A 136,294-nucleotide genomic window follows, 5' to 3' on the forward strand; every position below is an offset into this window, starting at 1 on the left:
GATTGATTTTCAGATGTTAACCCACTAGACAAAAAGGCAGTGGTAGCAAGGGAAATTAGAAAATATTCTGGGGGCTCCTGGCTGGCTCAGTCAGTACAGCATGTGACTCTTATCTCCAGGTCATGAGTTAGCCCCATGTTGGGTGTGCAGCCTACTTAAAAATAAGATCAATTTTTTAAAAAGAAGAAGAAAACACTGTTTTTCACTCATTATATATACAATTTTTAAAATTTATTTTTTAATTTCCATCCAAGTTAGTTAGCATAGAGTGCAATCATGATTTCAGGAGTAGATTCCAGTGATTCATCCCCTGTGTATAACATCCAGTGCTCATCCCAACAAGTGTCCTCCTTAATGCCCCTTGCCCATTTAGCCCATCCCCCCACCCACAACGCCTCCAGCAACCCTCAGTTTGTTCTCTGTATTTAAGAGTCTCTTATGTTTTGTCCCCCTCCCTGTTTTTATATTATTTTTGCTTCCCTTCCCTTATGTTCATCTGTTTTGTCTCTTAAATTCCTCATGAGTGAAGTCATGTGATATTTGTCTTTCTCCGACTAATTTTGCTTAGCAGAATACCCTTTAGTTCCATACATGTAGTTGCGAATGGCAAGATTTCATTCTTTTTGATTGCCAAGTAATACCCCATTGTATATATGTACCATATCTTCTCTATCCATTCATCCATCGATGGACATTTGGGCTCTTTCCATACTTTGGCTATTGTCGATAGTGCTGCTATAAACATTGGGGTGCATGTGCCCCTTTCAAACAGCACACCTGTATCCCGTGGATAAATGCCTAGTAGTGCAATTGCTGGGTCGTGGGGTAGTTCTATTTTTAATTTTTTGAGGAACCTCCTAACTGCACCAGTTTGCATTCCCACCAGCAGTGCAAAAGAGATCCTCTCTCTCCACATCCTGGCCAACATCTGTTGCTGCCGGAGTTGTTAAGGTTAGCCATTCTGACAGGTGTGAGGTGGTATCTCATTGTGGTGTTTTGTATTTCCCTGATGATGAGTGATGTTGAGCATTTTTTCATGTGTCTGTTGGCCATCTGGATGTCTTCTTTGGAGAAGTGTCTGTTCATGTGTTTTGCCCATTTCTTCACTGGATTATTTGCTTTTTGGGTGTTGAGTTTGATAAGTTCTTTATAGATTTTGGATACTAACCCTTTATCTGATACGTCATTTGCAAACATCTTCTCCCATTCTGTCGGTTGCCTTTTAGTTTTGCTGATTGTTTCCTTCTCTGTGCAGAAGCTTTTTATTTTGATGAGGTCCCAGTAGTTCATTTTTGCTTTTGTTTCCCTTGCCTCCGGAGACGTGTTGAATAAGAAGTTGCAGTGGCCAAAGTCAAAGAGGTTTTTGCCTGCTTTCTCCTCTAGGATTTTGATGGCTTCCTCTCTTACGTTTAGGTCTTTCATCCATTTTGAGTTTCTTTTTGTGTCTGGTGTAAGAAAGCGGTCCAGGTTCATTCTTCTGCACGTCGCCGTTCAGTTTTCCCAGTACCGCTTGCTGAAGAGACTGTCTTTATTCCATTGGATATTCTTTCCTGCTTTGTCAAAGATTAGTTGGCCATATGTTTGTGGGTTCTCTGTTCTGTTCCATTGATCTGTTTTTGTGCCAGTACCATACTATCTTGATTATTACAGCTTTGTAATACATCTTGAAGTCCAGGATTGTGACACCTCCGGCTTTGGTTTTCTTTTTCAGGATTGCTTTGGCTATTTGGGGTCTTTTCTAGTTCCATACACATTTTAGGATTGTTCTAGCTCTGTGAAGAATGCTGGTATTATTTTGATAGAGATTGCATTGATTATGTAGATTGCTTTGGGGACTATCGACATTTTAACAATATCTATTCTTCCAATTCGTGACCTATGTATATATACTTTATTGAGACATAATTAAAACATTTATTCCCTCCAGGTTTGCTGAGATTGAGTTGACGCATCGAGTGAATTGCCACATAACCCTGTGCGAGTTTAAGGGGTACACAAAGGTGCTGACTTGATATTTATAGAATGCAAAAGGGTTACCGCCGTGGCGTTAGCTGACGCCTCCATCCTGTCACATGGCTGTTTCTTTGTGGTGTACATAGTATTAGAGTTCTGTGTCTTTTGATGAGTTTACACATCCGGGTAACCACCAACCTAATTAAGACATGAAACGTCACCATCCCAAGAAGCGTTACTGCCTCCTTCTGCTCAATTCCACCACACATCTTTATTCTTTTCACAGAGCAGAATGCTTTTGAAATGCATCCGTGTTGTGTAGATCTTCTATCGGCCCCGTTTGGCATCATGGCAAACCACGGTATGTGGCTTTTTGTGTCTAGCTTCTCTCCTAAGGTTCTTGGTGGCGATGCAGAAGCAAAGGAATTAGCAGTGAAGCTGGTGGAAAGAATCTGAGATCCCTAAACGGGACAAAGGGAGATGTTAGGATCTTGGCGGCAGCCAAGGTGCACTGTTTGGTGGCCAACAGAATGGTCTGGGGGAGCCTTCAAACTGGGGCACGTGCAGGGTTGGAAGGAAGGTATTGGGCGATCTGCGTAAACCGAGGAAGCAGGGTAGGAGCGTATTTCTCCAGGAAGAGCCGGTCTTGACTCCCCCCAGCTAACTGCTGTTGTCTGGGTTCTTGTTTTTGCTGCGGATGCTTGTATTCAGCTTTCCTGAGTTTCGCTCTCTGGTTCTGGAACCAAACCTCCAGGGTCACGGCCACTTCTTGGTTCTGCAGGCTGAGAGGGGTGTGGGTTCTGACTGGACAAGAATTCCAAATCTGCTCGTGGCTTCTCCGTGAACATTGTTCGCTTCCTTTGTGAATGCTGCTAGTGCCTTCCTTTAGGAAGGTTCCCTGGGTCTGACATCCTGAGATCTACATGTGTTCCCATGCTCTGCTCCTGTGACCAAAAGAAGAAAACATTCTGAACCGAATAAAAACAAAACTGTCAAAGTTCATGGGATGCAATCAAAGCAGTGTCTAGAGGAAAACTGATAGCATTAACATTTTTGTTAGAAAAATAAAGCTCTCGCGTCAATAATCTAAGCCTCCACCTTCAAGAAACTAGAAAAAGAAGAAAAATAAACCCAAAGCAGTAGGAAGAAACTAATAAAAAGCGGACAGCAATGAAATACAAAACATAAGAGTGGTAGGAAAAAAGGAAACCCCAAGGTTTAGTTCTTTGAAAAAACCAGTATTAACAAACTTCTAATCAGACTAACCAAGAAAAAGAGGGGAGAAAGTTATCAACATCAGAAACGAAAGATGGAATACCATTATAGACCCTACAGAAATTGGATAATGAAATTATGTCATAAAATATTCTATGGTCATATTCAACTTCTGTGAAATGGACTGATTTCTTGAAAAATACCTTCCTGAAACTCACCTGGGAAGAAAGAGATAACCCCAATAGCCCCACACCTACTTAAGAAACTTTGTAGTTCAAAGCCTACAATTAAGAATGTTAAAGGACCAGATACTTCCACTGGGGAGTTCTTTCGAACATTTAAGGAAGAAATAACACGTCCTGCTTTTAGAAAAGAAGTTCTCTAAGCGTGTCCTCATTAATGCTATCTTCATTAGCACACACACGCACACACACACGCATGCACGCACACACACACACGCACAGGAAAGAAAAACAGCAACGGTGCAGCTTTGCGGGAACAACCGTGTTTATTTCGGAAGCTCTGGTGCTGTGACCCCTGGAGCAGCCGCGACCCTGAGGCCCCGAGGCCAGCCCCGCACAGTCTGCAGGGACCAGACACAGGTCGTACCGGGATCCGGCAGCAGAAACAGCCCGCCCCCCGCCCCAGGTGGATAAGCCGCTTGGCCGATGTAGGACTCCCTGCGAAGGGAGCGCTCTGAGCCCCAAAATACTCAAGCCGTGCTTCCAAATCCACACAAAAAGCCCTTGTTTCTGAGAGGCAGGCACGGGTCTCCAGGGGGCCCCTGAGGTCAGCGTTTCCCAGACCCGCTGCTGCAGGAATCCAAGTCCAGACAGCCTCTGCTAAGGGAGACATGGAGGGGAAACTGAGGTAGCCCCGAGCCCTCCTCCCAGGGTGGCAAGGGCCATGGCCCAGACTGTCTCCTCCTGACTCGTCCCCACAGAGGGGGCCGGGTGCCCTTCTCCATGGTGTCTGTGAGGACCCTGGGAGCCCCAGACAGATCCAAGCGAGGAGCCGGGGCTCTGCTCCTGTCCCCTCCAGGCAGGCCGTGCCACGCCCTCTGTCCCGTCCCCCTTGCAGTCCTTCTGGCCGCGGGGAGAACGGCCTGACAGTGTCTGCGGATGGGGCCCCCCCGGACGGCTGCAGGGCAGGAGACCCAGCAGTCAGTCCGGGGCCCCCAGCCACCACCCTGAACAAGCGGCTCAGTTCCTAACCCTGCCCAGAAACCGGCTCGGCGCTGGCCCGGTTTCTCCCCCAAGGCCTCAGGCTGCCCCTCCGGCCACCACGCCCACAGGAAGGGCCCGTGCACAAGGGAGGTCCTGCCTCATCCACAGGAAATCGGGGAACCCGCTTTCGGGTTGGGAGCCGACCCCCGCGCACGGTGCCACCTGGCTCTGCTGGCTCGTGGACCGGCGGCACATCACCCGGGCCTTGATCAGCGGCCGTTGTATTCACTCTGGTCAGCTGCCCGCACCGTGTCCTCGGTGAGTGAGGGGGGGACGCCGGAGGGAGGGCGGACTGGCCACACACACCCGAGGGGAACCACTCCTCGGTGGGACGTGGGGGCTGCGGGCAAACGGGACAGCACAGAGTCACGGAATCCTGGGATTTACAGGCTGGGGCCACAGTGACTCCACGTGTGGCCCAGGCTGGCAAGGTCACGAGTTTAGGAAAGGGAAAGCAGAAGGTTCCGAGCCGGGAGGGGCTCCTGCTGCCGCTGCCCTCTGTGGTGGCGTCCAGGGGGCCTGGGGGGCCTCTTCTGTGGCGGGCCCGGCCCCCAGCAGGCGGGGACAGGCCACCAGCTCCATGCCAGCAAACAAGGAGCTGCAGCCCCCGGGCCCTGGGCAAAGTTCCGGCGCTCCCTTTGGGGAGCCCGTGCCCGGTGGGCTCCACTCGGGTCCGGCCCCCTCCTCTCTGGAACCCACCAGGCCGGCCTCGGCCTCCCTGGGGACTGAGAGCGGGGAGCCATCGGGGGGAAGGGGGTGCGCAGGGCCCTGGGGCGGGAAGAGGGCGGAACTCAGCGGCTGCAGGAAGGCGTGGCTCCCGGAGAAGGGCACGGCGTCGGTCAGCAGGTCGGCCGGGCCCCCGCGGCCAGCAACAGGGCCCAGCTCGACAGGGGGCCTCTGGGCAGGGGGCCGCTGTCGGCAGGAGGCTTCAAAGTGCCTCAGGATCTGGAGGAGGAAACGGAGGGGACCGGCTGAAGGTCCCTGTGTGCCCGGGGGGAACAGAAGACACAGCCCCCCAGAGAGCAGGTGGCTCGTCCCACCTCCTCCTCCTCCAGCCACCCCCCACCGGCCACACTGTGCGCCCAGGCACGGCGAACCTGCTGCTCTACAAACGCACACGTTCTCCGTCCCCGAACCCGGCCCCGTGACGAGCCAGCTCGGGGGGGGGGAGGGGGGGGTCCCTTGCCGGGTGCCAAGCAGCACCTGACACAGATGCTGAGGAAATGAACGTGCCTCGGACCCCCCGGTCCTTCCCAACTCTGCACACACGGCCTCCTCCAGCCTTCACGTCCTCAGAGACACCGTGATGGCCTCGCTGTGGTGGGGTCACTGATTCTTTGACAAAGGGCAATTTAAAGACACGCCACCGAGGATCCGAATTCTCAGCAGTCACAGAGGAGCGCAGAAGCCGGGGATGCCAGTGGGCAGGTGGAAGATGTGCTGGGGCCTGGCGGAGGGGAGAGGCCAGCAGCCTGTGGGGGCTGCCCGGAGGCTCCCCGGTGAGGGAGCCGGGAGGCCCGCACACAATTCGAGCATAACTGGGAAACGGACTCGCGTGAAAGAAAACACTTCTGCCCTCCAGGGGCCGAGCACGGACTCCTGAACTGTGACCCCAGGTGGCCAGCAGAAGGATAAATGGACCTGAGCAGGCAAGGAGGGCTTCCCGCAGGAGGCCACCCGTGGGCTGAGCCAGGCGGGATGGGGAGCTGCCTGCAGAGCAGAGCTGCTGAGCAGCAGGGCAGGGGAGAGGTCCCAGGAGCTGGAAAGATCCACGAGCCAAGGACCTGGGCTGTTCTAAGGCCCGGCCCGTCCCAGCCCGGTGGCGAGGGGCAGGAATGTGGAAGCAGATCTGGGAACGGCTGGAGGAACAAGCGTGCAACTTCTCCTCCGGGTCCCGGCTGCTGCCCACCTTGGTGGCCTTGTTGGTCACGGGTCCAGGGCTGCCCGCGCTGAGCTCCTGCAGCCGCGGCCGGGCGAGGAGCAGGATGTGCTCCTGGGAGAGCAGGTCGGTGCAGCCCAGGGACGCGATGGCGCCCAGGGCCCTCTGCCGGGGGGAGAGAAGGTCAGCGCGGTCCACCCCCGGAGGGAGGCCCCTCTCACAGCTCCGTCCTCCTCTCGGCCCGACTACAGCCCCAAGGTGGGGGAGCCCCGGGGGTGGGCCCACTGCCCCCCCACCCCCCCACCCAGGGCAGGCCCCGGGTGAGGCGGTCCCCGGCCAACCCCGCCCGCAACCCTCACCTGCGCACACCCATGCCCCCAGGCGCCCCCAGCCTCGGGCCGGCCCTCACCATCTGCACACACTCGCTGGTCCCGTCCAGGCGGCGGGTCAGCAGTTCCAGGACCGCCTCACAGTTGAGCAGCCCGCACCTGCAGGAAGGCACAAGCAGGAGGTGGGGGCGGGGGCCCGGGGCCGCGGCCGGGAGCGGGGAGCCGGTGGGGGGACTCACTCTTTGATGAAGCACTGAGCCTCCTCTCGGCTCAGAAAGGCACGCGGCCCCCGTGTCACAGTCTGGACCAGGCTCTGCTCCTGCTGGCAGTCGCTCAGGGTCACGGCCTCCACCCTACCGGGGGCACAGCGGTCAGGGGAGAGAGAGACTCCTCCGGGTCAGGCCCCAACCCAGGGTGGCACCCCAGAAAAGGACCTCACCGCTCTGCCAGGTCGCTGGGTGCCTGGCTAGCCGCTGAGGGGCTGTCGCTGCCCGACCGACTGCCCGAGTCTGAGACCTTGCCTGGGTCACCGCTCCCCCGGGATGAATTCTGGGAGCTGGAGCCGCTGTCTGGCTCGTCCCAACCCCCTCCTGCCTGCCCGGGCTGGGGTCTCGTGACTGTGACAAACAGGACGGTGGGTGAGATCGGGGGCGGGGGGCTCTGACTTGCCTCATACACCCCTCCCCGGGGCACCTCGACCAAGAAACACCAGGGAAGAGGTGACACGGGACAGAACAGGGCACCCCTCACACAGAACGGTCAGGGCGGGGACCGCCGGCCTGCGGCGGCAGGGGCAGTGCCGGACCCCGAGGCACAGAACTCTCAGGGAGTCCCGACAGTCCTCCTTCAGGCCAGGCCAACTCCCAGGAGCTTGGGCCAGAGCACTGCGATGCTGCGGTCCCTTCTCACCACGCACCTCGCTCGGGGACGGCCCTGTGTTGACATCCCCCCGACTAGAACGCACGCGTGTGGAGCCTGGCCCGCGGCCCTGGCCTCGCGGCCGTCCCGGCTGGACCGGCAAAAGCCGGGCTGCGGCCCAGCTCACGACCCGGGCCTGTACCCGAGGCGGTGGGGCCCTCCGGGAGCCCCCGCCCCCCTTAACGCCATACACCCCAGCTCCTACTCGAAGCAACTGGGAAGAAGCTGGCAAAACAGCATCCAGACGCCGCGCGATCTTTGTACGGCACGGAGGCCACAGCGAGCGCGCACGGAGCCACGGAGCCGGCGAAAGGCTGTGCGGGCCCCCGGCCCCCCCAGGACACACCGCCTCCTTCCCCAGCCTCTGAGCCAGGAGCCGGGAAGTTCCTGTCGGCGGCTCCGCGGCCCCCTCTGGCTCCAACACACCACGGGGAGGGGCCTGCTCACCCGGACCCCCAGGAGAGTCTCACCGCTTCCTCGGGCGCCCGGGAGAGCTCCGGGGAGCGGCTTCCCGGCACTGGGGCAACCACGGCTGGCTGCGGGCGTCATGGCGGGCTGGTAGGCGTCACCCCGCGGGAGGGGCCTCCGGGTGCCGGGGCTCTCGGGCCCGGGGCGCACAGCATTGGCCACGACCTCTGCAGCCTTCTGGATGGTGGAGAGGAAGGCTTCGCCCGCAGAGCCTGCGCCGGAGAGGGACAGGGTGCCAGCCCTCTTCAGTTCTGCGCCCCCCCCCCCCCCCCGGGAGGAGTTCAAGAGGCCAGCACGTGAGCCGTAGTCACACAGCAGAGCCCACGTGGGGCACCCAGGCCCTTCCGGAAGCTTCCCCAGTGAATGCTGCTTCCGTGCATTCCCAGGCCCCACAGAGCCTGGCGCTCCAGCTTACGGCATGGCCGTGCCCCCAAGTCCCCCGGCCCCACATGGGAGCAGGACAGCTAAGGGGATCGTCAGAGAGCTCGGTCCCCTCGGCGGCTCACGTCCAGTACGGGTGCAGGGGTGCATGAGTGCCCTGACGGGACCAACCACCGTCACTCCTGAGTCAGGAACAGGCAAGGCCTGCGAGCCAGGCCTGCTTTAGGAATCAGTGCTCCCGAGGTACTGGGGGTCTGAGAGCCGAGACCAGAACCGGCAGCACCCAGGCTGGCTGCGTCCACTCACGACGGGCACCGTCCCCACGCCACCGCCCTCCACCCTCGGCCCCTCTGAGGGACCAGGGCCTGGGTGCACACGTACAGACCTGGCCTCCGCCCGGCTTCTCGCCTGTTGGTTTCGCAGACTGGCCCTGCCTCGTTCTCCCGCGGGCCCGGGCAGAGGAGAGCGCGGTGGCAGGACACCGGCCCCAGCCGTGCCACCCGCCACGCCTCCCAGGCCAGGTCCGCCAGACCCTTATGCACGCGCCCCGCACCCCCGCAGCACTCACCTGTGGGGCCCCGTTCCTTGCTGTAGCCGAAGCCCTGGAGGGCGCCCTGGGGCCTGGACTCGGAGCCCATGCCTGTGAGCAGGACCCACGTCAGTGCCAGTGTGGCCGCTCACGCTCAACCCTGTGTACCTGGGACAGTGGGGCGGGGGGGGGAACCTCAAACCCTCCCCAGGGTGAACACCCAGCGAAGGGGATGGGCGGTCGCCTACCTGCCGGAGGGAGGGCCCTGGGTGGCTGGGAGGGAGGTGGGGGCGACAAGTTGTCCGAGAACAAGGCGCTCCCCAAGTCCTAGACGAGGACGCAGAGGGCACTCAGCTCGCTGTGGTCCGGCTCTGTCCCCCCGCCCCCCTGCTCTCTCTCTCTCTCTCTCTCTCTCTCTCTCTCTCGGGGTCCCACAGCAAGGGCGGAGCCAGGGCCCCGGGTGGCGGAACAAACGTCTGGCAGTCTGTCCCGGGCTGCCCCGAGTGCTGGACTCACCTGGGCGGCCGCCCGCACCTTCTGGTACAAGCTGTTCCCGTGGAGAGGGTCTGGGGGCCCCGAGAAAACTGCAGGACAGAGGCAGATGCGCAGGTGAGATGCAGCTACTGACACTCAGAGGTGCGGCTTTAATGCCCCCCCGGCCCTCGTGGTGGGCACCCCCCTGGACCCCTGGCAGATGACCCCGGCACCCCGAGGGTCAGGGGCGGCCTCCTGAAACACGGGTCTGACCTCCAGTCCCCGGGGCGACACCCCTTCCAGGTCAAAGTCCCTATCGTGGCGGCCACCCTTCCGCACCCCCAAGCCCGGGAGCCCCCAGATCCCCCTCATCTGGGACCCACTGCCCCCACACTGCTTTTCAGAGATATACCACCCACTGGGCCTGTGGAGGCCGCACCCCGGCTGCCCCCTCGCTCATGCCCACAGAGCAGAGCCCCCTGCCGTCTCTCGCCGGGGTCCCTGCACTAGCTGCCTCACTGTACCCCCCTGAACCCACTCTCTACTCGGAGCGAAGCGAGCAATCAAAGCCCCACGGAGGCTCCCGCGGGCCTGACGATACCACCTCCCTCTACGTAACAGCTTCAGCTGTGACAAACGAGTTTTTCCTAGAAGGAATTGAGTGACACCCCCGTACCCAGTCTCTTGTCACAAATGCATCTCACTTCCTGCCCTGGCAGGTGGCCCAGGGTGCGCGCCCATCGGCCAGTCGGGAATGGAACCACCAGGGAACCACCGGGGTGGGGGGGGGGGGTGGCGTGAGCCTCCCTGCTGTTCCTGCCGCACAGGACCCACCCCCCCCCCCCCCCCCCCCGCCCCGGCCCCTCGTGCTTGAGCTGAGGCCGTCGTCTGCGGGCCGTCCCACCCCAGAGCCACCTCCTCTCACTACCCCACCTCCCTGACAGCCTGTGGCAGGGTCCCCCGGGGTTGGTACTCAGAGTACAACGGACTGGGACCGGCCCAGCAGAGACTCTGGTGCCAAGGACCCGCTGTCTGCCGCATCCCGTGCTGCCTCAGCTGCGCCCCCGGGTGGAGGACGGCGGTGAGGACGGGGTGGAGGACGAAGGCCTCCAGTGAAGAGACAGCCGCGGTTTCGGGGTGTGGGGGTAGGCCAGGACCTGGCAGGCAGGATGCTGGAAATGCTCAGGATCCCTGAGGAGCACGCGGTGGCCGAGAGCAACTAACTGGGCCCCCCTCCCCGGCGCTGCCCTCTCAGGGACCCTCTCAGGGATGGCTCCGTGGGCGTGGTTCTTGCCTGCGGCCGAGCCCTTCCGGTGTCATTCAGGGCGGGGTCTGCTGACGCCGTGCCCCTGAGACCCACCGCGGCCAGGACTCCTGCCTTACCTGAGGGGAAGGCCTCAGGCCCCGTCCCCCCAAATCCCAGTTAGGGAAAAAGACACAGGACAGCCCCAGGCCCGGCTGGGGAGTGAGAGATGGAACCCCACCCCAGACCCAGCTGTGCTAGACCTAGACCTCGACAGGCCAGAACCCCGCGTCTCCCGGGGGCCTCCCACAGACCTCCCTGTCTCGGCCCTGGGGAGCAGTCCTGGGGGGAAGACAGAGCCCCTCTGGTATGCCGGGCACTGGAACAGGCAGGACGGGCCTGGGCTGCCCAGGCCAGGCAGGGCACACAGGCAGAAGTACGCCACCGTGCGGCGGCGGGCCCGGCGACGGATGGAAGGGAAAGCCCGTGACAGAGTGAAGGCGGTGGCTGGGGTGCGGGGTGCCGGGGAGAAGACGGCAGCGGGCCGGGAGGCGAGTCCCGCCGGTGGGAGAGGCGTCTCTGTGAGGGGGCGGTGGCCAGCAGAGGGACTCTGCGCAGCCTGCCCTGGCCGCCCCGCCCCAGCGCCCGGATACCTGCGGCTTCCTGGATGAAGGCAGGGTTGCGTTTGAGGATGAGCAAGGACGAGGAGGAGCCGTGACCACACAGGTGGAGCAGGATCTTCAGCACCTGGGGGACAGTCGCAGGGGGCAGCACAGGCCCAGAGGGCAGCCCGCACGCATCCCGCGGCGACCCTCTCCTCGTGCTTCGCCACCCGCTGGCCCGTCCCCCAGCGGAGGGTCTGCGGGGGCTGCTCGGGGACTCACCTTCAGCTTCACTCGGCCAGAGCCGCTGTGCAGACGGTTCAGAAGGTACTCCAGGAGGCACTGGCTGCTGCCCAGGGACTCGTGTGAGATTTCTGGCAGGCGCTCGGGTTAGGGAAGGAGCGAGCTGACCCCAGGCCACACGAGGCCACGCCGGCGGGGGAGAGAACCAGGCCTTCCTGCCACCAGACTTCTCCCGTGTCTTCCCCGCAAACACCCACCCGAGGCCCTGGTTTCAGGAGCTTGGGCCTCTTACGGCCTCCTGGGCCCTGCGTCATCAGTCGTGTGGCTTTTGGACCCACCCACACTTGGTCCCTACAGTAAAGGAGCTGGGGGGCCTCCGAAGGACAGGCCCCTGGACGTGGGTGACGAGGAAGGATACTGGCGATCTCCTCAAACAAGTAGCCCGGACACGGGACATCATCGTCCGACGTTCCCTTCAGGAGAACCGGGAGCTGAAAGGGAGTGCGAGCCCCTGGCATGATGAGTGGGCATCACAGGGAAAAAACCCAAACACCCATTCCCACTTGGCCCAGCGTCTGGGCGTCTGGGGAGCGTGAGCCTCAGAGCAAAGACAGGACGGGGAACCTCAGGGACACTCACGGGGACCACAGACTACAGTTTGAAGGGCAGCGGCCTGACGGCACGAGAACACGGGCCTGAAAGTCACCTTATTTGTCCAGCAAGGCCCAAAGGGGAGCTGGACAGACGTGCAGAGCCGTGGAGGCCTGGGCCCAGAGCGGAGTCTCTGCACTAACACAACCGAACCGACCGGCTGCTTCACAGGCGGCCCAGCCCCTGAACACCTGCCTGGCGACGCTCAAGGCCGCCCGCTGCATCTGCTTTGGCTCTGGCCAACACCAACAACAGGCCCCGACCTCCGCTTCTCGGAGCATTCGCCACGATGAACTGACGATGGTGGACGTGGGTCTCCCACAACTCGGGAGCGTCCTTCCCTAGGGCCTGAGGGCCCCAGTTTGAAACGCAACCATTAGGAAGGCCCGGGCCTGTCTCGCACGCCCTGTACGGGGGCAGGACCCCAAGTCCCGAAAGGGCCGGCCAGCTGCCGAGTTGCACGGACACTGCCCGACCCCCGCCTCCCTCAGTGCTCCTGCCACAAGTGGGAAGGGGCCGGGGCTGCCCGCGCGGGCGTCCGGCTGTGCCGTCTGAGACCCCAGCTGTCTCTTCCAATTCGGGTTCTGTCCGGGAGGGGATGTGAAGCAGAGGTGGCGTGCCCCGCCCACACGGCGTCGGGGATCGGGCCCCGACCCTGAGGCCACAGCGGAGAAGGGGACCCAGGAACGAGATGCAGGGGCAGAGGGGACACCAGGGGCCCAAGAACGGCCGGAGGGGCTCGAGGAGGAGGACGGGCACGGAGAGGGCCGGAGGGAGATGGAGGCGTCTGTGAGCCTGGGAGGAGGCCCCAGCCGGCGCCGAGCAGGGCCGGGGAGGGGAACAGCTCTGGCCCGGGGTGGGGGCCGCGGCGGCCCGCACTCACCCGGTGCAGGAAGCTCAGGCGGTCCCGCAGCGGCGGCGTGGACGCCATGATGCCGGCCACCTTCCGGCCCCGCCCGCGGCCGTGGACCCCCTCCAATCACCGCGCGGGCCTGGACTAGCTGGCCAATCGCTCGCGCGGGGCGGGGCCTGCAGTCTATGCCGGCAAACAACCTGAGCCTGAACCAATCCGAAGTCCCAGATCAAAGGCAGACAAATTCACGAGCCACTTGCAGGGCTCGGAGAGGCCCGGGGCCGTTCCGGAAGCGAAGCAGGGGCTGGAGCCGAAGCCTAGCCAAACAGAAAGCGCAGGAAAGGCGATGGGCGGAAGGCGCGCCTATCGAGAAGCTGGGCGCCGGAAAAGGACGGGCCTAAGATGGCGGCGCCCATGGGTGCCAGGAGGAGCCGCTCATGTCGGGGAACGGAGCGGTGTGGGGACGCGTGCGAGGCCGCCTCCGCGCCTTCCCCGAGCGCCTTGCGGCCTGTAGGGCCGAGGTGAGAAGCTGTCGGGCGGGGGCGGGGGCGGGGGCGGGATCTGCCCTGGGTGACCGGCGTGGTGGGGGGGGGGGGGCGCCCTCCGCGACCCTCGCCCGTTCCCGTCCGCCCCCAGGCCGCGGCTTATGGCAGGTGTGTGCAGGCGTCCACGGCCCCGGGCGGCCGCCTGACGAAGGACCTCTGTGTGCAGGAGTTCGAGGCCCTGCGGAGCTGCTTCGCCGCCGCGGTAGGTGGGCGCCGCCCCGGCCTCTTCCCTTGCCAACCCCAGCCCCGCCTTGGGGAGGGGCACCGGGCGGCGGGGACCCCGGCGTCCCAGCGCTGGACCGCTGGTCGGCCGCCCCCCCTCCCCGCCCCCGCACCGCCCCGCGTGTTCGGTGCCAGGCCGTACCTCCTGCCCGCCCGATCCCGCCGCCGCGGAGCTTGTGTGCCCTCGTCTGTCGAGCGAGGGGAACACCAGCCTCGTCGTGAAGATGCTGGTGGCGGTGGTGGCATGTATGCGAAAACTCTCTGTGACTGGTGCTGTCGCTGGAGCCTAATGCCCAAACGAACCGCAGCCTAGTAGTCCAATGGGCACCTGCTGTCTTAGCTTCCTTGGTGTTTAGGACCCCGCGTGTGTACCGCGCGTGCATTTAGAACCATAGGGCCACCCAGCACACACTGAGAGGCACCCCCGACTTCCCCCAGACAGCAACCCCATTTTGCAGAGGGCGGAAGGAGAACCTGTAGGCCACTGTCCTGGGTTTGTCAGAACAGGCTTCCAGAGGCTGGTGAGTCCCTAGCCTAGCTGCACTGGCTGGTTTTCACTGGCTGGGAAGTGAGCCCCGCTGGGAACAGTCTGCGGGGTGTTTTTGGTTCTCGACTGTAACCACTCAACAGCGAGTGCCTTCTCTTTCTGAGGCATTTTTTTCTGATCCCTGTTTGATCAAGTGTTGAGGCAGCAAGAGTCTCGTGAATATCACTAGCGCTTTCTGAAAATGAAAAACTAGTGTTGTATTTCCACATTTCCGTAAAAAACATGGAACAAGTGGGGTTGGAGGACGTAGCCGTGCCCAGAGAACCTCCATGGGGAGTTCCAGACAGCATGAGGAGAGGGCTGCCTGTGATGAGGGTCCTGGGCTGGTGCCCAAGGCATCACCACCCAAGGTGCCTCCATTGGGTGGGGCTGGGTTGGGCCATGATGCCAGCCATCAGCTCTGTCCTCCGGAGCTGCTGGTGCAGTTGGGTGAGCTCGGCAGGATTCAGGGGACCCGTGGCTGTTTCCTGATGTTCTGGGACTGTCTTGAGCAGAGTGACTAGCTGTGGGTTAGCTGCTTCTCCAAGGAGGGAGTTCACGTGTGTTCCCAGAGGGCTCAGGTCTCCTTGGACCTCTCTTTGTGATCATCATGGCCGAGAGCCTTTGGCCTCATCCTGCCCTTGTCAGCAGCCTCAGATCTGATGTGGGCTGTTCATCCAAGGTTGCACCTGTTCCTTGGTCTTGCTTCCTGCTTCCTTGTTTGACAGGCCTCCCCAGGGGACAGGATGAAGCTTCGCTCTGTGATTACTGGTTGGAAGAATTTAAGTGCAAGATGAAGATCAAACGTGTTAGTTATGCACAGATTTTCTGTCCCACCTTTTGTGGTTAGGAGTTGTCTGTTGCAGGCATCTGATCACCTGTGACTGTTTTGGTTTTTTTTTTGCTTTTCTACCCTGGTCACTTGAGATGTCCCCACAGTGTGCGTGCTGCCCTCAGAGGCCCTCTGCTATTTTAATGTGCCATTCTTCACGGAAGGTGACTTACCGGCAGACCCTGGGCCCCAGGCACTTGGGGGTTTGGGACTAGGGTGCTCGAGTGTCTCTCACCACGAGGCAGCGTGCTGCTGAGTGCGTTTCCGCCCATCCTGCTCTCGTCCCCGGCACTTGTGCGGAGCTGCAGGAGGCCGAAGGGGCGTTGGGCTCCAGACCAGCTTCGTCCCAGGGAGCCCTGTCCCTGGGCCAGTGTTTCAGCAGCTCTGCCTCAGCGTTTTCTGTAAGAAGTTCCCGCTGCCTTTCAAGGACCAAGTGATGTGCTGGAGGGGGGGGAAGGTCTGCACAGCACCTGGTCCAGGGTGGGCTTGGCTTTGGGAGCACGCTGTCACCAGCAGATTGAGCCCCTTGGCCCGTGGCAGCTCCGAGCAGCTGGGCCCTCTGCCACGCATCCACAACCAGGCTCTCCCACAAAGTGTTAGCTAGGAGATGGCATTTGGGGGGGGGGGGGTGGCTTCTGCCCTTTGCGGTCACATCTAACCCATTCAAACCAAATCTTTTCTCTTCCAGGCCAAGACGACCCCAAGGGGAGCCCTTTAGGATGGACAAGCCCGCACTACATTTGTGTTTGCTGCCCACAGCCTTGAGGGACAGACGCCTGAGACATCTAAAGCTTTTAGAGCTAAAAGGACTGCACGCTCATCAGGGCAAGACGTGGGCAGACGGGGGATCTGGTTTTCTTGCCTCGTGTACGTAAGGTTTCTGGTTAGAGTAAGAAGCAACAAAGCAACAATACAGACTGTGGCAGACCACGCCGGCTCTCTGTTCTGTCGTACCCAGAGTGTGCGTGGGCCCTGGGAGTACGTACACTTGTCAAAGAATTTTCACCCCAAACGCGTTATTGGAATCTAACAGCCACCAAATGTAGTTACCGGTTTACAGGACGTACCAAAGGACGTCAACGCCATGAGGAAAAGATTCAGGCATGGGGAAGAAAACTCAGGTGCTTTTTCTGGACTTAGAGGCAAAAAAGGAGGGGCTGCCCTTCTAGACGCTGGGAGGGTGAGGCACCAGCCAGCCCAGAGAGGGTCTGGCCTAGGAACCCAGCAGCAGTGACAGCATGTGGGGCGTCTGCCCTTGTGCGGCCTCCTCTGGGGTCAGAGCCCAAGCCCTCTTGACCCCACCCTGCGGTGCTTATGTGCAGCACATACAGCCAGTAGGACCCCCAGTGCCTGTGGCTGAGGATCCCACGGGTCCTGAGTGCCACCTGCTGGACGCTTGGGGATTGTGCTCCAAGAGCCCCTCCCAGGGGTGTGGCGGCTGTGCTACCCTTGGGCTCCATGCAGCCCCTGGCATCTCAAGAGTCCCCAGCATCCACATGCTGATGGGGGGGGGGGGGGGGGGGGGGGCGGGGCAGGTGACTACCCTCTGCTGACCCCACACACACCCCAGGGGCCTGAGGGGGAAGGGGCGGGCCTGGGAGCCCAGTGATCCTTACCACAACCCCCACCACCATCACAATGCTCCTCATGGAGCCTTGAGGGTGTGCTCTAGACCCTTGCACGCTGTCCCAGGTCCTGACAGCCTCTCGTGGGGAGTGTGTGGGTGGCCACTGGCCACTGGCTCAGGCCCTTCCAGAACCATCCTGCCAGGTGCCCTCCTGCCCCCATGCCTCCCAATTCTGTTTCGTGCTTCCTATGTGTCCCTCCCCTTTGGGCCACACGCCAAGATCCCTTCCAAGTTCCTTGGCCTTTGTGTTTGCTTTCTGGCTTCGCTAAATTCACCCCACCTTTAAGATCGTGTTTATGGAGGGAAACTCAACAAAACTGGCATCTGGATACGGCTGTCATCACACCCAATTCCTCGTATGCCTCTGTACCGGTCACTGGTGTTAGCCCTCGGGTGGCCCTGCCCTCAGATGGGAACCTTGAAGGCAGGATCCTTCCCCACTTGCTCAGGGCAGCTACCCACGAGGAGGGTCGCCCGCGGCCGGCCGTGCTTGCTCCCTGCTTCAGCCAGACTGCCCGTCGCACCTGCTTGGCACCAGCGATCAGTCCCCACCCCCCACCCCAGCTCTCTGCAGTTCTGGCAAGGCGGCCCCACCCAGAGGTCCCAGGTTCTTCCCCGAGGGCTGTGGATGGGGGGGGGGGGGGGGCGGTGAGAGCCAGGAGGCAGGGAGAGTGTGGGTGGGACCAGAACCAGAGTATCCAAGGGCAGCACGACCCTGCCCCTGCCCTGGAAGGAAGTTGCAGGATGGCAGGACCTCCAGGAAGACGCGAAACTCGGGTCTAGAATGTACGTGAGTAAGTATGTTTGGAAATAAAATCCCACTCTAAAAACTTAACAGAGTTCGGATCCTAGGGAAACATCCAAAAGGTGTCTTCCCACTGAGCGTGGTTTGCTTGGAATTTTTACTTAAAAGAGGATAGGAAACACCCAAGACCCCTCGTCACCCAAGCCTCACCAGGGGCTTTCCTCTGAAGCAGCAGTGCTCCTCTTCCTCCCCTCCTTTTATTACTAATTTCTGGTCCTCAGGCCGTCCAAGGACAGAAAAAACTACACGATTTCAAAAGGTGCGGGGGAGGACAGAAGCGACGGCTGGAGCTGCCTGGGCAGCTGTGGTCCTTCCACGGCCCAGGCACCCCTGGCCAGCTGTCAGGGAGCAGCCGCACCCAGGGCCCCTGCCCTTGGAAGGGGTGTGGGGCATACACGTGGGACGGAGCTGGCACAGGCCCGAGCTGGAAGGTGGGCAGCCCACCGCACGTGCCAGTCACACCTGCCCCCCGACCAGCCTCCGAAAAGCCGGGGGCAGCCTTGGGCTTCTGTTCCCTGAAAGTCTCCCCCGAACACCACCCCGCCTGCTCACAGGGTCTTTCCGGGGCTGCGTGGGGTCCAGTTTCCGTGTCACCCGTGGGGTTTGGTCAACAGGGGTTCTCCGGCTGCCCGTTGCAGCTCTACGCTGGCCACGGGGGCTCCTCGACGCCAGCCCCGCTAACCAGACGTCGTGCCGTTGGTTACGTTTAAAACCACTTTCTGGTGTGGGAAACCACAGGGACTGGAGCACGCAGAGCAGAGCTCGAAGGGGCAGGGGCGGGTGTGCGCCCGGGCAGCTCTCTGACCCCACGGGCAGCCCAGCCCCGTGCCCGGTGCCCCACAGACACGAAGCAGCGTCCACTGAGCAGCCAGGTGGTGGCAGTGTGTATTAGGGTTTTCCACAACACTCAGAACTTCGCGTGAACAATGAACGGTTAGAGCAACTGGGAGTCGGGCAGACAGGGGGCTCTCGCTCACCCCGAGCCCCTGTCGGGGCTGTGGTCCCCGGCCGGCCTCTCTGGAGGCCCCAACCGGACGCTGCATCTTTGGAGTCTTGGCGAGTGGCTATTTCTCCTCGAGGCCGCAGCGAGCTCAGTCACTTGGACAAGAGGCGGGATAGCACAGGCACAAGCTGTCCGGAGACGAGGCCAAGGTGAGAGGTCTTTCAGACTCCCACCCAGGCTGTGAACTCTGGAACTCCGCGCCCACGTGGTCCCGGTGTGGCTGGGTGACGCCAGCCAGCCGGGAGGACGGTGGCCGTCAGGGGTGCTCAGGGATCCTCCAGGGCCTCGGCCAGCTGCTTAATCTGGCGACCATGGACCACCCGCAGAGCACCCCCCGCAGCCTGGCGGAGCTGGGTCTCTAGGGCACTCCGGAGATCGTTGACCTGCACATCCGGGAGAGGGTTGAAGCTGATGATGACCCTGTCCTTCGGGGCTGGGGCTCCCCCTGCCCCAGGAGCCACATCCCGCCGTCTCCTCCGAAGGTCAGAACCGGCCTGGACTTTCAGGTCTCGGTTGGGTTTGGCGTAGTCTGGCTTCTGGGCCCCGGGGATGGCTGGTTTGGGCCCAAGATCCGGGTCTGGCCTCTGCTCAGGTTCTTGGACGGCAGCGTCCTCCCCCTGAGCAGGCCCACGGTCCCCGCCAGGGGCCTCCTTCCTGGCCTCCAGGTGACCGCCCTGCTGCCCAGCCTGACCCAGTGCGGAAACGGCCCGGTGCCCCAGCTGCCGGGTCTCGGCCTGGGCCCGGGGGGCCGCTCCTCCGGGCTTGCCGGCCAGGCCTGCGGGCCCCTGGTCTCGGATGACTGGCTGCGACTTCACTCGCGGGTCCCTTGTGTCCCTCGCCTCCAGCGCATCTGCCTCCTGCCAAACCCCGGCACCAGTGGCTGCCACCTCTTTTCTGGATTTCCTCCTTTCGCGGGAGCCTCCGCCAAAAGCGTCCTGACCCTGCTCCGGGAACTCGCCGGCGACGAGCTTCTCTGGGCTCCTGGGCGCCTCAGCAGGGCCCGGCAAGGGCACCCGCTCCCGCATGCCGGCGCCCGCCGCCTCAGGCACGACGCCCGGCCGGCCCTCCCTCGGCTCAGCCGGGGCAGCCCGGGGCTCCGCGTCGGCCGCGCCAGGAGGACCGGCCGGAGCTCTGCCCGCGGCCCCCACGGGCTCCTCCGCGGAGCGCTGGCCGTGCCCTTGGGGCGGAGCGGGGGGTCGCCCCGGAGCTCCGAGCGCGGCTTCCAGAGGCTGTTGGGGGGGGTGCTCCACGGTCTCCTCGCCGGGGGCCTCCAGCTCCTTCCCCCTGGGTGCGGCCACTCCAGGCTCGGGCGGCACCTCAGCTGCAAATGAAGGAGGCCACCGGTTCGGCTACAGAAGTGAGAAGCTGCTGACGAAGGGACTGGGAAGGAGAACTGGCCAGCGGAGCCGTGTTAAGAAACACAGGCCCCCGGGGGGACTCTAGGCCCCGGAGCCACGCACCCAGCCACACGGGGACGCCGGGAGACACTGCCGGCGTCCTGCGTCCAGGGACCACCCCCTTCCCGACCCGGCCCCGACTTGCCCTCCTCGCCGTCCTGCCTCTGCTGGCGGATCTCCTTGTGCTGCTCCTCGATCACCGCCAGCAGCTTCTCCTGCTGGTCCAGCAGCCGCTTCTGCTGCACCTGCTGTTCCTTGATCACCTGCAGCAGGACGGCGTGGTCCAGCATCTCCGCCCGGCCCGCTTCTGTTGGGAGAACGCGCCGTGAGAGCCGGCCCCGCTGCACGGGGGCTGTGCCGGCCGGCCGGAGGGGAGTGCGAGACGTGCGGCCACGCCACCACCGGGTCGCCTGCGGGGACACACCCCAGCACACCCTGCACCGCTGCCGGCTCCTGTAGGCCTGTGGTTTAGCCACGCCCGGCGGGGTCCCGGCTGCTTTGATTGTCACTTGCTGGGAATAAAGGCTGAGAAAAGCCCCAGAGAAGGTTCTGGGCCACGATGGCAGTGATGGTGGCCTTCTGGGCTGGGTGATTTAAACTGCAGACCGTTCTACAAAAACAATACCAATTCTCTAAGAAAGTGTCTGCTAAGTTGAGAACTTCAGAAACAAACAGAATTTGGGGCTCCTGGGGGGCTCAGTCAGTTAAGCGTCCGACATCAGCTCGGGTCATGATCTCGCGGTTTGTGGGTTCAAACCCTGCATCGGGCTCTGTGCTGACAGCTCAGGGCCTGGAGCCTGCTTCAGACTCTGTGTCTCCCTCTCTCCCTGCCCCTCCCCCGCTTCTGCGCTGTGTCTGTCTCTCAAAAATAAAGATTTAAAAAAAAAAAAAAAAAAAGGCAAACAATTGCCTTCCTTTCCAGCAGGGACCAGACCTACGACCTGATGGACCAGAGGCCGGCTGCTGGCACACAGGGGTCCCGACGCTGCCCCTGCCTGCCGCTCGGGAGACGGGCTACAGGCCGGCCCTAGAGGAGTGCCAGGCTGGAATGGGAGGAGGCCAGAGCAGCAGGTGCGTGCAAGAGGGCCCGCCGTGCTCTCGTACCACCAACGCAGAACAAGGGCCCAGGAAGAGGCCTGGAGTCCGAGCGCCCGGCAGCCACCGGCGGGCACACGGGAGCTCACGTCCGCTACAAATGCTTTGGCGCTGGGCCAGCTTTTCGCAGCGAGCAGCCACAGCTTATGCGACTTCTACAACACGCGTGTCTCTACAGAGGAAGCCGTGGAAGATGATGTGAGCGGTTAGAGCCGGTCGGGGGGAAAGTTCGGAACGAAGAAAAACGTTCCCTGAGTGGTCACGCAAACATCCCGACCGGGCCCCACAGCCGGGCACACGCAGAAGTGCTGGCCCGTCCTCCCCAATGGTGACCTGGAACGTGCTACAATAGCACGGGGTTGGCCTCCTCCCAGGGGCCACGGTGGCCTTCCCCCAGAGGCCAATGAGGAGTATGCTGAGCCAGACCCTCAGGGAGGACAGGAGGACCAGGTGACACAGAAGGCAGGGCCAGGCAGAGGACAGGGCCCCTCAGCAGCCCCTGCTCCCCAGGCACCCATCCAGACACCCTAAGGTCATGAAGACGCCTGCCCGAGCCACATTCCATAGACTGACGCGGGCTCCACACGCCCCGTTTGCGTGAAGAAAGTACTCTGTGCCATCTCCACAGGGCTCCAGACCAGCCACCTGAGCCGTGGGCCTCGCTGTCACCCTGGGTACCTGTGGCTCATGGCCACATCATGGTCAACGGTACAAGGACAGCCCCACATGCTGCCCAAACCGCCCGTCCGCAGTGCTGGAGGAGGCAGGCCCCATCCTTCGCGGCCCCCTGGGGGACCGGACGGATGCCGGAAGAGGAGTGAGGTGACACCATGTCACGTCCAGCCAGAAGCAACACACAGGGCAGATGTGAACCGGAGTGGTGGCAGGCCGTGCCCACAGGCAGAGCCCGGCCCCCGGGACCACAGGGACTGGCCTCACAGATGCAATGTAACAGACATGCAGACAGATTCACACGGGGCCATGCACGCGGCAGGAGTTACACATGGGCCCTGTCCTCAGGGGACGCCGGAAGCAAATGGCACTTACAGACAGCACCCACTGCCCTCCAGGGCCGGGCCGTTTGTGAAAAGCCGTGAGTTGGGGCACCAGGGGGACCCCAGCTAAGGGGCTGGGGCCAAGCCCGGGGGACAGGCTATGTGTGTGGCTCCCGGGGTCTGGCTGTTACGGACAGCCTGCCTGTGGCATCTCTGTCGCTGCAGCTTTACACCCTCCGCAAGCAGGCTTTCTATCAGGACGCGCTCCTCTGGATTCATACCTGCTACTATCTTTTTGATTTCAGCTGTTCATCCCATTGAGAGGCGTACGGAAGAAAGGCAGAATAGGAAACTGTGAAAATTCTCTTTTCAGAAAGAAAAAAAAATCAAAAGAATCAAACAGGTTTAGGCAATAGATTATAAGGACCGGAATCAAACACAGGAGACTAAAACCAAAGACAAAGCAACACGTGTGAAATTCCTAAAGCACCCCCGAACGCCAGTGCCTCTTGGTTCGGGTGTCTGGCTGTTCAGAGGTTCAGCAGACATTCCCAGGCTCAGTGCTTGGAGCTGGCTGACCCCACGAGACCCGCTGGGAAGCAGCTGGGGCGGGGGGCGGGGGGGGGGGGGGGGCGCGGAGGCGAGGCATGTGTACCAGGAGCTGCCCCCAGTGCTGCTCCAGCGAGATCCCCGCGCAGACCCCGGGAGCACAGGGAGAAACGTCCTCGCAGGGCTCACGGGGGCCACGCCTCAGACAAAGTCGGTGAGGCCAGGGCTGGGTTCTCACCGGGCGAGCACATGCACAGAGGGCCCCTGGTCACCAGGAGATTACGAGCCGGGAAGGCTGCCCCCACCCACGCTACAGAGGCAGTGTCCAACGGGGAGGGGCCGCTAGGAGGGGGTCACCCCCAAAGAGGCTCGAAGGTCGAAAGGGAGATGAACCGCTGGAGGAAAGCACGACAGACTCTTGTTTTGGGACAGGTGCCAGTCTTCACTGCGGGTGGCACAGATCTCCCCCCGAGCTAAGGGCAACAACAGCCCCCTGACCAACTGGGTCATGGGGAAGACACATCCTGAACATGAGCAGCGTCTGGGCGCTCAAACTCGCCTACGCCTGGCGGCGCTCGTCACCACACGCGCGTAGTTGCTTTCAAGGAGCTACAAATGGGAACGGAGAACCGTGTGACAGGGCGACAGATGTTCTCTTAAGGGGAGAAAGAGACGTAAAAACTGTGCCTAGGGAGGGGCCCGAGAGAAAGCTGCTGGTGGGGAGGGGGTAGTTCGAGTCTCTCCTCAGGGGGACACCAGGAAGTACCGAGGTGGGGGGATGGGCTGGGGACGCCTCGAAAGGACCCCCCAGGAGGACAGGCACCTGCGGCGGCGGCTCCTTCTCCGTCATCGCCGTGAGTCTGGGAGGGAGGGGCAGACGTCGCGGGGCCCCAGGGAGGATGCGGCAAGAAAGCGAAGGCCTTACCCTCCAGTTTGCTGCCAGCGTGGCCTCCGCCCTGGCCCGCGCCCTGGCCCTCCACGTTCCTCTGTTCTCGCAGCTCTGCCTGCGGCCCAGGCTCGGGGGCCAGCTTCACCGGGAGGGGAACCTTCCCACCTGCACACACGAAGATTCTGGAGGTTTGCAAAGAGTTCGGAGGGAAGCGGCAGGCGGGTGGGGAGGGGGTGGGGGCAGAGGGCGGCAGAGGAGGGACAAGGAGGGGAGCTGCTTCCGAAAACCCCCCTCCACGTGGCCCCTCTGTCAGCAGGCTCATACCCAACCTGACGATCACCAGGGAAGTCGTAAAAACATATTTAACAGGCTCACGGGCTCGTGGCAGCGAGCCAGCGTTAACCACCTTCACCAATTAACATGCGAGAACCGTCCCAACCGGCACTCAGACGGCACTTAACGACGTGGTACCTGTCAAGCACTCCCCGCTCGTCCCCCGTGTGTGCCCACACACACAGGCACAGCGCGGCACCTGACATTTAGTGGTCCGGCAGACAACTGTGTGACAGATACCACGGTAGCTGTCAAGCCACCAGACTCCCAGGTTCCCCAACAGCTGCTGAAGGGGCCGCTACGCTCACTTACTGACATGCCGGTCTCGGGAGCCGAGCAAGAGAGCAGGGACTACAGTGACGACAATCAATCCCCACGGCCCCGCCCCAGCCCCCCTCCCCCGCAGCGGGGCCCACGGCACGGGAGCGTCTCGAGGGAGAGGAGTCTGCCGAGACAAGCCCACTGACACCCACCGGGCTGACTCTTCTCCGCCAGCTCGCCCGCCGCCCCTGCAGCCCGGCCTGGCAGCGGGATCCCGCCGGCTCGCTCCCCTGCGCCCGCTGCCGGGGCGTCCTGCCCCTCGGGGAGCACGGCCTGGGGCCCCGGATGCAGACCCCTGTCTCCTGGCCCCCAGTCCTCCTTCACAGGCTCGACGGCTGGCTGGCCATTTTCTTCTGGAACCTTCTGGGGCTCTCTGGGGAGACCACCTGCTGCCTCCAAGCCCTGGTCCGGTCCGGGCCTCTCTCTTTCTGAATCTGGCGGAGGTGGTGCCATCTGAGCCTTGCCGCCCACGGCCTTCTCATCCAGGTGCTTGGACGGACGCTCCTTCTCCTCTGCTTCCTCTCGGTCCTCCCCCTCGTCCACCACCACCTTGTCATGAGGGACGGGGGGCTCGTGGCGGTGGGCCTCGCCCATCGGGAGCACAGCGCCTGGAAGGAAATGGGTGTGTTGAGGAGCAGGCGGGGGAGGGTGGTCTCCATCCTGGGGGTGGGGGCGGGGGTGGGGGTGGGGAGTGAGTTCTAGTGCCCGACGGTGGCACACGGGCTGGCAAGCGCCACCTTTTACGGATCGGACTTTTGTCCAAGCGCTGATATTCCTCCTGGAAAACTACAGAAGGGGCCCGGCTGCTGTGGCCAGGGGAGGAACAGCCACCTGGATCAAAGAAGGAAGGAGGCCGAAAGGACCAGAAGGGAGGCAGGCCCCTCCCCCGCCCTGCCGGCGCGCACCCCACCTTGGCCGGGGCGGTCCAGCTGCACCTCCTCCTGCTTGTTCTTGGCATCCTCCCTCTGGGGCACGTTCACAGGGCCCTTAATCTGGGCCTGCTCCGTCTCCTCTTTGTTATTCGGCAGCTTCGGCTTGTCTCGGCCGTCCTCGGCCACGTCCACCATCGGGTTCTGGCCTGTAAGCACGGCGCAGCTAACTGAGCAGGGTTTCCACATGGCCACGCCGCCAATCGGCACGGGAACCGGGCGGTTTTCCCCGGATCGTAAGTAATCACATTTCCTGGCCGAATGGCAGAGCCTCAGCAGTTATCTTTCTCCTGCTCCTTCGTTAGCAGCTAAGGAGCACAGAAAGCCGGCATTTTTCCCGTGTGTTCGTAACAAAAATGGGTCAAGATGCAATTTACACCTAACTGGGTGCAGAAGAGCAACACTCCACGTAACGCTGGCCGTCACCACCAGATGGCAGCACGAGCCCGCGCTTCACCGGCATCGGCCCAGGGTCCCCCCTTCTCCGGAACCACCACCCTGCCCTAACTCAAGCCCTTACTGCAGGCCAGCACGGAAACAGGAGACGCTTAGGGAGGCCGATGTGCCATCGGTCAACGTCGTACCGCAGACGGTGAAAATCAGCGTCCAGGGAAGACGAGGGCAAGCAGCAGAGCCTGGGAAGCGGCACCCCGGCCCGGCCTGAGTGCCGCGGCCTGTCCCCACACAGCCGTCCTGAGCCACAGCCCACCTGCACAGCAACCGTGGGGCCCACGCACCGGGGCCAAAACGGAGCCTCTTAGGAAATGGTCTCCACTGAAAACGTTAGGCAAATGTGGCAGAAACTAAACGCCCTGGGAAAAGAAACTTCAAAAAAACCCAAAAAACCCGCCATGTCACCCTCTGCTTCCCAACTCGTCCTCTGCGGGCAGCAGTGCTGCTGGCCTGAGCAGGGTTGCGGGGAGGCGAGGCGGGGAGGCTGGGGTCACAGCAATCCTGTTCAGACGGGGCCCGGCCTCTCCCCAAGGAAATTACCCAGGCCGACCCAATGTGCCAGCCAGGGGAGGCACGCTCACATGACAGCTTGGGATAGCGCCCTCACCAAACTGGGGCCCTGCCGGGTGGCGGGGGCGAGCCGGCAGGAAGCAGACTCCGAACTCTACAGTTTAACCAAGTGGCTGATAACAGTAAGCTTGTGAAGTCGCCTGGGCAGGTGAAAATGTTCTGGTCGCCAGCACACAATTAACCCCTTCCCGGGGCCCCATGCTCCAACAGGAACCGCCAATAAATCAAGGTGTCTGACCAGTGGATTACAGAGCTAAGAAAAAAGGCCAGGAGAGGAAGGAAAAACACGGGAAAGCAGAGAACCGCCGTGCTAGCATGGGACCGAGCGGCCTGCGCGTGGTCCTGTCTCAGCAGGGAACGAGGTGAGTCCACCACGAGAGCAGGGAGGGCCTGGCGTGGTCTGGGCCGAGGGGAGCCCTGTGTGGGCACACCCCCCCCCCAGCTGCTGGCCTGACCCCCGGCATCACTGTCCACAGCAACAACCAGTCCTTCCTCACCTAGAACGGGGCTCTTCGTAGGGCACAGCTTGCCAGCCACGCCTCCTGGCGCAGCAAACACACCCTCGGAATCAGTGACTGAAAAGCAGCCTGTGCTCACCAGTCTGCTGGGGCCGCACACACAGGAAATGGCCCAGTGAGCAGAGAGGCACCTTGGCTTCTCCAGAGACCCCGTCACTCAGCCTCAGGGTCGTGGCTCCCGGTTACCAGCGACCACTGACGACCCAGGAAAATCCCGTGTCTGTGCCTCATGCTGCCCGGGGCGGGGGCAGGCTGGTTCTCAGGGGCCTTGTGCCACACTTAGAACTGCGCCGCCTGGTGGCAGGGACCTGCGCACCGTCCTGACCGTGCTGCGGGCTGGGAGCGCCCCAAGACAGGCCGACAGATGGTTACTCGTCAGACTTTCCTTTCCAGCGTCCAGCATAGGCATCGAGTCCGTGATTCTGGCTCAGTGAGCTGGACGCCAGGAGCTCCCAGAACCGTGCCCTGGGCTCTGTGTTTGGAATCGGGGACGCAGTCTGGGGGGACCCAGCCCCCAGAGCAGCCCTGCCCCCTGCCCCCAGGAAGTCTGCACTCGAGGACCAGGGACTGGGGGTGCCTCCTTGTTGGCTCTCCCTCCAGAACCCCGTTCTGAGTTGGGGTACACGCTGCTGATCACCGGCATCACAGGCCTCTCTCCGGGCACCCAGTGGTCAGGATGGAAGGCAATCACCTCAGACCATCAAGCACCAAAGTAACGGGACCTTTCCAATCACGCCCGAGTCCACAGACACGGGGTCCCTGTCAACTGGAGGGGAACCCCGATTCAGGACACGCACAGGACCCCAGGACCACGTACTCATAAAGCAAAAGCAGCTGCCTGACGGTGCTTGAGGAAGCCGGGCCCTGCTTTTAGGGAACTTTCTGGTGACCGGTTTCCAGCGCTCCTTGGAAATACCTGCCTGGACGTTGCTGTGAGCGGCTTAGCAAGCGCTTCTGTCTGAACCGCACTGTCCTGGACTTGACCGCGTCGCGATGACGGCCTTCTCCCGCCTTCCCAAGGGTGCAAGAACCACCATGGGCCCGGTTCTCCCGGGAGAGCAGCTGGAGGGGGGACTCCGAGGGCAGGTCCAGGTCGCTCAGGGCCGCACACCCGGGGCAGTGCCCTCCCTGCCCCACGGGTCCCCCCTGAACCCGGCACAGCGGGGCTGGCGGAGTTATCTCACTGCACACTGCCGTGTCCCGCCGCGGGCAGAAACCATGGGGGCAGCACAGCGGCCGGGACCCGGGAGAGCCGAGGTGGGGCCCCGCTGCCCCTGCTGAGAGAAGGCGGATGCGTGTGGAGCCACGTCCCCCTCACACGCACTGGCATCTGTCACAGAGTGCACGCGCTTTCGCGCCTGTGTGCAGGGGCGAGTCCTCGGGCGAGAGGGTGTGGGGCGAGGGGGCCCAGTGGCGAGCTGCCACTCGGGCCGGCGGTCACCCTCTGCCGCCTGAGTCCACAGGCACGGCCACCGTGTGGCGCACGCTCCGGCCCAACACCCGCAGGGCCCGTCCTGGCCCTTCTTGTTCCTCCCCCACAGAGCAGAAGCCAGCCGTGCCCCCGCAGGGCGCTGGCGGGGACAGTGTGGGCCATGGGGGCTCTGACACACGCACAGTGGGGACGCGGGGCGGGGAGGGAACGCTGGGAGGGGAAAGAGGAGAGGGGACGTGCGCATTCAGAGGAGGGAGCCAAACAAGTTACAGAACCCGACCTGCCCAGCCAGACCCTCTAGGGTGCCATCAGATAGAGGAGATAAATGGCCTAATTAGCCTTTTTAACAGATAATTGCCTCAGGGGAATCAGCAACCTCGTTCCTCCACACTCGCTGTTTGCCACACCTGCGCGTCCGGGGCTCTGCTCCCCAGGGGTGCCCGGCCATGGGTGCCGGTTACGTGCGTCCCCAGCAGGGCAGGACCGCCATCATCTGTCCCGGGGCCCGCTTGGGGCTCTAAGGAAAGCCAGCACCATTCTGGCCTCTCCAACATCAAAGAGACCAATAAAACCCCACTCCGGCTGACGGGCAGAAGTCCGACAGGGTGTGCACACGGACGGGGCAGGCCCCGCGGTCCCAGCTCTGCTTCAACGAGGCAACCCATCAATTACGGGGGAGGCCGGGGCGAGAAAAACGGAGAACGCGCTAAAAACAAACGGCATGTGGTTCCAAGGGGGGCCACGTGTTTCGTTACAGCCTCGTGGAAGAAATGGAAACCAGATGTGCCCTCGGCGGGCTCCAGGTGAGCCAAGGGCCCACAGCCCGCCTCCATGACAGGACGCAGCTGCTGACAGGCCGTGGACTACGGCGGCCACGGGGACAGGCAGCCGGGTGCTGACGGACGCTGGAAAGCCCACAGCCGGCTGAGATGGGGACACCGGTGCCCGAGTCCAGTCCTGCCAGGATCATCCCCAAAGCACACAAGATGCCTGGCGGTGAGAGACCCGGCGGGCTGTCAACGTGGCAGGTGCAGGCCACCCACTTCCCTCTTCAAGTGGACTTTCTCCCTCCAAACTGCCCAACCCGTGCAACTCAGGGTGGGACGCGCAGGCAGCTTCCGAGCACCCTGATTTGTTTCCCTGGCAAACGCTGCCATTCTCAGGGTCCTCTCCGCAGGGATCCCAGAAGGGGAATCTTTCCGCCGGCCCTCGCCACCCCACGAAGGCAGAAGAGAGCAGAGCCGGCTCCTCTGAGCCCCAGGACGGACTGTTCTCCCGTAGGGGAGTCTGTGGGCTGCACTGACGCAGCCAGGGGCTCTCAAGGCCAGAGACAGACACGGCGACACATCCAAGGGCCGTGTGCCTTCAACTGCTGGCAGGCCCGGCCCCAGCAAGGACCACGGCAGGTTCAATTCTCTCGCCAGCCCTTTGGGACCTTCTCTTTTATCAGTCACGGTAGGTGGGGAGACCGGGGCTCCCACCTAGGGCAGGCACTCCTTAGCTATCGGCGTCAACAGACACCTGAAACCCACGAGCAAACAGCCTCCCCTAGGGGGCCTCCTCCCGAGGGGTAAGCCTGGCAGGCAGCCTGGCGAATCTCAATCCAAGTGGGGGTCTCTTTGCAGGGGAGGGGAGTCAGACACGCACAGGCGCACTGCTAGCGCGGATGCATACAACTGTCGTCAGAGCAGGAGCCCCCAGAGTGAACGCTACCACAGAAGCACAGCCCGCCGGTGCCCAAGCCTGACGCCGCGCAGGGCCACCGCTGGGGGTGAGGGCCCAGCACGGAGGAGGTCCTCCCCGCACACCTCCCAGCTTTGCCTGGAAGGACCACAGGCTCAAAGAAACCTCTTCTCTTCCAACCGACTCCGGACACAATGGACCCTCTTCTGTACCCTGGAAAGTCACGCTCAGAAACCACCCTGCACCCCACGGGCACGGCTACAGGTGGGGTGACAGAGCCACAGCCCAGCGGGCCTTCCGAGGCCGGCCCGCGGATGTAGCAGGCCGCGTGGGTCATCACCCATCGACGTCGGGGCGGAGGCGGGAGTGCCGAGAGCAATGCGGAACATCAAACAAAGCCAAGGGCGTTGCTGACTTTGTCCAGGCAAAACCTGGCTCGAACCCTACAAACTCACAACAGAGCAAGCAAATGTGGTAACACCCACTCATCCGCTTACCTGTGGGCACACCGAATGGTGGGCAAGGAGATCTCAACCCTGCTGTCTGCTGCCCACCATCTGCCATCTGTCCCCTGGCAAGCAGGTGGCCGTACCCTGCCCTGGAGGCCCCCTGACCCACTTATCACCCCAACAGGACAGGGGCAGGTGAGACAACCTGGAAAGCGCCTTCTGCACACCATGACCCTGAGGTGATGCCGCCAGGGTGCCCCGAGGAGGCTGCGGGGCCGTGTGCGCCCCTGGGAGCTGCCTACCTGGGAGCCGGGCTGCCTCTGCCTTTATGATGCCCTCGGCCTCTTCCAGCCGGCCGGCCGGGGCTTCCTCGGCCAAGTCCACAGGGGCCTCCTCGCTCACGGACAGGGTAGTGTGTGTGCTGACCACCAGGATGCCCAGGCCAACCCAGAGCACCACCTGGACGAGACAAAGACCCAAGAGCAAAAGGGGTCAGGCAGTTCCTGCGGCCCTGCCCTGCGCAGGGGAGGAGGGGGCGAGTGGGCACAGCACACAGCAAGAGGGGCTGGGGAGCACAGGGCACACGGGCCATGGTCCCGCCAGCCTGCCGGCCGCTCACGCCGGCCGCTGGGAGACGGTGGCTCCTAACTGGTGAACGCGACCGAATCGTCAGCGAAACCGGCTTGAGCCATGTTGGCGGTGGGGGGAGGGCGGGCTGGGGGCCGCGTGAGGGCAGCTTGAGGGCGGCCTGCAGACAGCCGACCCCCAAGCCGGACCCGTGCACCTGTGGCTGCAGAGGTCAGGCCCCGTCACCGACTCGAAGGGGGCCCCTGCGCCTCCCACCCGTCACCCAACGACCTTGCAGAGGGCCCAGGCCCCTGGGGGCCTGGCTCCGCACAGCCCGGGTGCGACCGTCCGCCTCCAGTGTCACCCACTGAGCTGGACGAGCCCAAGGCCGCTGGCACAGACGGAGAGAAAGCCATGGAGGCGGCGGCTCCGCGACCTCTTCAGAGGAGGGTGCCATCGGGGCCGCCCAGGGAGCGGTGCTCGAGGCGCTGCTGACCGCCGGGGGGGCCTCGTCCCCGACCCCGTCCCTCCCGTGAAGGAGCCGCGGCTCGTCACAGACGCTGCCCTCAGTAATTCAGTACGACAAACCCCACATTATATAAGGCCGTCTCCTCCTGCAGCTATTTTAAGACGCACACACGTCGGACCAACGCTGCGTTATTTGTGCCGCCACAGCAGCGGATGCTGCTATTTCTGCCCTGCCTGCGCCCAGCCCACCAGGCTCTCCCCGGGGAGCAGGAACTCTGGTCCTGCAGAGTCCGCGGGGGAGGAGCCCGCGGGGCGACCTGCCCCAGGAGCCAGGGAGAGCCTGCCACTCACCTGCACGCACTCGGAGCCAGAACTCAATACCTTTTTCTGAAAGGCACGTCCGTCGACTCTAAAACGTATCCGTTCAGAATAACCAGTGAGCCTTTCTGGGTCCAACACAGCTGGAGAAGGGGCGGTCCCAGGAGGAAAGGCCCCCACTCACAAAGGTGGGCGAGAGCGACGGGAGAGCCTCCAGGACAGGTCCGCCTCTGCCCCACCGCTCCAAACACCCTGCTGGTTCGGCGCTCACACAGGCCAAGTGCAGGCCATGCTTCCGAGGTCGGCTGTGGCTCAGGGGGGGCCTATGGATTCCCAGAGCCCCCCAGAAGCGACCCCCACCCACCTGCCACAGTCAGGAGCAGTGGGACTACCCGAGGTACGTGCAAGGTCTGGGAGGCAGGAGAAGCCATCTGCAGACTGGGGTCAAGAGGGCCTGACGGTGACCTCACGCCCCCCCCCCCCGCCAAGTATGCTCATACCCTGCTTGAGTATGCTCAGCTTTAGCACACGACATCTTTCCGGGAAGGTAAGATTCGTGGAGCAAAGATGGTGTCCAGAGAAGACCAAAGTCATTTCCCCCATGACTTTGAAGGACTTACTGTAACACTCTGCTTTCTAGGCTTAAAAGAAAAATGCCCCACACAAAATAAAAAACATGGGCGCCTGGGTGGCTCAGTCGATTAAGTTTCCCACTTCGGCTCACTCGGGTCATGATCTCACAGTTTGGCTCGTGAGTTCAGGCCTCCCGTCGGGCTCTGTGCCGACAGCTCGGAGCCTGGAGCCTGCTTCAGATTCTAGGTCTCCGTCTCTCTCTTCCCTTCCCCCATTCGCACTCTCTCTCTCTCAACAATAAATAAGCATTAAAAAAAATTTTGGGGGGGGGCGCCTGGGTGGCTCAGTAAGTTGAGCATCCAGCTCTCGGTTTCGGCTCAGGTCATGATCTCATGGTTTCGTGAGTTCGAGCCCCACGTCGGGCTCTGCACTGATGGTGCAGAGCCTGCTTGGGATTCTCTCTCTCCCTCTCTCTCCCCCCTCCCCTGGTCACTCTGTCTCTCTCAAAATGAATAAATAAAAAAACTTAAAATTAAAAAAAAAATTTTTTTTGAAAAAGATAAAAACCAAAACCAAAAACATAAAAATAAAAATAAAAATAAAAAACGTCAACTCCACCAGTACCGGGAGACAGCCGAGCTTCCCAAAGAAGACTGACAGGTGACAACTTAAGGTTGCTTTATAAAGGAGGGCCTGCATGGGACCAAGAGGTTGCAGAGAACAAGCTCAGCTCCACTGGGTCCCAAGCAGACGCCTGCCCCGGCCACCGGCCTGGACATCCCAAGTCCCCCCCTCATGGGACATGGCCCAAAGCTCCACCCACGCTCCCCACCCAGTGGCAGTCCCTGGGCCTCCTTCACCGAGACCCTGCCCGTCTCCTGACACACCTGGTTTGCACGCCAGCCCCGGGCCCTGCGGGGCACTCGCCAGCCGACCGCTGTCCCCAGTGTGAGCAGCCCGCGGGACCGGCCAGAGGCTCTGTGAGGAGCCACACATCTCGGCTCTCTACCCTCACCTTTCCTCTGGAGAAACACCACAGGCCCACAGAAGCCCCGGGGCAGGGAAGTCAGAGCCGCTCCCGCTTCGGGGAAGCCGCGAGATTAGTGGCACATGGGTGCCAGTGAGGACACTGGGGGACCACACCGGACACCAGGCAAGTTTTGGTCCACAGGGTGATGGCTCACGTGGTGACCAGACCGCCATCTGCGAGCAGGAATGTTGGAGGCAAGAGTCGGCCGGAGCCAAGGAAGGAGCAGGACCACGGCCACACGACGGTGCCGGGTGCCCCGGGTGGGCCGGGCACTGGGAAAGGGCACAGGTGCCGCCCAAGTCCCCCGAGGCAGCCATGACAAGTACGTGCTGACCACAGGCCCACGAGCACAGCCTGGAGCTCTACGAGGCCCAGGGCTCCCGGGGCCTTTGGAGGCTGGATACGGAATGTGCGAACAGGAATGATGGCGGGTGCTCTAAAGTCCCGGATAAGGGGCCCTGCTCCTGGAGGAAGGAGCCGAGCTCTGTGCCATCCGGGCCAGGAGCGGAGAGACAGGGAGCAGTGGTGTAGGGGTGCACGGCCTGGGATGGGAGTAGGGAGTTCCAGTCCCTGGAGCTCAGCCTCAGCCTCAGCCCGGAAGCCCCAAGCCCAGCCCCTTCCGGGTCTAGCCCTGTGTGCATCCAACAGGACAAGGCTCACGAGTGTGCCCAGTGGGCCAGCCTTCTGACTTCACAGTCCCCCTGCCGGGCCACCAGGAGGAGAGAGACACAATACATCTGAGGGCTTGGGGCGCCTGGGTGGCTCAGTTGGTTAAGCGTCTGACTTCAGCTCAGGTCTGATCTCACTGTTTGTGAGTTCGAGCCCCGCATCCGGCTCTGTGCTGACAGCTCAGAGACTGGAGCCTGCTTTGGATTCTGTGCCTCCCTCTCTCTCTGCCCCTCCCCCACTCGCACTCTGTCTCTCCCTTTCAAAAATAAACAAACATTAAAGAAAAATTAAAAAAAAAAAAAAAAAGACATTCTGAGGGCTTGGCAACAACAGGGGCTTGGCCTGGGGGCCACACGTGACATGATGTCCCGGAGCACCCCTCAAGCCGTGACCTGTAACCTCCAGATCTGCTGAGGTCCCGGACTCAGAGAGAAAGGCACCCAGGGGCACGGAAAAGGTTCCCTTTCGCTTCGCACACGGAAGCCTATGTGAACAACACACAGGCTCAAATTGTGCACCTCAATGATGAACACACACCTGGAGACGGGCTCGGGCCAGCCTGCGGCCACGCGCCCTGGTTCTGGTCTCCGGGTCAGCACGGCCAGTGTCTGACGGGCACTCCGGCCCCAGCCCACAGATCCCAGCCGGAGGGTCTCCAGTGTCGGGCTCCGGTCGAGGTCAGCAGGCAACGTGGGGTGACTCACTGGAATCCAAGACTCGGTGTGCATTGACTCACTCGCGCCCTTCCAGGAGCACAGAGCCAACCTTCCGGCCCTGCCTGGGTCAGCTGCTTGCCCGCTGGGCGCCCGGAGAACGGCTGCACCGGTGAGCTGCACAGGCCGTGCCCTGGGCGCCCGCAGAACCTCTGCTCTCTTCCGGGGGCCCCTCCCATGGCTCCTGAGCCCCCTGCTGGCTTCCAGGACGCAGCGCGCCAATTCCAGAACCCTCCACCTAGGTCAGGACGGGACAGACACTCTAATGTAGTCTCTGATTCTCAAGATAAAGAATGAATGCACTATGGCAGATAATGTTCCTTTCGATTCACTAAGGGCTCATGGTGTTTGCACAGTCCTTGCTCCTCCTTCCAGAATGTTTCTCAGGACACTCCTTCTTTTGGGACTTTCTGCAGCCCCGCCCCGACACACCCATCACCCACGCACCCCGAGTCCAGCTCCTGTCCAGGCCGGTGTCCAGGGACAAGCACTGTTGTGTCAAGGAGCACTCAGGTGGGCTGGGGAGAGCGGACCCTGGGCCTGATGCCCAGTCTGTGCCTTTGACAGGAGCAGCACCTAGAGCTCCTGGGACAGAAAGGAGGCGGGAGCCAAGCAGGTGCCCCCAGGGCCCCAGGCCTATGCGCACCGACCTCCAGCCACATTTCCAAGTGTGTCCCTTGGGAGATGTTTTCCTCAACATGTGAAAGCTACATGTTCGGAAATAAAACGCAAACAAAAGGCAGCAGCAGGTGAAAGGTAGGCCACGGTCAGATGGTCCACTCCAGAACTGACTTGTGATACAACTCACCAGGGCACTAAGTCAGAGGGAGAAACTTAACCACCTTCTCCACAAATGGTTAATACAATTCAGTGTGCTCTCTAGATTTAAAAAACCATACCCTCCCCTACTTGCTGGCTCTCTCTCTCTCTCTCTTTTTCTCTCTCTCAAAAATAAATAAATAAACATTAAAAAAAAATTTATCATGATCTCACAGTTCGTGGGTTCAAGCAGCACATCAGGCTCTGTGCTGACAGCCCAGAGCCTGGAGCCTGCTTGGGATTCTGTCTCCCTCTCTCTGTGCCCCTCCCCTACTTGCTCTCTCTTTCTCTCTCAAAAATAACTAAATATACAGATGTTAAAAAAATTTAAAAAACACAGTAAAGCAGGCACAGAGAGGGGCTTCTCTGCCACGATTCCGTGTGTGTTTACATAGGTGTACGTGCAGAGGTGTGCGAATGTATGGAATTCTCCATGTATGAAGCCACAGCCAGCACCAGGCTCACGGGTTAAAGACCAGGAGCTGTCCCCGCTGAGTGGCGAGGCCCCTCCCACTGCCAGCCCCTCCCACTGCCAGCACCACAGCCAGAGGGGCAGGACACGCACACGAGGAAAGAGAAGTCGTAACCCCTGGAAAGGAGGAGGGGAGATTATCAGAGACCCTGTACGGTGGGTGAAGAGCTGACATGTGAAGGAGACAGGCCCCTACACACAAGCAGGGAGAAGAGCTTTTGCAGAAAAGGAGATCCCGGTGGCGCAGACGCACGGGACAGCCTGGGAGAGGCGGACAGGACACCACACCCTAGGACGCCCAGGAAGGCTGCTCCGTACACACTGCAGATCGGCTAGAGCAGAAAGATGGCACTTTCCAAATTAACCTACAGTTTCAGTGAATTCCAACTCGACCAAAAACCAAAAAGCTGGATTTAGTTTTGTTAAGAGTCAGAGCGGCTAATTCGAACATTCATATGGAAAATGCACAGGCGAGCACGTCCAGAAATGTCATTAATAAGAGTGAGGACAAGAGATCAGCATTAAAACGTTTCCAGGGCAGGGTGCCTAGCTGGCTCAGTCAGGAGGCCAGGGGGGTGGGCATGTGACTCTTGATCTCAGGGTGGTTGAGTTCAAGCCCCACACTGGGTGTAGGATTACTAAAAATAAATACGCCTTAAAAAAATAGTTGGATCCAAATTTTTTTTTTTTTTCAACGTTTATTCATTTTTGGGACAGAGAGAGACAGAGCATGAACGGGGGAGGGGCAGAGAGAGAGGGAGACACAGAATCGGAAGCAGGCTCCAGGCTCCGAGCCATCAGCCCAGAGCCTGACGCGGGGCTCGAACTCACGGACCGCGAGATCGTGACCTGGCCGAAGTCGGACGCCCAACCGACTGCGCCACCCAGGCGCCCCAGTTGGATCCAAATTTTAAAAAAAGTCTCCAGAACGATGTGTCACAGCGCAGGGGCCCCTGCGCTACCATGGGCCATGGCAGCAAGCAGTGTGGACGGCTGCACGACAGGGCAGGCCAGAGGTACTTTTTTTTGTTTTTAAAAATTTTTTAATATTTATTTATTTTTGAGAGAGAGAGAGAGAGAGAGTGCGCGTGCACATGAGAGGCGGAAGGGCGGAAAGACAAGGAGACACAGAATCCGAGGCCGGCTCCAGGCTCCGAGCTGTCAGCACAGAGCCCGACGTGGGGCTCAAACTCACAGACCATGAGATCATGACCTGAGCCGAAGTGGGAGGCTTAACTGACTGAGCCACGCAGGCACCCCCACCAGCGGTACCTTTGAATGCAAGTCCCACGTGAGGCCCACGCACACGCAAGCATCTATATACGTGGGAGCAGTAACATGGCACGTCAGGGACAGAGCGACAGCTCATGAGTCGGCTTTGCTTCTTAACCCAAAATAAGACACAGATGAGCAAAGATCATGACAGTACTAGAACCGAGGAAAAGAATTTTTAAAAATCATACTGAGAGGTGGGCCTTTCTAACAATGACTTTCTTCCCTTATGAGAGTCTGAGGGACTAAAACTCTGGGACTTGATGAAGGAAAAAACGTGTGCAATCTGGCAGTCATGGGCTAGTTAATTCCCAGAACTCACTAAAATCACCGAGTTGAAGATAGTGGCAGACAACCTGGGCCACTGAGACTGCCCGTGAGGATGGAGGCCAGCACAGAGGCCCCGGCTCCTCCCGACCCGTGGCACTGAGCACCAGGCAAGAGAGCAGCAGCCTGGAGCTGGCACAACATGCAAGGCGGGCACCAGGGGCTAAGGGTGTGGGCGCTCCAGCATCCAGAACTCAAGCGCCACCATCCTTGGAGAAGGGCACCCATACCCCGTGTGCAGTTCTCCCCAAGGCACATGCCAGCTACCAGCTACGCAGAGAGGCGCAAGGAGCACCTGCCAAGAAAATCAAAGCTAAGCAGAGAATTTAGCAGTGTGAGGGCGATGGCGTTGAACTGAGACCCTGGAAGGGCTGTGCCCTAGGAGTGAGGCAAACCACAAACAGACTCACCTCAACTGAATACAGGCCTCCTGCCCATCCTCTGTCTGCTGGAAGGCAGCATCTTTCAGAATCTCTACCAGTTCTCAAACAGAAACTACTAAGCACACCAGAAGACAGGACCAAGTGACAGAAAACCAAGAGGCTGCAAAGGATCAATATAAATAACACTGACAACTTAAAACAGTAACGGTATCTTGTGATGTTTAAAATACACATAAAAAAAGAAGTTTTAAAACTAAAATACACAAAAACAACAGCACCAAAGGCTAAAGGAAGGTAAACCGAGGCAAAATATCATGGGATACTTGTCTTATCCGGGAAATGGTAAAAATAATTTATAGCCAACTCTAAGATCCATATTAAACTGCCTTGTATAACCATTAGAACAGAAACGTGCAACTCCAGCTAAGAGAAAAATAAAAAGGTGAATACTTAAGGGGCGCCTGGGTGGCTCAGTCGGTTAATTGTCCGACTTTGGCTCAGGTCATGATCTTGTGGTTCAGGGGTTCAGCCCCACATCGGGCTCTGTGCTGACAGCTCAGAGCCTGGAGCCTGCTCTGGATTCTGTGTTTCCCTCTCTCTCTGCCCCTCCCCTGCTCACACTCCATCTCTCTCTCAAAAAAATAAACATTAAAAAATTAAAAAGAAAAAAAAAAAAAACCGAATACTTAAAATGCCTGACTTATCCAAAAGTCAGCAAGAAAGAAACAAACAAAAAAAGAACAGATAGGACAAATAAAAAACAAAGAGTAAGACGGAAGTTTTAATCCCCCCCAAATCAGTAATTATATTCCCTATAAAAAAATCTTGGGGTGCCTGAGTAGTTCAGTTGGTTAAGCATCCGACTTCGGCTCAGGTCATGATGTCATGGTTTGTAGGTTCGAGCCCTGCCTCAGGCTCTGTGCTGACAGCTTGAAGCCTGGCGCCTGCTTCGGATTCTGTGTCTCCCTTCCTCTCTGCCCCTCCCCTGCTCATACTCTGTCTCTCTCTGTCTCTCAAAGATAAATAAATGTTAAAAAAAAAAAAAAAAACAACTTACTTTTTTTTTTTTTTAATCTTAAATACTCTTATTAACAAACTGGATAAAAACAAAACACTACAAAAGCCAACTACATGCTGTTATCTAAGACATACCACAAATATAAAAAGCATAGAGAGATCAAAAAAGGATAGAAAACTATACTGTGTAAATATTAATCCAAAGCAAAGTCAAGTTAGTCACACTATATCAGACAAGACCAACTTTAAGGACAGAGGCAGTCCCAAAGATAAAAAGAGACGTTTCACAGGAAAAAAGGGTTAGTTGGGTTTAAAAAAAGAAAAATGTTAAATGTTTGTTTATTTTTGAGAGCACAAACAGGGGAGGGGCAGAGACAGAGAGCGGGGACAGAGGATCGCAAGCGGGCTCTGCACTGACAGCAGAGAGCCCAATGCGGGGCTCCAACTCACGAACCTCGAGATCATGACCTGAGCTGACGCTGGTTGCTCAACTGACTGAGCCACCCAGGCGCCCCAAAAAGGGTTAGTTTTAACAAGAAACAACCAGCCTAAAACGATATGCTCCTAATAACATAGCTTCAAGATAAAGAGCAAAGACTGATACACCTAAAAGGAGAAATAAACAAACCTACGATTACAGCCTGACTTGTCCTCTCTTTCCCCTAACTGACACACAAGGTCAAAAAACGAGCAAGACCACGTAAGATCTGAATATCGCAGTTAGTAAATGGTCTAACCACCCACAGGCCCTGAGCATCCATTGGAGGAGACCACGTGCTGGGACACAAAACAAGCCTCAAAAATGTCAAAGCACTGAAATTCAAGTTCTTCAGCGTATGTTCTCCAACCACAAGGGGATCGTGCTTGAAAACAGTAGTACAAAAGGTTACCAGGAGCCCCCAAAGTCTGGAAGTCTAAAGAGAAACCGTGGGCAAAGAAGACGTAACGAAAACGCGGAAACGCTGTGGCCGTGAAGGGCGGTGGCGGTTCTTGCATCTATGGTTTGGTGCAACCCCATCCAAACCCAACGCGGCTGTGCCGGAGGGGGCTGAAAACTGACACGGAGACAGCGGGGACCCCCTTGCAGAAGAACGAAGGAAGGGAGCTCCTGCTGCCTGACGTGCAGACTCACTGTAAAGCCCCCGCACTGGAGCAGGGCCTCGCCAGCACAAGGAGAGCCGGACAGACCAGCCCCAGAGGCGTCCCCAGCAGTCCCCTGAGGGCACAGGTGACCCGTGATAGCAGGGCCACCTCAGTGGCAGGGACAGAGGGTGCAATCGGCTAGGAGCCCTCACCCTACCTCCCCATCCGTTTCAGACAGAGTGTGCATCTGAATATGAATGATAAAAGCTTCCAGAGTCTAACCCGGGAGGCTATCCGTAGGACCCTGCAGTGGGCAAACATTTCTAAAACAGCACATAAAAAGCACCCAGCAAAAGAAGGGTGACAAACTGAAGTACACTAAAATGAAGAACAGCTGTTGGTCAAAAGGTATCACGAAGAAAGTGGAAAGGTCGCCAAGAGCGAAAACATCTGCAGTAGGTAGTTCTGAAAAAAGATTTAGATCCGGAATCTTCTAAGAACTTCCACAAAATCATTAAGAGAAAGACAGCACGCCTGGGTGGCTCAGTCGGTTAAGCACCCAACCTCGGCTCAGGTCGTGATCTCACGGTTCGTGAGCTCGAGCCCTGCTTCTGGCTCTGCACTCTCTCTCCCTCTCTCTCTGCCCTTCATGGGATTCTCTCTCTCTCTCCCCCTATGTCCCTTGTGCCACTCTTTCTTTTTCTCTCTAAAATAAATAAATTAAATTTTTAAAATTAAAAAAAAAAACTGTTTATAAAAAGACCAACAACCCACTAGCTGAAACGGGACAAGACGTGAAAGGCAGTCACAGAGGCTCCCACAGCGGACATGCCCATGTGAGGGGGCTCAACACCACCAGTCATCTGGGAACTGCAAATTTGTTTTTTAATTTTTTTGATGTTTACTTATTTTTGAGAGAGAGAGAGACGGAAGGCGAGTGGGTTGGAGCAGAGAGAGAGGGAGGCACAGAATCCGAAGCAGGCTCCAGGCTCCAGGCTCTGAGCTGTCAGCACAGAGCCCGACGCGGGGCTCGAACTCACAAACTGTGAGATCGTGACCTGAGTCAAAGTTGGTCGCTCAACTGACTGAGCCACGCAGACGCCCCATGGGAACTGCAAATTAAAACCCACACGAGGTGCTACTGCACAGCCCTCGGAAGGACTAGCATCTGTGACCAGGACAGCAGATGCAGAAGCAACTGGAATTCTTTTTTTTTTTTTTTTTCCAACGTTTGTTTATTTTTGGGACAGAGAGAGACAGAGCATGAACGGGGGAGGGGCAGAGAGAGAGGGAGACACAGAATCGGAAACAGGCTCCAGGCTCTGAGCCATCAGCCCAGAGCCCGACACGGGGCTCGAACCCACGGACCGCGAGATCGTGACCTGGCTGAAGTCGGACGCTTAACCGACTGCGCCACCCAGGCGCCCCAGCAACTGGAATTCTAATGTGGGGCCAGAAGACCACTTTTGGAAAACCGGCAGAAGTTTGGCAAAAGCTGCCGAAGCTGGAGGGACGTAAGCCCGGGACCCGCTACCCCTGCCTCAGTGAATCACCGACGTGCTGCACGCACATCACAGAAGAGTCTCGTGGAGGGCCCCACCGTCTGCCCTGGGGGTACCATGCGATGTCATGCAGCAAGAAGAGGCAAGCTGCCCGACCCCGCGGCGACACAGCTGGCCACAGATGTGACACTTGGGTAAGGAGGCCAGACGTACACAAACACGCATTGTTAGACTCCATTTACCCCAACTCGAAGACAGGCAAAGTTTTTCCAAGAGGTCAGAAGACAGACGAGCAGTAACCTTTGGAGGGGAAAGACTGTGAGGCACCCCAGGGAGCCGTCGAGTGCTGGAATGTTCTAAACCTGCCACGGACGGTGGCTCTGTGGCTGGGTTCACTTAGCAAGGGGTCAGGCTGTGCGCAGAGAATTAGGGGCTCTGCTGTATGCATAGTACACGGTACTCCTGAAACAGTCACCAAACCACACCGGGGGGGAAGAACTCAGCAAGCCCCTACCAGGTTGGCAAGAGGCAAGTCTATCCCAGCACTCAGGCACACACACAGTTGTCACAAGTTGTCTCCATGCGGCAGAGGACACCCCATCACGCGGTCCAGGGAGACAGTGGGGGCGCCGCGGCGGGGGGGGGGGGAGGGGAGGGGGGAGCTGGGGGAGGGGTGCGAAGCGTGCAGTGCACACACACTCACGGAAGCGCCACTCACCGTCCAGACACACGGTCGCACAAAAGCACTTCGGTATTCGGCGCTCGGCTGAGGAAGCTGGTGCGCGACACACACACCCGGCCCCCAGGAACCTCCCCACGTCCGCATGGCAGCGGTGTGGCCTGACCCTGTGCCTCCTGCACCATCCGGACCAAGGACCTCGCCTCCTGAGAAGCCCTCGTGGGACAGCACGACCCCCCGCCTCGCCCCGAGCCCAGACCCAGCCCGTGGGGCCGAGCCACACTCACCTGGGAGGAAAGGGCGTTCTTGTGGATTTTCTTATGGATCAGAGCCGGACAAATGAAGCAGATGAGGCTTCCCATCGTGGCGCCCGTGAGGCCCAGGATCGTCTCCACTGGGAACAGGAAGCAACAGGGAGGGGTGAGGGCCAGCGTCTCCGGCAAGGGACCGAATGAAAGCTCTCGGCAGGCCCAGGCGAGCAAGCCCCTTGCCACGAGGCCCCTCCACGCACGCCTCCAGAACACGAGTGGGAGCGGAGGCACCCCTCCCGTGCCCACAGCCACACTGAAGGGGATGCCGTCCAAGGCTACAGGGCGGCATAGCGTGGGGCCAGTGGCCCCAGGAGAACCAGAGGCCAAAAGGCCACGCCTTCCCGGCTGTGGAGTCTCAGCCTAGCTCCATGCTCCCTGCACCTCAGTTCCTGGCCAGTGAAATGGGGCCAACGCGGCTCCCTCCCTCGACCGTGTGGGCCTTGGCGAGGCAGGAGCGGGCGTCTCTCCATAGGGTCCGGCCCAAAGCGAGCCCCGAGAGCACGCCCTGGTTCCTCCCAGAGCACGTGGGTGTCCAGCAGGGCCTTCTCGGATGCCTCATCTTAAATCACCACCCCCTCCGCCTCGCTCGGCGAGAGACGGAGCAGGACGGGTCCTCGGACGTGTGTGGAAGCCAGGACGCGTGGAGTGCAGACGCCTGGCCGGTTACCTGGGGGGAGCGCACGCAGGCCCCGCCGGGTATCCGATGTCAGGAAGCTCTGCATGTCCAGGAGAACGCGTTTGAGAGCTCAGACCCCGCTCGGGTCCTCCCTCGGTGATGTGTCATCAAAACCGGGAGTCAAGAGCACAGGAGCTGCCGTAGCCCCTCGTTTTCACAAACCGGGCCCGCGTCCCCGCACCTCCGTCTCCACCCAGGGCTCAAGTGCTCAGGTTTCTGCGTGTGCTTGTGGTTCCCTGACGCTGAGACGTTCATCCCACGCTTTTCTTGGGGTGCCAAAGATTCACTGAGAGTGTCTAGACTGTTCTAGGACACCAGGGAGGGTGGCATGAGACTCTGGGATGTGTCCTGGTTGAATGAGACTCCAGGCAGGGACGGCTGCGGGGTCCCTACGCATAACACAGGGACGCAGGAGGACGGGGGACAGGCAGAGGGCCGGCAGGAGATCGGGCCCCAGAGCAGCCTGCCCCCCACACTCACCGTTTGGGATCATGATTCCACCGACCATGGTTCCAAAGACGACAGAGAGGGTGAGCGCTTTAAACCGCAGAGGGGGCATGTACCCCCCAGCGGTAAAGGTGCCATCTTTCTGCTGGGTGAAAGAAAACAAAAACAAAGGTTTCGAAATGACTGATCTCCTCCCCGCACTCCAGCCAGGACGCCCTCAAAGGGCCCTGCCTTGTGCGGCCGACGGGCGAGGACGAGGCCGCCAGCCGCGCTCCAGACGCGGCACCGCCCGGCTCAGCAACGTGACTGGGAACCGGAAACCCAAACCGGCGAGACGCCAGGAAGGCGCAGGCTGCGCCTCACGTCCGGCGGGGAAGGGAAACTGGAGAACTCCGTTTCTCGACACCTGAGCGGCAAATCCTTCCGTCTTCCTTTAGAGCAACCCGCGGGAGAGATGGAGAACAGCGCCGCGTGGTAGCAACACGGACACCAGAGCCCAGCCCCAGCCCCGCGCACACCGGCTGATGGCTTCGGAGCGCAGCGGGAGCCCCGGGGCGCCCACTCCCGGCACACCCTCGTGCCACCCGGTGCCACCCACTGTCCCTTCCAGGCGCTGGACACGCAGCCCGAGAGGAAGGAAAGGACGCCGCGCAGTGTAACCAAGGCCCGCGCACCAGAGCAGCGCTGGGCACACAGGAGGGGCTGACCGCGGTTCCCGTTCGTGGGCTGGGAAACACCTCTCCGGGGGAGCCTCAGAACCTTCCATAACCAGAAGTTCAAAGCACCCGATTTCCAGAATAGACCTTGACGCAGGCGGCTTTCTTAGGACGGCCGCAGCCCGAGTTTCTGAGCGGCTTAGGAGGACGGCTCGCACCTGGTCTGGTGAGGAGGGGTGTTAGGGCTACCGCTCTGGACCCGAGAACTCCTGCCTAGAAACCTACCCGGTATTCCAAGATGAGGGGGGGAAGGGGAAGCTCCATGTGCGGAGGAGGTCGGGACAGAGTCACCCCCGAGAGGTCACACGTGAACGACCCGCAACGACCAGAGCACCCACAAGGGCTGGGACCCAGAGCAAGGGCGGGGAGCTGTTTGGGGTTTCCACGGAGACACGCGCTCGCAGACGGGAGTGCACTCAGGGAAGGGCTCTAAAGAGACGCACGCTTGCCACGTCATCTGTGGGAGGACGGAGAGACACAGATGAAGTCTCTTTCTTCGTTTTTTAAATTTTTATTTTTTATTTGAGAGAGAGAGAGAACATGCGAGTGGGGGGGAGGGGCAGAGGGAGAGAGAGAACCTTTTTAATTATTTATTTGTCTTTATTTTGTGGGGGGAGGGTGTGAGCACAAGCCAGTGAGAAGGAGAAAGAGAATCTCAAACAGGGTCTGTGCTCAGCATGGAGCCCAACGTGGGGCTCGATCCCACGACCCCGGGATACTGACCTGAACCGAAATCAAGAGTGGGATGCTCAACCGACTGGGCCACCCAGCCACCTGAGTTTTTTTCCTTGATTTACTATTTCCTCTAATGCCACTATGGATTTTACTTCTTAAACGATAAAAATCGGGGTGCCTGGCTGGCTTAGCCGGTTAAGTGTCCAACTTTGGCTCAGGTCATCTCACTGCTCGTGGATTCGAGCCCCGCGACAGGCTCTGTGCTGACAGCTCGGAGCCTGGAGCCTGCTTCGGATTCTGTGTCTCCCTCTCTCTCTGCTCCTCTCCCGCTCATGCTCTGTCTCCCTCTCAAAATAAACGTTAAAAAAAATAACGCAAACGATAAAAATGCATTATACACAGAGGCACAAATGCCGCTCATACACTAAGCGTGTGTTGGCAACAGACCGTGAAAGATGGACGCAAGCAACTCACAGTGCAGAGGGGGGGCGGGGAGCCGACCCAGCCACCACCCCCAAGGGACAAAGTGCGACGTCATGCCATGCCTGGCGCCCAGGTACCTGAACGATGGGGGGTGAGGGGGACAAACTGGAGGTGGAAGGACAGCCAGTCCTTCAGGACTCAGCCTCTGCCACGAGGTGCCGTCTCTGGTGGCACCACCGGTGGGGGCGGGGGGCTGGGGGGGTGGCCGCCTCGAGCGCATACCAACCACGTGGACAGCAGGCCCCACTCCAGCTCTTCTGGAGGCCCCGGCAGCCCGCCCTACCCAATCTGGCTACTGGACCCCCCGTCTCCTGGAGTTCAAGACCCCAAACTCCCCACCTGCCCCGCGGCCTCAGCAGTTCACGCGGAACTTGTGCGGCCACCAGGAGTCCTGGCTGACACCGCAGACCGGACTCAAGGACCTCAGGCCAGAGTCACAAGACACGGCCGCGGAAAGAAGCTGCGAATGAAGCTGCGAGGCTGTGGGCTCCCGAGAAGGACGGGGGCTCCCACAACTTGGGGCACGAACTGTGACACAGACCTTCTGTTTTTGACTTGGCAACACAGAGCCGAGAGAAACTTCCAGTTCCAACCCATGCACGGGAAAACGTCTCATAAAGGGCTAAGCAGGGCCCTGAGTGCACACATGAAAGTGAATGCAACTCAGCCTCTTCTGGAAGCTTCTGTCAAACTGCTGAAACTTTAAGTTCCACCAGCATGGAGAGCACCGGGCGCCGACCCCAGTGCCGACCTGGCCATCGTCACAAAGTGGCTCTTCCACGTTCCCACACATTCCACAGCGTCAAGGGCCCAGTTTCCTGCTGCATCGCTGTTTTGGGGATGACAGCAGGGGGCTGTATAGTCACGGGAGTGGGCCTTCGCTGCCCAGACACTCTCCACGCGCCCCACGTGAACAGACCCCTTCGTTCCAGCTCTTCTCTCCAAAGTTGGCTTAAAAAAGTAATAATAATAATAATCCCAAGGTGCCTGGTCGCTCAGTCGTTTAAGCGTCCAACTTCGGCTCAGGTCATGATCTCCCGGTTCGTGGGTTCGAGCCCCACATCAGGCTCTGTGCTGACAGCTTGGAGCCCGGAGCCTGCTTCAGATTCTGTGTCTCCCTCTCTCTCTGCTCCTACCCCACTCACGCTCTCTCTCAAAAATGAATAAACATTTGGGGCGCCTGGGTGGCTCAGTCGGTTAAGTGTCTGACTTTGGCTCAGGTCACGATCTCGTGGTTCGTGGGTTTAAGCCCCACATCGGGCTTTCTGCTGTCAGCACAGAGCCTGCTTTGGATCCTCTGTTCCCCGCTCTCTCTGCCCCTGCCTTGCTTGTGCTGTCTCTCTCAAAATAAGTAAACCTAAAAATTGTTTTTTTTAATTAAAAAAAATAATAAACATTAAAGAAATTCCGAGGTGCCTAGTGGCTCAGTTAGTTGAGTGCTGACTCTTGATTTCAGCTCAGGTCACGATCTCACAGTTCGCAGGATGGAGCCCTGGTCGGGCTCGGTGCTCACAGCACACGCCTGCATAGGATTCCTTCTCCCGCTCTCTCTGCCCCTCTCCTATGCACGCGTGTGCCTCTCTCTCAAAATAAACATATAAAGTATATAAAAAATTATTTTTTAATTAAGATAAGTCCCTATAAAAGATTTCACTTTAATCAAAGCTCTTCCTTTTTTTTTTTTTTTTTTTTTTTAAACATTTTTTTTTTCAGCGTTTATTTATTTTTGGGACAGAGAGAGACAGAGCATGAACGGGGGAGGGGCAGAGAGAGAGGGAGACACAGAATCGGAAACAGGCTCCAGGCTCTGAGCCATCAGCCCAGAGCCCGACGCGGGGCTCGAACTCACGGACCGCGAGATCGTGACCTGGCTGAAGTCGGACGCTCAACCGACTGTGCCACCCAGGCGCCCCACTCTTCCATTTTTTTAATTTAATTTTTTTTTTGAGAGAGAAAGAGCACGTGCACATGCAAATACATGAGCTGGGGGAAGGGAGGGGGTAGGGAGAGGGAGAGAGAGAGAGAGGGAGGGAGGGAGGGAGGGAATCTCTAGCAGGTTCCACGCTCAGCATGGAGCCCAATGCAGGGCTCGATCCCATGACCTGGGATCATGGCCCAAGCTGAAATCAAGGGTCAGACGCTCAACCACCTGAACCACCCGGGTGTCCCAAAGCTTTTCCATTTTTAACTAGGAAAAGGTCCCCCTACCACCACCCAGGAAAGACCCAGCAAAAGCCAACAAAAGAGAACACGATTCAGATCAGGAAAGCGTTTCCCTGGCCAAGTGCGGTCCGAAGGGCCTTACCTGCTGCTCGAAGAGCAGTGTGTTCAAGGCCTGTCGGCACGGCAGGATCATCATGGGGAAGCCCACGGCCACCGACATCATGAAGCCCACGCGCATCATCTCCGTCACCAGGTTGGAGGGAAAGTGCATCAGCACGTTGCCCGCAGTGGCCTCGGTGAAGCTCACGTAGCCGAAGAAGCCCACCTGTGGAAGGACAGCAGCGGAGGGCGGGCGGTGGGGCCGTGCTCCCCACCCCCGGAGGCGGCCACAGGCCCCCGCACAAGCAGCTCCGGCAAGCCCATGGCGCACGTCGGACTCTGCTCGCAAACCGTCCCCCCCCCGCCCGGCGACCAGAAGGCTCAATTCTGCCGAGGCTCCGGGAGCTTCCCGCGGGGACAGCAGGCACCGGGGAAGCGGAGCCGCCCCAGCGGAAGGAAGCCTCCGGACGCCCCGCAGGCCCCGCACGGCGGCCGGTCTTCATCTGGTGCAAAACCCAAACCCGGGAGCCGTGGGGCACACCGTGCTCGCCGGAGGACGGACACCGCGTGGACGACAATCTGTGTGGACCATCTGCAGAAACCGACACGACGCAGAGGCCGCGAGGCTCGGGGAAACAAGCTGGGATCTCGGCACAGCGATGATTTTGTGTGCGATGCGAAAACCAGAACAAATGGGAACACTAAGAAGTCTGGAAAAAAATCTACCAAAATGTCAACTGTAACGGCACCTGGGGGCTGGAATCGGAGGTTCTTTTCTTCCTCCGCGATCTTACGCTTTCTAGTTTCTGTTAACAGACACGCCCCCTTCCACAGCTGATTGGCAAAGGTCTCGGAGAAGTCGAAGGAGCCTCCCAGCCAGTGCAACCTGGGAACAGTCCGTGCCCAAACGCCCCCCGGAACAGGAGCGACGGCAGCGCCGCCGAGGGCAGAGCGGCCTTGCGGGTGGCCATGGAGCCGAGCTGAGGGGGTCTGTCCCGTGGCCACTGGGCACTGGGTGGGAAAGGAACAAAGGGCAAGCCTGGTGGCGGGTGGGGGGGATGGGGGGATGGGGGATGGGGGGGAAGGGGCCGAGAGCCAAGTCTGTTCCTGACGTGGGAGACGGGAGAGGGCGCGAAAGGGCTCCTACCGTGACGTAGAAGGTGGTGACCACGTTGAGGGAGGAGGCGAATATAGAGCTCATGGTTTTCACCGACGGCTCGTCCAGGCTGTCATAGGTGGGCAGAACCTGGCTGTATAAACGCAAGCCACTTCAACGAGCAGATTCCAGAGAGACACGCCCCGTGGCTCCCTAGTTCCCAGGTCCGCGGTCGAGCCTCCGGCACCTTCCAACCACACCCACCACCACAGTAAGTCGGGGCCACGGCTGACCACGGTTTGGACGGCGGACTGCAGCCACTTGCACCCGGAGCGGCCCCCCCCCCCCCCCCCACGAGCTCTCTGTAAACATTTCACAAGTGCCACAGGACGAAAGGCCATCTGTCCCGCTGGAGCAGGAGTGTGGCCCCTGTGTGGAGTGCTGGGCTGCACTGGAGAGCACGCGCCCGCAGGGGAAGCAGGAAGCGGTTCAGGGCACTGCCGTCAAAGGAACAGAAAGTTAAACAAACATAAGCGGGGCCGGGGCGCCTGCCCTCGCCTCAGTGCCGGTGACAGGAGCCGGTCCAAGGGCCAGGAGAGCAGAGCTGCTGGGTGTGAGGGGGACTCGTCCGGGCTCCGTGCGAACAGAGAGTCACTGAGGGAAGCAGGTGGGGAGAGGTGGGGGGGGGGGGGGGGGGTGGTGTCCAGACAAGGCGGCAGGGATGGAACTGTCCTGGGGGTGAATGATGGAGAGGCAGCCACCCTCCATCCCATGCACCGTGGCTTAAGGATGGGGGCAAGGGGGCCATGGCCAGCGGTCACGAATGCAGGATGCCAGCTGGCAGGGGTGCGTCGGGACACAGAAGATCGTCGTCAATGAATGGACAAGCAGAACGGTCAGTGGAGCCAACCCCCCAAACTACCTTCAAGAAAGCGAGAGGAAACGTCACCGAAAAGCCAGCGGAAACCAGCGGGAAGGCCCGGCTGGAGTGCACTGTCCCGTCAGGGCACCCACGGTGGGCAGGGGCACGCTGTACAGCCGCCTTCCCCTCCGCCCGGCTGCACGTGCCGTGCAGCCCACCCACATGGCAGAGGACACGCGGGGGCCACCACACAAACGTCTCGGCACCGAGCAGCTCCCGGGCCGGGGCGGGGTCCACACGGGCAAATGCCGACTCGGGGGAGCGGGGTCAGACCCCCGGACAGGGACCTCCCTTCCGCGGCCCCCGGCACACACCAGGAGCTGCAGGGACTGTGCGGAGGGGCTTGTGCCCGGCACGTGGGCACGAGCAGGTGTGGGAAGGCCAAGGCGGTGGCCCCCTCTGATCCCGCCCGTGCCCCAGAAGCCCCTGGCAGTGGGAGCCACAGACACCCACGGCGCCCCACCTCGGCCCTCCACAGAGCACCAAGACCGCCCGCCCCGCCAAGCGGCCTCCACGGGCACCGGGCCTGTCTGTGCTCAGTGTTCTCTGGGCTGCTTCTCGGGCCCCGGAGCCTAGTGGTACTGCACCAAGTACTCATCACTATGAAGTAAGACCAGAAAGGGCCAGACAGCAAGGACCAAGCAGAGACCTGGCCCGTCCCTGCAATGAGGAGGCCAGTCACACGGGAAGGGCCTGGTGGTCCCCTAGCGGTCACCTGGCAATGGCGGGCAGGGGCCCCCGTCCTGCACGCGCTCTGGTGCACAGACGCAGTGAGAGGGGAGAGCTCTATCTCTGCCCTTGGCAGATGCGCGTGTTATTAAGGATGGGGACGTCGGCAGATTGGTCACGCCGAGCTCTAAAAGCGCCATGGACCCCCCCCCGCCCCCCAACAGCCGCTCGCTGCGGAGAATGTGGGCGTATCTACAGGCCGCCGCCCTCTGCAAGCAGCAGAACGAGATGGGGGCCCACAACCCTTCGAGAACCTATAATCTGACCTAAGAACCAAACCCAAAGGATGTGCGCTGGCTGCTACGTGGCCGTCACCAAAAAGCCCAACCACGGGTTTATTTTTTAAAAAGCAAACTCACAGACAAAAAGGACAACCGGTAACTAGGTACGCGGTAGGAGAACGTAACTTCTGTCACCGATTATAATGGGGACATTAAACAGCAAGAGTGGAGCACGTTCTGGTGGGAAACCGAGCTGCCAAGAGAGACAGCAAGCGGGAAGTGACGATTTGGATCCCGCATGTGGGTGTAAACACAGCAGCACGAGCAAATTTATCTGCCACGTTAGTTTACGATTGGCACAATACATGCCCAGCGGAGCTACGGGGGGGCGGGGGTGGGGGGCTGCTCCGCCAGCCCCCCGCCCCTGCCCCCCCACCCGTGCACTGATGGTCTTTTCCCGTCCGTGCCGGATTTACGCCTCTCTTTTGAGCGGGTTACCGTTCCGACCGGGCATGATTCACTGGCTCTTGTCATCTGGGGAGGACGGTAATGCTGCTGGAATTCTGGAAATCGCCTGATCTGCATTCACAGAGCCCCGCGTGCCAGAGAGAAAGCACGCTCGCGCACGCGCACACCCCTCCGAAGGCGCCCCGGCGGCAGTCGGAAGTCAATGTTTGTGCAATTTCCTTTTAAATATTCTCACACGAACAGCTCAGTTTTGGCAAAATGCTTGGGACTGTGTGAATCAGATGGTTTTGGGCTGTTCTGTGTTGCCCACAGCCAACTCTTCGGGGAGGGGGGTGGCGAACTGGGCACTGTCCCCAGTACTGCCAGCAGCACGTCTCAGGAATGAAGTCGAGTTCCCTCTCGATAAAAATACACACAGCTCTCTCCCTCAACTTGGAGGGGGGACAAGTCACAGCGAAACGAGGCATTACAAGCTGGTGGCCCGCGTCACCAATTACAGAGAGCAGACGACGCCCACTGCCTGCATCGGACCCCCGCCCCACGAAACACGCTGGCGCCTGGGGCCCCTTGGGAGCAGACGGCACTTACGACTGGCAGGCGAAGGACATGCCGAAGATGGGGATACAGCGGAAGACGCCCTCCCAGCGCACGTAGCTGACCCGCTGCAGCCACTGCCCACCGAACAGGCCGTGCTTGAGGGAGGACAGCACGATCTGCATGAGGACAAGAAGGGAGGGCTCAGGGCACACGGACGACCGGGACGGGCCCCGGGACCCCCAGTCCGCTGCCCTCCGCTGTGCCACGGGCTGGACGCACGCAGCCACCAGGAGCTCTCGCTGCAGGACCCTCCTGGGCCTCCGGGCGGCTGCCTGCACTGGGGACTCGGCACAGGCAGGACATGGCGAGGCCCAGATGGTCCCCACAAACTGGGCAGGTCCCTCCTTTTTTTTTTTAAAGTAAGTCCTACACCCAACACGGGGCTCGAACTCACAACCCGGAGATCGTGAGCCGCACGTTCCACCAACTGAGGCAGCCGAGTGCCACCCCCGACCCAGACAAACCTGGGGCTCCTGGGTGGCTCAGTCAGTCAAGTGTTTGACTCTTGATTTCGGCTCAGGTCGTGGTCTCAGGGGTTCGTGAGTTTGAACCCCATATTGGGCTCTGTGCTGACAGCACAGAACCTGCTCGAGATTCTTTCTTTTTCCCTCTCTGTCCCTCCCCCGCTCGTTCTCTCTCTCAAATAAACAAATTTTAAAAAAGAATAAAAGACAAACCCATAGAGGACAGGGCTGTCTGGAGAGCAGGGGCGACCATCACCGCACTGGCCCTCACAACTGGGGGTGCTGGCCGCACCCCCCCAGCGCTCGGAGTCCCGAGGAAAACCCGCTGCAGTATTTCCACCCCGTTCACTCAGGAGTGGGCGCTTCTGACCTTCGCTGTGAACGGGCAGGTCTGGGGCTCGGCTCCCAGGGGCCTCCGGGCACTCATAGGAAAGGAGCATTCTAGGCGTGAGCTCCACATCGGACCCCCCAGAGCTGGCCGGCTGTACACGTTCATCGAGAAAACAACTTGCCCCCTCGTGACTAAACACTGGCGCCAAGACTCCCGATCCCAAGCTACACAGAAAACGTCTTTCCGTAAAACGAGGAGCATCCACACTTTGTCTCCTGGGGAGTCGGCCGCGCCCCCCCCGCCCCCGGAAGACTCCCCTCCCCCGCCGTCAACGGCCCCCGAGGCCAGGCGGCCCGTGTGCCCCACCGGGGCTCACGAGGATAACCCTAACACCTCCCGGCTGCCAACCACGTTCCCGTCGTCCCCAGAAGGCAGCGGGGGGCCAGCCCGGAGCCTCGGGCGGCCTCCACTCACCACGAGCATGAACACGGTGTAGAAGATGAGGGCCATGGCGCTGAAGGACTGGATGGAGGCCATCATGTTCCTCTGCAGGCTGAGTGGGAGCACGATGCACAGGGACACCGCAAAGAGCAGGAACACGCGGAAGGTGCCGGTCACCTGGGGGGAGCCGAGCATGCCGGGAAGGCCTCGCCCCGGGGGACCCCCAGCGTTACAAACCTGCGAGCCTGGAACCAACCCTGGCCCATCCCACCTGCCCTCCCGTCCGCACGGGGCTGATCAGTGGCCCCACGGGGGCGCCACGCGGAACCGCCACAGGAGCGGCCACGGACCCTCCAGGGTACCGGGCCCGGGCGTGTCTTACCTGAAACCCGAACAGCCGAGCAAAGAAGTTGGACCCCAAGTCGCCAATCACAACGTAGAAGGCCATGCAGGTCCCCAGCATCAGCCCGATCATGCTGCGGAGAACGCGGTGGGGTTGAGAGGGCACCATCCTAGCAGGAGGCCAGGGGTCGAGCCCCGGGAGTCCCCGCCGATCACGGCTGGCCGGCGACCGCCCGGAGCCGGGCCCCATGGGAGACGCGGTGCCCAGCATTCACCGGTCTGCGGGGCTGGGGGGCGTAGTGCGCTCTATCACACACGACGAACACTGAGCAACTAAACTTCTCTCCCCACGGGGGGCTGCACACACTTTCCGGAGCTACCAAAACGCCCCGCGATGCTACTCAAGTTAAAAGAACAATCGACTGCTTTCAAAGAGAGTTGTTCTTCTGTGTTCACGATTCCCTGATTTAGAAGTCTAAAAGGGCAATTTCCCGGCAATTTTTTCTTCTCGCAAAACTTCACTCCAAAGGGAGAAAGACAGGACATTTCCAATCTGATGCCGCCTTGAGGCGACAGCGTGCGGGGCTGGGGGCGCATGGGCTTCGGGAGGGGTACCGAGGAAGGGGCCCCAGCTAAGCGAGCGCTGCTGTGCTCTGTGTTCCGAGCTGTCCGGTCTTAAGGCTTAAATAAGACTTTCACCCTCGACTCTAACCATTTTAAGAGAACACTAACTTGAACTCTCAACTCATTAGTAAGCGACACCTCAGAACAGGGTAGCCTTCTAAACCAATGCACGTCTGAGGCACGTGGCTCACGCAGCAGCTGTCCCCCGGCTTCTCAGCACGGGCGACGAAGGGCAGCGGGCGTCAGGTCGGCGAGGCCGCTCCACCTACCTGGTCTCCACCAGCATCTTCCCCGCTTTCCCGTAGGCGTGCAGCGCTAGGGCGGAAACAGAGAGTCAGCTCCCGGCCAAGAACACGAAAAGCGCGCCACCAGAAACGCCTCTAAAAACGAGGTGAGGACGGCCATGTGACAAGGACCCACGGTCTGGAGTTTCACGGGTGTGAGGAGAGCGTGCTAGGATTTTGGTTCCGTGCTGCTTCCGGTCTCCCATCAAGGAAAGCACAGGAAAAAGAACAAAGCAAAGGAAAGACACAGGCAGTTGACTTTTCTCATTCAAAACAAAACAAAACAAAGGAAAGGAAAGCTGTCCCTGCAAAGTGGCAGTCTCCCACATGCAGCCCTGAAGGAGGCCGGCCTGGACCCGAGGCTGCAGGTGCACACGGGCGGGGGAAGGGCAGGGACAGGGAGGACAGTGCCAGGCGACCTCGCTTCCCCGTCACCCCAGAGCGCCGGTTCTCCAGGCTCACGCCAAAGGAACCTGGTTCAGGGCTCTTATGTTCACTCTCTGTGATTTCAGAAGAAAACTCTGAGAATCCTTTCTGGTGGGGCACTTTGGGTGGGAGGGGACAAGAGGTCTCAGGGCTGCCCCTTTTCAGGATGGTGAACAGCGTGTCCCACGGTGGAGGGGAGTTGCCTGTCCTTCCTTCTTGGCAACAGAATGGCTTTGAGCAGATGAGAGGTTAAGAGCTGGCTCCACAAGGCCCTTCCCAGGACTGAACAGCGGTCCGGGAACCCCGCATCCCCCGCCGTCCAGGCAAGTCCCCATCCCCCAGGGGCAACCGGAAAGGGGGGTGTGAGTGCACAGCCCAGCTTCCTGCTCCGAGGGACTCGGAGAGCAGGAAACATGCAGGCCAGTTGGTGTCAATGAGTCCAAACAACACTCGTCACTTTTAAATGACTTCGGAAGAGGCACAGGGCTGCCAAGAGCAAGGGAGCTTGGCACACGCGACACGGGCTACGAGCGGGCCTCCCTGGTTTGTCTGACTCCCCGCCGGAGACTCAAGGCCAAGTTGAGGCCTTCACAGACGAAGGACTCCAGACGGCAGCCAGTAGCTGAAGGTCTGCTGTCACCAAAGGGAGGTGCTCCAAGGCCCCCAAGGACGGTCGGCAGGCAGCACAGCCCTGGACGTGACCCGGAACTCAGTGCCCCGCAGAGGTGGCCCCGTTCCTGGCCCTCCCAGTCCTTCTCCTTCTGCACAAGGAGGTGGAATGTCTACAGCATACTCCAAACGCTCAGAGCAGCTGCCAGAAAGAATTCCAGGACGCGCCCGCATCCTGGACAGCAAGAAAATGGAAGGTACTCTAGGAAGCAGAGGAGCACGGTGGGAGGTGACCCTCTTCACCCAGACACTCAGAACGACATCCTGACCGGGCCATCCCAGTTCCCGGCCTCCCCACTCACTCCTTTCTTTACCTACCCCGCCCCTACTTCAAGTGCAGATCTCTCAGCAACCTCCAACCCGGAGTCTCAAACAGAAATGCCCAGCAGCCCCCAAGCCCCAGCCTTCCGCCTGGCACGGTGCTTGGAAGGGCAGAGGGGGCCCAGGACTGCCCCTCAAGGGTGGAACCACAGTGCCAGACCGGCCCCATTGGGCTGGCAGGCGTCCGCAACAGGGTTTCTAAGCAAGCCCCATCTGGTCTGGGTGTGGACCAGAGCTAAGCCAGGCCGTTCCCCCCCTCTCCGCCCGCCGGTGATGGGCACTCTGCAGCTAACAGGCCGGGCCTCATGGGGACAAGCAGTAGGCGTGGCCCCGTACCAGCCTAACCAGTGCACTCGTGCGGAGCGAGGACTGGTGCCAGGAGGCTCTCCCGGTCCTTCCCTGGGAGACAGGGTGGCGCTCCTCCTGGGGGCCACTGCTCGGCCCAAGGCCCTGAGGCTGCCATAGACACAGAGCTCTCAGACCACCGGGCTCAGTGCGGGAGCCGGGCCGCACTCCCGCTCTCTCCGCCAGCTGTCCAAAGCCTCCTCCGGACCACCGCCCAGCATCAGCAGGGCAGAGGAGGCGGTGTGCACACTAAACTGTGCCGTTCAAGACAGGACGGCGACCGCAACCCGGCCATCCCCAGAGCCGGGCCTCGGACTGCATTTGATTCCCCAGTGCCACCTGCACAGAGGACAATAAAACATTTGTTGCATAAATGAGGCTGTAGAGACCCCTGGGCATCAGGAGGCTTGGCTTTATAGCCCTCGTGCCCAAGCCACGTACCCACACGTGTGGGTCACACATCTGAAGACAGGCAGGGAGAAAACTGGCCGGACAGGCCCCCTGCAGGCCCCACCCCAGGCCCCGGAGCGGGCAGCAGGCTGACCAGGCCCCCGGGAGGTCGGATGACGAGACCACAGACACAGCACCAAAGCATCTGGTGCTCACAACTGAGAGCTCGGAAGCACCGGCCACACTCCACGGGTCGGGGTGCGGGCTCAGGGTGGCCTCACGCGGGCTGAGGCCACTGGAGGAGGCGGACTGGCCCGCAGGTCTGTCTTCTGAAGGCAAGGTTTAGAAAAGTCTACGCGAAGCAGGCTACACAGGGCGAGGAAGCAGGAGGTAAGAGGTGGATGAGATTCGCCAACACGGCCCGTGAGCAGCCAACGCCACAAACACACAGAAGTAACAACAGCAAAAGCCGCCCGGTGCTCTATTTCCCAACCAGCCGAGCTCCCTGTCCAGCAGCCACCTGCACACGGGTCACAGGGAGGGGGCAGCACGTGACCACCGCGGGGGATCACCACACTGCAAAACCATCGTAGACTCACGTCTGGGCGAGGCAGACATACCCGTGAAAACGGCCCGTACGCGCCCCCCCCCCCCCCCCCCAACAGCCGTGGAGCGTTAGTGCCTCAAACGGCCTATTTGTTTGAGCTTTGCCCCCGCCCCAGCCCTGCACGGTCTCCAGGTCTGGCCGAAGGCCATCTGTCCACGTCCCTGTCCCCCACGGCTGCCCGACGCCCATGGACCCAGCGGACGATGCACACCGGGGCCAGGAGGTCTGCTGACACAGACGGTCCGTCCTGACCCCGTGGCACCGGGATGCGGGGTGCCTCCTCGAGGGCCACCCTCTCCAGCCGTGGCACAAGCTCTCACGGTCTCTTCCCGGAGGCAGAAGATGGAGAGAAAGACCCTTCAGTAGGTCTCTGCCCAGGTGTGGGTCCGAAAGACACTCTTCTCCTGTCAAGGACTCCTCTCTGAGTGGCGGGGTCTCTGTTTCTGGGAGACGGGGCCAGGCCCGAGGCTGGACACCAGGCGGCCGAGGCCGCAGGCGGGAGCTCACCCAACCGAGCCACTTTGCTGAACGAAAGACACCACCCACAACCGAAGCCCAGTGGTGGTTTGGGGCCTCTTCTGCTTCTAGCAGTGGAGCTGCAGTCACCCCAAGCACGTAGAGGGGGAGCCCAGGCAGCCGCATAGACGGGCGCCCACTGTCCGATTCCCTTTTGGCCTCTCATGTGCCACCACGTCGGTTTGCCTTCTCGGGGACTTTCTAAGAATAATCAGACGGACCGCTGTCAAACCCGCGGCCTTCCCGGGCCTAGGGTCACACGTCCTCTTTCAGGGCACAACCAAGCACCTCGTGGGCCGTCTTCCCGCCGTATGCAGACCCTCAGAGAGGAGAGAGGGGACCCCGAGGCCAGGGCCCTGCAGGCGGGGGAAGGGGTGCCCCGGAGCATGATTCATCCCAGCGTGGTCCGTTCACCTGTCACTATCACTTTCTCAGGTGGCTCTGACGACGACGACGACGACGACGGCCTGAGAGCACGGCTCTCTTCGGGGAGGGGAGAAGGAGGCGCCCCTTCGGCTCTGAGGTCAGAGCGGATGCTGGCAGCTTGGCGCCGACGCAAAGCCGACGAACTGGAAGGAAACCCGAGGTGGAGCCGCCAAAAGCCCACGCGCGGACCCTGCAGACGCTTTTATTTCGTTTGGCCCTCTGGAATCTGCACGCCACTTCCTCTCGCCGCCTCCTCTCGGCCCGGCACCCCGGCCACACGCTGGCGGGAGGTGGGGTTGGCCGGGGAGGGGCTCTGGTCCGGAGCCCAGGGACTCTGCCCAGCTCTGAGATCCCCCACACCAGACATCCGCGGTGCGGAATCCACACCAGCCCGAGGACGCTGGGAAAGTAAGGGGCCTGCCCTCGGACCCAGGTGGCCTAGGAAACGGTCCAAACCGAAAGGAAGCAGAAAGCGCAGCCTCCTCGCCCTCGCCCTCGCCCGAAATCCAAGGAAGACAGAATTAAAGGACACAAAATTACAACCATGAGCATCGGGGAAACAGCACCGCTAGGGAGACAGGTGACGGGCCCGCCACGGGCCCAAGCCCATGACCGTCTCCCCCATGGCATCCACGGCGCGGAAGCACAGCAGACCCCGGGCCTGAGGACCGTGGGTCCCGCCGGAGTTCGGAAGGGAGACTCCCCGCGGGTATTTGCACAAGTCGGGGACGGCGGAACAAGGGTCCCCTCGATGGTAACGCATGTGTTTCCGTTAACGGTTTTTGACAACCGAGTTACACTTTACGATGAGGAAAAGAAATGCCGTTCAAGGAAGTCCGGAAGCATAAAGTGGACGAAAAGCAAACGAAGGAGGGAGAAAGGGCCCGGCGCAGAGCGCGTGCTGCCTGCCTAAGAAGGGGCTTCGGGCTGGGGCCACCGCGCCAGGGGCCAGCGCTCTCACCCAGGCCGGCGTACGTTCTCCGCTTGCTCAGGCTGGCGGACTTCACCAGGAACATGCAGGACTGGTGTGTCATCCAACAGCAGAAAACCAAGAGCAGGGCCCCCAGGACAATGCCACACTGGAGGGTTGGGAGAAAAAGAGACAAAATAAAGCCAGCCGGTACTGTGGCCTCACGCACGTGGCTCCCGAGAGCCCTCCCCGCCTCCCTCCGCTCTTGCTGACCCAAGACCCCGGCTCTGCCTCGCTTCTCTGCCCACGGGTGGCAATTCCTAGCGCTGACAGGGACCGATTCCCCACGTGTGGCGGCCACATGCGTTGTGGCCCCGAAAGAGTGCCACGGACACCATTTCCTCGGTGGCCTCTCCGAGTCTTAATGAACAGCCAGGTGCCGCCAACGAGCGGCGCCCCCAGTTCTCCGCGTGCACCCCGCAGTTCGCCACCTTCCAGCCACTTACATCAGCAGCTATGAGTGGTGACCACATTCCGGAAGGAAGAGATTAAAAATGACATTGACACCTTTCTTACGAGTTCCAGAGACACCATCTGACCCAGCGATCACACCCCCCGCTATTTTCCCGGGAGAAATGCACACATACACGTTCACTCCAAAACCTGCGTGTACGGAAGATGTATCCGTAATCGAAAGCTGAAGAAACAGGGGCGCCTGGGTGGCGCAGTCGGTTAAGCGTCCGACTTCAGCCAGGTCACGATCTCGCGGTCCGGGAGTTCGAGCCCCGCGTCGGGCTCTGGGCTGATGGCTCAGAGCCTGGAGCCTGTTTCCGATTCTGTGTCTCCCTCTCTCTCTGCCCCTCCCCCGTTCATGCTCTGTCTCTCTCTGTCCCAAAAAAATAAATAAACGTTGAAAAAAAAAATTTTTAAAAAGAAAGCTGAAGAAACAGCTTCAGGGCAGGGACTAGGAAACCTTGGGGAGCGTCTAAAGGGCTAGAGCATTTTTAGAAATAAACACAAGGTCAAAACGCCTGGGTGGCTCAGTCAGTGGGCATCCAACTCTTGATTTGGGCTCAGGTCATGATCCCAGGGTCATGAGATTGAGCCCCAAGTCCGGTTCCACACTAGGTGTGGGGCTTGCTCAAGATTCTCTCTCTCTCTCTCTCTCTCCCCCCTCTCTGTCCCTCTCCCCCGCTCGTGCTAATAAAAAAAATTTTAAGCAACTGAAATAAACACAGGGTCTTGGGACTGGGTTTTGAGGTTGAGTGGAGAGCAGGGGAAACAACCCGGAGGTTGGTGCCCCTACAGAGCAGACCAGTAGAGAACCTCCGTGGCTGTATTTTTGTTTCATCCAGTTGTCTTTCCTCTCTGACTCCCGGGTCCCCCGTGTCCGGTGAGGAACCAGGGGTCCCCGTTACAAGTCAGGAGCCCTGTAGAGAGAGCCCTCCTTTCTTTCGTACAAGTGCCTGAATGCTGCAACGAGCAGACTTTTGTAAAATTTTCTATTAGTTCCTAACGTCAACGGTGACTCGGTTCCTGGGGGCTACACCCAGCCTCGGACTTTTGTAAGAATTTCTGGGTGACTCACTTAGATGTCGTTTCCTTCTCACTCCCTTTTTTCCTCTGTGTAATCTAAGCGCCTTACCCATGTTTGCAGGAGAAAAAATAAATAAATAAAACAAAAGAATAAAAGCTGAAGAAACACGTGTCCTACTGGTGTCGACCAGAGACGAACATACAACATATGCTACGATCTGGTGATTCTACTCGAAGATAAACACCCCAGGGAAATGCACACGTGCCGGCAAAGCCCGCGCACAGGTGCCCACAGAGCTCCAGATGCAGGGAAGGGAATGAATCGTAGCCTATCTGTATAACAGACATTAAAATGCACAGGTAGGTAGGTAGACATGAAAACGCGCATAGCAGGGGCGCCTGGGGGGCTCAGCCAGTCGAGCGTCCGACTTCGGCTCAGGTCATGAGCTCACGGTTCGTGGGTTCGAGCCCCGCGTCGGGCTCTGTGCCGACAGCTCGGAGCCTGGAGCCTGCTCCGGATTCTGCGTCTCCCTCTCTCTCGGCCCCTGCCCTGCTCGTGCTCTGTCTCTCTCAAAAAATCAATTAAAAAAAATTTTTTTTTAATTTAAAATGCACATAGCAGGATGATTCTGTGTCCATAACGTCCACACAGAGGCACCACCCACGGACGGCCCTAGAGGTGAGAGGGTGGGCCGCCGGTGGAGGGGACAGTGCTGGCAAGGCTGTGTTCCTTGACTCGGGAGCTAGTTACCTGTGTGCGCTCACTTTCTCACAACCCGGCACGAGGACACCTAAGAGGGTGTTTCTTTGTACGTATGTCTTGCTTCGGCAAAATGTCCGTTTTTGCTTAAAGGACCCGAGTTACTACAACCAGACAAACAAAAAAAGCCCCAGACCAACTTTTTTTAAATGGCATGGCTGTCGGACACTAAGCACACACATCCCCAAAGTGCCCGCTGGCCTCCTGCTGCGCTCCAGCCGAGGGCCGCCCACGGAGGGGATGCCATGGCCAGACGAGAGCGGCTGTCGCGACCCCGCCAGGCCCTCAGGACGGGGGAACCACTTGCGGTTCTGTGCGTGCACGTGGGCCTCCGCCACTCAGCTGTGAGCTCCTCCTGGGCCAGTGAGTCTGGCCCACGTTTAAATGCTCTGGCAGGGCCTCGTGCCCACCCCACGGCAGACTCGGGGACGGCTGAGTCACCCGGGTCCAAACGCGTGCCCCGCCAGAGCCCTGCCACGGTGGCACCTCACCGACCGATTTCAAGGATGGCGGCCGGGACTTGCAGGCACGCAACCACACGTGTCCCGGGAGGCCGGGCCACGCCAGGCAAGTCACAGTGCACGCTGGGATCTGCACAGATGGGCGCCGTGGGCTCTGGAGCAGCAGGTGCGGCGTGGCCTGTCACCTCGGCAGGCAGGGCCCCTGTCCTCCCGCCCACGTGTCTGTCACCAGATCAGTAACCCACATGGGAGCTCTAAAGGAATGCAGGCTGGTAGGCCCTGGGTGGGGGACCGAGAGTCTCCAGGGGCACCTGGCTGGCTGGCTCAGTTGGTAGAATGTGCACTCTTGATCTTGGAGTCGTGAGCACGAGCCCCGGGTTGGGGCTAGAGTTGACTTTAAAAATAAATAGATTGATGGGGCGCCTGGGTGGCGCAGTCGGTTAAGCGTCCGACTTCAGCCAGGTCACGATCTCGCGGTCCGTGAGTTCGAGCCCCGCGTCAGGCTCTGGGCTGATGGCTCAGAGCCTGGAGCCTGTTTCCGATTCTGTGTCTCCCTCTCTCTCTGCCCCTCCCCCGTTCATGCTCTGTCTCTCTCTGTCCCAAAAATAAATAAACGTTGAAAAAAAAAATTTTTTTTTAATAAATAAATAAATAAATAGATTGGGGGGCGCCTGGGTGGCGCAGTCGGTTAAGCGTCCGACTTCAGCCAGGTCACGATCTCGCGGTCCGTGAGTTCGAGCCCCGCGTCAGGCTCTGGGCTGATGGCTCAGAGCCTGGAGCCTGTTTCCGATTCTGTGTCTCCCTCTCTCTCTGCCCCTCCCCCGGTCATGCTCTGTCTCTCTCTGTCCCAAAAATAAATAAACGTTGAAAAAAAAATTTTTTTTTAAATAAATAAATAGATAGATAGATAGATAGATAGATAGATTGGGGCGCCCGGGTGGCTCAGTCGGTTAAGCGTCCGACTTCAGCTCAGGTCGTATCTCGCGGTCCGTGAGTTCGAGCCCTGCGTCGGGCTCTGTGCTGACAGCTCGGAGCCTGGAGCCTGCTTTGGATTCTGTGTCTCCCTCTCTCTGACCCTCCCCCGTTCATGCTCTGTCTCTCTCTGTCTCAAAAATATAAAGGTTAAAAAAAAAATTTTTTTTAATAAAAATAAAAATAAATGGATAAAGGGACACCTGGGTGGCTCAGGTCATGATCTCGCGGTCCGTGGGTTCGAGCCCCGCATCAGGCTCCACAGGGACAGTGCAGAGCCTGCTTGGGATCCTCTCCCTCCCTCTCCCTCTGCCCCTCCCTCACTCGTTCTCTCTCTCTCTCTCAAGATAAATAAATAAACATTAAAAAAAAATTAAATGCAGATTGAGGGGTGCCTGGCTGGCTCCAGTCAGTGGAACATGTGACTCTTAATGTCAAGGTCATGAGTTCAAGCCCCATGTTGGGGGTGGAGCCTACTTAAAAAATTTTTAGGGGCACCTGGAGGGCTCAGTCGGTTAAGCATCTGACTTCAGCTCAGGCCGTGATCTCACGGTTGGTGGGTTCGAGCCCCGCGTCGGGCTCTGTGCTGACGGCTGGGAGCCTGGAGCCTGCTTCCGATTCTGTGTCTCCCTCTCTCTCTGCCCCTCCCCTGCTTGTGTTGTGTCTCTGTCTCTCAAAAACAAATAAACACTCTTTTAAAATTTAAAAAAAAAAAAAAAAGAACCTCCAGATTAAAAACATAAATGTGCTATTTTTATCCAAAAGATGCTCAATATGAAAAATGCAAAGTGTCTGTTACTCCAAAACCAAACTACTGATGCCCACTTTCAGTTCCAAAACGTCATTTTATTTTCATTTTTCTACCTATTTGGTTTCATCACGCAAGACTGGTATGTGTGGCCTTGCGGGCCACCTGCCCTCCCCCTCCTCTTCCCCACCCCCCCCCCAAAGCAGCTCTCTCCAGTGGGCAGGGAGAGCCCCAACTCCATCCACCGGGCACTGAAGCTGAGAAGTTCATTTTTAGGGAAGAAGTTGCCCAATTGACAATTTCACCAACGTTCCTCTTCTAAAGTCCCAAACACCTATTTTCTGTGCGTTATTTAAACAGAAGCCAAATGAATCCACATCTCAAAAATGGTGACTTTTTTCCATCAAGGTCGTTAACGCCCGACACCTATTTTTAAATAGATTTCCTATTTTTTTCAACCGAGGTAAGATTTACATATGGTGACACCCACAATCTAGCAAATTCTGTAACGACCTTGGAACCAACACCCCAATCTAGTTCCAGGACGGAAGGACTTGACTTGTCCCCCCCCCCCCAACACACACACACGCCCCCATTACAAATACAGTCGGGTCAGAGTTTTTAAAAATAATAATAAAGAGGGGGCGCCTGCCTGGCTCAGTTGATCTCAGGGTCCTGAGTTCGAGCCCCAGCACCCAATCTCTTGGGTGCAGAGATTACAAATAAAATCCGTAAAAAAAAAAAAAAGTTATAATCCTAAAGAGGAATAACACCGAATCCTGTGGCCACTCCCCACCTGGGAAACATCACTCCGCTTTGCCACGCTCTGCTCTGGGGTCTCAAGTGGTTAACCGGGAACTCTCCGGCCGAGGCCGAAACTCCGCTACCGCGCGCCTTTTACGGAGGGAATCCTCTGGGGCTTCTCCCGCACTTCCACCCGGCCCTGGCTCCCCGCGCCCCGCCAACAGCGGACCCTGGGCCGGGTGAGCCCGCGGCGGCGAGGGGGCGACCCCTGTCCCGCTGGACTCACCTGTTTGAAGCAGAAAGGCATGGTGAGCACACTGACCCCTACTATGCTGTTCACTATGTTGGTGATCAGCCCCCAGTTGGAGGCGGCGGCCGCCGTCATAGCGCGGTGTCTAGGGCCCGGGAGCCCCGGTCCCAGGCGCTGGACGACCGCAGGATGCGAGACCCTGAGGGGAACGGGCGGCTGCCTGGAGGCGGCGGCCTCACGGGAAGGCGGCAGGGACAGTCAACCTCCAGACCTCGCCAGGCTTTCCGACTGCCTCATGGCATCGCCCCCCTCCCCCACTAGCTCTCGCTGGCCGCCTCCGGGTCCCCGCGCCCACACGCGGAAGAGTAGCCAGGGACCAGCCAGGGACACCTCAGCCCGACTTCACGGCCGCCTCTGCGAGAATACTTCCGCCTTCCGCAGCCTCCTCTGCCCGGAACTGGCGTCAGGAGGCGGGCTCTGAGGGGCGAGCACCAATGAAAGGCGGGCCTGGAAGGGCAGGCGGTGTCTTGTGGGGCTGGCGTGAAGGAAGAATCGACGTGGCCTGGTGGGGCGGGCCTCGGCGGATCGTGAGCCAATGAGAAGCAGGTGCGGGCTTCCGGGGCGGGGCCTGGGACCTGCGGTCTGCGGGTTGCAGGCGGGGCCTGCCGTGTTCGGGGTGAGGGTCCGCATCCGTCCGGAGCTTCGGGCCTCTTTTCCCGCGGATTCGGTTTCTTGAGCCTCGCCTTGCAGGGGCTGGAGGACAAGGTCAGTGGCGGTCAAGAGAGAAAGGGCAGCGCGGCGCCTTTCGGGGAAGAGCGGGGCTTGGGGGGTTCAGTTTCAGCGATTACACTTTGGGACCGATTTCGGGGCGTGTGCTGGGTACCCTGGCCGCGGGGACCGGGGCTTAAGTGTTGGAGCTGAACACCGAACCAGTGTGGAGGAGCTAGCACCTCCGTTTTACGAGTGACACGCGGAGGCACAGAGAGGTTTGGTGGGCGCACAGCTGGTAGGAAAGGGCGTGGGGATCTGCTTCCTGGGCTGGCGCCCTTTAGCACTACACGCGGATCAGTGCAAAGAGAGAAGCTAACATTGTAAAAGGAGCAGAGGAAATACTGTGAGAGGACAAGAGAGGTAGAGACCAATAGGACCCCTGAAATCTAGGCGGGCTTCAAGAAGGAGGTAGCTTCTAGGCCTGGCCTTGAGGGACAAACAGGAATGGAAGACTAAGGGAGAGAATGGAGAGAGGCCCTGAGACATCTGTGAATTCCTGGCACCTGGCGATGCTCACTATGTGTCTGCTGACTGGATGCATAGAGACAGGAGGGCTGGGAAGGACCTTCTCAAGAGGAAGCAAGTAAATCCAAGCAAGGTGGAACTGTGCACAGGAAGAGTTACCAGCTGCTGGGAGAGGATATAAGGCAACCGCGTTTGTGGACACACCAAGGACCTTTTGTCCTAGAGCAGAAGCTGATTCTTCAGCTGCACGCAGGGCAGCCACTAGATAAGGCTCTCCCCCCGCCCCACCCCACCCCAGACACGAGAGGAAGAAGAGGGAATACCAGGTAAAGAGTACTTAAATTCAAAGCCAAAACAGGAAATGCCATTTATTTTCCTTTATAGAAATCATACATACATTCTATAACCTTTTTATTACTTACGTAATTTTTGTGAGATGTTAGCATGCAAGATAGGATATGAAACTCAAATGTGTGTTTTCACAGAGCATAATAAATACTCATGACCCCACCGTTCGGCTTTAAGACAGAATACTGACCTAGAGACTCCCTTTGGCCCCTCCACATGTCTACCTTCCTGTCTACTTCCCAGATGTGGACACAGCTTTTCGGGATCATCACTATCCAGATTTTATTATTTCATTACTTTTCCTTTTTTTCAATGGGCTTCATGCCAGGCGCAGAGCCCGACACAGGATTTGAACTCACCACCTTGAGATCAAGATCTGAGCTGAGGGGCGCCTGGGTGGCTCAGTTGGTTAAGCGTCTGACTTTGGCTCAGGCCATGATCTCACGGTTCCTGGGTTCGAGCCCCACATCGGGCTCTGTGCTGACAGCTCAGAGCCTGCAGCCTGCTTCAGATTTTGTGTCTCCCTCTCTCTCTCTCTCTCTCTGCCCCTCCCCTGCTTGTGCTCTGTCTCTCTCTCTGTCAAAAATAAACATTAAAAAAAAAAAAGATCTGGGCTGAGATCAAGAGTTAGATGCTGGGGCGCCTGGGTGGCGCAGTCGGTTAAGCGTCCGACTTCAGCCAGGTCACGATCTCACGGTCCGTGAGTTCGAGCCCCGCGTCGGGCTCTGGGCTGATGGCTCAGAGCCTGGAGCCTGTTTCCGATTCTGTGTCTCCCTCTCTCTCTGCCCCTCCCCCATTCATGCTCTGTCTCTCTCTGTCCCAAAAATAAATAAACGTTGAAAAAAAAAAATTAAAAAAAAAAAATTAAATAAAATAAAAAAAGAGTTAGATGCTTACCCTACTGAGCCACCCAGGCACCCGCTCATTACTTTCCTTTAAAGGTTTACCACATATGGATATATCCCTAAACGATTACTGGGAAGTTTACTATTTGTCTCTTAATATTCATTTTTTCTGTCTCCCAAATTTCGCCAGCACATACGGCTGCCTAGGATAAAGAACGCACTTCCCAGCCTCCCTCGTGTCTGGTGGTGCTTCATCCTACTGCTTGTAACATAGAGGTCATGGGCGGAAGCCGGCTCGGGCCATGCGGACCGTGGCAGGAGTGGAACAGCCGGCTGCAAGGAGCCTGGATCCCTGGACAACATGAGATGGCAGAGCCATCATCCCAGCCCCTGACTGCCTCCTCCACACTGCTCCACGGAGTGGAGACAAACCTCCCGTTTAAGCCATTGCTACTTGGGACTCCGTTGCATGAAGCCCAAGTTGTAGCCTAACTAATTCAGCGGCGTATGGGGGTAGAGCATTGGGGCCTTTTTGATGTTTCTACTCGTGGACTCACGTGTGTGTATTCTTCTGTAACTTCCCTTTTGACTCAACCGGTGGCAAGGTTCACCATCATACTGCTGCTCTGAATCATTCATTCTTGCTGCTGTCTGGAAGTCTACTGTTCAGATAGCCCAGAACACATGTGTTTATGCTCCTGCTGAGGGCACCTGACTTGTTTCCAGTTATTTGCCATTATAAACAGTGATACAGTGACGGTATTGTCTCTTTCCTCTGTTGGAGTTTCTCTAGAGCAGGTACCTACGAGGGGAATTGTAGATTCAAGAGCATGCGAGCCTTCGATGTTCCTAGATGTGGCCGAACTGCGTATACTGTACTTCAAAGTACTTATAAGAGTTCTTGCGAGTTTACGTCGGAGGCTGGAAAACTTTCCTGCAAAGAGTCAGATAGCAAATGATGTGTTCTGCTTTGCAAGCCATGTGGACTCTATCCCAACCATTCAGTTCTGCTGTCGTAGCTCAAAAGCAGCGCTAGACAATACGTAAACAGAGGAGTGTGTCTGTGTTCCAATAAAGCTTTATTTACAAAAATATTGGCTGGCCCAATTTGGCCTGAGGGCCGTACGTTGCGCTCCCCTGCTCTGAATTGTCACCATCACTTGGTATCATCAATGTGGTCAATCTGGTGACTCAAATGAAATCTTCCTGTGGTTTTAATTTGTTCTCCTTACTTGTAGGTCAACCACCTACTCGTACTTTTTTTTGTCCATTCGTATTTCTTCTGTGGAATGCCTGGTCCTTTTGACCCATTCTTCTAATTAGCTTATGAATTTTGAGAAGTTCTTTCTATGTGCTTGATAGCTAACCCTATGTCCCTCATACTGGGCCTGTCTGATGTCTCCTCATTGTATTAGTTCTCCATTGCTGTTGTAGCAAATCACTGTAAACCTATCAGTTTACCCAACACAAATCCCTTATCTTACGGTTCTATAGGTCAGAAGTCCAGTATGGGTCTCAGCAACTGAAGTCAGGGCCTGGGCAGGCCACCCCCTTTCCGGAAGCCCTAGGGGAAAATCAGTTTCCCGCTCCTGAACGCCCACAGAATTCACTTCCTTAGAGTGGTAGGCCCAATAGCCCTGTTTTCTTGCCAGCTGTAAACGGAGGGCCGTCCCCAGGTTCTGGAGGCCACCTCATGGTCCCCTTCCTCCACTCTCAGAGCTTCAACGGAGGGAGGGGTCAACTTCCCCTCAATGTGCATTTCTCTGACCCAGCCAGGAAAAGTTTTCCAGTTGTAAGGAGTCACGTGATTAGATTGAGCTCATCAGATAACCCCGGATAATTTTCCCATCTCAAGGCCTGTTACCCTAGTCCCTTTCTACCAAGTCCCCTGGGCCAGATGAGGAAACATTCACAGGTTCCAGGGGTTAAGGGGTGCACATCTTTGGGGAGGCCTTTGTGCCTCCTACACTCATTCCGAGATTTAAGTTACGTTTCTTTGGCAGGAATATCTTAGAAGTGATGACCTGTTTTCACTAAATTCTAGCGGGTGCCGCCAGACTTTGCTGTGTCCAATCACGGACGATGTTCTCTTTGATGGCCTGATGAGGTAGGCTTCTCCACCGTAAAGTTACCTCTTTCTTGTTTGTAATTAATGAGTGTTTTGGGGGCAGGGAATTCGAAACTAAATATCCCGGTCCCTATCAAACTTCCAATTTATCAACTGATCGATATCCGTGCAGACTCGTGGTTTCCTATTTTTTTTTTTTTTAATTTTTTTTTTTCAACGTTTATTTATTTTTGGGACAGAGAGAGACAGAGCATGAACGGGGGAGGGGCAGAGAGAGAGGGAGACACAGAATCGGAAACAGGCTCCAGGCTCTGAGCCATCAGCCCAGAGCCCGACGCGGGGCTCGAACTCACGGACCGCGAGATCGTGACCTGGCTGAAGTCGGACGCTTAACCGACTGCGCCACCCAGGCGCCCCATCGTGGTTTCCTATTTTATTCAGCGGGTTGTAATCCGTGACTATCACTGGTTTTCTTCCCCGTGTTCTGGTTTATCCCAGATTTGCACTGTCCCTCGGTGTGTCCTCGTCGTGATCTGAGGACTTTTGCTTTCTTGCTCAGTAAGATGTCCCCGGCTCATCTCGTACTTCTCCTGCAATGAGTCATTTCTCCAAGGATCCCCGAATCTTTCCAATGGAGAATGGTAATAGAAGCAAAGATCTGGGCCCCGGGTGTGCGCTCAGCCGTGGGATGTCCCTGCTCCCGGGCCACTCAGTGACAGAGCTAGGAGGTCGGGGTGCATGCACCACACACTCACGGCCGGACTTCCGCGTAAGCCCATCTGCGCGTGTTAAAAGCCACGAGTTCGTGGCAGGACCTCCAAACGCCCGTGGAGGTCCAGGGCCATGGTGTTCATTCGAGAAGTCCCCCTTCGGCATTAGCAACTCCCTGGCTTACGCCCGCCCACATCCTTTGGGCTCCAATCCCCTGCCCCCACCTGGATCCCCTCCCCATCCACGTCAGTGCTGGGTGGCCTCCCCACCATCCAATCCCTGCTGGCACAGACACCCAGCTCATCCTGCCCCACCTGAAGTTTTCAGGACTGAAGTGAAAGTCAGTGGCCATTTTTGACCCTGTGCCCCCTCCACACTCACCTCCCACACGTGAGATCAATCACCAGAACAGACAGGGTGCCGATGTCCCGTGGGAGACCTCTGTGGCTTCTCCAACACAAAGGCTGTGTGACCTCAGGCACATTCATGAACCTCTCTGAGCCTGCTCTGGGGCACCCACCGCTGAAGTGGCAGCTCTAAGGGCAGCAAGTTTCCGTAAGTTTGCTAGAGATGACAGCTGTGGGCGCCATCTAGGGAAGGAAGAGACCACACATGGGTGGGGAGAGGGGGTGCTCACCCTGTCCGTGGTGAGGTGAGGATCCTTCTTCTCCCCTGCTAGGCAGGGGCTGCTGCTTTGCCAGGGGTGAATCTGTCTCACCCCATTCCCCTCCAGATCCCCCCACCTCGACCATCACCGAAGAAATGCGGGGTCCCAGCCTGGGCTCAGTCCACATGGGAACCGCAGCCACTTCTGAGAAGGGCTCTAGGGGAGCCGGTGGCAGGCAGAGCCCGGGCCAGGGAGCAGGATCTGTCCTGTGTGTGAGTGGAAAATGGAGCCAATGACCCCACCTGTACACGTCCAGGGAGGGCTGGCCCCTTCTCTCCCAGAGAGCATCTTTATTAGGCAATTCTCTGCTTTTTCATCTGGGTCTCCAGCTTCCAAACTGGAGGCATGATGGGAGGCCAAGATAGCCCTTCGGTAATGAGTGTCAAGGACCCCAGCGGGGGGGGGGGGGGGGGGGGGGAGGAGCCTGGGTTATGTGGGCGTCGGGGAACCTTGCATGGGGCCTGGCAGGCAGGGGTTACATGCTCACTCCAGCCCAGTGACCGCACTGTCCAGAAATGAGTTTCCATCCCCCTTTCTGGTTGGTGCTCCCCCGGTCAGACCACCTGCATCAGAGCAGGGCCTCGAGGCTACCCCAAATCCAGGGACGTGTCTGGGGGGGGAAGCCCAGGGCCTGATGGCTCTGTCCCTGCCTCCCGCTGTTTATACAACCCCACAGCCATAAACCTGACAACAGGTCCGGAACACAGGAATAGATCTCATTTAGCATCCCCTCGATGGGTTGCTACTGGAACCCACCAACCCCCTACCACAGCCAGACACGCCGAGGGCCACGTCACGGGGGTAGCGACCACATGAAATGCCCAGCTGCGCAGGGAGTCTCAGGATGCAACCCCCCAACACACGCACTTGGCCTTGGCTTCTTGGGTGGGGGCAGGGCTGGGGGCAGTCAGGCCTCGATGAGGTTGGAGAAGCCAATCGAATCTGGTCCCTTCCACCAGCCCTGGATGTTTGTCCACATACTCTCCTCCGACTGTTTCACTGGCCCCCTTGGGAGGGGAGGGGAGACCCAGGCTGGCCCTAGCGTGGACACATGCCCTCCTCCTCTGTCAGGATCCCCAGCTTGGAGCTACCTGGGGCCAAGATGGGGTTGGGTGCAGGGGGCTGGGTGGGCTAGGAGGGCCCAGCTTTGGGGACCCGTCCTTGGGCCCAGATCCAGAAGCCACTACCCAAGGGTTTTTCCCAGACCTTAGACTGTGGTCACCCCCTGGTGGCTCAGATACAGGGAGGGGGGCTACGGGCCGAGGCTCAGGCCCTGCTGAGCAGGCTGGGCTCCCGGGGGCTGCTCTGGACCCCTGTGCTTGGCAGGCCTGGGAGAGCCGGGGGCACAGCAACAAGGTCTGCCCTGGGGTCTGGACGCTGATCACTCTGCCTCCAGAGACCTCTCGCTGGCGAGGGGCTGGGGAGGGGCACCCCATCTCCTCGGAGCCTGGCCCCTGCCGCACCTCCCCGGCTCTGCCGTCCCCGCCCCTGGCCGCCTTAGCTGCCCAAGCCAGCTGCAACTCATGCTGGGCTGGGTTCACACACCACCTGATTGGCCACACTCGCCCTGGAGAACCCCGGGGATTTGCCTGATGGAAGCGTGTGCAGAGGAGAAACCCGCCTAATTCCAGCAGATGCCTGAAGGTGAAGAGGGTGGGGAGCCCACCACGGACCCCGGACCCCTCGCCTTCTCCCCCTCAGCTCTGACCTCTGCTGCTTCCCGCCGCCCCGCAGGTGGCCACTCTGATCCTGGAGCCCCAGACTCTGTCCTGCCCTTGGGGAGACGCTTGGCAGGAGCCTAGCCTTCTCCAGCCTCTCCTCCTTCCCTCTGCCCTTCTCTGTAGCATCCGCCGGCCCCAGCGCGCATGGGTCCCGTGGATGGATGGGGTCCCTGCCTGGGCTCCCCTCATGCAAAAGCACCTCCAGGTCCTGGCGATCAGAGGCCCCAGAGCCCTTTTGCCCAGGGAGAGGAGCTCACAGGGCTCTCTTCTCCGGGAGCAAATTCTAGAACTAGAGTGCTCACGCCTGGGGCATCCACAGTGGCAGCCTCCCGTGTTCTCAGAGCTTTCTCGCCCGCGCTGCTCACTCCCAGGTGCACGGCGTCTGCTCCAGCGGGTGGTCTGGGCAGGCGGCAGGGGCTGCGGTGACAGGAGCTCAGCCCTGGGACTGATGTATGGAGGCAGCCCCTCTAGACTGCTTGGGGGTCCGAGGCCATCGCTGCATGGTGGCCCCACAGTCTTCACGGGGGGAGAGGTGGGGACAGGCCTGGTCAGGATAGCACAGGGGCTGGGGACCCACCTGCCTCGCTATCCCCTCCCCCAGCGCAGGTGCACCGGGCAAACAGGACCCTTCCCTCTCAGCTGCTGGACGGCAGAAATGAAAGTCCCCTCAAAACCTCTCATTCCTTCCTGTGCCCCAAGAGTGGAAATGATGCTGCTCCTGGAGTCCGGACTTCTGTCTGGCTCTGGGTTCAGGGGTGGCAGGACCCTGGGTAAGTCACACCCTCTCTGGCGGCCTCAGCTTCCTCACTGCTAGAAAGGCCATCGGATTAGAAGGTCCCTGTGCTGGGAGCCACCCAGCAGCTCACGCTCAGTGTCCCATCCCGGTTCGCCCAGGCGCCTGGGTGGCTTTGCAGACAAGCCCACAGCCCTGCCATCAGACTCCCTCCCTCCCCTCTGAGTGACGCACGGTGCTGGCCCTTCCCAGAGGCCCCGTCCACGGGGCCTGCCGCCCGGCCCGCGATCGTCAGTACCCACTGGCAGCTGACTCTGGGCTAAGTGTGCCTCGAAGTGGCCCTCTGACCTGCATCCACGCCCCCCTTTCCTTACTAGCAGCGATCCTGTCATTGCCCACAGCGGGCAACCAGCTACAAGATTACTCTTCCCTTTTTCCCTTTGTGGCCAGACGTGCTCATGCGACTAAGATCTCACCCGTGTTAGCTGAAGGGTTGAGCAGGTTTCAGGAAAGGCTTCTCCATAGTCCTTTTTACCTCCCCCCTCCTTCCTCATCCTGCTGCCTGGAATGCAGACGTGATGGCCGGAACTCCCGCAGCTACAATGGGGCCATCCTTGGCTTCTCCCTTTCAACACATCCCTCCCATCCAGTCTGTCGGGAAACCTTGCTGAATCCATGTTCAGACAGTCTCACTTTGGACCACCTCTCGCCACTGTCTCTGTTTCCACCACGATCCCGGCTACCATCACCCGTCTCTCTCCTGGGTCCCTACAAGGTTCCCCTCGCTGAGGAGCTGCTACCCTGGCCTCCCCACAGTCTGCTCTCCGCACAGCGGCCAGAAGGTCTGACCTCACCTGCTTCTGTTCAACCCCTTCGCACTCAGAGAAAAGCCTAGGCTCTCACTGCGGTCAGCGCCCCACCATCCCCCTTCCTCACTGTTCCCTTGCAGCCACACTTCTCCTGCCGGGGACACCCCCCCCCCCCTGCCGCCCAGGCCTTCGCCCTGGCTGTCGCCTCCGCCTGGAGCATGTCCTCAGATACCCCTAGGCTCTCTTCCCTACCCCCATGCTTCTGTCCCTTCCTTGCCTCCCTGGAGGCCATTCTGCGCATCCTACTTAAAATGGCAGCGGCCATTTAGGGGCCCTCTGCCGAGCCCTGGGTCTTCCCATGGAACCTCCCGCCTTCTGACACACCCTTTAATTTACTACTACCTATCATAGTAGTAGAAGTATCGTAGAAGTCTGCCAGCTTCCAGACCATCTCGCCTACTAAAGGGCAAACTCTATAGCATTTGCTGAGAAACGTATGATGCTCGGACCCCGAGGAGGGAGGCCGCGGGAGGCGGGCACTGCCCAGCTCGGGGCCACCCACCACCGGCAGAGCCTCTGGTGTTGAAGCCACTTGTTTTGGGTCTCCCGATAGAGGCAGCCAACGGCAACCCCTGTTAGCCGCTCCACTTTACAGATGGGGAAATTGAGGCTCGGAGAGGCAGAGCAATTTGTCCAAGGCCACATCACTCCTGAGTGTGGGGCTGAGATGTCGGACGCATTGTTGTGGCTCCAGGGTCCCCCGCACCCCAGCGCTGTTCGCCTCTGCCCCCCGCTGAGCTGAGGGCAGTTTCTTCCTGCGGATGCTGGAGTCCAGCACAGCGCCTGTGGGACTAACCCGTGGGGACACTTCGGGACACATTAGGAGAAAGAGGGTACAATGAACACTATGACTCACTCCAGACCTGGCCCCTGGCCGCAAGCTTTGGGAGCCTCGTGTGGCCCTCACGGGGCCCCCCTTCCCCTGGTCTGACCGGGTCCGGTCCAGCGGCTAGTAGAGGTGCGTCCCCAGTCCCATCAGGTGTGGCCAGGCTGAGGAGGAGGGACAGCGTGAGCCCTGTGAAGTTCCCCAAAGCTTCAGAGTGTAGTCCTGGTCTGTAGGAGGAGACGCCCCCGAACCTCATTATCGTCTTGTAATTAGAGGGGTTGTTGAGATTCAGCGAGATGAAAAACCTGCCTCTGTCCGTCCACATGCTTTTCCCTTTCCCGAAAATTCCAGGCCCGAGGGTGGCGCTGCCTGGATGCACAGGTGCACAACGCCCACCCGCCCCGGACGAGGGAGCCACATGCACGAGCCACGGGCGCGCTCTCCACTCTGCGAGTGTGGGCCGGGTCCTCCCTGCAGGTCCCGGGGGAAGTCACAGGTCGTGCCCCTTCCTGTCAGGGCAGGAGGCAGGTCTGGGGCACAGGAAAGGCGGGGGTGACTTCCGAGCACGTTCTCCACCTGATTTCATTCTCCCGAAACACCAAACGGGTCAAGAGCTGGCACTTGACCCCAGTCACCTGACCCGTAACCACCAGGCCACACAGCTGCCCCCGTCTGCTCTGGGCCTCAGTCCTCCCTAAGCCGGGACGGCCAGGATGTCCCGTGGCCGCATTCTGCCCAGCCTCAGCCCCGTAGTTTGGGACAAAGCCGGGGCTGAGACCCCCGCACTGCTTTCTACCCCAGGGACCCTCTGCCAGGCAGGCCGGCGAGGGGGCACAAAGCCTCACGCCTGCTCCCCAGGCTGTGTCTAGGGAGGAGTGTTCTGGCAGCAGATGGGTGGTCCCCAGGCTAGCCAGGGTGAGATCCCCCGAGGCTCTGAGAGAGAGGAGGGAGAGGTGTGGCCTGCAGGGGCCCTAGTCTGGCACCTCCTGGTCCTGGGGGCCCCCTGCCTGCCTTCCTTTCCAGCCCTGTAGGCGGGAGCTGCCCTGTCCACCCTGGCCCACCTGGGCCAGCCCCCGAAGTGGGGAGACGTCCCCAGAACTGACCCTCCCCCAGGCAGCCACCCAGGGATCAGAGAGGTGTCACTGTCCCCCCTGAAAGGTGTGCCCCAAGTAGGGTTTGTCCAAATACCACAAAGCCCCGTGCACCCTGCCCAAGGTGACTCACAGTGGAGGAGGGGCGACCCTGGAAAGTCACATGGTCCTGCCTCTCGAGGGACATCCCCCTCCTGGGGAAGGTTTCCCTTGCCCTCAGGATACCCGAGCTCCTCCAGGTGGCCCCAGTGGACCCCGAGTGATAGATTACTGACTTCTCTCTGCAGGTTGGAGGATGAGGCTGGGGCGGGGGGGGGGGGAGAGACACAGCTGGGAGCCCTGGGGCGCAGTTGGGCTGTATCCAGGCTCCCCCATCCAGCAGCTGCAGCCCCCCAGGCTCCCCATACCCGTGGCTGCCCCACAGTTGAGCAGGACAGTGGCCACGGGGAGGTATGTAGGAATGCGACATGCCCAGACGAGGGAGGGACAGAGCTTCTGAGAGCGTCCCCAGCTGTGCAGAGGCCAGGGCAGATGGAACCCAGGTAATTAGAGCCTGTGACAGCCTAGGGGAGAGGGAGACAGGGAGCACGGGTGGGGGGTGTAGGACAGGCTGTCCCTGGGGGCCTAGGGGACCTGGGGGGGGTGGAGGAGGGATGGGGCCCGGTTCGGGGTGGGGGGGACTTCAGGGGCGTGGGGGGGCAGGGCCTGGACAGGCCCTGTGTGTGAATCCTCGGGTCCCTCCCGTGGCAGGCTGTGGTCTGTGCCTCTGACCTGCCGCAGGACCCCCGCCCGCGTAGGGGGAGGTGGCTCAGCCCTCCTCTTTGCACACCAACGGCTCAGAAGGACGGCGCGTTCCAAACAAGGTTCCAATCCTCTCCCCAACATCCAGCCAGCAGTCTGGACCAGGGACTTCACTGAAATGCAGTGCTAACCGCACCCCCTCCCGAGACTGAGGCAGGAAGTTGAGTGTCACAAAGGGCCTGGTACACAGCAGGTGCTTAATCGACAAGGACCCCCGCTCGCTCCCTGCACTGCCCACCCCTTCCTCTGCAAGTGGCCGCAGCGGGCCCCGCTTCTAACTCTGCCAGGGAAAGACCATCCTCCACTTGCTGGAGCGTTGGTGGCTCACGGGCGCCCTGGGGATGCAGAGGGCAGTCACAGCACCTGCCATGTCGTGTGTCCAAGGTCGAGCAGCAGGAGCGTTCCGGACGCGGGCACCATCGCTGCCACCTGGTGTCACTGTCGTTGTTGGGTGCCCAGATAAGCACAGAAGAAGTTTTCATATAACACGGGTGGGTTCGTGAAATCCCAGGCCGGGGGGTGGTGGTGCTGAGGCCAAGTTCAGGCACCCATGGCACAGCCAGGACCCTGCAAAGGTCAGGACTAGTAACAAAGGTCCCCCAGACTCGGACTCCCGGCCCAAGCCCCTCCACCTGTCCTCACCCTCCTGGTGCAGAAGGCGGGTGGTCCCACCCACCTGGGGGTGTGTCTGGGAAAAAGAAGACCCCTCCTTTTCCCCCCATGCTGTGCAGGCCTAGGTGTGGTCACCAGCCTGGTTCAGCGGGCAGGGGGGTCAGGGTGCCCACCCTTTTATAGGGCGCGGTCCAGCCCTGTGCCTGTCCACTCCACGCCCACGGCTAGTTACCCTGGGCTGGGCAATCTGGGGGCCTGGCGGTGAGGCCCAAGCGAGCGAGAAGCCCCCGGCTCTCCTGGGGATGATGGTCACGGCATGCGGCCGCAGGAAGCTTCCCCCACCCTTCCTGGGGACCCCCAGCCTCTAATGGGGGGAGGATCTGAAAAGGGGCCCTTTGTGTGGTGAGCTCCTCCCTGGGGGCTGAGCCACAAGGCCACCTCAGTTTCTCAGCTGACGGGGGATGGAAGTCACTAGAATTCAAGCCTGTGGATGGGAGTCACCCCAACAGGTGGCTCCTGAGAGGTGCCCAGACCAGGACTTCCTAATCCTCCCCCCACCTCCAGGCCAGGCCTGTCATCTGTGGGACCTAGTACATACCCTGTGCGGCCCAGCGCAAAAAGAGAACATGTATCCCGTTCAAAAGGCTGGGAAAATGCCCCAAAATGTATGAGAGCATGAGACGAGCTTCCTCTTCCTCCGTGGTTCCCCATTTGTCATGGTGTTTTTATTTATTTTTTTTAAATTTATTTTTAATGTTTTTATTTATTTTTGAGACAGAGACAGAGGCAGAGCGTGAGCAGGGGAGGGGCAGAGAAAGAGGGAGACCCAGAATCCGCAGCGGGCTCCAGGCTCCGAGCTGTCGGCACAGAACCCGACGCGGGGCTCGAACCCACGAACCGTGAGATGGTGACCTGAGCCGAAGTCGGACGCCCGACCGACTGAGCCCCCCAGGCGCCCCTGTCATGGTGTTTTTAATGGCCATTTGATGTCATTCCAGTAAAGAAAAATGCAAACTAACGGCACACGTTGTCCCGGTCACCGTCATGCTGGGCGATGCCAGGCTGCACCCTAAATACAGACAGAAGCACTGAGGTCGCTCAGTCCGCACAGGGCCGCCGGCACAGGCTCCTGGGTTTGGTTATTAGCAAGAGAGCGTAGACTGTCTCCGCTGTTTTCATGGCACTTCCTCCTCGTCCGGGAAGCAGGAAGCCGGCGGGGGAGGGCCTGGGTGCGGGCCTGGCACCCGGGGGTCCCTCCCCTTGCCCAGACCAGCAGGGTTTTGGTGGGAGGGCTGGGCTGACGACAAGGACCCCAGCGAGCGGGGGTGCGGTGGCTCTGTCGGCGGGTGATGCTTCTCACAACACGTTTGAAGGGGTCTCCGGTTCTCAGGGAAGCGTGGCCCCTGGAGGCTGTCGGTGCCCCCCCCCACCCCTCACCGCTGCCTCGCAGGGGACACGCCTGTGCTCGCTTTGGGGCTCCCGCATCGTCGGCCCCCACATCTGCTCACAGGGCTTCCTGGACTCAGCCTACAAGGCTCACGGCACAGCTGGAGACGCACATAGGGCACCTGTCTCCTCGACTCTCGCACACGCTCCATTGTCCCACGCACAAAAACACAAATGGAAAGATGAATTTACTCAGAATTTCAAGACGACGGTAAACCACGGGCTCTTCTGAGCATGGGCCCCCCCCCCCCCCCGGCTGCTCCTCCGTGAAGCCAGCCCTGTCTCTTGGTGACTTTTGCTAAAATACCTGTTTTGGCTGGTGGGTTGGGGTCCGGCTGGGAAAGCAGGGGCCTGGGGCTGGAGGAGGGTCTCCCTCTGGACCCCGGGAAGTCCCTTAGAGCTGGGTGTGGGGGCCCCTAGCTGGTGGGCGTGCCCCATCCTATCGGATCCCCTGCTCCTAGTGCAGCAGCCACAGCCACCAAAACACGAGACTGTTTGTGCCTCTCCCATTTGTGGACAGACTGGGCATGAGCCCCGTCTCCCCTGCTCTGCGGCTCCGGGCCCACCTCCCGGCCCCCACCTCTGTTCCTCGGCTCCTTGAAGAAACCAAGCCTACCTGGCTTCTGCCTAGTGGGCCCATCTTCCCCACCCATCTCAGAGCTCCGTCTCCTCCTCCTGGAAGCCTCCCTGGCCCTCTCCTTCCTCCAGCCGGGTCCTACGTGCCCAGGGCCCCCCAGACTTACATGCCGTTGTCTCTTCCTGCAAGGGCTCGTGTGCCCTTGTGGCCTCGATATCTAGGACCGTCTCTGGAACATCACAAGAGCCCTCTTCAGGAGGGTGGATGACTACGGATAGGAAGAGATAGATAAGGATGGACGGGAGGGCAAACGGACAGACGGATGGATGGGCAGACGGGCGGGTGGGTAGGTGGATGGATGTGTGGGTGACTGGACCAGGAGGTGGGTCGGTGGGTGCGTGTAACCTGGACGACAGTCCCCTCCCAGTGGAGTCTCAACTCCTAACTCTCTTAGCCTCATCTTGTGGGTCCTGTATCAGCCCAGAGCTTTCAGAGATGAGAATCAGGAGGCGCAGCCCGGACAGGGGACCTGGGCGGCCGCACCCTGAGGACCCTCTCTGTGCCTCCCCCCGGTGACCTCGTCAGGAGTCAACGCCCAGAGCCAAGCGGAGTCTGCTGGCCAAGGCCTGGGCTGCCAGGGGGGTGGAGCCCGGCGGCTGGGTTTCCCCGTGGGGACGGAGCCCACAGAGCTGCGTCGGCCAAGAATGACGCGTGGCCCCTGCTAGTCTCGTGGCACAGAGCCCACCGCCCAGGAGTGGGGTGTGCTGGGGAGCAGTCTGCCCCGTGATAGCCCCCCAGAAGGCCGTGTTCGCATCTCCACCTGGCAAAACCATGCAGAACTAGTGGGGATACAGAGGAAGACCCCAGGCTCCCAGGGTTCTCTTTGGCGGGGGGGGGGGGGGGGGGAGGCACAGTGGCAGAGCTGGGGGCGGGGCAGGGGCCACGTGACATGGTTTTTGCTCGGAAGGTCCACTGAAAGCTTCTCAAATACGGTCCATGCCACTTCATAGAAGATTGCAAGCTCCTCCCTTGTGCACAAAAGACCCTCTTTATTTCAGGCGGCAGCTGCGAAGGGAACGGCTCCCTCCTCCGGAGGGGACCTGGTGAAAGCCGACCCTTGTCCCCAGGTGTCCCGTGAGACCTCAGCTACAACATCAAAGAAGAGCTCAGTTTGAGAAACAAAAATGGACTTAACTCGTAAAAGACACAATTAGCCCGGTCACTCGTCCCTTCCAAATGGAAGGTCACCTGCCAAGGGACAGCCCCTCCCCCCAGGTGTGTCCCCCCCCCCCCCCCAGGAAGCTACCCCCAGGAGCAGGTGGAGAGGAGGATGTGGTGCCCACGGTAGCCCTTCCGCCAGGGAATTCACACTCCCCCCCGGACGACAGCCCCCCTTCACAGTGGCCGGCTGGTTCCACGTCCGCAGGTGAGCCCTGGGAGTCAGCCCCCCCGGCAGGGGCCGATTATGGGAACCCCTTCCGGGAGGAGACGTCCTCCGGCCAGGGCCTGGACGCCCAGCACAGCCCCGCAGAGGGCAGCTCGTGAACAAAGACCAGGTAAGGACATAAATCAGCCCCCGGATCACATTTCCTGCTCTGAAAGGTTCTGTAAAACATGGGAGAAAATTGACCTGTCAGGGGGGATAGATGGGCCGCGATAGTGGCCGCCATCTGGGGGCCCGTTCTCCATCCTTGGGGGTCCCACCTGCACTGGCCGCCCTCGTCCTGCCAGGGGCTGGGCTTCTGTGGCCTGGGCAGCCCCTGGGCAGAAGCCAGGGAGGGGAAGGGGTGGCCCCTCTACCAGGCCACCCTGGTGGCGGTGGGAGGGGAGGGGTTGGCTCCTCACCCCTACCCCCGGCACACCCTGAGGGAGGAGGCCCACTGCCTGAGCCGTCAGGCTATAAAACGGATGAAGACCAGAGATGGTGTCGGCAGACAGCTAGAGTACCTTTTAAAAAATGTAATCTCTTTTTATGTCCCCTCCCCCTCCCCGCAGCCTCCCAGTCACCCCTCCCCCTTCCCGCAGCACAGGCTGGCGGTGACCTTGGTGCCTGGACCTTGGCGTGGGACGGCCAGAGCCCTCAAGGATGCCCTCATCACCTTGGGGGGTTCTGTGGTGGAAACAGGACGTGGGGCTGGAGTGGGCGGGGGCAGGGGGAGCACAGAGCCCGAGCAGGCTGTGGCCCCCGTGGCCGGGCGCCACCCCTGCCGTGGTGACCCCAGCACCTGCAACTCCCACGGGCCGGGGCTGAGATGGGAGGCCTGGACACCCCAGACCTCGGCGTGTGGCCGCCTCTACTGTCCCCCCATGGTCCTCGGGGTGTTGGGGGCCCCTGGTCTCCTGGGAGCTGGGCCTCCTACACAGTTACAGCAGTAACTGTCGTCTGAAGCCCCGGCTTTGGCTCCGGAGAGCTCCAGGGCTCACCCGGGCTTGGGCCGCCCATCTGGCCCCTTTTGGTGCCGGACCATGGCCACAGAGCCCCCAGGGCCTGACGGCCCCCCTCTGAGGGGAAAAGCCAAGAGAAATTAAGGGAGGGCCCTGGAGCCGAGCAGGAGGGAGAAGACAGGCGGAATCAGGTCCAGCAACAAGCTACTGAAAGGCGCAAACACCCTCACCTCCAGGGGCGCAGCGCCCAGGCTGCGGGGCCAGGATCGTGGGCTCGGGGGCCGCAGCCTTGGCATGGCTCTCGGTGGGGTGACCAGGTGTCAGAGGGGCAGCAGCTGGAGAAGGCCAGGGAGCAGGTCAGGGTGCGGGGAGGGGGCGTGCGGGAGCCAGGGGTCCGTGCAGGCGGGGACTGTCAGGTGAGGCACTTGTCCTTTGTCCGCTTCGGCGGAGGACAGGCTGCTGGGGGCAGGATGGGAGGGGGTGCATAGGTGGAGAGATACCCAGAGACAGAGAGAGACACAAGGAGAGAACGTGGGGACCAAGGCCCCACAGCACAGAGCGTGCAGGCCACGCGGCTGTGGGGCTGCCCGGGGACATCGCCCCCCCTTCTCAGCTGGACCAGAGGCTCCGGGGACTGGGGCCCTGGACTCACCACATAGGGGATGAGGGGCTAAGAGCAGGGAAGGTGGCCTCTGAATTCAGGCCTCACTCAGGCACTGCCCTCTCCCGGGTCCCCACTGGCTGCCCAGGCACCACTGGCCCCGAGACTGGCCCAGCCCAGCACCTCGGCTCTGACCCTGTGTGGCTGGCTGACAGCTGATGGGTCTCCACACCCTTCCAGAATCCCCTCTGGAACAATGGCCCTTTCAGGCCACTCGCTGGCATGGGTAGGCCTGGCTGGAGGCCTGTGGCCTGGCAGTGAGCAGACAGATGACTGATAAGGAAAACAGGGCAAGGAGACACCCAGATCCAGTCCCAAGGGAGGTGGGGTCCCCCCAGTTCCCCAGCTCCCGGGGATGCCGGGCCCCTGGGGGAGGGAGGGCTGCTAGGCGAGGCCGGCTCATCCTCTCCCTCTGAGCCGTTCTCCATCCTTAGGGCTTGGGGGACAGAGAGGAGGTCCCTGAGGGCCGCGGTGGGGGCACAGTGAGCCTGAGCGGCCGATGCGGTGGTCAAAGGGCACTTGTGGGGAGCTCGTGGACGGGCAGGGCTGCGGGTGTGGGTGGGATGCCCCCACCACCTCCCAAAGCCCTCTTTGCAGGGTCTCCCCTAGCACTCGCCCGCCCACCCCACCCCTGCACTCCCATCGCCTGGACGCTGCCTCCCTCCCAGCCCCCTGTCTCCCCTGGGAACGCCCACCCCTCGCTGTGGCCCCAGCTTTGGGCACCAACTCTCCACCCTGGGATTCTCCAGCCTCAGCCCTCAGCTGCGCATGCACTTCTGGGTCCAAGAGCACACACGGCCCCAGCCTCAGGCTCCCCGGGGCGTGGGGGTGGGCAGTGGGAACGGGGTAGACGCCTCCTCTTACACACGCACACACTCGTGCACACACATGTCCGTGCACACGTTCCTTCCCACCCTGTGGATCCCTTACCCCAGGCTCTCAAATGGGGGGCTGAGAGTGGCCCGTCTGGCAGCCGCACGGGCACAGCGAGTTTGGGGTGCTTGTGGACGATGGAAGTTACGAGAGGCTAAAGTTCACACCAGTGTCCCCACGGTGCCAGGTGTCATCACCCCCTCCTCCCTCCAGGTCACCAGGGCGCATCTCTGTCTCTGCGCCTTCTCCCTCCTCCCTCGTTGCTGCTGCCCCCACGGCCCCTGGCCAGTTCGGGGAACCTGCGGGGGCCAGTCCGTAGAGCCTGTCCTGAGCGGGTCCCCTCGCTGCCTGGGTCTCATACCCCAAATGGCAGACAGGGGTTGATTCTTTGGGGCTCTTGTCTGAGTTGTCTAACCCTTCCCTAGAGGGGCCCTGGATTGTGCCTCAGGGTGTCTCCCACAGCTCAGCCTGAGTCTCTGCTGGTTTCGTGTTCTCTGGCCTGGGGCCTGGCCCTGTGTCCCCGGACGTCTTGCCTAGTTACATCCTGTCTGGCGGCCCCTCCCCCCCCGTGCCCCAGCCTGCCTCCTCCTCCAGTCTCCACCTGAAATCCTTGATATTAAGAGCTAGATCCCGGTTGGCCCAGACACAGGCTTAAGTAGGGCAGGCCTCGGCTCCCTGGGGGCAGGTGGCAGAAAAGCAGGTTACAGCCAGCGAGCAGAACCCATCAGGAAGCGAGGGTGGAGGGTGGAGGGTGGGTGGGCTTTGGGCGGTGCGCGGGGCGGGGTTTTCAGGGCCTCCCCAGTCCCCCCTGGGCAAACAGGAGGGCGGTCCGCGGTTGGACAACCACTTGCCCAAGGTCACTTAGGGTCCCCACGTTCAGGGACACTGCAAAGGGCTACCTGAGGGACAGGCATCGAATATATCCCCATTTAGTCCCCGGTTTTGACGGTGATTTTTTTTTTTTTTTTTTATTTTTTTAATTTTTTTTTTTTTTTTTCAACGTTTATTTATTTTTGGGACAGAGTGAGACAGAGCATGAACGGGGGAGGGGCAGAGAGAGAGGGAGACACAGAATCGGAAACAGGCTCCAGGCTCTGAGCCATCAGCCCAGAGCCCGACGCGGGGCTCGAACTCACGGACCGCGAGATCGTGACCTGGCTGAAGTCGGACGCTTAACCGACTGCGCCACCCAGGCGCCCCGATTTTTTTTTTTTAAAGGCGACTTTATTTTTCTATTTCTCAAAAAAACTAACTTTTCCAACTTGAATGAGACAGAGAAAGCTCCTGGAGCCAGCGAGGTTGGGTGCCCACTGTGGAACTGCCCACAAAGGGCCACCTGCTGGGGGAGGTGGAACAGTGAACACAAATGCAGGGGTTGGGGGCAGAGGGGGCTTGGAGGCTGAGACCACCGGGTCCAGGGGGCTGGCGGCACCCCCTGGCTGTTCCTGGTACAGCACATCGGGGGAGCCTGTGGATTGGGGGACCCCTGTTTTGCAGGACTGGGAGCCGGATGCCCTGTCCACCCCCGCCTCACAGCTGACCCCAGCCCCCCAGCCCCCCAGCCCCCCTGGAGCCGGACAGGACCACGGCTCCCCCTCCGCAGACACACCTCTCTCTCCCACAAAATAATTTAATGCAACTTAATGGCTTGAAGTTGATGTAAAAATTACAGGCGTGTGGGGGTGGGGTGGGGTGGGGGCCTCGTAAGAAATCTTTTTGAAAATATAATTGAGTTAATGGAGCCATAACTGTGTCTCGTTTTGGGGGTAATTGGCCTGCTTTTTGTCACTCTGTCCATTTACATACTCCTGTTTTCTTTTCTCTATTGATTTTTTCTTTATAAAGTGGGCCACTTTACTGCAATTTTTAAAGCCCCAGTGATGAATAAAAACCTTATCTTCCCACTCATTAAGACACAGGAATTAGCTGGGCTCGGAGCCCCACCAGCCAATTTGTGTAACAATCCTGGGCTGCCTTGTTTTGGCTGAGGCTGGGGGGGCTGTCTGCCTAAGGCCAGGCCGAGGGGTTCAAAGGCAGCTAGGCTGGCTGAGCCAATTTCCGGGAGGCGGATCCGGGGTGAGGGAAGCCTCCAGAGGGGGTCCACATCCAGAGGAAAGAGGCGGAGGACTGAAGGCCTCCCAGGAATCTGGGTCCCCTAGACTGTGACCTTGAGACGCCCTTCCCCAGCCCCTGCTGAAGCGGCCTTGGGCCCCTCCCTCATCTGCACCTGCCTCCTGGTGGCTGAAACCCAGAGGCCCCACCCACCTGCCTTTGACTGCAGACCGAGGTCACATTTCCTAAAGGAAATTTTGTCTCAATTATAAAATCTATACACACACAAAATAAATGAAGCCAATGGCACGTGGGACACAAAGCAAAAGTAGCAACCCCCCAGCTCCCCTGATCTCCAGAGGCAACATCTAGGAGCCGCTCGCTCGTGCCCCCTGCAGCTTGGCTGTTTTGTTGAATCTCACTCACTGGGGGGTTTCCCGGGACTCGGGATTTTTCAGTCCTAATTCCGGGACGGTCCCGGGGAAACTGGGACAGATGCTCAGCTTATGTGAATTTAGCCAACCTCCCGCTGCTGGACGTTTGGGTTGCTTCTGGTGTCTCAACGTAACAAATGTTGCAGCAGAGGACATCTCTGTTCACACATTTTTGCGCTCTTGTGCAAGCGTCTGGAAGACACAGTTCCTGGAAGAGAAGCTGCTAGGGAAAAGGCGAGCGTGTTTCAAATTTTGATGGCTATTGCCAAATTGCCCGGCAACAGCGGGCCAACTTACACTCCTACCAAGAGTGAGAGCTTCCTTCCCGCCATCCATCGTTTTGGCCTCCCTCATCCGACAGGTGACAACTAAGGTCCAGTTGGATTTTTATTTTAATCAGTTTTATTGCTACATGATTTAGATACAATAAAAGGCACACAGTTTAAAGGGTACAGTTCGATGCGTGTGGACAAATGTATAGAGGCATATAACAGGCCCCACAATTGAGACAGAACATTCCAGCACCCCAGGACAGTTCCTTCGAGGCCCCTTTTCGGTCTGTCTCACACCTGATGGCAGCCCCAGCGGCCACGCCACGGATTCCCTTCCTGTCACTCCGGAATGCTTTCGCCTTTTCTAGAATTTCGTACAAAGGGAATCATGCGGAATGCACCGAGCCAGGAGACGATCCGCTCAGCACCACGATTTTGAGACTCGTGCGGATCGTTCGCTCTGTGCACGCTCTTATTGCCGGGTAGTGACCGCGGCCTGGCTGGACCGTGTTTGTGGCGTCCACGCTGGTTGCACGCTTGGGCTGTTCCAGCGTGGGGCTCTTCGTGAACGTTCGAGTGTGAGGCTGCAGGTGGAGGCGTGTCCTCACCTGGCTGCACACCGCGGAGAGGAATGGCTGGGCCACGCGGGGGCTTCTCCCTGTGCTGCGTCCCGTGGGGCTGGGCCTCGGGCACTCCCAGCAGCCCGGCTCCACGCGGCCACGCTGGGGGCTGTGTGGCCACGTCTCATTGCAGCATCCGTGTTTGCCTGATTAGCCTGCTGCCTTTTGACATTTGTTAACAACGAAGCTTTTATCATGCAGACATTTCAAACGTTTTGTGTAATACATTTCTCCTTCTGTCGGTGGTTTTGGGTTTTATCAGTCGCCCTTTAGACCCCAGTTGCGATGCCTTCGTAGCCATAAACTGGCCCCTCAGGCTGACCCTCACTTACCCTTAGGTGTTTCCAAAGCACAGGAACACCCCCCGCCCCGGACTCATAAAGCCCATCTCCCTCCTCTCTGGCCACACTGGGGTCCGCCAGGAGCTTATTGGAAAACAGCACAGAGACAGACATCAGTGCCCCCGGGGGGACTGACACCCGCACCGAGGGTCCTGTCCTGCGTCTGCACAGCTTGGCCTATCTCTATCACCCCCGACCGCAGGCCTCGGCCCCAGGTCGAGGAGGCTGGAAGTTATGACTGTAAGCCACAGCCACCTGCAGCGTGAGCCTGCATGCAGGGGCGTGGCCCAGAGAGACTGCTCAGCAGGACACAGAGTGAGGTCCCCGTCACGCCAGCCCTGACCAGGGAGCCAAAGCTGCCTGTTCCACCAGGGCTCAAGGAGCCCCACATCTGTCCCCTCTTCTTCCTGGCACACGGGTGCGGCCACGGTTACCGTGGGCCATGTCCGGTCGGCGGTTTCGGCTCCTTCTGCGACCTGTTCCCCCTTCCCAGCCGCCCCCCCCCCCCACTGCCAGCCAGCCCCCCAGGGAGGAGCCCTCTCTTCTCGTCACTCCTCTTGCCACATTTGCTTTGCCAAGCCTTTCCCTCCAGCTCAGGTCAGCTGCCACCCAACTATGCCCTGACCTGTCACTGACTGCCCTGGGCCGAATGGTGTGTCCTCCCAGAGCCTCAGGATATGGCCTCCCGTAGAGTAAGGGCCTTTGCAGGTGTAATTAAGGTAAGGATTTCGAGACACCATGGAATAGGCGAGCCCTAAACCAGGTGTCCTTTTAGGAAGAGGACAGGTCACACCTCGCGGGGGGCAGAGGGGAAGGCCCTGTGGGGACGCATCAGGGGGGCTGCAGTGATGCAGCCACAGCCAAGGGAAGCCAGGGACGACCCGGGGGGCCCAGGAATGGGGCACAGGCACGGCGGGGCCCTCCCTCAGAGCCACAGGCGAGCAGACCCCGCCGACACCGGCCCGGATCTGGGCCTGCTGGCCTCCAGAGCCGGGACAGAACCCACCGCTGTGTTTGTGGTCCTTTGTTATGGCAGGCCCCAGGCCGGGGGCTCCCTGCGCTTCCCCCTAAGCAGGGCCCGAGACAAGGGCCCCGGGAGGTGACCCCAGAGTGTAGGAGTGAGAAGGTGATGAAGGAAAGCCCGATGCAGGTGCACTGACAGGGGCTGCACGTGGGCAAGGGGGGCCACCCCCCCCCCAAAACGTGGTTCAGAAAGGTCCCACGAATGCTCACGCTCGGGGACACCGGCGGCACCTATGCGGGAGGACCTCTGCGGGCCCCCAGCCCAGAGCACACACAAGCACTCCAGACGTCTGCACGTGGTGAGCCGGACGGTCCCGGGGACTCAGCAGCCCCTGCCCCCGCGGGAATCCAGCTCCTGCTCTGAGCCCCCAGTGTGTCCACCCCGGGAGCGCCTCGGTTGTCAAGCTGGGGTGCCCACCAGGCAGGCAAAGAGGTTTGTGGAGGGCATCGGCAAAACCAGGCAGCCAAAACTTCTCGGAGACAATCTGACACGCAGTGGTGCCAAAGGGCACCAAAGCACCCACCTCGGCCGGGCTCAGCCAGGTTCTGATGGGGGAGGGGGACACCTGAGCTTCCGGGACCCCAGTCCCTTGCCCAGTGCCCCTGCTGGGACCTCTCCCAATGGCCTGTCCCCAGGGGCTCACCCCTGCAAGAGACGCCAGCTCCTGCCTCTGCTTCTGCCCAGGGCTCCTCTGGATATCCTTGCCCTCTGTTCTCATCTGTCCCTCCCACGCGGGCTCCCCCATACCCACCACCTCCCGTGGACACCACCTCCTGACACACCCCTCAGCTCACAGCAAGAGCCGGTCCAGCCTCAAGTGTGGCCGGTTTACGGGGAGGGGTGAGTCCACCCGGGGTGAGTGCCTGAGTCTGTGATTTTACGCTTCCCCAGAAGCAGCCAGTGACCCAGTGTCTGCTGCTCCCGCAGTGAGGTGGGGGGGGGGGGGGGGGCGAGCCTGCTCCCTGCATGGGCTGTGGGCGGTGGAGGCAGTTAACGTGGTGGGGGCTGCCCTGGGCGGCCTAGTGCCCCCGCCCCCCCCTCCACGCGAGGACAACCCCTGCCCCAGTTCCCCCCCTCCGCTCCCCCACCCCAGACCGCCCCAGGCTGGTGGGGGAAGGGTGCTGGCCCAGGGAGACCCGCAGCCACAGCATGGAAAGGGCGCGTGGCACCAACTTTCTAGCAAAGAAGAGTCTGTAGGACGAAGCAGCGTGAGGACAGCGAGAGGGACCCAGGTTAGAGCTTGGGGTGAGCTAGGCGCTGGCAGAGGAAACCGGGGTGCCCTCCTTTTTAGCTCTGGGCAGACCTTTTTGGGGAAAGTGGCCCTCCGCGCACATTTAGGAGGAGCCCCAAGGGTCCGATGTGCAGGCCGGCCCTTTGCAGCCCCGCTGGCCCCTGACGAGAGAGGCCCTCGGACTCTCAGGACGTACGGGCACCAGGGCCCTCACGGTGCCAGGCCCCCTCCTGAGGGCGTCCCTCGCGCTTGCTCACCAGGAACCCCTGCGGCGGAGGGGGAGGGGCGGTCGTCACTGTCTCTCCCTGCAGACGAGGAAACGGCACAGAGAGGTTGAGTGGCCTCACCCAGGGCACGCAGCACCCGGCCACACAGAGGGTGATGTGGCACCCATCACACCCGGCCCTGGCGTTAGCCCAGCAAAGCAAGGCAGAGGCCCTGGAGCCCAGTTCTCAGTCTTCGTTTCTCCGACATTGCAACTGTCCGTGTAGTTTCCCAGCCCAGGGCCTCTCTTCTTCTTCTTTTTCTTTACTGTTTGTTTATTTTTGAGAGAGAGAGAGAGAGAGAGCGCACGAGCAGGGGAGGGGCAGAGACAGAGGAAGACACAGAATCCGAAGCAGGCTCCAGGCTCTGAGCCGTCAGCACGGAGCCCGCCGCGCGGCTCGAACTCGTGAACCGTGAGACCGTGCCCTGACCGGAAGCTGAATGCTTAACCGGAAGCTGAATGCTTAACCGGAAGTTGAATGCTTAACCGGCTGAGCCCCCCAGGGCGCCCCCACCAGGCTTCCCTTCTTACAGTACAGATGCTTTTCAGGCTGGGTCACGTGAGCCCCAGGCGCCCCACCCTCTTCCTGAAAGGACCTTTTCCTGCCAGCTCCTTCCAGGGTCTTGCCTGACGCAGCTTCGGGAGGCCCTGCTGGCCGTGCCACCCAGGGTCTCACCCCCAAGCAGGCACCGCACCAGCGGCCCGGCCCCAGAGCTTCCGGGTAAGCAGGTCCGTGCGCCACGGTCTCTGCGTTTTCAATTCCCAGCACTGCTTCCGGGCGGGGGGTGGGGGGTCCCGGGGCCACGCCGAGAAGGCAAGTCTACCCTGGTTGTGGCCACCAGGTGTTGCCAGGAGCTGAGCCCACAGCCCAGATCCACCCCAGCGCGTCACGTGACCAATGTGTGGCCTGCTCGGATTGGCCAGCCTTGGCCGTGCACCTGCCCCACCTGCATGACACCCTGAAGTTGAAGTCTGAGCAGAGGGGCCGGTGCTGGGAGGTGTCCCCCGGGCCTCACTTTGTAACCAGAAGGAGAGGTGTGTGTGCCTCAGCCCCTTCCAGGCAGGCAAGACCCACACTCTCTGAGAGCCTCCCTTCCACTCTGCACGGGGGGCCCTTGGTGGCGGAGTGAGGACTGGCCAGGGCCTGGGTGTCCCACGGCGTCACCCTTGCCTGCATGAGATCCCGGGCTGTGAGAATGTGGGCCTGTGGCTTGGGGCCTGTCACAGCACAGCTGGGGCTGGAGGGAGAGCGTCCACTCCCAAGCAAGGCCACCGGCTGCCAGTCCAAAGTCCCAGGGCTGAGGGGACTCAGTTTCCAGGGGACCCCCACTTGCAGCCGAGGCTGGTTGCACCTACGGGGGCCTCGCCACCTTTCCTGCTTCCTGTCCCACACCGGTTAGTGTGAGGTCACACTGGGGGCACCCAAGGTATGTGCATGTCCACAGACAGCGTGACAAGCACCCGTGACGTCTACTCAGGCGAGGCCCTGTCTGGGGATGGAGGCGGAAGGAGCTCTTATGTTGGGGGTCGGGGCTCCCCACGGTTCCAGACACCCTGGGATGCCTAACGAGGCTGCACGCCAGCGTGAGGGCGCTGGCCGGTGTCGGCCCGGAGCTATTGGGACGGGGCTGCTGTCACCCACGATGGCCGATGCGGCAGGGAGAGGGGACCGCTGACTTGGCTCTCAGGGCCTGAGTCCAGTCCCAGCTTCGGCACCGCAGGTCTGGTGACAAGGTGGGTCTCAGTGCTTCCTACTTCGGAGCCGGGAGCCCGGCTCAAGTCGGGGAGCAGGTGTCTCTCTCCGCCTTCCAGGAATCCTGTGAATGTGTTCTGCCCGCTGGGCGCTGGGGCTGTAGAGGGCCGTGGAGATCTCCTCCGGGGAGACCCGGAGAGGGGGCGGCTTGGGCCGGCCTCTTGTCCTCACCGTACCTTCCGGAAGCAGAGCAGAGAGCCCCAGGGAGGAAGGCTGAGAGGTTCCTGCCCACCGGGGACAGGGGCCGAGCAGGACGTGGTCAGAAGCCATTCCCCGGCCCTCACACCCCCTCTCCCCTCTTCACTCCTGGGCCAGGACGGGGGCTCCGGTAGGACACAGACACAGAGACTGAGCAGTGTCGCTCTGAGAGACACTCGTGGGAGGAAAGGCCCAGAGATCAGAGAGGCCTCCGCAGCGCCAAGCCTCCAGCCCCAGAGCGAGGCCAGGCCTCCCAGGATGGAGCCATGGGGAGGCCGAGAAGGGACAGAAGAGGGGGACTGGAGGGGAGAGCTGGCGTCCCCGTGTGGACCTGCCAGGCGGCCTCCCGGACATCAGGCACACCTGAGGCCTGGGCCGCGGGAGCTGTGTTTCTGTCTGGTCCCCAGAACTGGCCCGTGTCCCAGAGTGGAAGGCTGGCCGGACAGAGGCTGGGGTCCCAGGGAAGGAAGAGCAGGGGCTAAAGTGGGTAAGTGAGCAGAGCTCCAGGAAAGTCCCAGTTGGAAAAATTACTCGTAAGTGCTCGGGAAGCATTAGAACATAGAGACTGCTAACGAGCCCTATTGAGATTAAATCAGGAGCCCGATAAACATTGTCATCTGGTCGGGGCGCCTGGGTGGCGCAGTCGGTTAAGCGTCCGACTTCAGCCAGGTCACGATCTCGCGGTCCGGGAGTTCGAGCCCCGCGTCGGGCTCTGGGCTGATGGCTCAGAGCCTGGAGCCTGTTTCCGATTCTGTGTCTCCCTCTCTCTCTGCCCCTCCCCCGTTCATGCTCTGTCTCTCTCTGTCCCAAAAATAAATAAACGTTGAAAAAAAAAAATTAAAAAAAACAAAAAAAAACATTGTCATCTGGTTGCAAAGGGCAAATGCTCTCCTTACCATGGTTCTCCTGGTGTCGGGGGAGGAAGGGGGCGCCCCACACCCTCCCGTCTCTGAAGGGGTCCTGGGAGGCCTGCAGGTGTCTGGGCCAGGGGTCTGGCCCCTGGGGCACCCCTCCAACCCAGCAGGCTGAAAGATCCTGGCCCCAGGAGCACCCACCTGTCTGAGGGCTGAGAAGTGGGGCCTAGGGCCCCTCACCCACCCCACCCCCATCCCAGAGGCTATCCCAGAACGCTTTGGGCCGGGGCTGTTGCCCAAAGTATGACCCCCAAGCTTCTCTAGAAGGGAGGGAAGGGTCTGAGCCCCTGAGGCCACACCTCCACCCCCATCACCTCTCATCCTATACAAGCACCCAGACTCTAAGTGGACTTTGTTCGTCTGGGGATAAAATCCCCGTCTACAGGTGCCATCGCTGTTACCCTGGCCCTCCCCAGGGGTGCTGCTGGCTGTTCCTGGAGTGAGCAACATGCCTTGGGTCCCACTCTGCCCACCTTGTGCTCAGACCGTATCAGCCGTCCCCCTTCCTAAGCCTGGGCCTGGCCTTAGGGGTGCCCTTGCAGCCCCCACCCGTTATAGGACGGACCCTGAGCCCTCAGCATATTCCCAGGGGGTATGTAGGAAGCAAAATCCCCTGCCCCCTGTGGTGAGAGGGATGGCCTGGTGCTGGGCTGGGGGCAAGACTGCCTCCTCCTACTCTGGGGTCACTGGGTTTGGGACCTCTGTCCTAGCGCATGCAGTCTAGGGGTGCGTTGACTGGGGCGGAGAGCAGGGCAGGGGCAGGGATGTGCTGAGATCACGTCTGGGGGGAGGCGGTGGCCATCCGGCCTGGCAGTCCCACCCGGGGGCCCCCCAGCTCCCTCCCCTTCCCCTGGGAGACCCACAGCACTTGTTTTCTGGAGCAACTGGAGGCCGAGGTCAGCGGGAGGCCAGCGGGGAGAGCCGGCCGGGGGTGCGGATGGGAGGCCCGGCCCCCGTGCCCGGCAGCCCTGGGGCCCCAAGAGGGACGGGGTGGCCCGGCCAGCCCAGGAGCCGCCAAGGGCACACAGAGTGCAGCGCTGGGGCGAGCTGCCAGCAACCCCCCGACAATGTGGTTTCAATCTAATTGTCCCAAAATATTGTTACAACATGAACCACGTGCCATCCACTCACCTGCAACTAATCAGCAGCAAAGCTACCGAATAAATCGGTTCCACACCCGTGGGGCTGGGCAGCCCGGCGCGCGAACCCAGGCGCTCAGGCCAAGGCCGCTGCTGCCGGGGCCTGATTCTTGGGGGGGGGAGTGAGAATGGTCAGGACAGGTGGGGGGCACCCGCAAGGGCTCCTCCTCCTCTGGGACCCCCACCCTCCTCTGGGGGGCAGAGCTGGAAGGGCCAGCCCCTTGCGTCACGGCCCATCCGGGCCTCAGAGGATTGGCCAGGGAGCTGGGGCCACACTGGGGCTGAAGCTGGGTCAGCCAAACCCTGCCCGGGGTCTGAGGGCCCAGGGAGTCCTCAGCGCCCTCTCTCCAGGCTGTTTCAGCCTCAGACTGTGTCCCGTGAGGCATATTCGTCCGCTCACTGCAGAAATAACACATAACCTTCAAAGCCCCCAAGGCTACATGACTTGAGTGATTCCTCCAACACTCAAGTGAGCTATACTGCAGTAGTGGGCATCGGGACTCCTTCCCAAGAGCCTGCACGGCCCCCGCGGTGGCCCTAGCGCTTGGCCTTGAGGGCGAACAGTGTGTCTTAGGAGGAAACGTGGCGGAACAGTGGGCTCCCCACATCCGCCCTCAGTTGTTTGAGCCTGGCCTGACAGAGATGCTTTTTCCGAAAAAGATCCCACTCGAAGGTTCCAGGTGGACTTCTCTTTTCGGGAGGATTGGGGTTACCATTCAACCCACGACACAGAGAGAGCCTCACCTACGACCCACCCTTGAGAGGTCCTATTCCATAATCAGGGTGCCATACAGATAAGCGCTTTTCCTAAACTACTTTGCACATTTCTGGGCTATAGATACTACCCTACTTTTTAGTAAGGAAAGTGAGGCTCAGAGATGTTAAGCAGCTGCCCTGAGGCTGCACAGCTTGGGAACAATGGAGTCGATTCAAACAAAGCCTGTGCCCTGCCTACAGCACTCAGTAAAGCCTGAGAAGTGACACTGGAGGCTTTGTTACAGCAGGAGCTGAGTACCAGTTATCGAAATGCCACAGTCACGTCCCGGAGCCACCAGGAGCCCGTGTCTCAGGCTCACACACGGAGACCATTATCCCTCACGCGGGGGGCGATTCTGGGCAGACTCAGTGGCCCAGGAAGGCCGAGGGGTACCCAACAGCAGACAGCTGCCGGTGTCGGAACAAGGGTCTAACTCGGGCTCGCGTTCCTGCAGTGGCCCGCAGGCCGAGGGCGGCCCCTGACCGGCCTTCAGGTGGTGGCCAGCTGACAGAGAAGCTATGAGACTGGCCAGAGAGGACGACAGCACACCCCAAAACCCTGCTGTGGGGTTCCCGCCGCCCATTCCATGCCCCTATTTGTGCCAATGGTTTCGCCCTTCCCCATCCATCTTTGAAGCAAAACAAAGTGGACAGGATTGCTTCTTGTCTCCTGTTGAGCTGGGCTCGCCTGTCAGGGAGCCACCAAGGAGGTGGGCTCGGGGCTTTGACCCTCAAGAGGGATGGTGCAGGGAGGGGGAGGCCGCCGGGACCCCCTATATGCCTCTCACTGGGCCCTTGCCTTTTTAAACCATTGTTTTATTGGGGCAAAAAATAGATAACATATAACCGGCCACCGTGACCGTTTTTAAGTGTAGAACTCAGTGCCTTTGCCTGCATTCACAACGTTTGCAACTGTCAGCACTATCGATTTCCAAAATCTTCATCATCCCGAACAGAAACCCGGTCTCCATTAGGCAATAACTCTCCATCCCCCTCCCCCCAGCCCCTGGTAACCTCCACACTACTTTCGGACTGAATTCGCCTGTCCTACACATTTCGTAACAGCGGGTTGGACGTTTGTCCTTTTCTGTCTGGAATCTTCCGCTTTACGTGATGCCATCAAGTTCACCCGTGCTATTCCTTCTTTTTTTTTTTTTAATTTAATTTATTCATTTTTGATATATATGTACACACATACGAGAAAGAGAGAAAGTGCGAGCCCGAGCAGGGGAGGGGCAGAGAGATAGGAAGACGGAATCCCGAGCCCGATGTGGGGCTCGAGCCCACGAACCGAGAGATCGTGACCTGAACGGAAACCAAGAGTCGGACACTTAATCGATTGAGCCACCCAGGCGCCCCATGTCATTCCAACTTAAGGCTGAGCACAGGTCCCTTGATTACATGGATAGGGCACACCGTTCAAGGCCTTGCATTTGGTTCTTTGGGGTGCAGACCCAGAAGCAGTGTGGCTGGATCTACGAACCCCCCCTCCTCTTTCAACCCATTTTTAGTCTTTGAAAAAAAAAAGAAGAGGTTCTGTCTCCCTTCCCTCTCGTGGACCAGCGGCAAATCTGTGGAGGTGGGAGATGGCCACACAGCCACAGACACAGCCAGGCCGGCGGGGGCGGGGGGGGGGGGGGCGCCCTGTAGGCAGCAGTGTGAACCTGCCTGCCTCTCCGTCTTGGCTCTGACACTCTCCCCTCCACCCCTGCCCAGCCCAGCCCAGTGGTGACTCATCACCTTGTGCCTCGGTTTCCCGATCTGTCGAAGGTGGGTAGAAAAGCATGCTCCTGTTGGGAGGCACTGACTGTGGAGGCAGGCCCGGCACGGAGCCCCGCGCTGGTCGCCAGTCACCAGTGCTTGGTAACGTCAGTCTCATGACACGCAGCCTCCCTCTGGGGAAGATGGGCCACGACAGGCTGGCCCTAGCCCACCCAGACCGGCCCGGGTGTCTCGGGGACTCTGTCAACGCTGTGTCCAGCTCATTTGCCCCCTCTAAACTGTTCCCGAGGGACCCCGGGCAGGGTAGGCCTTCCAGCAGGCTGGGAAGTGGACCTAGCAGCCTGGAGGAGGGGCCCCGGGGAGAGGTGGAGAGCAGAGGGCGCGGACCTCCCCCCTTCCTCCCTGCCTGACCGACTGGGCTCACTCATCTGTCCCTTGTGAAAGAAGGGAGCAGGGCTTCGAGGGCTGCGGGGTTGGCCAGCCGCCCAGGGGAGGAGGCCGGGTGCGTCCCGCGGTTCTGTCCAGCAGGGGGCGCCCTCTGCGTTCCGCCCTCACGCTTGCTTTTCCAGCAGGGCACCAGGGATTGGGTCCTTAGCATAAAGCGCTGGCTCTGGGCCTGGGCCTGGCCAACGGTGTGCGGCTCCCCTGACCTTCAGAGCCCCGGACAAAGCTGGTCATGTGGCCACGCTGGTGTCTCCGAACTGGGGTTCGCAGGGACGGAGGAGGTCACTGGGGTTCTCTGCCTCACCCTGGGCGAGACGAAGCGCTTAGAAGGGGGGGTTTGGAGATGACTGAGCAGCCCAAACAAGTGATCTCAGGGGAGGCGTGGGCGTGTGTGGGGCGTGTGTGGGGCGTGTGTGGGGAGCCTGCTTGGGATGCCCTGGCCTTCATACTGTTCCCAGGGCGGAGGGGACCCCAGCTGCCCAGAGAGGCTGATTCTGAGGGTCCGGGCCTGCAAGGGCGAGGCAAGGGGCTCCAGACTGGACTCGAGACCGGGGCCTCCCCGCTCTGGGGCTGTCCCTTGGGAAATCCCTTTCCCAGATCACCCTCTCTGGGCCCCGCGTTGCCAAAGGAGGGATTCGCCTTCCCCCAGGCTGGACTGCCTGACATGATCCACAGATGGCCCCCGAAAACATTTTTAAATGCATGATTTCTTTTGCATGCGTTAGGGAAAACAACACATCACGCCTTCGCTTTCACAGATATTAACGCCTGGGACGAGATCAGGTAAAAGAGAAGCCTGTGAAAATTAGAGGCGGCGTGGGGGTGAGCAGCGGCACAGGGTCTGGGGACAGTCAGGCCTGCCGTGACTCAGGTTTGGGAAGTGCACCCCCTCTCCCACCACGCAGGGGCCCGGATGGTCCTGAGCCACTGGGCTGGAGCAGAGGGGAGGAGCTGGCTGGGTGGGGAGCCGCCCCTTGGGGGCCCGAGGGAGCCCCTCCATCCTGCCCCGCCTGCAGGTGCGGTGAAGATGCTCCCAGCCCGGCCCCTTCCCGCAGGTTTTTCCTGGCAGGCAGGCCACAGGCTGGGCGGTGACTCAAAGCTGGCTAGGGCCCATGTGCCCCTGCCCCGGGGTGAAGTGAGAAACCTGACCAGGCTCCAGCACAGATGGGAAACCCCACCCCAGGGCCCGCGGCGGGACAGGTGTGGCTGGGCTCCCTCCCACACCCACACAGGCCTGGGGCCAGCCCCGCCTGGCAGCTGCCTGCCGCTCAGGGCCCGGGATCCAGGCCGCAGTCCCAGGCACTCAGCTGGGGTACGCATCTGGCTTTGGGGGGCCTGCCGTTCAACAGGCATCACAGGTGACCCCGAAGCCTCCTGAGACCGCCCCTCCCCTCCCCCACCCCCGTAGTTTGCTCTCACCTGGGGCAGAGGGGTGGAGGCTTCCAGGGCCTGGGGGGCAGGGATCTGGTCAGTCTGAGCTTCTCACACCCTCCCTGGTGGAGGGGGCCGGGACCACTCAGGAGTGTATGGGGGGGTCTCCCTCCCAGGGGACCCCTCCTTTGCGAGCTGCCTCGGGGAACCCATCGGACCCTGGTCATCCAGGAGTAGCAGCATCTGATTCTTCTTTCCCTTCTTCCGTTGTCCCCGGTGCCAGGCTGGCTTTGCTGCAGGGGGTGGGGGGATCCAGGCAGCAGCAAGAGGGGCCCGTCCTGCCAGGCCAAGGGGCACAAGGCCCCCCGGCCTCTCGGGAGCTGGCTGGGGCCTCTCAAAGGAGATGTTCTTAGAGCCGAGGAACGAATTCCCAGCAGAGCAAAGAGCAGAGGCTCTGGGCAGGACCAAACAGATGGGGTCTGGGGGACTAAGACATAGGTCGCGGGGCTGTGAGGGGAACAGTGTGGGAGTCGGCCAGTGCCTGCCGGCATTGGGGTGCATCAGGGCTGTGTCCTACACCAAGCTGCCCTGCCCGCCCCTCTCTCTGGCCGGGGGTCTTCACTCCTGTATTTTGACCCCACAGCAAGGTGGGGAGGGCAAGGACCAGACGATGGGCAGAGGGCTTAGAGTCTCCCAGCCCCCAGCCCAAGTGCTGCTGAAAGGCTGGGATCTGAATTTACAGCCAGAGTCCTGGATTCCAGGCCCACCCAGCATCAGAGAAATAGGAGTTCTCGTCTTGAGCCCGCTGACCCTGCGAAGGGATACGGGGGTGCCTGCTGGCTCCAGGGGACCAAGCCTAGCCCCGTGCTGTGGGCGAGGCGTGCCCAGGAGTGGAGGGAGGTAATTCCCGGCTGGACCCTGGTGGGCCTGGGGCCGTCGCCAGCCCGGAGGGGCCAGCAGCTGTGATGTGAGCTCTGGGGAGCCAGCTGCCCGTCCCTCCCCCTGCCTGGGGCTTCCAGGCCTTAGGGAAAGCCGAGGCTGCAGAGGGTGAATGGGCCAGGCCTGGAGGCCGGACCCAGAGGCCAGTCCTTGCCCCTGCCCCCACCCTGCCAGGACCGTCCGGCAGCCGCCCTAGGCCCATTGCTCGCCAGTGTAGGATCTCACTCGTGCACAGGAAAAGAAATTAAAGGAGGAGGAAAGGCAAACTGGTGCGCTGGGCCTGGAGGCCTCGTGCAGCCTGGGAGGAGGTTAAGGGGGGCTCATCAGGCTCCGCTGTGCAACTTGCCTCATGAAAATACAGAAGGCCCCGGGGGTGCCTGCACCTCAGTGGGCTGATTATGCCCTCCTCCCAGGGGCGGGGACCCTCGTCCTCAGTGGAACAGAGGAGACTGCCCATGCCGTGGAATGCACCCCTGCAAGTGTGCGGGTGCCTGGGTGCAGGGCGCAGTCTGAAGGCATCCATGTGGGGAGTCTATGTCTGTGTAGCCGCAGGCTTGGAGCTGGAGGCTGGTGTGGACCTCATTCACCCCCGTCGCCCCCAGAGGCTGCTGCAGGGGAGAAGCAGGCAGGGAGGCTTAGGGCTGCTGCCCGTGGGGCCTGCCCGGCTCCCCTCAACTTTCTCATTTGTGGAACAGGAATCAGAGTAAGACCTTTCTCCCCGCGTTGCTGTGAGGGGCAGGCGAGGTGTGCCACGTTCCGTGGCCGGTGTGTAGTAAGGTTTGGGTCAACTTGAGCCACTGTGTCCCCAGCTTCCCCTAAGCTTTAGTCTTTCTTGGCCTCAGCTTCCTATTTAAAAATGAGTTAAGGGGCACCTGGCTGGTTCAGTCGGCAGAGCATGCGAGTCTCGATCTCGGGTTGTAAGTTCGAGCCCCGTGTTGGGTGCAGAGATTACTTAAAAATAAAATCTTTAGGGGAGCCTGGGTGGCTCAGCCGGTTAAGCGTTCGACTTCGGCTCAGATCACGATCTCACGGTTCGTGAGTTCAAGCCCTTCATTGGGCTCTGTGCTGACGGCTCAGAGCCCGGAGCCTACTTCGGATTCTGTGTCTCCCTCTCTCTCTGGCCCTCCCCGGCTCACACTCTGTCTCTCTCTCTCTCTCAAAAATCAATAAACATTAAAAAAATTTTTTTAAAAAAATTGGATGCTCAAAGGGGCTCCTGGATGGCTCAGTCGGTTAAGCATCAAACTTCAGCTCAGGTCATGATCTCACAGTCCGTGAGTTCAAGCCCCACGTCGGGCTCTGTGCTGACAGCTCAGAGCCTAGAGCCTGCTTCCGATTCTGTGTCTCCCTCTCTCTCTGTCCCTCCCCCACTAGCACTCTGTCTCCCCCTGTCTCAAAAATAAATAAACATTAAAAAAAATGTTTATTTTTGAGAGAGAAAGAGCGTGAAGGGGGAGGGGCAGCGACAGAGGGAGACAGAGGATCCGAAACAGGCTCCAGGCTCCGAGCTGTCAGCACAGAGCCCGACACGGGACTCAAACCCACAAACCGTGAGATCATGACCTGGGCCGAAGTCAGACGCTCAACCAACAGAGCCACCCAGGCGCCCCTAAAGATTTATTTTTAAGTAATCTCTACACCCAAGTGGGGCTTGAACCCATGACCCTTAGGTCAAGAGCCAGTCAGGGGGCGCTTGGGTGGCTCAGTTGGTTGAGCGTCTGACTTCGGCTCAGGTCATGATCTCATAGCGTGGGTTCAAGCTCTGCATCAGGCTCTGAGCTGATGGGGCAGAACCTGCTTGAGATTCCCCCCCCCCCTCTCAAAATAAATAAGTAAATAAACGTAAATTAAAAAAAAGAGAGAGAGCCAGTTAGACGACTGAGCGAGCCAGGCGCCATGTTTAAAAACACGCCATGGCGTCTGTGCTCTTTCCTCCCTTTAGAGAAAAATCTCTGAGCCACATGGGAGTCATTCGCAGATGCCATGACACTTCGCTCCAAAATACTTGGGCATCGAGCGGGTAGGCATCTAACAAGTGGGCATCTAATGTCCAAGAAGGATTCTCTTACATCATCACACCCAGGAAACGTACCTGGCACGGTCTATTAGGTCCTACTCTGCCCCTACACAAAATCCCTGCTTCTGCCCATGATCCCTTCTAGCTGACCCCCAATCCTGGGGGTCCAGGACCCTACCCGGGCCTTGCACTGCAGTTACCTGTCCCCTCTCTTTAACCTGCTTTCCTGTAAAACAGACATCCCATCTTTCCATCCTTTTCACCCCTGACCTTTAGAAAGCCTCCAGAGTGGTTGTTGTGTAGACCGTCCTTCGGGGTTTTCTTTATTCTTCCCTGTAGCTCAGTTCAGGTTAAGCATCCTGGGCAAGAGCGTCACACAGGTGACGCTGTGAGCCACTTGGTGGAAACTGAGGCTCTGAGAGGTGGAGTGAGTCGGTCATGGCTGAGGCCCATCTCCAAAACGCCGCTGGCCTCCCTTCTGCCCTTGCAGGGGCTCCAAAGGGCTCTGTCTGCCACACCCAGGTCCCACAGCAGCCATCGCTCATACATCTGTCCTTATGTGGACCCAGGGCTCCTCGAGGTGGCACCTGCCTGTCGTGTCTCCTCTGAGCTGACCTGCGGGCCAGCGGGGAGCAGACAGGACCTAGATGGCCAGAAGTGAGGGGCGGAGTGCCTGAGGACCAAGGAGCATGGGGCTCTGGCCGGGGTTCCTCGGAGGGCTGGGTGCAGAGCAGCACCAGGAAAAATCCAGCCAGGAACTTCACACCCTTTCTCTAAGCAGGGTCTCAAGGAAGATCCAAAGTGTGTGGGCCAAGGGCTCCGGGGTGGGGGCGGGGGGGGGGGGGAGTGTAGGACTACAGTCTGGCTGTGTCTGGGAGGAAGGTGGGAGCAGCCTGGATTCCTGTCTCTGCAGCTGCCAGTGCCCAGGAAGGAGGGCGGTGGGCTGAGGGGGGTGGGGGAGGGAGGGTATCCTCGATTTCCCAAGCTCTTCTCTGACAGATCCCAAAGGTGCTGTGGCTGGAGGAGAAGGGAGCCCCCACTGCCAAGTGGGCTCTTGGCCATCAGGTCAGTGTGTGATACGGATCTGCTGGGGCCCTGCAAGGGCCCCCCAGAGGGAGATACGGGACACTCTCTGCAGGACTGGGGGGGCATCACTCTCCTGGGGAGGGGGGGACAGGAGAGAAGGCACTCCTGGAGCCCAGGGAGCTGGGAGAATTGTGCCCGAGCGGGGTAAGGGGTGCACAGCCCTCTTGCACACCTCCTGTCCTCATTAGCCTGTGCCTCCCCGGCCCCACCCTCGTGGGGGTGCAGGCCACAGGACCAACAACCACCCCACAAAGCAACACACAGCAGGGTGGGGGCAGTGCAGAGAGGGGGTGGGGGCAGGGCACAGCCGGGTGGGGCAGTGTCTGCAAGGGGCCCATCGGGCCCCTGTAGCTCAAATCCATAAACAAGCATAGAACAAATTCCATCTCAGTGAAAGCGTCACCAAACAGCAGATTCCCAAGCCCCAGGCTGGGGGTCCCAGAGCCGATGGCCCCAGCTGGGCCTGCTCCTGCACCTGTCAGGGTCCACCCCGGTTGCCGGGTCCCCCCAGCTGACGGGCACCGCCCTCTGAATGTCCACTATGGGACATGGGGAAGGCCATCCCGGGGCTGGGATGGGGCCAGGGAGGACAGAGGCCTGCCAGGCCTGGAGCCTGCAGGTGGTTCGTGGATTTCAAGGTTCCTGGCTGTGTGTGGGTCTAGGATGGATGGGGACCAGTGGGGAGAAAGGCTGGCCCAGGGAGGCCAAGGTGGGGCAGTGACACATAAGGGACTAGGGTGAGAGGGAACTTCAAGCTAGAGACGCGACATCGGGGGCAGGACGGGCAGGACTTGGTGTAACCAGACGTTAGGAGTGGGGAGAAGGGGCCACTGCAACCCTGGAAAGAGCTCGAACCCCTCTGCTCCCATGCTTCTGTCCCACCTCCACCCCAGGATGCCCGGGGATGTCCTCAGGGCGGGTGACTTGCCAGGATGGCTGTATGTGCAAAATACCCCTAAGCCCTTAGAGGCTTCTCGCGAGCTTTCCTGAGGCCGGGACATCATTACCTGCAGTGACCCAGGTGGGGCCAGCCCGGGTGCACTGAGGCCTCAGTCGTGGTGCGGTGGGGGATGTGGGGGGAGGGGGGGGTGTTGGCATTGAGCAGTATGTCCTGTGCTGACCTGACCTGAGCAGGTCACCTGGTGCAGGTCTGCGGGACGGAATGGTCTGTGTGAGAAGTGAGATGTTCTCCCGGGGACGGCACCCCCTTTCCTAGCAATGTCCCCGAGGTGGCCCCCACCCCCCCACACACACACCCTGGGCCCTCTCCAGGCCCCAGAGCGGTGTGGCATGACCCTCTTCACCCTCAGAAGCAGCCTGCCCAACCTGCCCAGCCCACACAGGTCAGCTGTGTGGCTCAGGGCCAGGGACACAGTCCCAGGTGGGAGGAGGGACCCATCGGGTGCCCTGCAGAGACGATAATTTTAATTAATCTGCAATATGTCATGTCTTGGACAAAGGCAGGCTTCCCAGTCAGACAGGCCTGGCTCAAATCCTGCTGTGTGGCCTCGGGCAAGTTACTGACCCTCTCTGTGCCTCTTGTCTTCAACTTTAATGTGATTTCTACGGCAGGGCCAAAGCTAAAAATGTAGCGAGTGCGGGCGCCGGGAGAGTCCGTCCTCCCCCCCTCTCTCCTAGCCCGTGTCCTTGTGGCCTCTGGACAAAGCAGTCTGGCAGTCCTGTTGGGGTGGTGGGGTGGCGGTGTGGTGGGCCAGCAGAAGCACACCACGGTCAGCACTGCTTGGGGGTAGACAGAGATGGCCGAGGTGGCCACGGCTGGCCTCTGCACCTGCCAGGTGAATAGAAGGCCCGTCCAGCAGTGGCAGCCGGCCGGGAGCCTAGTCCAGGAGCACAAGGGGGGATTGCTGTGTTCTCACTGCCGCCCTCCGCGGCACCCCTCCACCTCCCTCCCTCTCCATTACATCCTGGCCCCTCTGGGGACGTTTTGGTCCCACTTCAGCAGCATGGAGGTGCTGGGTGGGCGGGACTGCGAGGTAGGCCACATCCCGGGCCCTCCGGGCCCTCGCCCAAGATACGGGGCAGAGGCTTTCTTGTGTCTCTGCAGGGAAGAGACCAGGAAGCCCTCTCTCCCAACTCCCCACCCCTGTGTGCCTCCCTCCGAGTGTGCTCTGACCTCAGGTTCTCGGAAGAAATTTTCCAGCGGAGCCGGCTCTGTTTCCCATAGGCAGCGCGTACCCGCACCGCAAGAGTGCCGAGGAAACCATCCTGGTGCCGGGCAGACCTCACCATCCATCCGTCCGTCCGTCCATCTTCAACAGACACTTCCTGTGGGAGGAGCACCCCCACCCCCACCCCACTGCCTCCCAGTACTGACCCTACGGCCCATCCGGGCCTCCCGGGTGGTAGTTGGACTGCCTGGGTCAGAACCATCCAGAGTCCTGGCTGGTCACACCCACTCCTCCCAGGCCGCTCTCCAGGGTAGGACACACCAGGGACACCGGAGAAGCCCTGCATCACCGCATCTCTCAGAAGGTGCCGAAGGCCTAGCAGAGCAGCCAGCACAGCGGCTGGCTGCGATGGAGCTGTGGGGGGGACCCTGCTGTTGGCGCTGTGCCCTACCCACTCCTGGGGCTGCAGAGACCCGGGCAGAGGCCTGCTTGGCGGGAGCGTTAATTCCCCCACACCGCCCAACGGGACAGGCCCTGTCCAGCCTGAGCCCGTGAATGCGAGGAAAGGGACTATGCCTCTTTAGAGGCTGGGGGTCCCGGGGCGAGGTCTTCAAGCACCAGGTTCCCCTCTGCCTTGACTGGACAAGTAAGACCATAGTCACTTGTCTCCAACAACCCCAGCCCCCCGCCATCCACTGCATGGAGGTCTCTGGGCTCCCCCCTTCCCATACCTCTCTAGTGAAGGCCTCTTCCTTGTAAGGGACCCAGCTGGAAGCACCCCAGAAGACCCCATCAGGCCCAGGTCACATAGCAAGAGAGCTGGGGTGGGGGTAGGGTGCAGGGGTGGCTTGAAACCTTCCAAAGCACCCACACACCTGTGGTGGCTATGCTGGGGCATTGGGGCCGCAGAACCCTAAATTGCGCCAGGGACTCCTGGCCCCCCAGAAGGCCTCGTTCATGCTAATGGCTTTTCAGGGGTCCTCGTGCACCAGGCCCCCTTCTCCCGGCTGGCACGATCAGCAATGAGTTCAACGCCAGGAAAATTATTAATTTCCATCCTCAAGTTTACTTCTGGGGAAGTTTGCCAATTAACTCAGCAAGCCGAGGCGCCCAGAGTTAAGAGGGACAGGCGGGCAGAGACCCAGCACAGTCCTTGTGAGGGGTGTGCGGGGAAGCCGTGTAGACTCCATGACCCTCAAGAGCTCGGAGGGCCACAGACAGAGGAATTAGGAGGCCACCCGCAGCCCCTACCCACCCATGGCTGCTAGCAAGGGGTAGGAGGGCAAGGCCGTCTGCTCTTCTAGGCCACGGCGGCTGCTAAAGTGTGTGTGTGTGTGTGTGTGTGTGCGTGCGTGTGTGTGCGCGTGTGTGTGCGCATGTGTGTGTTGGGGGGCAGGGATGATAGGCTGGGCCGGGAGCCCTGGCTCTCACAGTGTGCACGTGTGAACAACAAAGCTGATAGTTTAGCACTAGGTCTGGATGGCAGGAGCTGGTGGCCTTGGATCCTGTGACAACCAGGGCCAGAGTGCGCTTCGGGGTTTCAGATGTCCTGCCGGACGGTCCCCAATCCCAGTCCTACACATCCTTTCTTTCCCTCTTTTGTTCAAAGCCAAGCCCCTCCACTTCAACGCTGGGTTCCACTCCGGTAGCCTTGGCTACAACCTCTCCTGGGTCCCCAGTCGCGGCTCTGGCCTTGCCCTGCAGTCTGTGTACAGGCAGGGGAGGGGGTGGAGGGGTGCAGAAGGAAGGCAAGGGGACACACCTGCTGGGGCTGTCTGGGCCCTCAGGCCTTGGCATTGCAGATAAGGCCGGCAGGAGTCAGCTGGCCCCTCCAGAGGCTTCAGAAATGGGAATGAGATCCTTCCACAAGGCCAGAAGGGGAGCTGAGCCTAGGTAGGGCTCCTGACGGTGGGGGGAGTCCCCGGCAGGCTGCTTCTGGACCCGAGGAACCCACCCTGCTTCCCATGGGATGGGGAGGGGACCACTCTGCCCAAGGTCCCAGGGCCCCCGGGGGACAGTCGTGCCCAGCAAGCTTTCAGATGTCTGGCTCAAGAATGCTTCCCCAGGCCTGCTCTGCAGCGTCCAGGAGCAGAAGGGCAAGGCCTCAGGGTGACTTTTCATTGTAAGCCCCGCGTCGGGCTCTGTGCTGACGGCTCGGAGCCTGGAGCCTGCTTCGGATTCTGTGTCTCCCTCTTTTTCTGTTCCTCCCCCACTCATGCTCTCTCTCTCTGAAAACCAAATAAACATTAAAAAAAATTAAAAAAAAAAAAGAAAGTTTATTTATTTTTGAGAGACAGAGAAACAGAGCATGAGCGGGGGAGGGGCAGAGAGAGAGGGAGACACAGAATCCGAAGCAGATTCCAGGCTCCGAGCCGTCGGCACAGAGCCTGACGCGGGGCTGAATCCACGAACCGTGAGATCATGACCTGAGCCGAAGTCGGATGCTTTAACTTGAACTGAGCTACCCAGGTGCCCCTCACCACTTTTTTTTTTTAAATGTTTATTTATTTTTGAGAGAGAGAGAGAGAGAGAGAGAGAGCAGGGGAGGGGCAGAGAGAGAGGAAGACACAGAATCCGAAGCAGGTTCCAGGCTCCGAGCTGTCCGCACAGAGCCTGATGTGGGGCTCGAACCCACAAGCCGTGAGATCATGACCCGAGCCGAAGTCTGACGCTCAACCGACTGAGCCCCCAGGCGTCCCCCTCACCACTTTTTTAAAAAGGCAACCCAGAATATTCTGCCAGCCTAAGGCCGCTGCCTGCAAATGCAGCTTCCTGTGTGTCTCCTGCTGCAACCAGCCAATTTCAGCTCCGCCATTCCTTGTCCCTCCAGTGGAGGGGCTGCTGCGGCCCCTCCGGTGATCCCCTCGCTGCCCCCATCAAACCCTAGAAGTACTTAAAAACGTAAATTAAAATAAATTGCATTTTTAAATTGTAAGTAGGGGCCATTTTATCGCTTTTATTGCATAACAACCATTAATGAAGTATAGTCCCTGCCGCCTTAATTGCCTAGAGACTAAAGTTCAATTCCTGTTGTCCACGCGGACTGGGGGTGCTGGAGGTCACGTCCACGCACCGGGCCTAACGCAAGCATAAATAAATTTATGGGCAGAACAAGAGGCTTCGGGGAAGGTCCTGGAGGCTACAGGTGGAGTCCCTGCCTCCCGAGTGATGCATCAGGGGGTCCTGGGAAGGCAGACCCTCTGTGGACAGGACAGGAGGGATGGGGGCTGCGACCTCCCCACTCTCTTTCCAGGCCAAGGAGGGCAAGAGATGGTGGTGTAAGCGCCCTGGCAGCCCCCCACACTCAGCCCCGGCGACAGACAAGCAGAACGGGATTGACCTGGCGGAGGCTGATACCGGAGGCCCAGATCAGCCACACACCACGAGACCAGCTGGCTAGCCTGGCCCCTCCTGGGCATGGCCACTTTCCTGGGCTTCTCCTGCCACTCTGCAGGCGGCCAGGAGGGCCAGAGCCCCCTCCGCTTCCTACACTATGCACCAGGAGGCTGCAGAGGTGAAGCCGAAAGCCAATAATGGCTGCAGTTGGCAACTGAGCTCCCCAATCTCGCTCCCGTCCCCCAGCAGGACAGGTGAACACACAAGTGTGGTCCTCTTAAACCCTCCGTTCAACCTTGGGGTTGGGGTGCAGCCTTGGTGCCCAACTGAGAGAGGGACCCAGAGCCAGCCGGGTCGGACTCCATCCACAGCGTCCCCCCACCCCACCCCCAGGCCCATTAATCTTTAACTGCCTCTGGGCTATCACTGACCCCGAAAGCAAACATGAACAATTCCTGGGGAGGGGACAGTCTGGTTAGGGGCCACCTGAAGTGGGCTTGGGGTAGGGGTGAGGGCCAGGTGGGAAGGCTGTACCTCGTCCCCCAGCATCTACCTCCAGGCGGCTACTTTCTCCCCAGTTCGGAGCGCTGGGGCCCCCAAGGCGTTCCTAGATTTCAGAGCCAGAGCTGACGGCCCAGCAGGGGTTTCGGGCAGGGGCAGGGGAGGAGGTCTCCGCGGCAGCCTGAGGGCAAAGGCGTCCCTGGCAGAAAGCAGGGCTGGGGGCGCTTCCTCCAGAAATCCGATGGGCTATTGTTACACTTTCCGAGGCCAGGGAATTTTTCCGGGAGGTTGTGACAACCAAAAAATAATAATAACGCCCCTCCCCCAGCAGCAGGAATTCTGGAGAAAACAGCTGCAGCCGTGATCGGGCCGAGAAAAAAACCAGGTCAGGCGCCGCGAAGATCTAATTTAAGCCGCGCACCGGCATCCACACCCGCCAGCCACGCACCGGCACGCACCGCCCTGGCGGCCGCGGTGCAGGGTTCGCGGCCCCGCGGCCCCCTAAGACCAGGGCGCGCGCCCGACTCCCGCGTCTTGTCCGGAGTCTCAGGCGAGGGCCTGTCCTGCGGGGCTGTCGCAGCGGCCGGGAGACTGGAGGGGGCGGGCGGGGGTGGCTAATTCGGTGTTCAACAAAGCACCCAACACATGGGGGAGGAGGAGGGGGCGGATGCCGCCGCCGCCGCCGCCGCCGCCGCGGGGTAAGCAGAGCCCGACCTCAATCAGAAGTGACAGCAGAATGGGCCGCGGGCGCTGGCGGGCCAGGCCCGGGCTGGACTACCAAGATCCCGTCCGCACCTCGGTCTTCCGCGGGCCGCGCCTTTCTCCGCGGGGTGCCGAGAGCGTGGGCTCCGGCGTCGGCTTAGAGGCGGGGGCCGGCTGGGCCTGGAAAGTTCCTCGAGTTGACGCCCACTCCCCAGGGACCGCCAGGGGTCCGGGGCGGGGGGCGCAGGGGGTTCTGCCAGCCCCGGTCGTCCGGGAGGGCGCGGAGCAGGCCCTCCGGGGGCGCAGGCGTTTCGCACACGGTAGCGAGGCCGAGCCTGCCCGGTCCCGGCTGTCCCTCCGAGGGTCCTGCGGGGGGCCGCTGTCCCGGGCGGACGCTCCGGCCCCCGCGGATGCTCCGATGGCCCGACACTCCGGGGCCAGTGCCGGGAATTCCGGCGTTTCGAAGGACGCCGACGAGCGGCCCCAAGCCTTCTCGGGGAAAGGGCACCGCGTGCGCGGTACGGGGCGGGCGGGCGGGCGGCGCGGAGCGGGGAGGCCGCGGGGGACGCGAGGCCGGCTGCTCCTCGCGCCCCCTCCCCCCCCCCCCGCCGCCGGGTGTGAGTTCCTGTCTCGGGGCAGAAATCAACAAACAAATATCTCTCCGTATTTCCCAAACTAGGGGGGGGCCCGGGGTTGAGACGGAAGGATGGAGACAGGAGGGGACAGGGTCGAACTCGTGGGGTGTGTGTGTGTGTGTGTGTGTGTGTGTGTTTTTACTTTAAAAATTATATATTTTATGTCACAATCGCTTTTCGTTAAGACCACAAACATCCAATTTGGCTTGGCGTAATAAAATCAGCCGGAGCTCCCTTAAACGGAGCCATTCCGGAGAATTAAGTTGTGAAATCTAATCTATTATATCCATAAAGGAGAATGCTTTCATTGTAAATTCAGGTTATAAAGCAACTATACCTGGGCCGCCAGCCTCCCTTTCGGATTTGCTACTTGAAGGCTTATCAAATTACTTCAAAATGTTGGGCTACCCTCTCCATATCTCATGGCAACAAAAATTAAATGTGGCAACATTTCTTTTAATAGTAGGAAAAGGTCAGGTACAACCGCCACAACAAGGGGGTATAATTAAAAAAAGGCTTTCCCCCCTCAACCTCTTCTCTGTGTTGGGAAGCGCGGTCTATTTTACCAATTAATTCGAGTTTTTAAAACCTATCTAAGCGGGCCAAGACTTCCTCCACGTTCTCTCTTGCTCCGTGGCTGGAGGCGTCTAGGGCGCAGCTGGGAGCGCACGTGGGCCCGGAAGACGACACACCGGGACCCCCCGGACCCGGTGCTGGGACCTCGTGGCTCAGCCCCAACCGACGTCCAACGTCCCCGCCCGCAGTCTGCACACCTGGGCCGGAGAAGGGCCTCGGCAGCCCCGCTCGCTCCTTCCCGCACCGGTGCGGGGACCCTCAGGCCCAGCGCGCAGTTGGTTGGTGTCCGCAGTGGCCGGGCCAGACAAAGGAGTCCTCCACGAGGGGTTAATCCGCCCCCAACCCATCTGCGTCCCCACCCCACCCCCTCCTCGGGCAGCGCGGAGCAGGGGACGTGCGGCACCCTAATAATATTTATTTGGTTGGCAAACCGGGTGGGGGTGCGTGCTGCTTTTCCTCGGATGGGGGTCCGGCGCCCCAGGCCCTCGCTGTCCAGACCACACCCTCCCCCTGCGACACCTTCATCCATTTCTGAGAATTAACTGACTTCAGGCTGGGGCAGGGAGGCTCATGCGCTGGCCAGAAGTCGGGGCCCGCAAGGAGTCTCCACCCGCGGTCTCCCGAAGAGGGGTGTTGGGGGGACGGTAAGGCGCAGATCGAGAAGCTCGAAACTCCCAGGTAACCTGAGGACGCGGCTTTCTGTCAGGCCCGCGGAGATTTACGAGGCGCCGGGCGGAGTGTCGGCCAGGCCTCGCCGGGGCGGTCAGCGCACCCCGCCTAATCTTTGACTTCCATCTAATTATTTTGTTCCTGCCACTTTCAACTCAGTGTCCAGAGGAGCAAACAAAGGGAGGATGGGGGATGGGGCCGCCAGGCAGCTGCGAGGGATCGGTGGGGGTCCCCCCCCCCCCGCAGCACAGTGGGGGCCCCTCGACGCCCCAGACTCGTACCCTGCGTGGGTCCCCAGGAAGGTGAAGGATGAAGGGTGACCGTACTGGGACCGTGGGGGACTCACTCTCCGACTTGGCTCACCCTCCGCCACTGGCCTAGGGTGGGGGGGCCACGACCCCTAAGCAGGGTTCCGAGCCCTGCGCAGTCCGGGGCTCATCCAGGGTGCCACCAGGCAGGGCTCCTTAGGAGGAATGCCCTTGGGCGGCGGGAGAAAGAAAAAAACAAAACAAAACAAAACCTTCCCCTAAATTGCTACGGAGGGGGTCCCGGGAGGCCGGTTGTGCTCAAGCGGAGGTGGTAGACAAAACAGAGGCAGGCCGGATTCCTCTTCTTCCCACAAGAGAAAAGATCCGCCCAAGCGGGTAAGAAAGGAGTGAAACTTGCATTTTTCATGTTTAAAAAAAAAAATTCTAAAATGGAAAATGACTTTCGTGGTCACCACCCATAAGTCAACTAAAAACGGGGATAATTAGAGTGTGGGGAATTCGGGGGACCATAAATCTTCGGCGCCTTTTCTACTGGAATCGGGAGCCTTTATGGTTTGTTGAGTTTTATTCCCGGGCTTTGGTGGATGCGGGTCTGCGCCAGGAGCGCCACGCCGGGGCGAGAGGGGACGCGCGCGGCCAAGGGCGCCGTGAACCCGGGCTCTCCGTCCCGAGAAGGTGGAAACCGAAACCACGCACTTTGCCCAGAGGAGGGAGGGGCCTTTGCTGACCTCGGGGGGCGCCCCCCTCTCCCTCTCCCCAGTCCGGTAACCGCGACTTGGGACGGCCTGAAGGAGGGTCTCAAGAGATAAGCATCCATACAGAGCTCGACTCTGGGCGGGGGCCTCCTTTTCTTTCCAGCCCAAACTCCAGGAATCCTCGGGTGTGCACCGAGACGGGGAGGTGAGGCTTTTTTTTTTTTTTTTTTTTTTTTATAGCGTGCCCATTCGAACCGCCACCCCTTTCGCCTCGGCCCTTTGTTCTAATTTATGGTGGGGGGAGCCGGAGAAAAGAGCACAGCATCATCCCATCCGCGTTAACCATTAAATCTCTCCATTTTCAGTCTTCCCCCAAACGGCAAGGAATACATTTCACTCCATGGGGGATTTTCCCCCACCGGGTAGAGGCCGAATTTCCAATTTCCCACGTATAACTACAGTCTCCAAACAAAAACACCCCAACCAAGTTATCACCTAAAGCCCCATCAATCAGGTGGGTAACTGGGGAGGAAGAGGTGCATTCTCTTCCTTAAAGTGTCCCCAAATAAAAGCGCGCTCTTTCCTTCAACTCTCTCCAACCCTCCCTCCCCTTTGTTGTAAAGACTCAGTCCCATTCTAAGAACAGGGGCGGGGGGGGGGGGTGCTACAGGTTCACATTCAGAAGAGCTTCCCCCCCCCAGACGATTCTCGGAGGACTTCTTTTGTTTGACGTGGGCATGGGGGAGGGGAAGGAGCCCGCCCCAAGCCGGCTACCGGGCCTCCTCTGTTACCACCCCCCCCCACCACCAAAAAAAATAACTCCAAAGCCCAAGGGCCTCCCCTAACTGGCAAGTCCGGGGCTCCTGGGGCCAGGAGGGGCTCAGTACGGAACGAGGGGAGCTGCCCGCCCAGCATGAGGCCGAGATTGGGTCTCTCCATTCCGAGCTTCCTCCAACCCTCCCCCAAACTGAGCACCGCGGCTCTAAAAAGAATCCGGGTTTTCCGGGGGATAAGGGTTAAGAGACGGCAGGAAACAAAGCCCAGTCGCCCCAGCTCTGGGGCCGACGCAGGGCTCGTGGTCTCTTCGGTGAATTAAACGGAACCTGGAAAAAAGACACTTTTTTCCAAAAAGGCACCAGCTCCCGGCCCCGAGGTGGAGCGGAGGACGGTCCACCGGCAGGGACTGCAGGTGCAATCCGGGTCGGCGTCCACCCCGCGTTTAGCGGCGCTCCCTGAACACTGCAGAAAGACACGCTTGCAGCGAAATGCTCTTACACACCAACCGGGTTTTTATTCGTTCTCTACCCGGGTGCGCTCTGGGCGCGCGGGAAACAAGGAAACGCACGTACCTGGCGGCGCTCCGAGGGCGGCCTCGCGGGCCCTCCGTTGGCTAGGGGGCCCCCAAGAAGCCACTCCCCGCCCGGCCGGTCGCCCCACGGCCCGTCCCTCCCTCCCCGGCGACGCACCCCGCCGAGTCAACTCTCCAGGAAGCGCCAGGAGCTTCCTGTCCGAGCGCTGCGTCCAGCTTCCAGTGCCAGGGCCCGCGCCTCCTCTCAGTGCGCCGTCCCTGCAGAGGATCACCGCAGTCCGGCAGGCCGGAAAGGAGGCGCCGAGCCCGGGGAGAGGCGCGTCCCGCCGCTGGGCAGGGGGTCTCGCCGCACGTCCTACGCCCGGCCTGGGCGCATCCTTCTCGGCCGGGGCTCCGCGTTCCCGCGTTCCCAGCCGAGCGGCGGAGACGGACACGGAGCCCTCGGGGAAGACCAGGAGGCGGCAGCGGCCGCGGTCCGGGCAGGAGCCCCGGAGCGGGAGGGGTGCTGGGCGGAGGGGCGGGCGGAGGGGCGGGCGGGCGCCCCGCGCCCCGCGGCCGCCGCCCTCCGGGGCGCCCCGCCCCGCCCCCGCCCCGCCTCCGCACAGGAGTCCTCCCCCTGCACTGCCCGCGCTCCCCCCGAAGCCCTCCAGCCGCCTTCCCTCTACCTCCCCTTCCGCGCCGCGCCCCCCTGCCGCGCCCGGCCCAATCACCGCCCGCCGCCGCCGCTCCCTTTGTCTGGGCCGCGGGCTCGGACCAATGGCATTGCGCGGACACGCGGGCGGTGCGCCTCTGGACCAATGGGCTGGTCGGACGGGCCGCGTGGGGCGGCGCCGGGCCCCGGGTGTTCGTGCGCGGCCGCGCGGCGTCTGGCGGGCCCGCGCCCGGGGCCCAGACGTAGGCTCGGAGACAAGGGACTTGCGGCTGCCACCCGTAGGGCTGTCTCCCTTCTCGGAGTCGCCTCCGCTGCGCGTCCAAGCGCCCCGCGGTGCGCAGGAGCCGACGACACTTCACGCGGGCCCCGGAGCCCGAGGCCCCAGGGGACTGGGGCCAGAACAGCTCTGGGCCTGCAGCCCCATGCGCTCCGCGCGCCCAGGGCCGCGTGCGTCTCTCTGAGAACTTGCAGAGAAATGCAGCGCTCTGGGAGGGAACGAGGGCGGCCCCGAGGGAGGTGCTGTGTCCCTTGGGGCGGGATTGGGGCCCAGGAGCCAGTTCTGGCCACACTCCTTGCCTAGCGGCTCTAAGGACCATCCGGAATAAAGAGTGGTTCCCTGTCCCCCTGGGCTCGGTCATATTGAGGGGGAAATCTCAGGACGCCAAGAGCTGGCACCCAGGGCCTCTCAGATCTGAAGTCTCCACAGCCAGGGCTCCATGCCTGATGCGCTCTGTCTCCTCCGGGCAGGTGGGGTTCTTCCAGCTGCTAGAGAAGTGGGTCAAGGGAAGGCCTCTGCCTGTGCCCTCATCCAAGCCCTGTGGGGGTGAGAAAGGCTCTGACCCCTTTATAGTGTCCTTGTTGCCTCCTCACGGAAGGAGGAAGTGACAAAGCCTCTCCAGGATGCCGCAGTGCCCGTTCTGGTCTCCTTTTCCCAAGGGAGACACGCAAAAAGCAGGTTGGCGTCTTCGTGGAGGACTTCGCCCCACCCGGATCCTGTATCTTCTTTAAAAGTAGCAAACATAATTAGTTTTCCCTCCGTGAGGAGAGATGACCTCAACACATGGTCCTGGGCCTCAGGGAGGCTTCCAAACTTGCCTTGGTTTCCAAATCTCAGCTCAAAATGAAATCACAAATAAACCAAAATAGAATCCTGAGCACAGCAGCCTGGGGGGGGGGGGGGCGGCCACCCTGAAAGCGTTGAGGTAGAGATTGGGAATGTCCCGCTCTGTAGGACGGGGACCCTCCCTGGGGGAGTGGAACACTGGAGTAAGGTGCTGCTTGGCAGAGGGACCTGCCAGGTCACAAACGTCCCAGGACTTGTTGGGTTTGGCCTGAGGATTCTCAGTCGCCACATGACTGGAGCTCATGTCACCAACGTCACCATGCGACTCCATTTCTAAGGCCACGAGACCGTGATCTCTAAGGCTCCATTTTGGGGTTCCCCGCTGCAGATCGAGGGGATCCCGAGGCAGGCCCAAGAAGGCCAGCAGCAGACCTCTCTGGCCCAGGCCCTGTTGCTGCCCACAGATTCCATCAACTTGTCCTTGGACATTCTGCTCCCTGGGACTAAACATCCAAGTCTTGAGAACTGAATGGGTTTAGATGCCACAGAGACTGAATAAAGATGATGGCCTAGATGCTTCTTAGTCGTCTCCCTAGGCTCACCTTCAATGCCTGGAAATGACAGAAAGTTTTAGAATCTGTTATAACCAGAAGAACACGAGGAGGGAGTGTCCTCAGTGGGCCAGAAATGCCCAGGGGTTCTGGGGAGATGGGCTGGGGGTGTTGCCCTGGCCCAAGGGAGCAAGCCAAGCCCAAAGCACACAGGCAGCCAGTGCTGGCAGGTGAAGGTGGCTCAGAGGCAGCAGCTGAGGGGGCCAGGGGCAGCTGCCGGGGTGCCCTGGAGGGGCATCGGACAGAGGAGAGACGCTATTGGTGACTAATGCCTGGAAGGAGCGGAGGTCCCGTGTCCCCTGAGCGGTCACCGATGTCCTCAGCAGCCTGCTGGACCCTCCGAGTAGCAAGGGGCCACCAACGACTTGATGATGGACAAACAGAAAATGTGGCGGATGAAGAGCACAAACCGGCAGTCGCCATCCCTGTGGGAAGTAGCAAACACCACAGACGAGGGAACGCGTGAGGGGGGCTGGGGCTGCAGCTGTCCACCAAGGTCAGGCACCCCTTCCTCCAAGCTCCGGCTACGCTCCGTTTCCCAAATTCCTCAGCAAGTGGGTGTGGCCAGGAGACCCACCCTCTCCAGTGGAACTTGAGCAGAGGTGACAGGTGCCACTCCCACAACCGGCCACAACCCCCTCCTGGGGTCCTAAATTGTAACAACCCCCAGGGACCGGAAGGGACCGGAAGACTGCGAGTGGCCATCAGTCTGGGGCTGTGAACAAAGGCAAGCATTAAGGCCACCGCCTTACGGGAGGCTTTTCTGTGGCTTCTCCAGAAGCTTCTCTTCTGTGTGTGTGGTCACACCAGGATCTGTGCATTTCCCGTGGTTCCTGTGCATTCCCTGTGCATTTCCAGGGTGACTGAACTGCCTGGGATCCCCGTTTTTTCACGGCCCTGCACCAGAATTCCACATCTGCCTCCGCGCCCCGGCCTCTGGGTGAGTGGGATATCCTCCCCACCTTGACTTTGGACTTGGCAGTGTGACTCCTTTGGCCATCAGGTGTTTGGCAGGTGTGAAGTGAGCGGGGGCTCCGAATGCAGTGGCACGGTCAGCCTTGTTCAGCAGAAGACTGCCCGTGGAAGAGTGAGGGGCGGACGGCCGTGCGCCGACGGGAAGCTCCCGGTCCAAGGAGCACGAGGGAAGCCCAGAGCAGGCCTGGACCCACCCCGCAGCGGCCCTTGGCTCTGGGAGAGTGGGCATCGGTGATTGTTGCTTTGCCATGGAACTTTGGAGTGGTTTGTTATGCAGCATTGCTGTGGCAACAGCTGACTAACACGCCCGTCCTAACTAATACAGAGATGGGTGCCCAGGGAGCGGGTGTGACAAAGCCCTAAAATATGTGCTGTTGGCTTCGTGGCTGGCTCGTGGACGACAGGGAAACGGATATGGTGAGCTGGAATTAATAACACTCTTCCCTCGTTATGTCGCAGCAACATTTGGAAAACTGGGGCCGGTGATACACAAGGGCCCGGGCGCGAGTGCGTGCTGGCAGGTCCCGGCTGCTTCACCGTGACGTTACCAGAAAGCGAGGGCCAGCTTGCACTCAGAGAGGCCTGGAGACCCGGGACCCACACGTTGGAAGAGCCAAGCGCTTATTCCTCAAACGGTGGGAGAGCCGACTGATGTCACCCAGGGCCCTCCCGTGAAGACAGTTCAGCCAAAAGGCAGTGCGGGGCGGGGGTGGGGGCTGCAGTGAAGATCCGATGAAAGACCAGATTGGAGGGGCGGGGGACAGATCGCTGGACAGCTAGTCTGGCAGATGGACCGGGAGGATGCAGAGCCGGACCCGGTGGGAGGTCGCACGTATTCGAGAGACCTGGGCTTTGGGCTGGGCCATCTCCCTCCAGACGAGGTGCTTTTCACCCTGGGGGTGGGGCGCGAAACCCGGGTGCTCATGGACCTCCGGAGCCCAGAGGGCAGACTGCGGGTGTCTCAGCCGTCCACCAGGGCGCCCCTGGCTGCACTCCATTTCCCAGGTTCCCTTGCAACTGGTGTGACCAGGTAACTGGTCCTGTCCAACAGCACGTGGGAGAAGCAAACGAGTGCCAGCTTCAGACTAGCACGGAGCCTCTCGTGAGCCACGTCTCCCTGATTCCCCTGCCCGTGGCTGGAGCGGGGACAGGCGCGGCAACCGTGGAAGCCACGGGTTGTAGGTAGGGCTTCCTGCCTCCAGTTGGAACACTTGCCCTGGGCAGGCGAGAGACAGCGACGCTTGTGCTAACACGAGAAGAAGCAAGAGTTTCCAGAACACAAAGAACGTTTAAAACAGCATGGGGGGTGGGGGTGGGGGGGCAGCGCCTGGGTGGCTCAGTCGGTGGAGCATGTGACTCTTGATCTGAGGGTTGCGGGTTCGAGCCTCACCTTGGGTGTAGAGATTACTTAAAAATAAAATCTTTAAAAAAAATAAATAAAAAATAAAAATAAAAATAAAATCTTTAAAAAATAAAAATAAAACAGCCTCAGTAATACTATCAGAGAGAAAAGAGAGTTTATCTTTTAAAAACAGCATCTGGGGAAGCAAAGGCTCGGATGATTTTTGCTTTTTTTCAAAAAATAATTTTATGTATCATACACATTTTTATAAGAATTTATTATTTACATATTAAGAGGAAAGACAACAGCAAAACTCTGTTGTGAAAGAAAATGAAAATGAGGGGCGTCTGGGTGGCTCAGTCGGTTGAGCGTCTGACTTCAGCTCAGGTCATGATTTCACGGTTTGTGAGTTCAAGCCCTGTGTCGGGCTCTGTGCTGACCGCTCAGAGCCTGGAGCCTGCTTCAGATTCTGTGTCTCCCTCTCTCTCTGGCCCTCCCCTGCTCATGCTTGGTCTCTCTCTCTCTCTCTCTCTCTCTCTCTCAAAAATAAATAAAGACTTAAAAAAAATTTTTTAAAGAAAAATGAGTTTAAAAAGATACTTTCCAGAAGTCAACTCTCTTGGGATATAAAAAATTTGGACATTGAAATAACAGATACTTAAAAAAAAATACTCAGAGGCGCCCCGCCAGCTCTATCGGTGGAACGAGCAACTCTTGGTCTCAGGGTGGTGAGTTCGAGCCCCATGTCCGGCGTAGAGATTACTTAAAAAAAAAAAATGGGGGGAAAATACTCAATAGGTGGGCCAAGAAATTGAATAGAATCAGTTGAGTCTGGAACTGGTGAGCTGGAAAGTCAAGCTGAAGAATTCTCTAGAACGCAGGGTAAAAGATAAAAAGTTATAATGTAGGAAGAAAACTTAAGAAGCATGAAAAATAATTCCAGTTTTCTACATCCAGTTATTTAAAAGGAATTCCAAAGGACAGAGACTAGGAGGGGAGCTCGACTTCAACAAAGAATACAGGAAAACCACCCTGGACTGAAGAAAACCCGTGACAGGACTTTGGAACATGGACAAAGGGAGCAAATAAAAGCTCCCAGTGGGAAAAAAAAAAAAAAAAAACATGTTACTTCCAAAAAAAGAAAGAAAAGGATAAGCCTGATGTCAGACATCAGCAACTTTGGATTCCAAACAATCCAGGGGCACCTTCACAGTTTGGAGGGGAAATTATTTGAGCCTATGATTCTCTGCCAGGCCCAACAGCCATTCAGCTGGGAGGAAAAACAAACACTTTTTTGGGTCATGCCAAGTGTTCAGAGAGTTTATTTCCAACAAATACTATCTGACATAATTACTAGATTATATGCTCTAGCAAAACGAAAAATGAATCCAAGAGGAAGACATGGCCTTCAGGAGTCAGTGAAACTATTTTTACCGGGGAACTCAGGCCGGAAAATACTCTCAACAGTCTGGGAGGAAAACCCAGATGAGCTCATCCTGAGCAGGGCGGGGAGAGGAGGCGGGAAATAAAACTGCCAAGTGTGTCTTATTTGGGGGACAACCGGAATACTGATGAATTCTCCACATGAGTAGGGAAAGGTGAGTTCAGATGTGCACGCTAAAAATTTTAAGTCACCACTAGGCAAACAGAAATATGGTGCCAACCTTTCAAACCGTTAGAAGAAAACCCTGGAACGAAGACAAGGTTGGAATCGAACAGGAACAGGAAGTGAGGCCAGGAGGGGGATAGCCAGGGCAGGAAACAGGCAAAGGAGAACCTAACCCTAACTCACAGGACTAGGTTTCCGCGTGCTGGTAATCACAATAAATGCTAACGAGTCAAAGTTTATGCATTCAAAGGCAGAGACCCTGGGATAAGTCGAAGTTTGAAATCCAGACCTGTGCTGTGAGGGAGGCTGACCCCACACTGACCTGGGCCCGTGGAGGCTCCCGGACAGAGTCAGAGGGCCCAGGAGCCTGGACGGGAGTGCACCACAATGCCTTTCTTTGCTCTCATTCCCAACCGCAACTCGGCGTTTCCGTGGGTGATGAAAGTGGACTTTGCTGGAATGACATTTACTCTCAAAGCACACTGCCATTACCGCAGACGTCTTGAAATACTGTTTCTGTTCGTCAACACCTTCCAAATGTTGGTAGCTATTTAATGTGTTAATGAAGATGCTCAAATATCGCATATCAATTTTGATGACATTAACATACATGTGAACCATACGTACAGAAAGCATACAGACTTTGACGATTGTATTTCAACATAATTGGTTTCTTTTATAACCCTATGTGTTTTCTGTATTTTGTTTATTTATTTATGTATTTGTTCATTTTATTTTTTTTAATGTTTATTTCTTTTTGAGAGAGAGAGAAACAGAGTGTGAGCAGGGGAGGGGCAGAGAGAGAGGGAGACACAGAATCCAAAATGAGCTCCAAGCTCTGAGCTGTCAGCACAGAGCCCCACGCGGGGCTCGAACTCACGAACTGTGAGATCATGACCTGAGCCGAAGTCGGATGCTCAACCGACTGAGGCACCCAGACGCCCCCGTTATGTTAAAACCTGTACGTTAAAACCTGATTCGGAGAAGGAGTCCACAGACCACCAGGTGCCAAGAAGAGCCCAGGCCGATCTCGGGGACTCTGCTGCTGGAGCCGGATCCGGGCGGGGTGGGCGTAGGTCCGGTTGTGCACGACGCATGCAAACGGACATGTGCTGCCGGACTCCAGGACAGGCGGAGTGCTCTCTGAGGAGGTGCTCCGTTCGCCCCCTGCATCCTGCCCAGTCGGGGTGGGGAGCCTGCAGCCAGCAGCCACCTCGCCCAGCCTGGGGGCAGACCCGGCCCTTCCGCACCTCTCCTGTGAGTCCCGGCACGCGCCCCCAGGTCTGGGAGACGCGGAGGCACCCCAGTCGCCAACCCTAGTGCTTGCCCCACTCCGTCGTGCGAGACGTTAAGCGGCGTCGTTGACGCCAGCGTGAGGCCAAGTTACCGCTCCCTGCACGGCCGCCCGGGAGGGAGCACTGCGCAAGGCCAGAAAAGGACGGCAGGCCCGGGGCGGCAGGCAGACGTGTGGCTTGGTGAGCCGGCTGTTGGCGCGCTCGTTGCGCGAGGATCTGTAATGCAGCCGCTGACACAGGCGTGTTTTTGGACGTGCGTCTCGTGCTGCAGTTCGTTTTAAAACGCTGTGTTGGTGGTCACGGTTGCAAGGCATTGTGGGAGTTCTTGGCGTCACTGAATCGCTGATTGACATGATGAAGGCTCTACGTACGTTTTCCTACAAGCAAAAGAAAGGAAAATTCATGGGATTACGGAAAACATGCGAAATCAAATGCTCCCCAAAAGGGACGGATGTAGGGGCGCCTGGGTGGCTCAGTCGGTTAAGCGTCCGACTCTTGATTTGGGCTCAGGGTGTGATGTCGTGGTTTGTGGGTCCCGGCCCCGCGTTGAGCTGTGTGCGGAGGGCAGGGAGCCTGCTTGGGATTCTCTCTCTCTCTCCTTCTCTCTCTGCCCCTCCCCTGCTCACGCTCTCTTTCTCAAAATGAATAACTAGACTATAAAAAAAGGAACAAATGTAGTAATTTTAATGACAAATTGAATTCAAGGCCAAAAGCATGTAAAGAGACCCCCAAAAGTCCACTGTATTTCACTTCCGGTCGTCACGGAGCTTTGTCAATTGTATCTGCACTTCCCTGGGTGTTTAGCTGCAAATAACAGAAAACTGAACAGATAGTGACCCGCACAAGCACATTCGGTCCTTTGGTGGCGATTGGCTTGTGTCCTCGGGGTTGTGGTGCCTCTCGTCACATCCTGTTTCCAAAAATGAGGAAGGGGGAAGGGCCAAGCGGTAGAGCTTGATCTCCAGGAAGCTTCCTTTTATTTTTAGGAGGGGAAGTCCTCAGAGGTGTCTGCCCACATCTTCTTAGCCAGGACCGGGTCACAGGGACACCCCTGTCTCCGAGGGGGACAGAGGCTGCCCCACCAATTGTGAACTGGTGTGCAGCAACCCACATATCTTCAAAACAGAGAGAGGAAAAGCAAATGTGCACGCAGAAGGTCTTAGCACATCAGTTTCAGAAACTGAGAGACCCGGCGAACAAAAGACAATGAAGGAAGTGACGGCTTTGAAAAACACAACGAACAGACAGGATCCAACGGATCTCTGTGATAGAACTTGGTGATCGACAAACAGAGGTTCTATTATTTTCACACATATGGACCAGTCACAAAAAGTGGTCCATTTATTGGGCCACAAAAGATTCGGGCCGGCTCAGTTGGCGGAGCTTGGGACTCTTGATGTCGGGGTTGTGAGTCTGAGCCCCACGTTGGGTGTGGAGCCTACTTATTTAAAAAGACAGAAAGGGGGGCGCCTGGGTGGCGCAGTCGGTTAAGCGTCCGACTTCAGCCAGGTCACGATCTCGCGGTCTGTGAGTTCGAGCCCCGAGTCAGGCTCTGGGCTGATGGCTCAGAGCCTGGAGCCTGTTTCCGATTCTGTGTCTCCCTCTCTCTCTGCCCCTCCCCCGTTCATGCTCTGTCTCTGTCCCAAAAACAAATAAACGTTGAAAAAAAAATTAAAAAAAAAAAAGACAGAAAGGAAGAAAGAAATCTAATAGATTAACAGAGCAGAGATCATGAAGCTCGCATCCTTGACTACGATGAAATCATTTAGAAATTAAGAGGAGGAAGGTTAAATAAAAATTAGTCACTTGGATGTTTAGGGACATCCTTCTGAGTAATTCTTGGCTAAAGAAGGAAATCAGAGCAGCAATCGTAAACTATTTACAAATGAGGAAGCAATGAGAATACCGTACGCAAAACCTGTGGGCCACCCCAAAGGAATAATTGAAAATGTGTACCCTTACATCCTAGAAGGCAAGAAAGATTGAAAAGGAACAAATTCAGTTTTTAACCAGAGAAATGTATAAAAAGCAACAAAGAAACTTCGACATTTTAGTCAGTTCATAAAAGAACACAGGAGGTTGAGGGGCACCTGGGTGGCTCAGTCGGTTGAGCGTCCGACTTCGGCTCAGGTCATGATCTCACAGCTTGTGAGTTCGAGCCCCGCGTCGGGCTCTGTGCGGACATCCCAGAGCCTGGAACTTGCTTCAGGTACTGTGTCTCCCCCCTCTCTGCCCCTTCCCTGCTCACACTCCGTCTCTCTCTGTCTCTTGACAATAAATAAATGTTAAAAAAAAAATAAAAAAAAAAAACAAAAAAACACAGGAGGTTGAAACAGATTTCCGTTGGTTTTTCCACTTTGGTTTGTAGAGAAGTCGGGCAGAGTCCTACCTTCTGCGCTTGGAGGGGTCTCCGTATCTGCTCCATGAGGATGTGGCTGCACGCGCCTGAAGGCCATCTGGGCCTGGTGCCATTTTTACGGATAGACTCGTCCATCTTGCCAACTTCTGATGGTTATTTCTACTTCTTCTTGAGTCAGTTTACTTTTTTTCCCCTAGAAAATACTCCAGATTGTTTTTTGTTTTGTGGGTGCTGAGGTGTACCACGCATTCTCATAATAAAAACGAACAAACAAACCCACACAACTCTGCATTTGTGTGTCTCATCCCTTTTCTTATTCCGTGTGTGTGTGTGTGTGGGGGGCGGTTCTTTGCTGTGTCCTGTCACCCATCTTTCCCCACTGGCTTTTCTCCAGTGTATAAACGCGCTCAAGTTTCTCTCACCCTAAAAGCAAACAGCACCATCATCAACAACAAAACAACCCCAAACACCTCCTTGTACACTGACTTCCCCTTGGCTTATGCTCTGTCCCCCTCCGTCTCTCCTCGGCAGAACATCTGGAAAGACTAGTTACTCAGGGCTTCTGTTTTGGTTTGTTTTTATCCCGATCCATTGGAACCAATACCTCTGTAAAATATAATAAATTTGAATTACTAGAAAAATGAGGGGCGCCTGGGTGGCTCCGTCGGTGAAGCGCCCGACTTCGGCTCAGGTCACGATCTCGCGGTTCGTGGGTTCGAGCCCCGCGTCGGGCTCTGGGCCGACAGCTCGGAGCCTGGAGCCCGCTTCGGATTCTGTGTCTCCCTCTCTCTCTGTCCCCACCCTGCTCATGCTCTGTCTCTCTTTCTCAAAAATAAACAAAAAACAACAACAACAGAAAAGGAAAACCAAACAAAAACCCCAAAGACATCCACAGTGCGGGCCCTAACTTTGTGTTGTCAGATTCCACAGATCCGAATCACCCTGTCCGCTTGCCATCAACGCTGCTAAATGCCCACTCCGGGCTCCCGTGCCCCTCAGCCGGGCCTGGTGTGCGGCCCCTCGAGGGCGGTGCCCGGCTTCTGCCCTCCCACGGCCTCCAGCGGCTCCCTGCGGCTCCTCAGCCCTTCCCTCCCTGGGCGCCTCCTTCACCACCTCCTCGTGCCTTTTCTTCACTGAGATGCTCTCCTGTCTGTCCTCCTTCCTCTGCTTCTTGTCCTTCTTGGCTCCTTCTTTCTCCCCCACCCTTCGAAACACCGCACCCTGCCCCCTCTTGGCTGTCTGCACGCTCTCTCTGGAGAATCACACCGTGGGCTGGACCTCCCTCGCCTGAGTGCTGAGAACATCCAGATTCTTTTCTTTTTAATGTTTATTAAAACATAGAGCCCAACGCGGGGCTCGAACCCATGAACTGTGAGATCATGACCTGAGCCGAAGTCGGAGGCTTAACCGGCTGAGCCACCCAGGTGCCCCAGAGAATGTCCAGGTTCTTGCCCCAGTCGCCTCCCTGTGCACCCCCCGCCCCCCGTCTGCTGGCCACCTCCTCTTTGGTGTTCACAGCTCCTCCTGGTCAGCAACCCTGCATCGGTCAGGGTTCCTGGAGCGACATGGGTTGGCTCACAGATGGGGGCAGAGCCGCGTCCCCAAGCACCCCACAGGACAAAAGTATCTGGGGTTTGGGCTGGGAAGACAGCTGGGGGTGACTTAAATGGCCGGGGGCCTGGAATCCTCTGGAAACACCCGCGCTCATCTTTCTGGTGGTTGGTTCCAGCTGTCGGTCTCTCCCGTGTCTCTCCTGGTAGCTTGGGCCACACGACCTGGCAGCCTGGGTACCATGCTTTTTGCAGCACAGCTCGGGCCTCCAAAGGCCCGCACACCAAGAGAACCGGGTTGGAGCTGCGGGTCTTTTCTGACGCAGCCAAGCCAGGGAGCAGGACCAGCCCCGATCTGCCGGGGCTGGGGGGACGCAGTGCAAAGTGTATCAAGCTATCTGCAAGCATCTTTTTTTTTTTCAAACCACCGCACGAAGGAATTGTCACATAAGCTTCTGTCACTGGCCAAGTGGAAATTCCGGGGAGGGAGAGTCTAACTGCTGAGACGCCTGTTCCGGGTGCAGAAGAATCCCCAGGAGAGTCTGTTTCAAATTCAGATCGCTGCCCGGGAAATTTGGTCTCTTCGTTCAGGGCGGGGCCGGGAAGCTCACACAATAGGCTCCGCCAGCGCGATTCTGAGGCAGGATCCCCTGGAGAAACTCACTTCCGAAGACATCAGAGTGAGTTTCTCCTGGTTTTTCCAAATCCTGAGTGTGAGCGGCCAAGGTCACCACTCCTGCCCTGAGTCAGAGCTGGGCGGAGAGACAGGAGGGGTAGGCCCCAGGCCTGGCCGGGGAGGGGGCTGTGAACTGAGTGTGAACAAGGGGTCCCCCCGCCCCCGCAGGCATGAAATGCAAGAGGTGAGAACAGGGGGGATGCTCTCTGGTCCGGGGGCCCTGGCCTTGCCGGCTGCCTGTGCTGCGGGACCTCAACTCCGTCCCCTCGAGGCCTGGGAGCCGCGAGCAGCTGGCGTCCCCGCTTTTGTTTTCTGCCCCCCAGCACCAGGCCCACTTCTGCTCACAGCACACCGGCAAATCCGAGGAGTGGGCTGTGCCTCTGTCTTCTCTGCAGACCCCGGAGAGCCCACGGCTCTCTGAGTGCGCAACAGAATCAACTGGGAGCCCGCCGATCTTGCCAGCAGCAACTCCAGAGACCCAGAGACTGGCATTTTTTCCCCTAGACACTTAAAACGTCATTTGTGTGTGCAAATGTTTGTGATGAATATTGCACAGGGGCAGCTGGGGGGCTCGGTTGGTTAAGCATCTGACTCTTGATTTCGGTTCAGGTCATGATCTCACAGTTTGTGGGATGGAGCCCCACGTCGGGCTCTGCACTGACAGGGTGGAGCCTGCCTGGGATTCTCTCCCTCTCTCTGCCCCTCCCCGCTCATGCTCTCTCTCTCTCTCTCAAATTACACCAACAAACAAATAGTGTACAGCAATATGTATTCAGCGTTGATATAAAATCACATTGCACGCACACCAATATGAGGATTTATTGTTGCTGTCATGCTTCTTATTTTGAAATAATTAGAGATTCACCTGTAACGTCAGAAACGCTTCCCACACTCGCCCCTGGTCGGGTCTCCGGTCGGCCTGTGTCCCCGTCCGGTCCGCAGCTTGGACGGGGTGGGTTCCTTTTTTTAGCTTTTCGCTTTTGAACAGTTTGGAACTTACAGAAGAGCTGTGTGGACGGTACCAAGAGCCCCAATGTTCACCCACGTCCCCCACGTACGAACATCTTACCACATTTTCTTATTCTATTGTTTTGAACCATTTGAGAGTAAGTTGCAGACGCGAGCCCCGTCATCCCTTGACACTTGAGCGTGTACTTTCTGAAACGAGGACAGCCCCCGCGTGGCCCCAGCACAGCAGCCACAACCAGGACATTAATGGGGATACGACACTACCCTTCAGCCACAAGCCCCGGGAGAATGTCGCGGATTGCCCCCCAAAAGTCTTCTAGAGTCCCAGCATCCAACCGGGTTTGTTGTCGTGTTTCCTTAGTCTCCTTCAACCTGGAATTCAGTTCTTTCTGAATTGTGGCTTTGTCACTTAGGCTTGGGAAAGCTTATGTTCTACACTTCGGTCTGAGGGCCAGGCTCAGCGCCTGGGAATTCAGGGAGGGAGGCAGGCCGGGCAAAGCCTGTCTAGCAGACGGGCAAACCGAGGCCAGAAAACGTGGGGGCTTGCTCAGGATAGCACAACTTGCTGAGCGTGGGGTTTCTGGGCTCACTAGCCCCTGCCCTGAGACCCTGTATGCCCTGGGACTCTGGATGTTGCTGTCCACTGCTAAGGCAACCCAGAAGGTCAGAGGACAAAAGAGTCACTTTTTCAAAATCAAATTTAGAAAGTGATACGCCGAGGGCTCCTGGCCGGCTCCGTCAGCGGAAGGCACAACTCTCCATCTCGGTCGGGGTCATGAGTTCAAGCTCCACGTTGGGTATAGAATTTCCTTTAAAAAAATAAATAAATAAAAATTTAAGAAAATTAAAAATGTATATGTGTTTTTTAAAAGTACTACATTGGACCACATTCTTACACCATACACAAAAATAAACTCAAAATGGATTCAAGACTTAAATGTCAGAGTTGAAACCACAAGCCTCCTAGAAAAAACCCAGTAATTTCTCTGACTTGGGTCTTGGTGGTATTTTTTGGGTCTGTCTCCTCAGGCAAGGCTAAGGAGAGCAAAAATAAACAAATAGGGCTACACGAAAATAAAAAGCTTTTGCACACTGGGGCGCCTGGCTGGCTCAGCTGGTGGCACATGTGACTCTCGATCTCAGGGTCCTGAGTTCGAGCCCCACGTTGGGTGTAGAGACGACTTAAAAAAAAAAAACTTTCTGGGAGCACCTGGGTGGCTCATTCGGTTGAGCATCCAACTTCGGCTCAGGTCATGATCTTGTGGTTCGTGAGTTTGAGCCCCACGTTGGGATCTCTGCTGTCAGCACAGAGCCCGCTTCGGATCCTCTGTCCCCTCCCGCGATGCCCCTCCCCTGCTCACTCTCTCTCTCTCAAAAATAAACTTTAAAAAAACTTTCTGCACAGCAAAGGAAACCATCCACAAAACAAAAAGGTAACTTACTTAAAGGGCGAGGATATTTGCAAATGACAGATCTGACAACGAGTTAACATCCAAAATATATACACATGACTCAGTATGAAAAAAAACGCGAATAATTAATTTAAAAATGGGCAGAGGACTTGAATAGATATTTTTCCAACAAAGGCACACAGATGGCCAACAGACACATGAAAAGATGCTCAACCTCACTCATCATCGGAGAAATTCAAGTCCAGACCACAATGAGATACCACCTCACACCCGTCAGATTGACTGTTATGAAATAGACAAGAAATAACAAGTGTTGGAGAGGATGTGGAGGGACCTCCTGCATTGTGGTAGAAACGCAAACCGGTGCAGCCACCGTGGGAGACGGCACGGAGGTTCCTGGAAAAACTAAAAATTGAAGTAATGTACGATCCATAGGGCGCCTGGGTGGCTCAGTCAGTCGAGCGCCCAACTCTTGATTTTGGCTCAGGTCGTGATCCCAGGGCGGTGGGACTGAGCCCCGCATTGGGCTCCGTGCCGATCGTGGAACTTGCTCGGGATTCTCTCTCTCTCTCTCTCCCTCTGCCCCTCTCCCCGGCTCACGTGCTCTCCCTCTCTCAAAGAAGAAAGAGGAGGAGGAGGGGGAGGGGGGAGAGAAGGAGAAAAAGGAGAAGGAGAAGAAAAAGAAGAACTCTAACACCTAGCAATTCCACTTCCAGGTTTTCATCCAAAGAAAACAAAAAAGCGAATTTGAAAACACCCACGCAGTCCTCTCTTTGTGGTGATATTATCTACAATAGCCGAGATATGAAAACAACTCAAGGGTCCATGGATAGATGAATGGATAAAGATGGGGTGTATCCACACACACACACACACACAGACCGGAATATTACTCAGCCACAAAAAAATGACGTCTTGCCATTTGCAACATCACGGATGGAGTGAGAGAGTATAATGCCAAGTGAAATAAGTCCGTCAGAGCGAGACAAATACCGTATAATTTCACCCGGAAGGTGGAAACCTGAAAAACAAAACAAAACCAGAAACGGAGACAGACTCACAGATACAGAGGGCACGCTGGCAGTCACCAGAGGGGTATGGAGAAAATAGGCGAGGGGGATGAAGAGGTATAATCTTCTAGTTACAAAGTAAATAAGACATAGGGATGGAAGGGACAGCGTGGGGTATGTAGTCATTGATATTGTAACAACTTTGAGTGGTGACAGATGGGATGGTGGCCATTTCATAATGTGTACAAACGTCTCATCACCGTGTCGTGCACCTGAAACGAATACGATGTTGTGTGTCAACTATCCTCCACTAACGGTTTTTACAACGGGATAAAAAGGGGCGCCTGGCTGGCTCGATCGGCAGAGCGTGGGACTCTTGATCTCCGGGTCACGCGTTCAAGCCCCATAGTGGGCATAGAGCTTACTTCAAAAATGTGATAAATAAATCTTTATCTTTAGAATTGGTCTTTATATTTCATGACTGCGATCTTTCTGAAGTGTCCAGGCCAGTGATTTTGTAAAATATCCCTCAGTTCGGGTTTGTCTGATGTTTCCTCACGATTAGGTTCCGTTTCTGTGCTCCCGGCAGCATCTGCCTCCTGGTGCATCATCACACGGGGAGGCACTCGGTGTCTGTGTGTCCCCAGTGCGGTGACATCGGTGTTCATCGCTCGGTTAAGATCGCGTCTTCCGAGTTCCTCCACCGTAAGGTTAATTAATTCGTATTTTCAGCAGTCAATAAACAATAATTAGGCAAAACTTCGTGAGGAGATATGCTGAGTCTGTGCAAGTGTCCCGTTTTCGCCAGGCTTTCGTCGCCAGCAGAGACCTTGCTGTTGACTCTTCCCTGAATCGGTGATGAATCTGTGGGCTGCCAGATGCAAGTTTGCTAATTCCAGTACTCCGTCTCTGCCGTCTAGGTATTCGGTCATCTATCTGCAACACGGGTTATTTACCCCACAGATGAAGAGAGCCGTCCATTACTGTCTCCTTCCTCCACATCTGGCAGTATTATCTTAGACGTGTCTCCCTCTCTGTGGACGCTTCCTTCCTTTGTGGCATCTCACGGTGTCGACGCTCATCTGGAGCATTCCCTGCCCCAGCCCTGGAACCCGCCGTTTCTCCAAAAGGCCCTTGTTCCTTTTAGAGGAGAATGGAATTTGGAAGCTAAGATCTGGGCACCAGGTGTGCTCAGTGCTGCTGGGACGTCATTGCTCCTGGGCCCTGTGGGCAGACAGAGCTAAGAACCCCCCGACACACACACACACACACCCTAATATCGATTTCTTTTTTTTTTAAGATTTTATTTTTAAGTAATTTCTATGCCCAATGTGGGGCTTGAACTCATGACCCCAAGATCAAGAGTTACACGCTACACTGACTGAGCCAGCCAGGCGGCCCCCACCTCCGTCTGTTTCTATATTTAAAAAGCAAGTTCATGCCAATAGGTGCTCACCCGAGCAAGGGACAGGTGGCTGTGGGCCGGACGTGGGAAACCTGTCCTCGGACGATGTCAGCTCACTCGACCTAGGCCCAGGGCAGCGCTGGCCGGTGACCCCCTGCACTGCAGCCGGCATTGAGCCCCAGGACCCAAAAGGGAACCTGTCTTGATTCTTCCAGCCTTGGTGCTGCAATGACCTCAGGTCTCAGGTCTGGACGAGCCAGAGTGGTTCTGGGGGGTCTGCACGGGAGGCTGACTCAGTCTTTGTATGAGAGCTGAGTGGCCCTGGTGCAAAAGCCGGAAACTCTGGCTCAGGTTCCTACCTGTGAGATGACGCGGCTGCACCAGAGGGGCCGTGCCCCATTGACGCTGTGTCCCCCTCCCACACTGTTCAGGCTCTGCTGTGCTATCCGGGCCATTTCGAAAACAATCCTGGGCCTAAAACTTAAAAGACACCCACCTCTATGAGCGCAGGCCTGAGCCATAAAGGTGTCAGCTGCTCAGGCCTTTTGGGGACCGGGGTGGGGGCAGTGCAGGGGTCCGGCAGCACCCCAGAGGTGCTGCTAAGCACTGCCAGATCCTAGAGAGAATGGGGTTCTGGAACTTGCTGCCTCCTGCAGGGATGGACAGGGATCCAGGTGTTGGCAGCCTCAGGCCAGGTCTGGCATCTGGAATTCAAGAGGGAATCAAAGAGTGCGGGCCACTCCCAGAAGGGGAAACTGAGGCCCAGCGAAAGACCACACACCTGCCTTATGTGCCCCGTGCACAGTTGTGTCTGAAGCCGGAGAGGCAAGGGCCTGGGGTTCGGGGAAAGACCTGGAAGGGGCTGGAAGGCACGGCAGTCCTGGGAGCTGGAGGGGACCTTATCCCCCGACGCGCATGGAGGCGGGCTGCCCTCCGTGCTCACGGGTTCATTTGTTTGATGAATTTGTCATAACTTGAAAGGCCCTGGTTTATAACGCTGACTTCCTGTTCCGGTCCCTTGCCAACATAACCACAGGCAGGTTAATTGCACGTCCATCACCGGCCGGGGGCGGCAGCCAGCGGAGCCCCGCAGCCTCCTGGGTGTCCTGGCCGAGCCGGCTCCCCGCCCCCGCTGCCACAGCCACCCCGCAGCCCCCCTGTGCCCCAGAGCCCTCCTTCGCCACCCCTTCCTGTGAACCGGCCCAGACGTGGTTGGAACAGGAAACAGCACCCTCAGGGTTTGCTGGAGAAGGGGGGGTCTGGGCGGGCCTTCCCGGAGAGTCTCGGGGGACCGTCGTGGGAAAATGGGAGTGCTGTCAGCCTGGGGTGGGCCGGGCAAGGCCCTGAGCTGGACGCGCGTGCCCGCGGGGGCCGCTGAGGTCTGCCGGGGGGCGGGGGTGGGCTGCCACGCGCCCCCGTGGTCGCGAGGAGGGCGCCAGGCCCCCGGAGCACCCGTTCACGCTATGGTCTCTACCGCTCGGACCTTCCTTTTGAAGGATTGTAGTGTCTCCCTGGGACCCTCCGTGACAGGTCCCCACTAACCGGGTGCCTGGCAGCAACAGGATGGCCTTCACTTACAGTTCAGGCGGCCACAAGTCCCGAACCAAAGTGTTGTCCGGGCTGAGCCCCTCCAGAGGCTCCTGGGGAAATTCTTCCTGGCCTCTTCCAGCTGCTGGTGGCCCCAGGCATGTCCCCAATCTCTGCCTCTTCCTCACGGGACTGCTCCCTCCGTGTGTGTGTGTGTGTGTGTGTGTGTGTGTGTGTGTGTCTGACACGTCCCTCTGCCTTTCTCTTATCACAAGGTGCCCATCCCTGGTCTTAGGGCCCAACCTAAGTCCACGATGGCCTCATGTGGAAATGGCATGTAAGCCAGAACCAGGAGGGACCCGGGACCTGGAGCCCGGCCCCTCGTCCATGACTGCAGGTGCACGGGCCCAAGAGGGAACCGGCCCAGGCCAGTGCCCTCAGCACCCAGGCACCTGGGCGACTGGGCTGCCTTCCCAGGACACCCTGGCTGGAAGAGGCCAGAAAAGCCACAGTAAAACATTGATGTATATTTGAGCTCACATCCAGGTGCTGAGTGGGGCCGAGGGGGTGGATGGTGCAGCTATGACCGGTGTCCCGGCCAACTCCTCGGATGGCACTCGGCCCGCACGCGGCCTTGGAGCCCGCAGGGTGGGGTCAGGCAGCCCCGGCCTCTGTGTGCCACCCCGGGGCCTTGGCAAGTGACCTCTTTTCTTCACCTGTAGACAGATGAGCCCCTCCTCCACTGGGGGCCCTGGGGCTGCCCACGGAGACCGATTTGGTCTGGCTGCCAGACTTCACCCAAGATTCGGCCTTGGGAAGCACAAGTGGGTGGCCAGTTCAGCCCTCTGTGCTCCCCAGCTCTGGAGGCGGCCAGGCCCACAGCGGTACCCTTACCTGCAAAGGTGTAGGGCCTGACGGAGGTGGCTGGGAGAGAAGACAAGCCCAGGGTCCCACGCTCAGGCCCTTTCCCCCTTTTGGAAGCAGGCGCTGGTGCTGGGACAGGAGGCCGAGGGCTGTAGGCCAAAGCCTGCTGGGGGCAGCTGAGAAGCCAGGGCTCTCTCTCCCCCAGGCTGCCCGGTGACCCCCAGGCTCACACCGGGAGAGGTGGAGGGGCGGACGGAGGGCCCTGAGGCTCTCGTGGTGGGCCGGACAACTGCCCGCTGCTGCCCTGGTGTCCCCGGAGCCCATCCCTCTGTCCTCCTGCGGCTGGGGCGGGAGGGGCCAGCCCAGGACATCACCCTCCAGGACTCCGGTGGTTTCCCCTGCTGGGAGCAGCCAGCTCACCCCACGCATGTCCCGGGCCCCCTGCTGCCCCGACCCCTTCCACCCTCCTTGTGCTTCTCCTCTGGGGTGGGGTGAGGGGCTGGGAGGCCTGGGAGGCCTGAGGGAAGCTGCTGGCCCTTCCTTGCTGTTCTGCGAGGCGGGCGGTTCATTCCCGCAACCACCTGGTTAGCCCAGTGTTCAGACGAGGCTCTGCAGGGTGGCGGCCGCTCGGGGCCCTGCTGGCCCAGGTTGGGGGAGACACAGGGCCAGACGCGGGGAAGCTGGGTCCCAGGCTGCAGCAGACCCCTGGCTCCAGGGTGGGGGCAGACGCAGGGGCAGACGCGGGGGGAGACGCGGGGTCACAGCAGACAGACCCCTGACTCCCGGCTCCTGGGGACCAAGCCCGGAATCGGGTGACAGGGTCTTTGTAAAGTGAGGCACCAGGGTCCGAGGCACAACAGGGCGGGTGCACTTAATGCCCTGAGCCCTGCACTTACACGTGGTTCAAAGAGCCCACTTTATGTGCATTTCACCACAGCTTTTTCAAAAAAGTAAAAATTTTAAAGAGGAGAAAAGAGCAAGGCAGCGGGAGATCTGAGACACAGAAGAGACGGAGGCTGGAGGGCGGGGTGGGGGGTGGGGGAGAACTGTCTTTCAGCCTCAGGGGCCCCAGGCCTGCCCCGCCTGGTCCGCGCCCCCGGGTGTAAGGAGAGAGCACGTGACCTGGCGGGGGTCACATGCCACGCTCACTGCAAGCCCTGGCGGGGGTGACCTGGCGGGGGTCACGGGCCACACTCGCCCTGGGGTGTGAGGACGGAACACGTGCCCTGGCAGGGTCTCGCAGGAGTGAGATGGGAGGCAGGAGCCCGTCCCGTCCCTCAGGCAGTGCGAGTCCCAGCGGGGCCTCCGGGAGTCCTCGCCTGCCAGGAGCGCTGGCTGTAACCAAGGAGGCGCCTGGGCACCTCGGGGCCACGGCGGGGCTCCCGGGGCACGCAGGGGCTGCTCCTCGGGGCCAGGGCCTCCCTGCAGGGTTGAGAGGTTGGGGCCGGGAGGCCAGCTCAGGGAGGGGACCCCGTGGTCCACCCTGGGGTGGGTGGGGTTCAGCTCTGTGTGCTGGCGCTGGGCCTGAGAGGGGGAGGGGAGAGAAGCAGGGGCCCGTCCAGGCGACCGGTGGCCGCCACTGCCCAGGATGCAACGGTCGGTGCTCAGCCCTGCTCTTGGGTGACCCAGGGGGTGACGCCGGCCCGGTTTGACCTTGCTTTCCCAGGCTTCCAGGCCTGGTGTCCCTCCTGCTTCTCTGGCCTGTCCCCCACTCCCAGGCCGTCCGTTGTCGCTCTGGCGCCGGCCTCATCCACGCCTCTGCCGGCCACGCTAGCCATGCCCGGGGACTCTGCGAGCCAGTCGGTGGCTCTCACACTGTCTAGCCTGACCTGCTGCCTCATCGCCGCCCTCATGCCGAGCAGAGCAGAGAGCACCCTGGCCCCTGAGCCCCCCCCCCGAAGCCTGCCGGCCCTCAGCACCCCTTCTTGGCCAAGGGCCCCCCGGCTCTCCAGGCTCAGGCCCAAGCCTGCAGTCGTGCTCCACTCTGTTCTTGCAACCCCGGGGCAAATCTCCGTGGCTCTGAGTTACAAACTTCATGAAAAATCCCGCTCCAGCCACCCTCACACCTGCAGCCCCCTCCCCTGGGCTCCATGGGGGGCCCCCAAGAGGCCCCCCACCAGCAGCACAGTGGTCCTTCCCACACTCAGAGCTCTCCGCTGCCTCCCCCACCAGTCTTCCCAGTGTCCCCACCAGCCCCTGGCTCCCCAGCCCCTGCCTCAGGCCTCCTCCCTCCTGCCCCCACTGGCCTCCTTTTGTTCCCGGAAGCCTCAGGGCCTTGCACCTGCCAGCTCCTCTGGCTGAAATGCTCCCGACTCCCCCTAATGCACCTCATCTCCTTTATTGCTTTTCTCAAACGTCCTCTCGAGTGCCCTATCTAAAACCGCAGCACCCCCCCCCCCCCCCCACCCTGCCAGCTTCCTGGGCTCTGCGCACACCCTTGGAGCATCTATATAGCGGACTCATTTGGTGTGTGCTTTTGACCCCACCCCAGTCGCACTGCAGCGTAAGCTCCGATGGTCAGCTCGTGGTCCCAGCTCCCTGTGCGCCCACACCAGGCCCACGCCTGGTCCCAGGTGACTGTGGTGGCTGAATGAGAGGGTTGGTGGTGAGGACTGCTGCATGGCAGGTGAGGTTGACCTGGGCTTGCCCTTTCCCTAGGAGCTGCCCTCACTCTCATCCGCAGCATCCTCTGGAAGGTGTGCTCGGCCTCAGCAACAGGTCTGAGGTCGGGCCCCAGCCTGGGAGCTGCAGCTGGCTCTCAGGGCCGTGGGCCACCTGCTGGCCTGGCAATTCCGGGTTCTGCAGAGACTCCGTGGGGGTGGCTGCGCTCAGTGGCGGACAGAGGAAGGCCACCCTCTGGGGTGGAGAGGAGCAAGCTGGGTGGACGTTTAGAGGCCAGCCTTGTAACCTCCCTCCAGAAGCCTCCTCTGCTCCAGCCAGCGGGCACACTCACTGAGCAGTGAGCAAAAGGCTCTGATGATTGGCACGAAAATAGTCAAACAGACCAGCGGAACGGGAGAGAGGGTCCAGAACGAGACACTCCCTCCAGCCCATCTCCGAATCAACTGGTTTATAACAAAGGCCACTCTGGCGCAGGGAGAAAGGGTGGCCTAGGATGGCCTTCCCATTCAAGGTGCCATTTCAGTTGGATTTGATGGGGAAAGATGACCCTCGATCCCCACATCCATACCATATGCAAAAATTAATTAAAAATGGATCACAGACCACCATGTGAAAAGTCAAATCAAAAAACTCCTAGAATAAAAATAAGAGAATCTCTTCAAGATATTGTCACCGGCTAAGATTTCTCATATAGGACACAAAAGGCACTCACCGTCAAAGACTGGACTTCATTACATTTAAGAACATGTGCTCATCAAGATGCCATTAAGAGAGTGAAAAGGTAAAGCCACAGACAGGCGACAATATCCACTCCATACATCTGTACACCTTTTTTTTTTTTCATAAAGATTTTATTTTTAAGCCAATCTCTGTCTCCAACGTGGGGCTCAAACTTACAACCCCGAGATCACGAGTCGCATGCTTTATTGACTGAGCCAGCCAGGCGCCCCCACACATCTCTATGTAGTGGTAGATAGATAGATAGATAGATAGAGAGGAACCCAACGAAAACTTCATGTCCAGACCATATAAAGAGTGCCCACAAAACCGTTAAAAAAAAAAAAAAAAAAAGAAAAGAAAGACACACAGGCCATTTTTTAATTGGGTAAAACACTTGAACAGGTATTTCACAGACCTCTAGGACACCCAGATGGCCAGTATGCAGGTGGAAAATCGGTCAGCCTCATTGATCATCAGGGAAACAAACATTTAAACCACAATGAGATACCGCTTCACATCCAGCAGGAAGGCTAAAACGAGAAGTCAAGTGCCAGCAAGGCTGTGGGGTGAAGGCTGGCGTGCCCCCACTGAAAGCCGCCTGGCGATCTCTACCCATCCCCACGCCAGAGCTGGGACCCAGTAATTGCCCTCTTGGGGATCTACCTGTGATTAGTTTTATGTGTCTATGTGCCTGGGCCGTGGGCTGCCCAGACATACGGTCAAACATCATCCTAGTGTGTCGTCAGGGTGATTTCGGATGGGGTTCACGCCTAAAGCCACAGACTGCCCTCCCTACTGTGTGTGGGCTCATCCAATGGGTTAGCGGGTGAGGAGGACGAAGAGGGGCCCCCTCCAGAAAGCGAGAGAATTCCCGCCTGTCCAGCTACCCGAGCTGCAGCACCCATTTTTGCCTGCCTTAGCACTCACGCCAAAGCATCAGCTTTTCCCGGGTTTCCAGCAGCAGGTGCACGTGGGCAATTCCTGACACGAAATCTCTCTATTCCATGGCGCACTGTGTCGGTGTCCCGTGGCTGCTGTGACAAAGGACCGCGGACTGGCTGGTTTCAAACGACACAAGTGTACCTCTCACAGTTCAAGAGGCCGGACGTCCGAGATGAAGGTATCCGCAGCTCTGGTCCCTCTGTTCGTGACTCCCCCCCCGGCTTCCGGGCGGCTGTGACAATCCTCATCACCCCTTGCTGTGGTCACATGACTCTGATCTCCACCTCCATGGCCCTGTGGCCTTTCCTGTGTCTCTGTGTCTCTCTTCAGCCTGCCCCATTCTAATGAGGACATCTGTCTTGGGGTTTAGGGCCCACCCTAATCAGGGTAGTCTCATCTCAGGATCACTAACTAATTACATCTTTTCCTAGATAACGGCACATCCACAGGACCGGTTCACACACCCTTCAGTGGGGCACATACTCGGCAAGCCCCAAACTGGAAACGACCCAAACACCCACCAGTAGGAGAACTGGGTGAACGAACGGCGGTTTCTTCCTGTGATGCCATATCACGGGGCCAGAAGGAGGAAGCATTGACACGTGCAACCACAACAGAAGAGT

At 59.3% G+C, this 136,294-nt stretch overlaps 3 protein-coding genes and 2 long non-coding RNA genes across 14 annotated transcripts; 3 read left to right on the top strand and 2 right to left on the bottom strand.

Moving 5' to 3' along the window:
• Positions 1–1,872: 1,872 nt before the first annotated feature.
• On the bottom strand, positions 1,873–13,208 carry TEPSIN (TEPSIN adaptor related protein complex 4 accessory protein). Of its 2 annotated transcripts, XR_006715230.1 has the most exons (14): positions 12,995–13,208; positions 11,879–11,951; positions 11,500–11,591; positions 11,269–11,362; positions 9,415–9,482; positions 9,147–9,225; positions 8,938–9,009; positions 7,991–8,200; positions 7,042–7,219; positions 6,842–6,955; positions 6,683–6,761; positions 6,304–6,438; positions 4,557–5,339; positions 1,873–2,897 (listed from the first exon to the last, which is right to left on the bottom strand). XR_006715230.1 is itself a non-coding variant. In XM_045489846.1 (13 exons), exons 1-13 carry the CDS (start codon positions 13,040–13,042, stop codon positions 4,827–4,829), a joined length of 1,755 nt encoding a protein of 584 aa, XP_045345802.1. In that variant the 5' UTR covers positions 13,043–13,100; the 3' UTR covers positions 3,658–4,826. The 2 variants fall into 2 exon arrangements, 1 of the variants encoding a protein (XP_045345802.1); XM_045489846.1 differs by lacking the exon at positions 1,873–2,897 and having other exon boundaries at positions 3,658–5,339; positions 12,995–13,100.
• Positions 13,209–13,373: 165 nt separating this feature from the next.
• Positions 13,374–16,019, top strand: NDUFAF8 (NADH:ubiquinone oxidoreductase complex assembly factor 8). Of its 4 annotated transcripts, none has more exons than XM_045489849.1 (4): positions 13,374–13,485; positions 13,601–13,711; positions 15,197–15,253; positions 15,778–16,019. In XM_045489849.1, the coding sequence occupies exons 1-4, from the start codon at positions 13,402–13,404 to the stop codon at positions 15,805–15,807; spliced, it is 282 nt and encodes a 93-aa protein (XP_045345805.1). In that variant the 5' UTR covers positions 13,374–13,401; the 3' UTR covers positions 15,808–16,019. The 4 variants fall into 4 exon arrangements, with proteins under 4 accessions (XP_045345805.1, XP_045345803.1, XP_045345806.1 ...); XM_045489847.1 differs by lacking the exon at positions 15,197–15,253 and adding an exon at positions 15,379–15,490; XM_045489848.1 differs by lacking the exon at positions 15,197–15,253 and adding an exon at positions 15,379–15,490 and having other exon boundaries at positions 13,375–13,485; positions 13,628–13,711.
• A 2,363-nt stretch (positions 16,020–18,382) lies between these two features.
• Positions 18,383–64,647, bottom strand: SLC38A10 (solute carrier family 38 member 10). Of its 5 annotated transcripts, none has more exons than XM_045489842.1 (17): positions 64,236–64,647; positions 58,780–58,897; positions 54,104–54,149; positions 53,251–53,344; positions 52,902–53,045; positions 51,624–51,748; positions 48,747–48,849; positions 47,643–47,825; positions 43,497–43,605; positions 42,317–42,423; positions 30,440–30,596; positions 25,014–25,181; positions 24,256–24,711; positions 23,486–23,614; positions 22,293–22,316; positions 20,067–20,228; positions 18,383–19,845 (listed from the first exon to the last, which is right to left on the bottom strand). In XM_045489842.1, the coding sequence occupies exons 1-17, from the start codon at positions 64,332–64,334 to the stop codon at positions 18,791–18,793; spliced, it is 3,279 nt and encodes a 1,092-aa protein (XP_045345798.1). In that variant the 5' UTR covers positions 64,335–64,647; the 3' UTR covers positions 18,383–18,790. The 5 variants fall into 5 exon arrangements, with proteins under 5 accessions (XP_045345798.1, XP_045345800.1, XP_045345797.1 ...); XM_045489844.1 differs by having other exon boundaries at positions 24,397–24,711; positions 43,497–43,608; XM_045489841.1 differs by having other exon boundaries at positions 43,497–43,608.
• Positions 64,648–64,817: 170 nt separating this feature from the next.
• Positions 64,818–67,722, top strand: LOC123604125. The gene is made up of 2 exons (XR_006715231.1): positions 64,818–64,964; positions 66,819–67,722. It is a non-coding gene; the product is annotated as an uncharacterized LOC123604125 (long non-coding RNA).
• A 21,512-nt stretch (positions 67,723–89,234) lies between these two features.
• Positions 89,235–94,324, top strand: LOC123604126. 2 transcript variants are annotated; one of them, XR_006715233.1, is made up of 2 exons: positions 89,235–89,629; positions 93,914–94,324. It is a non-coding gene; the product is annotated as an uncharacterized LOC123604126 (long non-coding RNA). The 2 variants fall into 2 exon arrangements; XR_006715232.1 differs by having other exon boundaries at positions 93,917–94,324.
• The last annotated feature ends 41,970 nt before the right edge of the window (positions 94,325–136,294 follow it).

Source organism: Leopardus geoffroyi, chromosome E1 (genome assembly GCF_018350155.1).
Source record: "Leopardus geoffroyi isolate Oge1 chromosome E1, O.geoffroyi_Oge1_pat1.0, whole genome shotgun sequence".
NCBI lineage: Eukaryota > Metazoa > Chordata > Mammalia > Carnivora > Felidae > Leopardus > Leopardus geoffroyi.

Coding starts and splice junctions, on each gene's coding strand:
- SLC38A10 (XM_045489841.1), bottom strand. CDS start 64,334: ATGACGGCGGCCGCCGCCTCCAACTGGGGGCTGATCACCAACATAGTG. Junction 53,046..53,250: donor CTCGGCTGTTCGGGTTTCAG/GTAAGACACGCC, acceptor GGCTCCCCCCAG/GTGACCGGCACCTTCCGCGT. Junction 47,826..48,746: donor TCACCACCTTCTACGTCACG/GTAGGAGCCCTT, acceptor GTCCTTCCACAG/GTGGGCTTCTTCGGCTACGT.
- NDUFAF8 (XM_045489847.1), top strand. CDS start 13,402: ATGTCGGGGAACGGAGCGGTGTGGGGACGCGTGCGAGGCCGCCTCCGC. Junction 13,486..13,600: donor TTGCGGCCTGTAGGGCCGAG/GTGAGAAGCTGT, acceptor GTCCGCCCCCAG/GCCGCGGCTTATGGCAGGTG. Junction 15,491..15,777: donor GCTCTGCCTCAGCGTTTTCT/GTAAGAAGTTCC, acceptor TTTCTCTTCCAG/GCCAAGACGACCCCAAGGGG.
- TEPSIN (XM_045489846.1), bottom strand. CDS start 13,042: ATGGCGTCCACGCCGCCGCTGCGGGACCGCCTGAGCTTCCTGCACCGG. Junction 11,952..12,994: donor GCCTGAGCTTCCTGCACCGG/GTGAGTGCGGGC, acceptor ACTCCCTTTCAG/CTCCCGGTTCTCCTGAAGGG. Junction 6,439..6,682: donor CCAGCGAGTGTGTGCAGATG/GTGAGGGCCGGC, acceptor TCCCCCCGGCAG/AGGGCCCTGGGCGCCATCGC.